Here is a 143,077-nt window from a genome sequence, read left to right on the forward strand (position 1 = left end):
ACCTGCCATAGGCTGGTTCTGTTATAGGTTCTGTCGGATATACAGATCTGATGGCTTCCAAAAAGAATGCCAATCAATTTAATCGTAGCGAGTGAAGAGTTCACAGCCTCTTTTTGCAATCCAATGACGTGCATAATATGTAATTTTAGATTATCTTCTTTTAGCTCCTTCGGGTAACTTTTTTTGTTCGGCTACGAGCCATTTTTCCATGTATGTGGGCACTGGCAAGGAGACTTATGTCGTCAGATGCGGAGTGCGGTTTACCTATAGGTGGTGGGCAAGCTGTCATTGGCTGGTTTAAGTGGCCACCTTACACACTGTGTAACATTCACCTTTTTCACTTTATTTGAACTACTATCCATATTCCTTTATTTATTTCATCTATTGATTTTAGTGAGGTTAAGCGTCAAGTGTTATTTTATTTTATCTGTGTTAACCCTCCCTTCCCGGTGATGTGTAGCTAGTACACATTGCGTCTAACTACATGCCCAGTCACGTAGTCCAGTACTAGCTACTTAGTAGCTCTCGGGAAGTTGGCGCAAGTGCACATTTCACCCGAGTCGTTAGCGAAACCCAATGGTTTTTTTCATGTTTTCAGCAGTTAGATTTGAAATACTATCATCTTTGAATTAAATTATGGTTAATTTAAGCCATTCCCTATTAATATTCCATTTTCTCTTTTTAAATCTATTTTTTTTTATGTGTAGTGACATCCATGTTTTTTTACAAAATTGTGGAAAAATAAAAAAGTTCAGGAAATATGTTTGAAATCTCTTGATGCCGTCGAATGAATTATTTATTTATTTTATTTATTATTTGCATATAATATACACATATTTTTATTTTTATTACTGGACTTACCAAGCCAATTTATATGGCTTGTCGGTGAAGGTCCTTTACATTAAAACGTATGATTACACTATTTGTATAATAATAATAACTGCGAATACAATGATGAATAAATGATGTGAATATTAACATTTAACTCAAAACCCAATGGTTTTTTTCATGTTTTCAGCAGTTAGATTTGAAATACTATTATCTTTGAATTTAATTATGGTTAATTTAAACCATTCCCTATTAATATTCCATTTTCTCTTTTTAAATCTCTTATTTTTTTATGTGTAGTGACTACACAGCACCGTAAAGCGCGAGTGTTTTTAGAACAATAAAGGAAAGGTTAAGAAAGATCACAAATATAGTCCTGTGTGTGAAATCGAACCCGAAAACTGGACGTGTGATTTCGTTTAGAGGACGATCAGGTAAAAATCCTGAAAAAGGAAATCGAATTGAGATAAGTCCGCGAAGCGTAGCGTAGTGATAGGCATCTTTGCCAACCATTCTTGAGGTTTTAAAGTATGGGACTGACTACCTTACCATGTTTTTTTTTATTTTGAACCTAAGTATTTATAGGGCACACATAAACATATTTTTATTTGTTCCCTAATAATAACAATGTAAATACTTTTAATTTATGAGTTATTTAACACATATTTCTTAACCTTCTGTTTGAATTTTATTTTTTTTCTTCATTAATGTTTTTTATCCTGTGAAAAGGGGAATGAATATGAAATTTAATATTTTATTATGCTATTTATAGACTTACGTTTTCCGTTTTCTAGCGGCTGGTGGTGTGTTAAATTGATGTGGTGGAGTGCGTGGCATTTGGTGTTGCCAGTATTCGTAAAACAAGCCATCACACGATTTTCCTTAGAGGTTGGCAGTGAGGATGGAACGCCACATAACTCTGGCTTTCTACAAAAACACAATATTTAAAGTAATAAAACTGACATACTTATTAAATAAATTAGTTTCCGCGTTGATTTTTTCCTGGAATTTTAGATGTATCTTTTCTTTAAATTTTATTTCGATTACAATAGAGTGGAAAATATAAAAGTCTAGGCATTTACAGAATGTATGAATTGTCATTAAATGATTAAAGTGGCCACTTTTACACTATGTAACATTTATAGCCCTTATGTCGTAAACCTTGTAAATGCCTAGATTTCCATATTTCTTTCTTTAGAATCTTGTCCATCTCTGTTGTAATATGTTAATCTTAATTACATTTTAGGGGGCGAATTTCTAATCTGTGTCTACAAACCAAAATATTCTTAATTTAAGTTTGATTTGTTCAAATCATTTTTAGTAAATTTTTCATGTAGTTTTAGATTGATTTTCATATTTTTCGTGAATTTAAAAGCAATCAATCAGCTAAAAATACCATTTGAATTGTGTTGTATAAAAATCATATGTGCGCAAAGGAATTTCTATTTACTCGCTTTTGGGAATGGTATTCCACGGATTATAGAATATTTCATAAATACAAAAATTCAATTATTTGATATGACAACATTTCTCGTTGCAGTCGACAGGCCGTTCAAATGTTAGATTTATGATCAACACATATCACCGAGATTATTTTAAAACGTGTGGATTGCTTTCTGTGCTGCACGTCATAAAAATAGTATTTCGATTGGAAATGACTGCACAATAGCGTTTATGAATTACAAAACTTATTTAATAATATTTTGAATATTGCTAAATGTTTGAAGACAAATATTAAAATGTTAACCCTCATAAGATTTCATCTGAATGCCTGATATGGCATAATGAATACACATGGGTTAAAAACAAGGACCGCAGATTGTCAGACCAATCATGAAGTATGAAGTAAATACGAGGACAGATACGGTAAGAGCAAAAATCTGCTTTAAACGTCAGAAATGAAAGTACTAAAGGCAATCCTAGGAAAAACCGTAAAGGGCAAAATCTAGAATCCAGAAATAAAACGGATCTGCCAAACCTGAGTCATATTACCGTGAAGCAGAACAGGGAGTATATTATGTAAGGATCACGTTAATATAATGGGCAGCTACAGAATTCTTTATACCATGGCCCACAAAATCCCAGCTGGTTGCCGTTTGCTCGGAAGACCACCAAATAAATGGACGGACAGGTGGAACTCAACGGCTCAGCAGTCACACCCTCTAAATGGCAAAACTTTTTAGTTCCTTAATTTTTCTTAAGAACATAATTATCAAAGAATTGTTTGCTTCTTCTCTATGGAGATCATAAGAGGGTTGAATTTCAGTGTTGTTCTACAAACCTATATCATTCATTTTGTCATTCATTTTGAAGAAGTTTTTAAAGTAACTTATTTTATATATTTTATAAAATTTATTATCTTATTTAAAGATTCTTTAAAGATTCGTCTCATCGTTTTTTGAATCCCTTAAAATATGTACGAGTATATTTATGTTTTTCCTTTTTAAAAAATGTTATTATTATTTTATTTTATTTTTACATCTGAGCATATTTTTCATTCTTTATTTTAATTTTTAACTTTTAATTACTTTTAAAAAATTTCTTAATTTAATTTTAATTTTTAAACAACATCTATTTATGTTTTTTTTCCTTCTCTTTTTTGTACTTTAATTACATTTAATTACTTTATAATATGGAAACTTCACTGGTCCATTAGAGTTAAGTCTAGCTGTGTAAAATATAAAACTTTGTAACTGTATTGTACTCGTATGTTTCCTAAATAAAAGAAAATAAAAAATAAAAAAACCTTTTGGTATACTCAAATTATTGTAAATACATACAGTTCATCATTAAAATGTGTATTTTATTTGTGGTTTACATGTAGTTGGTAAAAAAATGTAGTATTTTTTTTTTATTAGAATTTTTTATTGTTTGTAAATCAAATTAAAAAAATATTCATTTTATATGCGCACTGTTTTAAGATTCCAAATAAATGTAATTTTTGGTATAATGTTTCATTTTAGGGGTTCTTAAATAAACAGTGGCTAAAAGAATTATAATGTCGTTTCATATACCAACAATGGTACTAAAAGACTTCTAGAACCATTTTAACTATGCTAGTTATTTTTCCTCTAAAGTCGCAGTATGCATTTCATAGTGGAGTTTAAAGAACATTACACGCTTGCAGCCGAGGCGATGGAGAGATAAAATTTATTCAAATTTAATTATGACTCTGACGTCACGAGATGAGCTAAATCAAATACTGTGGCTTGGTTACTTAGAACACGAGAAAATACTGTAAAGTTATTTTAGCCTTTAGTTTTGCTCTATGGTTCATGTAAACATAATCAATGGCTCTTAAAAATATAATGAAAGGAAACTGTAGCAGAAGTTAATGTTTTATGCCATCGAAAAATCCATGTTTTCTTACAAAATTGTGGAAAGATAAAAAAGTTCAGGAAATATGTTTAAAATCTCTTGATGCCGTCGAATGAATTATTTATTTATTTAATTTATTATTTGCATATAATATACGCATATTTTTTTTTTTATTACAGGACTTACCAAGCCAATTTATATGGCTTGTCGGTGAAGGTTCTTTACATTAAAACGTATGATTACACTATTTGTATAATAATAATTACTGCGAATACAATGATGAAAAGATGATGTGAATATTAAAATATAACTAAAAAAAAAACGGTGAAAATTAAATATTTAGCACCAAAATATTCATTCTGTAATAATACAAAAAAAAGTACTTCCGTAAAAAGGGTTTAGACTAAATAATGATTTTTTAAATGCTCACAGAAGGCATAATTTAATCAAGAATTTAAGAAAATACTAGAATTTGTATGTGATTTAATATGCTTAAATTACTTTTTAAAAACCAAAATATGAGTTTTTTCTTTATTGATCTTTAATTTGAATTATTTTCGGTACGCTTTCTAATTAATATTGATTTTTAACTTGAATTTTCTAATTAGTCGAGACCTGAACAATGAACCTCTGTACATTTAGAAACTGTAAAATAAATAAATAAAAAATAAATAAACCGGTTACATTACAAAACAATTACTAATGTACCTTAGTTTATTTTAAATTTTAAGAGGCGTAATCTGCCGGTGGAAAAAAAAGTTTTTTTTACTCAGAAATACTTTAGAATTTTTTTTTATGTGTAGTGTGATTGCGCCACTCACAAGATAGCAGATGGATACTCGAAGGTTGTGTTGGATGTGTTTTGCTGTTTTGCGGATTTGGCGATGCTATTATGTTATCTTTAGTTACTTTGCCACCGAGCCCTAATACAAATGAATGAAATTACTTATCTTGTACTGAGATTCTTCCAACCTTAATGTTCTAGATTCTCTTTCGCGGCAGATCCTGTGGTCAGATCGGCACATGTCGGTTTCTTGATTATTGATTCATACCATTACACGACAAAGTGGATTGGATTGACTTATTGATAGCAAGCTTGTTAGCGATCGCACAGAGAATATGAAAATCACATGCACATTCGGTGACAGTTTAGTTGTTATTCGGCCGAAGAGAAAAATATTGTTCCCACAGTAAGATAATTACAATATTGTACTATGGTTTACCTACTAAGGTAGCAATAAATTTAACACAGCAGCCTAGTAAACGTGCAATACACAATAAACATAGTACATGTGACGCAACTATATTGCTAAATTTATATTTTTTTAACAGCGTGATTTTTGGAAAAGAACAGCATTAAAATGGCAAAATCATAAGATTGAATCTCTTTTTATCAGACCACAGCTTTAAAAGCGGGAAAAAGGAGGATAGTACAGCTGCAATCGTTTTTTTTTACTTTGAAGAAACCTTTTTCAGATTGAATTGAGTGAATTTTTATAAAATTCAAACTTTTTTATATGTGTTTAGACGATTTTAATATTTAACAAGAACACTACTATAGTTTCGGGAGAGCACTCCTCCCATCGACGAGTGATATATGAATAATTTTATACCACTTGTCGATGGGAGGAGAAGGTACCAAACGTAAACTAACCTAAAACTATAATAATAAACTAAAACTAACCTTAGACAGACAGTGTCAGCATAGACTGTTTCACATTCCAATATCAGGACCAACCTGCCTGTTGGAAGGACTAGCTCTATGTTGAACAACATTTCTTTGGACATTGACAAGTTTCACGTCTCTATGGAAGTTTTTAGTAGCAAGATTCTCTTACTTTTTTAACATATTATTCTCTGGATATTTTTTGTTTTTATTTTTTATAAATCATAAAACACAAAGTATTTTATTTCAATATTTTATTTTATGTTCAAATATAGGCAGAATGGTGAATGTTACACAGTGTGTAAAGTGGCCACTTAAACCAGCCATTGACAGGTCATAAGCCCTGTAGATGCCTAGACTTCTATATTACCTTCTCTTAAATGTTCTTCATCTCTGTTGTAATATGTTAATATGAACAGCTCCCCAGGAAGTTGAATCCAGTCCTTGTCTACAAAAATTTGGACAAACTCAAAATATTGTTAATATTTTTTGATTGCGACACTTTTGGATTTGCTATTCGACTTTTCGTGTTTTATCTCACCGGGCAGTTTATTAAATTCGCAATGGCTTTGTCAAACTTAGTTGAGCGAAACTTAAATACATGAAGATTCCTTGAGTTACGCGTATTGTAGTTGTAAATATCATGACCAAATGTGTATTTTAAGTTTGTGTGAGCAGAAAAGTTTTTGATATTCAAAATAGTATTTGTTGTCATACAGTGTCATCACCTTAAAGAAAGTATTATTGCCAGGTTTTTATTTTGACAACAAACGTGTGGTTGGTTAGCGCTCACAATTCTCAACCCAATTATCTACGGCCCGTTGTATTGCTGTAATCTGTAGCTAACTTCACGGTCAATAATCGTAGAATGGTTTTTCTCCATATGCGCGACTCTATGACTCTAAGCTGCCTTTCTTGTCATGCTCTATCCGCCTGTTGCAGTTTATAAAATAATCTTTTCATAATCTCAGATAATGTAAAAATACTCTAAATGCATTAAAACCGCTTCAAAGCAATTTCACTACAGTTCAATAAAACTTAAGGAATATTTCGGAACATTGGAAGCCGTTTGTCTCCGTAAATTTAAGTCTAGACTCAAAGCGCGCCACGGCATTAAAAAATAATTCAAATAAATACGTTTAGGAATTTGTTAGTTCAGATACAAACTTTGAGCTGGACGTACGTCGATTTGAATGGAAAAATATAAGGCGAGTTGTGAGACAGTGTAATTACACTTGTGTAATTACAGTTGTGAGACAGTGCAATTACAATATCTAGCGTCGGCGGCTCACTAGTTTGTGTCTTGGGCCTTAAGTAACCTCTATCGGTGATGCTTCTTTTTTACTTGTCGATTTTACGTCTATTGGTTGATCGCTTCATTTCCTAACACTTATATTAAAAAAGGCTGCCTTGCAACATATTTTCAAAGTGCCCCTTTTTAGTACAACTGCTCCCTTGCGGGTCGTTGCAAACAATGCGCCCTTTTACCTACAAAACTTGCGTATATTTAGTACGCTGAGAGACTGCGTAAATCAGAAGTTAAACAAGATAACGGGAAAAAGATGAAAAAGTTCAGGCTGTAAATAAAAAATAAATATACTCATACAACGCCTACCGTGATTTTCTGAATTTCCGGGTCAAGGAAAGCGTGGAATGGACAATGGATGAAATTTAAGGGACAAGGTGTAATATGGTGTTACATCCATATATAATTATATAAAAGCTTGTATATTTACATATTGAGGGTGGCAATTTCCATATTATGAACAGGGTTTCTGAATTTTAAAACATGTTTTTTTTTCGTGTATTTGAAGTAAACATTATATTCGTAGTGGATTTTTTAAAAACAAAATGAATAAATAATCGGTTTGATGTTTTTACTTTTAAACAATCAATTGTTGAAATAGAAAAAGTAGCCGGGAGATACTATTTTTTTTTTTATATGTGAGTTGGATTATTTTTTGCCTTGCTTATAATATACAAGGTTTATATTTCAAAAAGAGGATTTTTCTGCTATTATATTTCATTATTTTAGCTAAACTGTTAGAATCAGGAAGGATATTTTAATGTAGGCCAATCAGGTACTTCTCGAGAGGAAACCACTTAAAACTCTTCAGGAGAAGCCGGCCTGTTGGCAGTAGTCAACAGGCCTTCCGTTCCACTAGAGGAGTGTTCGGCATTTTGTTCCCTATTTTGGTTCATTTTACCAATTGCCTGCACTATATTGATCATGTATGATATTACCTCTCGTGTGAGTTCTTTATTATCTATCACCGATGGGATGTCGCAAAGATTCACCCTGGCTTCTGCATCGCGCCTCCAGCTGTTGTCTTTGAAAGCTAAAAAAGGGGCAATGCATCAACAGGTGAGGGACATCTTGAGAAGTTTCATCGTCGCATGGGCAGCTGTTGACCTTGGAGAGCTTGAAGCGATGCAGGTAGCTCATGAACCCACCGTGACCCGCATTCTCCTGAAATCACAGACATGGAAAATTGAAGGGAAAAACATTTTAGTAATACTTCCGGTAGGTTCACTCAAGTAACGATCGTTCCAGAGTTGAAGGGTTCTGCTTCTTTTTTTTTTTCGGCAAAGCTGAGCGGAAATCGGTGAAATCGGTGGGACTAGGTTACAAAATGGGCAAAAAGGTCATCAATATGATATGTTATGAGGATGATGTGGCTATTGTGGTTGAATCTCAAGACAACTTGGAAGGCATGTTTTGTACATTTTATTACGTATCACAAAGGTTCAATATGTCCATTTCAGTTTCAAACACAAAAAAATTAGTTACAGTAAGACAACCAAAATAGTATGAACTGATTATCGACTAAGAATCAATAGAACAAGTCGCATTTTTCAGATATTTAGGAATTTATATGTCCAGCCATAATGATTCGCACGACGAAGTCCGAGATCAAGCCAACAAAGCCTCTCAAGTGTCAGGATGTCTAAAAGAGATGATATGGAAAAATAGAAACATGCAAATTAACAGTAGTGTTGGAATATTTAAGACATGTGTGAGCCATCTTGACATATTCTGTAAAAACACGAGCGGATACCACGAGAACAAAGAACTTGCTAAGAATATCAGAGATAAGGATCCTCAGATCGATCACCGGAAACACTTTTCACGACCGGGTCAAAATGACTTTATACGTAAAATCGAAGATATAGAGCAGTAGAGAAAATTCCGTGAAAGATTCTGAAGAGACCGGATAAACAAAATGAGCAACGATAGACTGGTCAAGACCCCCTAAGCGATGGACGGATAGTTGGGCTTCATCACTGGATACTAAGTAGTCTGAGTAGAACAAATCGTCAGATCTACAAGAAGACAAAGGAAAAGACGAAGAATTAACTATTTTCAAAAATTTTATTTTGTAAATCGATATTTAAAGCACCTGATTTTTTATGTTAACTAATATTTAACGTAATACTTCGTTCTTGTAAAATCAGTTAAAAAAATTCAAATATATCGATCGGTATCGTAACGTCGGCATGTTAAATTCATTTTGTTGATTTTACACAAACTAAATACGAAGATGTATTATTTTATTTTTCTTCCTTTTAGAACATAAATGTCTTTTGTCAATTAGTTCTCAACAATATGGTTCATTAGCACCACAATTTACTTCTGCAAAAATGACATATTTTCGCTATCCAAAAAAGATCGTTAGCCAAAAACTCCTCGAGAATATTTATAAAAAATGTTTAAAGATGTAGTGTGCATACTTCTAAATTAAATAATATAATATATTTTGATGTCTTTGACAACCGTATGTCACAATAAATCTTCACAGGTCGCAGTGACGTTAAGAGCTTATATGACACTGATCTCCACTTTAAAGAATGAACCATTCTTATTTGTTCTTAATAGGTAAAAAAGTAGTATTTTACACAATTACACCAAACAACAAAAATTTTATTACGAGAACTAATTATTATATTTTTTATTTCTTTTCAAATATTCCATTAGAATTTGTCCATAAGGCACCATTTTTTGTAATTATTTTACTCACAAATTAGCATATCTTGCCCTTAATGTTTTATTCTTTGAATTTTAAATTATTCGAAGCCTTTTTAAAACAATTCTTCTTTAACAATGCATTTTAATGCAACAAATATCGTATTGGTCTGGAAAAAAATGATTTTGGGGAATAACCGGATGACTTAGAGTTTCCCGATAATGAGTAATTGAGGGGTTTACTTTATTTTATTTAACTTTTGTACAAAATGTTTTTGTACATTGGCGGGCTTATTGCCAAATGGCAATTTCTTCCAACCAACAAATAAAATGAAAGTTTAATTTTTATAATTCAATATACAGAACATATTGAATAGAAAAAAAAATAAAAAGCTGAAGATATATAAAAATATAAATAAACGTAATAAATAACCATAAATCAAAACTATTACTCAATTAGAAAAAGGAAAAAAGAGGAAATAGGAAAGAGGAAGGTTTTGCGTGTACTTAGGGAATAATACGTTTTTTTTTAACTGTGCGTTTCATTACTGCCGTTTGTAAAATGCAAATCAACCCCCTGTTATTATCTGTTTTACACTTTGACTAACCAGATTTGTGAACCACTCAAGCTTTATACAATTGATTGTTTACTTAACTTTTCCCCACAACTGTGTGAATAGTCCAGATAATTTTTGTTACGTGTGTGGTGACTTTCTTGAAAGGTTTGCATCAACATTGGAAAATAACCCAGTATTTAGATTCGGAATCAGCGGAAAAAATCTATAAGAGTTCTTGTAACATTCAAAAGGTTAAATTTTGTCGATCAATGTTATTATTTTTTGAAGATATTGAGAAATCTGAATTTCTATTACCGGTATATAAAACATTAAACACTGGCGTGTATATAATTTGTAAATCACGTCAAAATGATGCAGAAAATCTCGTTGAATTTGCCACTAAAACGTATCCAAAATGTAACTTAAAATACATAGGTGTTATAAAAATTAAATCGTTATTTATTTAACGAGCCTATTTTGAAAATTATGATTTTCTAATAAATCAATACTGAATCACATGATTAAAGGAATATTGTTGATTTTATAAAAGACCTAGCATAATATTTGTCAAAATTTACAACATATTAATATAATATATATTATTTTGTTGTAATGTACGAAAGCAAAGCAAGTTCTTAGCCTAAATAAACAAAAATCCCTGTTTTTACTAAACCTTTGTACACGTGATTATTTCGAATAACATTATTTTCTTGTTTTTGTAGGGGTAATTAATATAAGCACATACAATCGTTCAAAAATCCTTTCAACAGAAAATCTCTAACGTGCTCCGGCAATCTGTTCATTGATAGCTCTGTGGATGACTTCTCAAATCGCATAGAATTTACATTTTGCAAAAGAATGGAATCGTATTCTTCATACTTTTCAACGTCTTTCAATGCTAAGAAATCTTTTATTAAATTTTAAGTGCCTCGAAAAAGGAAATAGATTTTTATTTCCGATGCAGATCATTTCACTGTTAGAAAGAAGTCAGTATTGTCTCTCGTTAAATACATTTGTATTTTTTTTATAACCTTTTCGTTTTCTTTCTTTCTTATTTTAATTACATATGTGAGATATTTATTTTAATTGGTATTTTAAATTTATATTTTGTAGACATATTTAAAAAAAAAATTGTTTTGCTTTATTTTTTTAATCTTGTTTTAGTTATACTTATGATAAATACTTATGAGCACCCACTATATTTGTTGCTAAAATTTCAAATATATTCAAGTATTTATATGTTTATTTTTATATTTAATTTTTTTTTTCTCTATTTTTCTATTTTTTCGAAAATATATTAAACCATTTTATCTGGTTCTGTTGATTTTTTTTTCCATCTGAATTCTATTTTTCATTTCTTCAACGCATCAAAAATAAAATAAATATATGTATGTTGATTATTGCTTGGCTTATGACCTGTCATTAGTTGATTTAAGTGGGCACTTTACACATGGTGCGCTGTTCACTATTCTGAAATTTAAAAAAATATGGTAAGCGCCAAATAATCAGTTATTAGAAGAATTTGCCGCTGATACATAGTGGTGTCCTACGCCAAAAAACAAAATTACGAGATAAAGAACAATTAGTTATACATTATTCCAAAACAAAAAAAAAAACAACAGGACAACATCATTATACTAACAGAGGCATACGCTTCTTTAATGAAATGAAAAATTTTGATTATATTATATAAGTTAGTATAAATATAAATCTCCATCAACTAGCTACAGAAAGTGGCTTGGTGGGATTTCGGTTTTAGTTTTAGTATTAATGAAATAATATTTTTTTAAATTGTTTTTCAATTGAAATAAGAATTGTAGTCAAAAATACTACATATATTCAATAAAGAAATAACTAATAAAAGCATTTTTTTATGTAACACTGAACATTTTTCGTAATTCGTATTTTCAGAAGATCAAAAAATCAAATTTAAAAAATACATTTTTGTAAGACGTCACTCCCTTTTACGAGTATGTACAAGAGAATTGTTTTTTGTTTAAATCTATACAAAAAAGTGCATTTCGTTGTATTATTATGTATAATTTTCATGAATAAACTAAAAAAAGAAACACGATAATGCAGCTTTGCCATTGCGTCTGCTGTGACTCATATCAGGCAAGTAAGGACATACTTTTAAATTGGCCACGTAAGAATACAACAATATATTTTTGTCAATAAAGTGTTACTACTTAAATATTACACTTATGCATAAAACAAATGTTATCTATTTTTTCAAATGCTGACGTATTTCGCTTTTGAAATCCTCGTTGCAAAATCACACATGACTGCGCGTATGCGTCGGTGTCAATTATTATTGTTGCAAATTCACAAAAAAATCATAACCCGCCTAATTGCCCTCCCATCCCGCATCAGTTCTTTCACAATCGCTTCTGAATCAAGTCCTTTCACAATCGCTACTGAATCTAGACCATAAACAAACGCTGCTGAATCAAGTCCTTTAACAATCACCGCTGAATCCAATCTTTTGACTAACGCCGCTGAATCGAGTCTATTCACAAACGCGACTGAATATTCGAAACCTTCGTTGTATGTATTCATCTGCTTGCGCCAGTGTTGTTCTGAAGATCTCTGCGGAAGATCTTCGTGTTACATAATCATCGCTCTTACCGCGCCATTGAGTGTTAAGTGTTAGGATGCTGCTTCTGGAAGAAGCTGAGAAAGAAGCCAGAAACAGGTTAGTGGCTATCCACCCCCTAGTCCATCATCCTTAGAAGAACTTTTGAACGACAATTGACACCGGTGTGGTTGACGCCACGATCACCGCTACCACAAAGCGCATCTCATTAATTAATTATAATCTTAAAAAATAGATTCCACTTTTATAACATAAGCCGCTTTGCCCCGAGGAAAATTTATAATCTTTTCCCGCCACATATCTACCAGCACTTATGGAAATTATTTTAACCGTTTCGTTATTAATGCTATGCAAAACAAATTATGTTTGAATAAATGTTTGATTTAGTAGGACAAGGGGTGAATTAAGAGGTTAATGGATACATGGGAAAGCGGTGTTCAGCAATCATGAATTTTTAATGGTCATCGAAAAACTTTCCGGAAAGGATTTCGAGTTATCAAAATGCCCGGCGCTAAAACTCTGTACTAAGCTCACAAGACTTCGGAGCAATTTGGGGTAGTAATAATTATACCCGTGGTCAAGAGACGGATCATTAGTTTTTAATGTACCGTGAAGCAGGCGACTAATGGATGACATAAGTTATACGTCCACGGTAATTTGTACTTTAAATGTGAAAAGTGATCAATATGTTGAGAACAGTGATAAAACCGCGGTTCTGATATGCATGAGACCGTGAGTTTCTAGTTTTCTTCAACATTATTATTTTATTTTTTTTAATTGCCGCTTTCAAAAAGTGCTAGGAATGTATATTGGAATATCTAGCGGCACATTGAACATGAGAATGAAAGCCACCTGGAAATTGTATATTTACTCCGAGAAAACCAAATGCCTACTGTACATATAACATACAACGCCTGCAAAGCACAAATTTTCCTCTACTGATGCGAATCGTGGCACCTTATTACGGCCCAAAAAGCAAAGTACCGAGTTGTGAGAGTAGGCGCCCGAAGAGACTTTTTGGTATGCGGTGGTTTAACTTTGTAAGGAATTAACGGACGCAGCAACTCCGGTGAAAAATTTCATCAAGGCCATGTGATTGGCTTGGCCATATACTGTGGGTATGATATATAGGTATTTTTACTGTACTGGAATAATCTCCCCCTTCGGGGAGGGTTACCTTTCTTTTTTTTCCTTCAATCCATCAGCGCTTAGAATCTTCTTGGGTTATTCCCGATCACTGGACTACGCAGTTTTTATCAGGTCATGGTAAATTTAATCAAAAGTTATTTGTTTTTAATATTGTTGACTCCCCTTTGTGCTGCTGCGGATATCCTAACCAATCTTCTGAACACATCCTGTGGTCTTGTCCTTTTTCCGTTCTCTATGATTACCGAATAGAGCTTCTCGCTTCTATGTGTGGTCCTGTTATAGGTCCTGTAGGATATACAGATCTGGTGGATTCCAAAAAGAATTTCAAGGCTTTTAAAAAATTTTGTTATCATTTCGGCGAATTGGTCATGTTGAATAAATTTAATCCCAGTCAGAGAAGAATTTACTTTTCTCTCTCTCAATCCAATAAAGTACATAATTATGTACTTCTAGATTACTTTCTTTCAGCTCAAATATGCTAAGGCTACCAGATTTTAGAGAGCTCCTTCGGGCAGCTTTTTTCGTTTGACAACGAGCAAATTTTCCGTGTATGTGGGCACCGCCAAGGAGACTTATGTCCTCAGATGCGGTGTGCTGTATGTGGTGGGAAAGCTGTTTATGTTTGTGAAATTAAGAAGCTAAAAGCTTTATTTATGCGGGTGAGATTAATTCAATTGAATTATTTTAATCCTATCTAGGTTTATTTAAAAAAATCAATTTCTTCATCTACATGTTTTGTCGGCCTCGTGGTGGTCAGCGCGTTTGCCTACCATGCTAGAGGTCTCGGGTTCGATTCCCGACATGGTAAATATGAAATATTTATTTAATAGAGTGTTTTCACACTAAAATATTTCATAGTCCCTGGACTGGTACTTTGAAGCGTAAGACTGATCATCTTACCTTCATGTAACAAAAGTGATCAAATACATTACGATTGGTGTACCAATGCAGTGCCCTATGCACTATTAGGTGCGGAAATGGAATGATGAAGTTTAAGGTAATGGATTTCTCTGGATTATGTCTAGTCTGCCTAACTAGGTACAACCTGTTTCAAGGCAAACATTTTTATGCAAAAAAAACAATAACAGGACTACCTACTAGTTAATTTATTAAACAGTTTTACACTATTTTATTTTACTGATGCGCCATGAATATTCGGCTACTATTCGGTATTCGGTCTATTCAACTACTTTTTTAATATTCAGTATTTAGCAGAATAGTACCCCGTAGACCAAATCATGAATAAAAAGCACATTTTTCTCAAAAATGTATCTAATTTCATTACAAATGATTAGTTTAATGCTTAAAATTTATCGGTCGTAAGTTGTGATGAATGAAAAACGTTTTTTTTGCATTTGTTGGTAGCAAACAGTTATTTTTATTTATTTTTATTTTATTTTATTTTATTAGGGAAATCAACAGTTCTACATACATATTTTTAGTAAACAAACAGATATAGTGTATAAACTCTGAACTAATAACAGATTTCCACATAGTATACAAAGTTAGTAAAGAAAATATATATTACATATCAAATAAATACATACAATTTATACAAATAAAAATGTTCTTTTCATGTACTCAATAATCAAAGAATTTTTAAATATTAATTTTAAGAACATTAAGTTACTGTAAATTGGGCGGGATAAGTACAAAAATGCTTGAAGAGAGGATAAGGAGGGGGGGGGAGATGTACATATTTATTATTATAATGTCTACTAAGTTACATAATACATTTTTAGTGTAAATTTTAAATCTGACAGAGTGATGTTTGTATAATCTATATTTTTAAATTTTGTATTGTACATTGAAAAAGTCCTACGAAAAAAAGCATTTTTAACATACGATGTTTTACTTATTGGTACATGAAACAGGTGGTACCGTCTACTAATCCTGGCTGGCACATGTATTGTTATTAAACCAAGCAGCTCTGTACAGTCAACCATTCCTGTCATGGGTTTCAAGACCATATATGGGTTTTGTATAGGAACAAAAATGTAAAAAAACAAAACGTACAGTTCGCTAGGGGTGAAAGATAGTGGGATGGGAAAATAGGGAATGAAGAGAATAAGAATAAATAGTTAGTAAATATAAAACAATGAAAAAAGGAATAAAAATGCATATAAATGTACACATACAACATACATACATATACATACACACATACATCCATGTATATGCATACATACACATACATATACATACATTTATACATACATACATTCACATACATACATACATATACACACATGAACATATACGCATACACTAATGCACATACTTTCGCATACATATATATAATTAATAATAAGATAATGGAACACTTATAAGTAAAACGATAAAGAAATAGTAACAAAAAATTTTGCTCTTATGACGTCTCTATCGCAATTTTGATATATTTTTTAAAACTTAATTTTTTTCCGTTAAAAAGATCTATGTCACTAAAATTTTTACCATGTGACGAGCATACTATATTTATATTAATATTCGGCGTTTCGGCTGAGAGCGTGGCCAAATATTCAGAATTCGGCCAAATCACCATTCGTGGGATCTATACTATTTACTGTTAACCCAATACAAGTTTTTTTTAAACGTATTCTATTTTATATCACATGACACTTTGATAAAATACATTTTAATAACCCATTATAATATTTTACATTTATTTTCATTTATTAAACATGAAAAAAAGGCGACTAAAATCAGTTTTCACACGGTCAATATTGAAAACTTGGCCCTGTTTAGACGGCTTGATAAATTTTCGTAATATTTTATGCTTCAAATCGACACCACTTTAGGATAGTCTAGGGGTGAATTGACGAGTGGAAAACCTAGTTTGACCTCCTAAAAGAAAGAAAACGGAGTTAGGCTTTCGTGGAGTGGAATTTCAAATTCTAATAATTCATCATGCCGATATTACGGCGGGAAAAATTTCAAGCCTTCCAGGAAAAATCCAAAGGAATTTGGTAAGGGTGTGGAAAACTAAAAACATAATGAAGAGTATTTCAGAAATATGTTCGGTTTATGGTTTATTAAATTTCATATCTCACCTTAACAAGTTAGGAATTTTTTTAATGTTTTTATGTTTATTTAAGGTACATATTTTTTTTTTTTAGTAATAGCCGCACAGTACGATTGTAACACCACAAAACTACCGGGCTTAAAAAAAATACGTTGAATCATTTTGCAAATCATATCCAATCCGTGAAATGTAATTTTTGCGTCTTTTTTTTGATAAGGTAATATTTATGTTCTCATGATTTACCCAAATATTTCAATTTTAGGAGCATTTCCGACGAGTTGTAATTATTTACGTAATTAAAGTAGGTTATTCTACTGTTGAAAATGGGAATCTAGTTGGGGTCGATTCTCGGACCTCTGATCCGTGAATCCGCAGAACGACCACGGGACCATTCTTATTTTTATTGTTAGTGGTGGGGGTCAGTGCTATGCGAGCTCCTGACGTCACTGCAACCTGTGAATATATTGTGACGGGTTCTCGTGAATGGTTCTCGCTTTCCAAACCCAGATCTATAAAGAGCCTAGCAACTGCGCGGAAGGCGAGAGTTTACAATTTTCTAAATCTTAGATCCGTAAAGTATCGGACTATCATGTAGGGGGCGAGCTCTTTAACACCCACAGGTTTAACCAGTGGTCACCCGAGGATGACGCTCCTTTTATGATGTAAAGCATCACATCCACATATAATGTGTATGGGTGTTTCCTCATCTGCACTGCAGAACCTTCATCTAGACGTTTTGAAAAGGTTTATTCTAGCAAGGTTTAATCTGCAGTGCCCTGTAAGGGCTCTTGTGATAACCCTCACTTGATTTCGGCTGACCTTTATTAGGTCAAAATCAGAAATTTGCGAGTACCCTTTCATCAGTTCCTTCACATGGTGCTGACCAGGTACCTTTTGACAGAGAATTGCACTCTGCTTCCTTGCCCATGACCTAAGGTGTCATTACGAGGTGCATATTAGGGCAACGGGACCATTACCCGATAAATTATGACGTATTTTTTGTAGCAATGGCCGCACAGGTTTGAGAAAAAAATGCATTGAATTTAATTTCTGATTTTTTTCTGTCGGAAAATAGTTGGCACCTATATGATAAAAAAAGTTATCATACGTCATTGGGCAGGTCATTGCTCGTCATTGCTCATTTTGGGTTGGTAGTTCAAAGGGCATCATCATCATACAATATGTAAAATGGAAGATAAATTGAACATTTCACATCGTTAACATCACAAACTCACCATCATCATCATTCTTATCCGCTCCCTAGTCGGAACATACGGTGTCCACAAAGTTCCTTCGGGCATCTCTGTCAGCTGCCAGCTCCTGTGCATCCTCCCAAGTCAGGTTCGCGTCTTGTAGTTCTGACATGATCTGCCGACGAAAAGTCAGCAGTAGACGTCCAGAACGTCGAGAACCTGATGCCTTGTAAAGTAGGCAAGCGTGGTTAAGACTCTCCGCATTACATGGCCAAGCCAACCGTATCGCCTCCGCTTGATGATGACAGTTGTCACCGGAGTTTTCTGTCTCAGTTCTCTTATTACTTCATTCCTCACAGAGTCAAACAAAGTTTTTTTTGTCAAAGTTTTTCTGAGACACCTATTCTCAAAACTCAGTATTTTGCTGTTTTGGTCCCTAGTGAGGTGCCACGATTCGCATCCGTAGAGGAGAATAGGTGTTATGCAGGCGTTATATAGGCGGCATTTGGTTTTCACTGAGTATATATCCGATCTCCTGACAGCCTTTATATTGTTGATTGTGGCACCTGCTATTCCTAGCCGCACTCCCAGTTTTTTTTAAAGCTGCCATTTCCGTAACATATACTCCCAGGTATTTGAAACTCTCGACCCTTTTGATGACATGGTAAACCACTGTCAAAACAGTCAGGTGGTTTTAAGCTTCAATTCCTTTTCTGTTTAAGATGCTAGACTTTGCAATGTGCTACCTCTTCATATAAAAAATGCACCTTTTCTGGCTACCATTAAAAAAACGCCCGAAACACTCCCTTAGAACCCAACCCCTCTTTATTTTATTGCTTTTCTTTCCCTGGTCCTTTTTCTCTCTCTCCTAAACACATAAGCTGATTCCACATTTCTCACTCTTTAATGTGTATAACATAATGCTAGCCTTATCTCTCCATTAAAAAACAGCTGTTATTTTGAATTAATCTGATTTTTTCGTATATGTACATTTTTTTAAAAGAAAAAGAAACATTTGTGTTCTTATTATTTACCCCAAATATTTCGATTTTTAGGGCCATTTTCAACGAGTTGTAAAAAACTTACTATTAGAAAATGGGGATCAAGTTGGGTTAGAGTGGGGTTTGAACCCCGGACCTCTAAACCGTGAGCCCGTAACAGGACCACAACCCGATTCAGATGATATATTTAAATAAATATTTGGTTTTAAGTACAAATTTTTGACTAACTCATCTTTTGACCAGTCTGTTTTTCGGTTAGCTGGACGATGTTTCTTTTAGCAGTAAATCCAATAAAGTACTTATTTTTTGTACTTGAAGATTTAAATAAATAAACATTTTAAAAAAATAAAAGAAGTAATCTTATTGTATTCATTTATATTTCTCCTAAATATGAATTACACCTTCATGGTCATGACAATCATAATAATATGCTATACATCTTACGTAGAGAATACACAATCCGGAATTAAAATTCAATTTAGTCTTAATCATTAATTATAAATTGTGCAATTTTATACTGATAAATACGCATCACTAAATCTTTGTTGACCAATAACAATCAATAACCTGTAAACGATTTTCGGGTTTTCGGGTTTTACTGAAATTTTAGGTTTTTGTGATAAGTTTTGTCTTTTTTTCTGTTATTTTTGTGATTTTGTGACGATTCAGGTTTTTGTGTTAGTTATTCTACTGTACTGTGTGAAAATTATTTTTGAAGTTATAATGTTTTGTAATTTTACCCATCTTTAACAAAAGATTCTATTTATTTAAAAGCATAAACTTTAAATTTTAAATTTAATAGTGGTTGGACATAACACATATTTATGCTCACCTCGAAATACTTTTATAAAAATCGTCTGTAATTCTTATATGTTGATTTTATTTTATATTTGAATAACTGCTTATGTATCCTAAGCATTTTTATGACGTCCTTTCATCTTAAAAAAAAATGGGTTTAATTAATTTATGTAAATATTTTTGGTTGGTTTAGGGAAACACATTATTGTTTTTTTTAATATGATTAAAAAAAACAAATAAATGATTGTTTGTGGTCAAGAAAGATTACTTTTTTCAGCATTGATATTATTTTACAGAGTTATTTAATCCTTCAGTCAATTGTCTGATAGATGCAGAAAAATAAAAACATTTTTGTTTCTATTGAAAAAACAAAAAAGTATTTCTGCATCAATCAAATACTTATCAAATTTTCGACATTGATACTATCTACAGAAAAAAAATAAAAGTAAAAAGTTTTGTTAACATAGTGATAATTTAAAAAAATGTTTTGATACAATAGAAGCCTAATAACTGATTATAATTTATTTAAAACCAAAAATTTAACACAACTAAGAAATTAGTTTTAAGAAAGTTAAATAATTATTTTCGATTTTACCTTTATGTGAATGATATTTTTAACTAGGTTTTATTATCAAACTAAAAGGTCTTTTTAAAAGAAGCTTACGATTTATATTTTTTTAACTAAAATCAAGGCTTCTGATGTTCATAATAGCTAACTAATTAAAAATATAAGGTATATAACTATGGCTGAATTAAAAACAAAAAAATAACTAATATTGACTTTATACTAAATAAATCACACTTTTTTGTTTGGACAACAATTCACTATCCACCAAAAGTATTTGTACAAATTTAAACTAAATAAAAGAAACCTTATTCAAATTAATTCTATCATCAGTAGCAAAAAATAAAAAAAACGAGAAATAAGGGTGGAAAGTCTTGATTCCTAACAAAAAATAACAAAAAAAAAGCTAAATAAAATTTTAAGGAATGTTTTGTTTCTTATAATACCTAAAATAAAATTTGATAAAAACAGTTGATAAAAAAATGAACCGATATTATATTTTTTGCGATAACTTTTTCAAACGTGTAAAGAGAATAACGAAATCTAAAAAAAAAAAAAAGTAAAATACATACAAAATTAGTGATTTATTATGACAGCAAATATGTAATATATAACAGTTTTATTCACTACTGAAATTTAATGGCACTGTGACCAAATTAAATTAAGCTTAAATAATTAGTCATAAAATTATTTTGATATGAAAATGAAATGTACTTTTTCGTATTTTCTATTATTCTGTGAAAAATAAACCAGCTGTACAGTAATGAATGTAAAAAATATGTTTTTACAGTGCAACATAAAAAAATTGTTTCATAAACATGTGATCTTTCTCTGCTCTTTGGGAAAACTAAACAAAAAAAATGAGCGAAGCGTCGATTGAATCAAAAAGTCTTACTTGTAATAACTAAAAACTAAACAATAAAAAAATATTAAATATTTCACAAGTGTCCTAAATAATTATTATCATAGACATTTGTTTAATCGTAACTACTATACACAATATTAAGAAAAATGTAACAGTACACACATATTTAAAGAGGCTTTTGTCGTAATAAGTGTAAGGTGCTTTTTACATAAAAGTACACAACAGTTGTCATTTCCGTTACGTAAATAAACCAAAAGCAAATCCAAAATAAGTCTTGTTGTTAAAATATTATTTTTAGAAGAACATAGACTGCAACGATGATAAACACAGGAGATGATGAAGAAAAAATTAAACTAGTGAAGTGTCAGAAAGAATCCAACATGGTCGATGGTTCTTCACGCGAACGTTATGCATATTATCATTAATGAATAAGTTTAATTAGTTCGTTACAAAAATCTACACCCACACGATAACAGCCGCTATATTTAGTCAGTCTATATTTTAAAATTTTACTTTAGCCTTGCGTTATCATACATTAACATTGATAGACACCTCATGGAAAAATTCGACGACGAAAAACAAATGATCGACATTTTGGATTAATTAAAACTAGATCTTAGCACGCGACAACGTTGTCTTTTACATTTAACGTTCATAAAAAATTGACTGGTTCAATACGAAGATACTACCACGATTCGTATCGGAAAATATTAACAATTGACATAAAAAAACCAGTCGAAAAAAATACACTCATCGTCAAATTATTATAATCACAAAAAGCTCGCCAAAAAGTTTCCAATTTTAAAAATCACAATTGTTTTTTTCTTCACTCGATTCCTAGTTCGCGTCGGTTGTATAAAAGTACACTTGATTCGGTGAAACGTTTCACCAGCAGGTCCTCGTGATTGGAGGGAAGAAGTGTCCACGGGAGTTCAGGGCCTCCCTGGTGGTCCACTAGCACCAGCTCTCCTCTCCGGGAGCTTGGCTCTCATCCTCGTCAGAAGGAGCTTCTCCGTACATGTCCGCCAGCTTGCGGAAGCGCGGGCCGAAGGACGAAAGATAGTTGAATTTCAAGTCACCGTCGTCAGTGCCTAGAAAAAAGTAAACGAGCATTTAGGTTTAAAATCAACACTTCAAATGATTAGTAAAATGAAAAATAATACATTCAAGCTGAAGCTTAAATATTAAACTGTAGTATAAAATTGACAGATAACAATGAAGCATTAAAAAAATTATCACGATCTCAGAGAAGCATATTAAAGTAAACGAAATATTTTGACATATTGTAAACGAAGAAAAAAATAACGCTAAACAGTCTTCCTTAAAAGAGGTTTTTCTAATAAAAAAGTCTAAAATCAATTTAATATCATTTGATTTATTGAATCTGATTGAAATGTTATCGTTTTAAACTATGATTAACACAACACTGAATCCCGAATTTACCGAAGCTCTTGTTTTATGACCGTGGTTCAGATTTGAAGATGAGGGATACTATTAAATACAAAATAAAGCAATTCATCAACAATATTTTGAGTTTGTCCAAATGTTTGTAGACCCATGGAGTTGAATCCAGTCCTTGTCTTTAATTATAAAAAGTACTCTTTTTGTACACGCTTATATGACACGTAATTAATAGATGAATCATGTTATAATTGCATTGATATATTTTGATAATAAATTCTTAAAAATAGAAATATTGTATAATAATACATTTATGCTTATATAAATTTCCTCATAATATTTCAATCGTGTTTTAAAATTAAAATGAACAGCAACCTGTTATAATATTATTGATATTTTTTCGACAACAATTATCTAAATTTACAAAACTATAAGGCTTCATTAATTATCTCACAATACATACTTGTATGTCAATAAATACTTACTTTGTTATATTTTCCCCGAAATTTAAATATAAATACCTAAATTCCCCATTACCTATTAAACACTTAGCCTCACCCTTAACCATCGGTTTTTCCCTCAATTATGATTAATGTACATGCTATAGTTCATAAGATTATTTTTATTTTCTACTTAAGTACCTTGAATTATATAACTATATAAGGACATTCAATCCAAATAATCTTCACATTCGTTTGAAAATGCCCTAATAAGGCGAAACAATTGTCACGAAGTTTTTATTTTTATATGTTTATATTTGTAAAAATAAAATAAAGTGTTCAGTAGACTCAAATCAGTGTTTGATTTCTAATTATAAGTTTAAATATGGAGTTCTACAAAATAAACACCAAATCAAACAATAATAATTTTAGAATCTGGTAAAAAAGGGTTTGAACTTACAGCTGGCGAGTGAAGAGAGTGATCCTGACGTGTTGCCATCGCCTTCATAAGCATAATGTCTGACGTCATCGAAGGGGTTGGTATCGGGATCACGGTCTATAACGTGTTTCTTGTCATCCAGAAAACCAGATATGTCTGGTACTGAGGGGCCGTTCAATGGAGGAGCTGAAAAGAAAAAAATATATTTATGGTACAAAATTTATGCCACGTACTGTCGTTTTAACATTTTAAAACCAAGAAAATCGATACGAGGTATTTATAAAATAAATGCAAAGTTGGGTTTTTTTATTTACTCAAATATGTTTATGAAGAGACAAATTTCAGAAAATCGTAAAAAAACCATACAAAAAAATAGGAATCGAATTGTGGTAGAGTAGAGGACCTCTAATCCAGAGTCCGCAACACTACCACTTCCGGAAGAACAATCAGATTTTTGTGTCCGAAAGAAATGAAGAATACAATTGAAGGGTACACACGGCATAAACAGTCTAATGTGCAAGTAACGAATTTTACAGGAGACCAAAAAGAAGAATCAAAACCTTATTCGTGGATACTGGGTTAATATATTTGATAAAATATGTTTTCAATTATAAACGCAAGACACCCTTTATGTATTATCACAGAAAAAATGAACGAAAACGTCTTTTTTGAACGTCACATTTGACTTTTTTTGCCCTATGTATCGGTAGTCAGATGGCAGAAAAAAACACTTGTACTTTTGAAAATGTTCAGAATAGCTGAAAAGACCCTTATTCCATCTACAAACAAAAATATTTAAGTAGTGTAATTGCAGTTTTCAATAACTAACTACCTTTTTAAACAGTGGCGTCGTTTTTTTTGTCTTTGTGTATTTATTAACACTGTTAAAAAATAAAACAATCTAAAACATTACAAATGGTCCCTTCTGCCATCTAACTACCGATATCCGGGTTTCTTACTTAATATATTTTTTAAATAGTTCTCATTAATATTTTAAATAGGCTTCTGTGATGAAAAGTGGCTATTTTAATACGATTATAGACATTCACCAAGAAGTTGTGATTAAAAATCGTCGGCATTTAGTAAAACAGATGGAAAAAATATGATAACTAAATTTATTTTTTATAGTGGCAACATGTTAACGCCTAGGTGGTATTATATATTAATAGGACTGAATGTAGCTACATTATCTGGACATCTGGGCGTTCGTTTTCTAAACAGACAGTAATGTCAGAATTTAATTTGACCTCAAAATTAACTTATTTCTCTCTCATATTTTTAATCGGCTTTTAAGAAAAAAGTGCCAGGCTCAGAACGATTAAAAATTTAAATAAATTGTAGATGTGCGTATCGAGGGTATTAGACCCGTTGGTACAAACCGGTTTACTAACATCAAAACTTGAAGGTGGGGAGATCGGTAGTGTATTTTTGTAATAGCTATGGAGAATTTATCTTCAACTTTGACGTCATTATAAAGCTATATCACTTTAATGCGTGGATATGTGTACCGCGATGTACGCTTTCCCTTGACATACCGATATAACTACCCAAAACTTGAAGGTGGGGGGTCGGTAGGGTATATTCGTAATCACTAGAGAGAATTTATTTTCAACTATCCCCATCATAATCGCGGCCCTGGGGATGAATTCTGTACGCAAAAGCGCGCCTAGAAAACGCATTTTAACGCGTATTTATTTACTAAATTCACAGAGCGAGCTCTTCGCACGCAATTTTGTTTAGAATACCAGCCCTGGTGTGTTTTTTCAAACAATTCATTGTTGAGGTCAGGTAAGATGAGTTGTGAAATTAGTTTAATTACTTTATTTTGTTGTCTTTTATTCTTGTTAAGTCTTGATTCCTTGTTTTGTCTATCTGTATCCTTTTTTGTTTTGAATATTCCTTTTAATTAAACTCGTTCAGGAGAAAAAAATGGCATTGACATCGACAAAAACCTAAAAAATACGATGAATCTGTTTTAACCGTGTACCCTTCAATTATGTGTGTGAAATAAAACCAAAACCGCAGAGGAGTGATTAAGACTCGATGGCTTATTTTAGGTACAAAATCATTAAAACGGAAATTGAGTAGAGATTTGTCTCGTGATATATTTATAGAAAACATCTACATTATATCACTTCTTCACTTTTTTTTCAATATTCCCACTTAGCCTCTTTATCTAAGAGAGCTCTAACCTAACCTAACCTCTTTTACAACATGTCCTATCTCTTCGTTCTAGTAACGAGAGAACCCTTTAATACACATTCACCGTTCTAATTTTTGTTACCCCTTTCACAGTAGTAGCTGCTCGATTGTGGAATAATCGACACTAACGTCAGATCTGCCATTTTTTTAAAAACATTTGAATTAAGATTGAAATGTCACTATCTGAATATTTGAGTTTTTCATTTCGAATCATTTTTTTCTTTCCTATCTTCCCTCTTCTCTTCATATTATAGTGTAGATTTAAGTTGATTTTCATTTCAATAAAAAAATGGTATAGAGAAATTGCCTTAAGGCAATATGCCCACCCTTATACTCGCATGAATATAAAATGATAAATATATTTTTTAAATTAAAAAAGACGTAAGTATCAAAGTACCAAATATATGTTAAAGTTTACAGTCAACCTTTTGTTGTGGTGTCTGGTAGACATAATTATTTTGTAAATTCTCCAATCGCCAGACTACACCGGCTCGGAAACGAGTGTCGAGAAATTGATATGTTTAGTTTTCCACTATTCTGACGGCGATAAAATCAAAATAACTTAAATTATTTGAATGCTTTAAAAATCACTCTTTGTATTTTGCTTACTTCTCTTAAATAATACGAGTACCAATTGAAATTATTTTTTTTGCATAAAACTGTTATACACAAAACTCGTTTTATTATGTACCTACCTACGATTATGTAGTACTTTATGTTTTTTTATTTACATCTTTGAAGCACAGAGTAATTAAATTCGATATAAATAAATATTATTAAAACAAATTAGAGTATGCGGGAATGGAAGCGGGAAAGAGGTGTTTATTTCATATTTATTACATTAAAGGTGTTTTGCCAAAGAGAGATAGGGTGGTTTTAGTTGAATTTATGGTCAAGAAAAGATTGGATAACCAGTGCCTTTTGCACTATTGGGGGCGGATACATGGAAATAATTTTACCATGTAATTTATTTATGACACAAAATCTGGTAGCTTTCATTACAGGTTTTCTTATACACACAAAACTACAAAATCAAAATCAATCATTCCTGTGGCTTTCCGGCAAAGTGGTGTGACAGGCATTCCAATCTGTATTTCCTTTGGCGAGGGAATGTTCACAGGGCGGGGGAATCATATCTGGCCACCCCACTGGGGTTGGTTGGTTGGATATCTCAAACAAATACTACTCCTTGATAGCTCCCGCGCATTTATTTATATTTATTACAAGGAACCGCTTCCTGTAAAATGTTTCGGAGTTAAATGGAAATCAAGGATTACACTTTATGGTATTTAAAACAAAAGACAGAGATATTCAGTAAAATGGTCATGATTTTTTAATATTTTGAAGACGTTTAGACTTTTTTTTAAATACATCAATAGCAAAATGATGATTATTACTGGCCTCATGAGTCCATCTAGGGATGTGAAATATTGTGGTGATAATAAGCCTTAAGTAATCCACATTTCACGATGACCTTGCCAATAACTCGGAACCTTAGGAATTGTAAGCCAAATAATTGAAAAAAATACTTTTTTTACATTATTTAAAAACAAATAAGATATAATTATAGGCATATAAATAAATAATACACATATTTTTCCCATAAATTAAATAAATAATGTTTGTATTAATCATCTGAATATCTTACACTAGCTGATAATGCTTGAAATTTATTGCAATAGAGAGGGCAAATATTTTTGAGAAGGGAATACGGAAGTCTAGGCATTTACAGGGTTTTTTACCTGCCATTGGCTGGTTAAAGATAAAACTTTACACACTCTGTAACATTCACCATTCTGCCTATATTAAATTCAATTAAATTGGGTTGTGGAGCAGTTAGTGTTGCGTACTCACGGATCAGAGGTTCGAGGTTCGAACCCCACTCTACCCCAACTTTTTCTATTTTCTAATAGTGAATTATTTACAACTCGTTGAAAATGCCCCCAAAAAATGAAATATTTTGGTAAATCAAAAGAACGTAAATACTTTATTTTTAATGAAATAAAAATTAAATGGTGCACAAAAGAACTTCAATTTATTTTACTCAGTTGTAAAAATATTAAACCAAGTGAAAAAAAAAGTGAAACAAACACATTCGACGTACACCACGAAAATAATTCCTCTCTATTTTATTTTCTTTAGTAAGATTACTTGGGAGTAGCTATCGAGTCGAAAACACTCATCGTGGGTTCTGGTTCTATGTCACAGTATTGTTTAAAATTGCTTGAGCATTGACGATCATATTATTCAAAATAGCTTTTTTTCAGATTAGAGTGTTAGGCTTCTAAGCGGTCGACACTTTACAACGTGAAGCGGAATTACAGTCTTCGTGAATAAACAAAGGCATACACGTCTCGTACTTTTGAAATCTGTCTCATAAAGTATTCTTTATTCCCCGTAGTTTACCGGGGGAAATCAATCTGTAAATCTACCGACACGATCTTTATACCAAATCCGCTTACAACGTATTTCCAGGTTGTAGGAAATGTCAATTCGTATATGAAAAATCGCTTCCGAGACGTTGTTTTCCGTTGGATTGCCAAATAAAAATTTATACGAAACAATAAAACCAAAACAGGAAGAAAAAATATTATATTTGCGGTAGAAATGTGTATAACCCATTGCTGATAAAAATATAAGAGATTAAATGTTATTGAATATTTGTGCACACGTCCTAAAACATTTCAGCTGAAATAGTGCGATGACCGAAGAAAGCAAATCATCATGTTCTAAAGAATCCAATATAACATATAATGTCTTTACAAAATTCAAACTAAAGGTAAAATTAATAGTTATCAACCTCCTTAATTAAATGTTACTTTTTAACATTTGAATTGTGTTTAAGTTTTCTAAAATTAGCGAAATGTGTTTTTTTTGTTTTCTTTCTTTTTTTTAATGTTTTTTCTACAGTACTTGAAGTTCTTTTGTGAAGTAACTTTAAAACATTGGTTTTTTAATTTTCTTCACCATGTTATTTTATGTATGTGGGTGAATGTGTATGTGCGTGTGAGTGAAAAGTGCGTGTGCGTGTATATGTGTGTGTAATTATACATGCGTGCGCACGCATGCTCATTTGCATGCATATGTACATGCACTTATTTATAAAAAAATGTTTTATATACCTTCATTTATTTTTTGAAATATATGTGTACTTCAAATATTAATATAGTAATCCCACAGCGAGCACAAGAAGTTGCTTCTTTTTTGGTGTGGTATTCCATTTTGTTTTTTGTTTTTGTACTTTTGCTTTTATTATGTATTTCTTTTTGTTAACATGTTGTGACTTTATATTATAGTAAATAAAAATATATTAAAAAATAAAATAAAAAATGCAACTATAACAGTATTGTATATAAAATTGGGAGCATCGTTCTGCAGTACATTCACATCGTCCCTACCATGAAGAAATTAACTACAAAGGAACGTGGCCTATAAAGAGACTAAGTTAAGTTCAATCAGTCACACAGTTCCAGCATGTAGTTCAAGTGCAATCACGTAAACTCCTCATCTCTATATAATAAATAAAATAAATATATCACAACACGGTGTGATATATTTATTCAACATGCAATAAATACACGCATAGAACTACAACATCATCAAAAGAGAAACTTTTATGAAAACGTAGAGATCTTTGACTCGGAGTGTTACGTAGAGTAAATAAATTGACATAAATAATATTACTAAGGCTTTAAAGTATTTCCACCCTCTGCGATCGCAAAGCAAGTATTAATGATTCCCTTTAACCTTGGACCGGTTCAAGTGGCCAGAAGTAAGATTGTATGCTAATATTATTATTTTTCCACCCAACTTCCCTTATTCGGAGCGAGAAGGCTGAAATTTTACAGAATAAATCTTTTGTAGAATCACACAAAGGATTCAACTCGCGAAACAGGGAAAATGAGACGAAAATTTGAATTTACTATCTTAAAATACTTCGGTACTTACCATTTTAACGTTTTTAAGAAACTGCTTTTATTAATAACGAGCTGAACCTGGCAATGCTTTGCTATTGCTAGATTTTAGGTCTTACTAAATAGATTAAATGAACATAATCCAATGTTTGATATCAATTATTGTATTTAGTCCAAATTTGATATGTACGTTTACATTATTATTTTTGTGTTTTGGTTTAGATAAATTGTGAGGACAGAGAATTTTGATAAATATGTGTGCGCATTTTTTTAAAAACGAAACAATATAGGGACACGCTAATTGTAAATATCTATAATGTGTAAAACAGAGCTCTGCGGTGGTTTGCACATGTAGAGTAAGTGTACAAAGAAATAACGGCTAAAAATATATACAATGCAAATGTTCATGGATGCAGAAATAGAGGAAGACCGTGAAAGACATGGCATGACATAAAAACCATTGGTATAGGTATGAAAATCGACGAAGTTTTAAAATAAATATTTATTATTTTTAAAACATGATATGAAAACAATATCTAAATGTTATTTTCGATTGTATCTTTGAAACAATTATTTTTCGTGTATGACTTGATAAGGATTTAAAAATTGGGAGAGAACGTTTATTTATAGATAACCCTGTGTAACCTGCAGTACTTTGTAACAGTTTTATGTACAAGAGTACGAATGGTACTATATGCCTGCTTCTGTACATAAGGTCCTAATACATGGAGAAAATATTGTCAACATCACTCTTTACTACCATTGGGACAGCTTTCAGAAGATGCTCAAAAAGCAAGAAACAAGAAGATATTTTTTACGCTCTCTTGTACAGTTCAGATTCAAAAACTACCCTTACTCAAATGAAAGACAAAACCCCTACAATACATCACACACAAATAATACAATCACTAGATCCTCAACACAAAGACAACTTAAACAAATACAAACTAATACCACTTTTGGACAAAGGTATTTTGAGTATTATTCAATTAAAATCCTACCTACTTCCACTATCTATAAAAACTATTAGTAACGAGAAAATGTTTAAAAATACTATAAAAAAATGGATAGTGGAGCTAGGTAGAAGTAAAATGGATTGTCTCATTCGCCAAAACCAATATTGAATCAACTGCTCTACAAGTGTATACCTTATGTTGGGTTTTTGTTATTTTCATTGTGCGTTTTTGTAATATAAATAATATAGATGTATATTTATACCTAGTTTTTAAAACAGTCTGAATATTTTGTTAATTATCTCTATTTATTAAGTTAGTCTACTTTGTTTATTCTCAAATGTAAAAACATTTCAAAAAAGTATATTGTTAAGTTATTATTATTTATTTTTATTATTAATTATAGTTTGTAAGAGTAAAAATTGAATAAATAAATAAATATATTTCTAGCAAAGTATGTCTACATTACGCAAAATAATGGAATTAGAAGACTAGGCAAAAACACTTTTAAATACAGAATTATAAAAATCAAGATCTGCGTAGGACTAGTTTTGAAAATAGACAGATATTTAAAAAACACTCATGAAAGCTTCATTTTAAATACTGATTATTATTTTTATAATATTACGTATTTTAAAAACATTAATCCATGTGTTTTTCTAACATTACATAAAAAAAGTATTCTTTAAAGTGTATTTTATACTACATACTAGGGGAAGGCGGGGCTAGTTGTTACGGGGGCAAGTTCTTACATTCTAAATAACTCCTCCACCACTAGGTTCTGTGACGTACGTGTCGCACAACATGACTAGGTATCGTGTCTGCAATGCTCGAAGGAACAACACTCTTGCCGGTCGTGCGTAATTCAAATAAAATTGATTATAATGTGTTTTGTATCTGAAAGTAACTTTCGTTGATTGATTTTGAAGATTAATTGTTCACCAATTATAAGAGGTAAGTTGATTAAAAGTAAACTGGTAAAACTCTACATGTCTTTGCTTACATTCAGATAATATATCGAAATAATAACACTTCCCGTGTTTATGCTATAACAATTTGTTTTTATTTTGGGTCAGAGGGGCTAGTTGTTACAAAAATGGGAGGGCAAGTTGTTACTGTAACAACTAGCTCTACAACGTTTCCTTTTTAATTCAAATGGCACATTTATATACAATTATAAGACAATTTGTTACTATTGTTCGAGATTTTGTATAACAATGATTCGGACATATAAAAAAAAAATAGAGGTAAAATTTCCGAGGAGACCTACAAAAGAGCAGCTAAAGAAGTAACCGAAAAAATGTCTAATCGAAGAGCTGCCGAAGCATACAAAGTAAATTTTGTGACATTACATCGTTACATAAATCGTCAAGAGAATGGTCCAACAAACCTCCACAAATATTTTCTGTCAATCAGGAAAAATAGCTTACAGCATACATAAGCTTATGCTATTGAATCATTACATGTTATTATATTTATTCTACATATTATTGTTAACAATTACATGCATGTTTGATTTTTGTTTTAGTTCGTAACAACGTGCCCCCGCCTTGTAACAACTTGTCCCTGTGTGGGGCACATTGTTACAGTTTTAATATATTTTTTGAAATGCTATAATTATTTTCGTGGACTTTGTGTTAACACATGTAAATTGTTTTATTATATTTTAATGTATGTTCATTAAGAAATAATCAATATGATGAGAGTTGTCATATATTTGACTTTTTATTTTTTTGTAACAACGAGCCCCCCCTTCCCCTACTAATAAAATTGTAGACATGTTTTATGAATTTATATCCATTGAGTTATATTTCCTCTAAATTTTTTTGTCAATATTCTTATTGGTTTCCAAGTTATTGAATTTCAGGATGAAAATAAGCTGGTCGCCCCATTGTGCCACTTGATAATTACAGCGTGACCCTTTGGGGGAATTTCTAAGCAAAATAGAAAACTTTGTATTGCAATCAAAAGAGATAGAGTTAAATTTAAATATCTTACTTGGAAGGTCAGGCGCCTCGCGAAGGATAATTAACCAAAGCCGCGAAAACATTTGGTTTTCAACAAGGACTTAATTTGTTTCAGACTGAACTAAGGCGCCATCAAATGAAGTCGTTAATCCGAGATAGAACTTGTTCGTGAATAATTAAGCGTAGAAAACCTTTTAAATCGACCAGCGATACACCAAACATTTCTTATAAAACTTTTCTGACTGAAGAGAATTGTTAGAATTACGCTAATGACCTCTATTTCCCACCAGACCCCGATGTTCTCCGCCCCCGAAATTCATTTCGTTTGAACATCAAAGAATTTTTAAAATACAAAGTTGGCGTAAATGAAGGTAATGTCACGTTGTTACTTGAGCTCTGTTGTTTGGCATTAATTTTACAATTATAAAACGGCTGAGACAAAATTAAAATAATTCATAAATATAGAAAGTTTGAGAAGCAATTACCGCTGTGCGACGCCATCATTATTATCGCTTTGTGAAGTCCAGCTAACAATTCTGTCTCAATGTGCACAAATCCAAATGAGGTTTTGCACAATTGCGCTAAATAAAATTGGCAAACTTTGTACAAAGCTATTTGACCAGCTCAACTTTGATTAAGAAAATGTCGATAAAAAGAATGTACGTTAGTTAAATTTTAAAAATAAATCGTAAATTCAGGGTTTTGAATGACATTGAAATTATTTTTTATTAATGTCATTTTTTTATTTATTGATTATCGTAATTGTAGTTTAAACAAATTTAGCATATTTAATATATATATATATATATGATGTATACGTAGCAAGAGAATGATTTAGAAAAATATCATTATCTACTATAATAGTAAGTATTTATAAGGTACTAGCGGACCCGACAGACGTTATCCTGCCCGAACGTTAGCTTGCCTGCTATTAGCTTGAAAAAATACTTTTCATTGATAAGTGGGTAACTAGGTACTTATTGATGATTGAATTCCAAAACTAAAAATTATTTGTATTAAAATATTGAATATAAGTAGGTACCTAGGTACTTTGTAAACATTCAAATACAGATTGTTTTATTTGCAAAAAAAATATATCATCACAATTATTTAGTATTTGTATTCTCTCCGAATGCAACCCTGGTAGGTCGATGAATGAAACCTTTACGCTTCATACTTTTTTTAACAGATTTGATTGAAAATTTAAAGATTCATAAACATGCGCAGCGCAAAGCTCACTGTTATGCAAAAAAACGCACGTAAATCGGTTAAGCCATTTAAGAGGAGTTAAGTGACATCACACGTTTAGAAGAATTACACATATAAGGATTTGTTCACATAAAAAAAATAATACGTCTTATTTTAGTCCCACAGCGCGTCACAGTGTTCGCAGCGTTTCCGGATTAGAAATTTGAAGTTTGTTTCCTGCTTTCTGCTCTACCACAATATGATTCCTATTTTCTAATACTGTTATTAACAACTTTTAAGAAATGGCCACAACATAAACATTTTTGTGTTATTCCTAAAAACACAAATATTTTATGAAAAGGGGTAATTAGAAAATAATAAATAAATATTAACACTGTTCAGTCCTTCTCAGAATCTTAGAGGAAGACTCTTTAATTAGTGAGATCAATTACGTATGATAAAAAATAAAAGAGCTAAAAAATAATTAACACTGTAATTTTACTTACCATTACTATGTAGCATGTCTCTTTCCTTTTCTGGTGGATCGTACATCTGCCGGAGGACGTGGAGGTCATACCCTGCATCACCCTCGCCGCCACCTTCATCCTCGTAGTTGATGATGTTCTCCCGGATATCATCTAGTTCCTTCTCCGCCCAACCCTCGGAACGGCGCCGGTGCACCACCACGGCCAAGAGTAGTACTAAATAAAAATATTAATGTCAGCCAGTTTTATAGAGATTTTTTTCAATTTTCGAGACAAGGAGGTTGAGAAAAAAAATCTTAGTTTCTTTGATAAAAATAGCAAGAACTGGATTCAGTAGAGAAACATTTAAACGAGAAAGACCAGAAGCATTGGGTGTTAACTTAAGTTGTGTCTGCTTTTTTTTTTAATTAAAAAATCAGTACCAAAGGCAAAAAAAAGGCTTGTACGTCATTTGAAAGGAAATTTTCTGCTCTACATTTTCTGATCTAGATGTTGTATTTACTTTTGCGTTCCATATGTTTTATTTGATTACAAGCCTTCAAAATGGCATATCAATAAGACGAAAGTGAGCATTTTCGACACCTCCTTTGGTTCGCTTTCAATCGAGGAAAAAAAACATGATAAAGCTGCTCGTGATATTTGCGCAGTGTACGGTGAAGATAGTTGACTTATTTGTTGTTAAATAAAAAAGGAGAATACAATATTGACTAATTCGTTGTTATATTTTTTGTTGTGTACTCTTGTTCATTTGGAAAAAAATGGACACAACTAAGGTTAAAACAACCAAAAATCCATTAAATGAACTTGTTTTATTAATTGAATTAGCATTTACTTCGTAACTTTTTACTGTGGCTAGTGTCTCGGACTCACGGATCAAAGATCCGTGGTTCGAATCCCACTTTACCCCAACTCGATTTCCATTTTCTAATAGTGAGTTATTTACAACTCGTTGAAAATGGTCCTCAAAATTAAATATTTGGGTAAATCATAAGAACGCAAATATTTGTTTTATTTTTTTTTAATAAAAACCTTTTCACTTTAAATTATTATGGAAACAAAACTTTGTAATTAGTGTTACACAATTTTATTATTTTACAAGAACACTACTACAGTTTTGGGAGAGAACTCCACCCATTGACGGGTGATATAAACTTTAAACTCGTATTTATGGAAATATTTAAAAATCGTCATGACTACGAGTATATTGGAGAGACATAATCAATTACCTTTGCTTCGTTTCAATTATAAAAAAATCGTCAAGACCAGAAGAGAAGCAATCGAACGAGCTTTTTTTGAATACCAAGAGTATGTGAGCTTATTGACATCGAAACCTGGAGATACTGTCCAGACCAATAGAATAGTATAATCAAATAAGCTTATTTGTATGGAATAATTGAAAAAATATCAACACCAGAAAAGAAGTGGAGAAAAATATTTATTTTTAAATACCAGGAGTTCGTTAAAACAAACGATCAATTGCATTTATTTCAATAAATAAAAGAACTTCGTTTTTAACCACATTTTTTTTTCCACCGACCGGTTTCAGGGATAAACGAGTTTCTTTCTCAAGATAAACTCAGCTTTTATTATTATAATGAATAAACAATAAGTAAGTGCTTCAAATACAAAATTTGTATTTATTTCATTACAGGAATGGAAAAAATTGTCAAGATCAGGCGTATAATGAAATGAAAAAAACAAGCTATCTAATATTTTTGGAAAATTAATCTTTATTAAAAGACACTAGCTTAGGACCATATCCACAAGACGTGTTAGATAATAATAGAGGAGACGTGGAACAAACTAAAGGAGGCGCCCTTGCCGAAAATACCTCGAGTATTTATGTGATGATATGAGCTACAGATCATATGAAGACCTAAAGGGGGTAACGCAAGCCATACTAGAGCGGTAAAGGATATGCAGAGCTTTGCAGCAAACCAATTCATCTTAGAGGATTAAAATCAGAGAGAGAGAGAATATGAATTCCGAGACTAGGAGTAATAGTGAACAGAAACAATTAAATAAATAAATTTTATGGAAAACAATAAAATTTTCAGGACCATAATATTATTTATGTATATTACTATAATATTATTTATTACAATATTTGAGTTTGTCCAAATGTTCGTAGACAAAAGACTGGACTTCACCCCCTCGGGAGTCATTAAGATTAACAAATTACAACAGGAATGGAGAATACCTTAAATAAGGGAATATGGAAGTCTTGGCATTTACAGGGCTTATGACCTGTCATTGGCTGGTTTAAGTGGCCACTTTACACACTGTGTAACATTCACCATTTTGCCTATGTTTGAACATCCATATTTCTTCAATTGTTCCATTTGTTGATTTTAGTGAAGTTAAAGAGCTGAAACCTTTATTCTTGTAAAGAGATTCATCTGACTGAATTATTTCACATACTAGGCAACGCGTGAAAACAGTTTTTTCTATTTTTAAACTTCTTCTTGGATCGGTTGGTTTCATTAAAATATTTTTTTTAAGTAACATGTATTCTTGGCACATATATATAAGTTTTTTTATTTCTAACATTTGATTAGCTAGGCATTTATAATTAAGTGGTTTTAGTTTTTCTTTTTTATGTTATTGTTTTATTAGTATAGGACTACTTACGCTCTAAAGATACAAAATCTCCACCTTAGAACAGGCTGTGCTATGTTAGATGGAGACTATCATAAACAGAGAACACTCCGTTTTCATTTTACATTAATTGGTTTCATATAGATTCCCCGTTATAAGGTATGTATATTATTTTTTTGCAATAAATGTATAAATAAATAAAATAAATAATGACGCAAAGAACAGGAAATTTTACGCTGTTTTGATTTGATCAAAATATGTAGGTAAGGTAAAAATTTATTATGGTTAATTCGACTAAAAAAAGGTTTATTTAAACAAACAAAGAAACATTCAAAACACGATCAATATGTACACTTTTCGTCAGCTAAAGTTTCCTTTGGGTGGTACAAAAAATGGTATCTACTTCAAACAACCTATGGACTTATTCCGCACGATCGCGACTTATATATTTATAATGTAACGTTGCCCATTACGCGCTAGGCTCGTACGCCGCGCCGCGCCTCACCAGAGAGAACTTGTGCAAACAGCGACTACTGATTCTTTATTAAATAAGGATAAGGGCTTGAAAGCTTCCCAATAGAGCGATGGAGTACTAGAGTCAATGTTTATTTTATATTCTTATGTAAACACTAAAATAGATAACAATATAAGACAGATTAACTGTAAAAGCTAAGCAACTCTAAAAATAACACAGTTTTATAAAATAACAATCTTCATTCAGTATCCCTTATTGCAAATCCAGACTCGCGCAAAGACTAATTTTTCATAGCTCCAAAACTGTTCAACGCATTTCATAAGGATAATGTCATAGAGATTTATTATTTGAATATGTTTCCATTTAAAATTATGGATAATGTGTAGATTAGTCAATTCATCACACGACTTGGAATTCTTTGGGATAGATCTTCCGGCTTTTCGTAGATCTCTTCGCGACTAAACAGTGTGGGATGAAGTTGGATTGGCATGGTTTAGCCCAAAGTCTTAGGTCTTCCGTTTTTATGAATATATTGTCTACAATTAACTAAATAGTTTTATGTTCTTTTTGTTCAGTTTCTTGCATTTATGTTTCTTCGTGTAATTGGCTTAGGCCGTATATATAATAAATAAATAAAAAAAGCAACTTAGAACAGCTTCTTTTTTTAGTGAATAGCATACACTTATTTTTATTGACAAACATGTGTTCAACATTAGCTTTAATTTTTTTTTTACATCTATCGATTCTTCTAGTAGCCTTTATTGATATTTAAAATAAAATGTATACCCGCACACAGGCCACGCCTTTGTGGGATATTTTTTTGTGTTTATGTAATGTGTAAGTGTATTCTGTAATTATAACTAGCAAAATATTGTAAAACCCACAAAAAAAAACTATTTTTATCTTAATGACACGCTTCAATTGTTCGATTTAATAATGATATCTGTTGAATTATTTCATCTAATAAGAGTTTAAAATTTAATATGTCTACTTCTAAACAAAATTCTTAACAGGAATTCTTCATGATTTTATTACATGCAGGTACACATACACGTAAAATAATGTATGGTAATAAAGGCGCCAAATAACAATTTGTAAAAATTCTTTCAACTTCCCAGTCATTAAAGATAATACACAGCATTTTGTTGAAAAAAATTAAGCTCCCAAAATTGAATTTTATACACGCTACAATACGTACTCATATGAAAAGGGTTCTTTCTCTTGTATTTGGGCTCTTGACATAGTCTACTTTCTCCTTGATATACATACGTGAGAAAATAATTGAAGTGGTACGTATCACGCAATGTGAGGGAAAAGTTTCCATTTGGAAAAATAACAACTTCGTATTTTTCACTCTGTCGCAAAACTTGCGAACTTGGGAATCACAACGGTGATTCAATAATATTCCTTATAGGTTCACGCATAAAGCTCGTGAAGGGAACCGAAACGATAATGCCCTTAACGGAGGAAACATAAAAGTATAATATAACTGACTTTCTCGATGAACTAAAACAACATATTCCGGAAGAATAAACAAATGGAAAATCGATATGCTAATAATCTACGCTGGCCGGTTCGGTCGGGATGGATAGTAAAACTTCTGGAAACCTCGCAAAACCTATTAACTGTCAGTCCATAAAGGCAAATGATCAACTCCCGGAAGAAAAAATACAATAAAATGTTTCCAAAGAGAAGAATTAATGGTTTAATTTTTAAAACGTTGGAAGTAACGTAAAAAAACGAAAAAACAAAAAACCTTTTTTTATTGTTCCTCGCATTATGTTAAAAGTATTCCAAACGTTTCTAGATCGATTTGCAAAACATATTTTAAATGTTTTAATGGAAATCGAGGAATACTTTTTGTCATCGTTTTGGTTTCAAACTACAGTGCCCGCGATGTTTGTAAGAATAAGTGTTCCCAGCCACAAAGGAAATAATAAATGAAGAGTCGATGGTAACGTCACCAGTTCGTGCCCGTAATTGAACAGAGCTTGAATAATACATAAACCAAAAGATATGCACAGTATCTATTAAACAAGAGTTAGATTTTTAGTGAGGAATAAACTTACTCAGTAAAACCAGGATACATATGAAGATAGCCACCAAAAAGTTGGTGTCGATGCCGAAGGATACCGCTTTGGCCATACTCAGCTGACAGCCTAGATCAGCATTTTTAGCATCACTTGGCAGTCCCAGGTGGTAAGTCTAACAAAAAAAATATGAATTACACACTTGAATATTTATGCACTTAAGTAAAAAAAGGTAGGGTGGGATATTTACTTCTTCATTGAAAGTCAAGTTACTAATGCAACCAGAGAATCCAATATCAGTAGGAATATGAGTCCATCCAAATGATCTTCCTAAATTTAGGAGATTGATATTCGCACCTCCTACTTGAAGCGGTCCATTTACTGAAATAAAGCAAAATACAACATTTATCACGCATAATTTAAAAACGTATCCGTAAGAGATTCGTAGAATATTAATTTAACTCACCATTTAAAAATTCGTTTGGTCCAGTAGGCGCTGCAAGGTTCATGCAAGTGGACATCTTACATCTGTCAACAAACATCTCGATACTTGTCTTCAACAAGACGATTTCGATCAAATGAGGTTGACCATCATTTACTTTGATGTGTTTATGTTCGATTCTAGTCGTTCCTGAACCATAATTGACGAGCAATACTGGATTTCCATTGCTTAACTCCAAGGACAAGAAATCTAAAAGTTCATAAAAAATATATTTAATTTTCTTTCTAATATTTAACTACAAATACGCACTTTTAAGTAATGGGTTAATTTACCTTGAACGTGAAGAAGAGGATTGTGCCGCAATGGACCGGCGTAAAAGATAAGTCCATTATCTTGGACTGTAGCAATAGTTACTGATAAGCGGCCTTCTGCACAAGCTCTTGGTGAGTGGTAAAGAGCCCATCCGTCGCCATGGAAGCCCACAGAGGTTTGTTCACAGCGAGGACCATACAATCCTGGAGGGCACTCGCATCTATCCGAGAATCGAGTACCTAAAATAGAAGGTACATTAGATGCTGCACTAAAATATTTGTTCACTGTAGTTACATTTTTTATTGATATATACCTCCATTGTAGCATACGAGGGGTTCAGTTATGTCACAGGTACATTCAGGGCTGACTTTTGCGGAAACTCCAATAAAACTTGTCTTGTTTGTATAAACAGATAATGGCACACGAGAAGTAACCAAAACGTTTCGACAAGAGTCTTCGCAGTGAACTTTCTCCATTATGCATTCATCTATACTGATCATGTGGATTTTTAGGCCAAGCAAGGCTTCCAGCTACAAAAAAAGCAAGTAAATAAGTTAAACATTAAACATGATTTAAAAAAATATTATTTGAGGTAGTTAAGTAAGTCAAAATATTTCAGTAAGCACGAACCTCGTCCATATGCGCTGAAGTCAGAGAGTTCATCTTTTCAGCAGGATAGTATGGTGATCCATGGGCAGAGAATCTAACGTCGAGGAAGGATTCATTCACAGTTGGCTTATTATAGACGGTGAATACATCCACGTTTTCTAAGCTGGCGTTAAGGATCACAGAGAGCCTTTGCTGAAGAATGTCTTTCTTGCTTAGACCCTAAAAGCAAATGATTCATTTTAATGTAGAATAGTAAAAAAAAAATAACGTTTTTTTGGACTCGATTGAACCAAAATAAAAAGAAATAAAAAGAGAGAAAAGCACTTCGCGAATAAACTTAAAAGTTAACTCACGATGGTAAAAATATTTTAAGGTGTAATAAAAAAATATTAAAAAGGGTTTTTATCTGCTTGTATGGAAGAAATGAAATTCGAGGTAGACGTAAAACTAATGGAGCGAATGATAAAATGTACGTATATATTCTCGCTCCCGTGTGCGTTTCCGGAACTCGAATAAACGAGAGCCGTGATTTTCTTACTAAACACACCACAACAAGTGCAAGAGGATCAACGTCGGAGAAATATCTCAAACATTTCCCATGGTTTATTTTGACAAAGGGGAGGTTGACAGGAATATGCGATCGCTCCAGTGGAATTTCCGCTCCGAGGCTTTCCCGTCACTGCGGAAAGGAATCGATCACGACCACACCTCCCTTATTTATACGACTTATTACGGGAATAAAAAGGGACACTGTGTACTACACCGAAAAGAGGTATACACCAAGAAAAAGACTCGCGGGCGAAAAACTGAAAACAAGAAAACGTTAACCGGCGCACCGTTCGCCATGTGAAACGAGGGAGAACTTTTCCGTGAGTAATTTTAAAAGTATTATTTTTTAAAGCGCATTCAAACAACTGGCATTCATATTCTTCGCTCAATAAGATACGCAAACGTTGTGCAAAATCAATATAAAATATTTGATAAACTTTAATTTTTTTTCAGTGAATAAATAATGTGAGCGTATGGCTCCTCCCACGCACGAACAAAACGTTTTCATCTTGAGTCAATTCAATGATATGTACTTCATTGCAGATTATTATTTTCTTTTGTCTATTTTAAATTAGTTTACCATCAGAGGCGATGGTGATTTAAATGAATTATGGAAAACTTTGACTAGCAAAATAGTATGGAAGCGATATTTTTATATGGAATTAGTGCAAGTTTTGCTTGGTATGCAAATCAAACAGAGCTTGCCAAGCGACAAAAAGCAGAAATTAACTTAGTCAAAAAATAAACAATCATTAAATATTGATGAGCAAAATAAAAGCGACGCATCAAAACTAATTAAAGAAATAGAAAAATATTTTTCCCGGTTAATTTGTTATTGTTAAAATTTTCATACATAATAAATAAAGTTTAAAAAAATATATTTTTTTATTTCTTACTTTGTGTTGAACAGTTATGAAGTCTTCTGCGGTACCATTAATAAAACGTATGGATCCAGATTTTTCAACAGCTTCTTGCGGAATTTCTTTTACGGTTACATTAACAGTAGCTTCAACCCAGTGGAACGGAATTAATGGCTCATTAACCTCGGTCACCTACAAACAATAATATGATTAGTTTATTTTAAGAAACGCTTTTTGATACCTTGAATTGATCGGGAATTCGATGAATGGTGTCAATACAAATTGATAACCTGCGTGGAAAGAAAGGAAAACAAATTGTGTATTATCATCAATCGAACCACAATTAAAAATTTGGATAAAACATGATAAATATTTCAAGGGAACAAAGTGGGGTTACATTATTTAAAAGCTATTTGCGGTTATTCTACTCTCAAATAGCGAAACTTTTAAGAGTATTCCGAGAAGAGAATATATTTCAAATGAATGAGTTCGTTGAAGTGACTACTGAAATATGATTTATTACAGAATTATACATAACTTTACATTATTTAAAGCCATTTTATTACGCAAAATCTGGATATTTTCAAACAAAACAAATCAAAAGTACTGTTTAATTATTAAAATTTAATTATGAAAGCATAAACAAAGATTTTTTTCAATAAAATGTAGTAGTGGTAATAAAATAATGCAATACCCAGACATAAGAAAATTCATATACATATTATTGATTTGGTATTCGCGAAGTGTCGATCTTCGCCAATTTGGTCAAGCACTTCATTTATTACAATATTTGAGTTTGTCCAAATGTTTGCAGACAAAATACTGGATTTCACCCCCTCAAGAGTCATTAAGGTTAACAAATTACAACAGGGATGGAGAAAAGTATACAATAATAAAGGTTTCAGCTCTTTAACTTCATTAAAATCAACAAATGGAAGAATTTAATAAATATGGATGTTCAAACATAGGCAAAATGGTGAATGTTACACAGTATGTAAAGTGGCCTCTTAAACCGGCCAATGACAGGTTATAAGCCCTGTAAATGCCTAGACTCCATATTACCTTTTTAAAGGTATTCTCCATCCCTGTTGTAATTTGTTACACTTCATTTATCGTTAGTCATTATTGTTTTTTTTTAACATTTTAGTACAAATACTTACGTTGAATCTTAACAAATAAGTATCATTGGGAGTTCCTTCACTCATTGTAATCATGCCGGTTCCACTTTGGACGTCAAAATGTGGACTTTTCTCACTGAAGGACAGCCACCTGAACTGCTTATCAGGCAAATCCCAATCGTCAGGATCTGTCACATAAACTCTTCCGATTTCAGTAGCTGGGGCTTCACCCTATGAAAAAAAAATATATCAATACAAATTCTTTAATACAACATGAAGAATCTTGAAACAATTAACTAGGCATCGAACGAAATAAACATTCACGCAATTTAACCGTAGGAGTAGGCAGAAGATTAACCGTCACGAAACGCAGTCTTCGCATACAGACCTCGCTTCCTATACAATTATACGTCTTCTCATACACGCACGCCAATCATTCCGACTTTTGACATGTTCATCATCATGATTTGATCATGCCATGTTTTTCTCGGTCTTCCTCATTCAGCATCCGTCAACATAAGAATCGGTAATATTTTTAGTCAATTTTTCGTTGGCTATTCGCTCTAACCGAACCAATGCACCACTTTTTTCTTGATTTCCTTATATTATTTTTAAAATTCATAATTTCAAACTGCATATTCCTGTATAACAAATTAACTATATGTCTTAGTTATTTTTTTTCAATTTACCTACTCTATAGAGTATCGCAAGACAATAATTGACCTAATATTTTTATATAACCTATTTATTCTAAATTCGATTGTTGCGAACTCCTGGATTTAATAAATATTAATATACCAACACGTAGAACAAGACAAAATGCTCCTTATTATTGTCACTGTATACCGCGTATACACAGACTAGGAAATGAATGTACCTCTCATATCGACATTTTTAACTCAAGTCTCTGTGAATTCAAATCATCGCTTTATAAATATTTTATTATGTTCTATGGAAACAATTAACGAATTATTTGCAAAAGCTACTTATGCTAATGATCTGGTGTTAACTAATTTTATGATTATATAATACCGACGTTTCTATATCTTTTGTATGCACGCGTACATACATGTATATATATATTTCTTGTTATCTTTATTTTTCTTTTTATACCCGTTATAATATTGTTTTTTTTATTTTTTGTGTATCTAACTAGCTTATATTGTTTTCTTTTGTATTGTAAAAGGCACTTGAGCCGTATAATAAATAAATAAATAATGCACAGATTGTACACCTATCGCACATCGCTTAAGCTACTACTTTTAAAGCCAAACTTAGGTTCTTATAATTTGGCTAAATATGTAATCGGAACCCCACTGTTCATTAACTTTTACAATTCAGCCTATTCCTAATTTTTCAATCGATTCTGTTGATGTTTATTAAGTAAAAAAGATAAATTGTATCTACTTAGAGAACGATTAAAAAATATTTTCGTTTTTTAAAATTTTATTTGATCAGGTTTTAACAATATTTTTATACGTCAAAGCGGATAAATTTCTTAGAAGGTTACATCTAGTAATTGTCTCTAAAAGTTTAGACATATTCAAAATATCGTTCATTCAAAATAATTTAATAAAACTTTATGAAGAGCGAAAAACGTCTAGACATATTATTTATAAAATGACATTATGGAAATTTTATGGGAGGGTATAAGTTACCGTTGAATGGGGCGGGGTGTAGGTGTCTCTAAACTTAAATAGAAAATCGTTTTTACGATTTTAACGAAAACTATTAAAACTTATTTAACAAAACACGTTTTTTAATTCTACAACGTTTTTTACTAAAATATTTCATAATATACTTATTTAAATTGCCCTACTTGACGTAAAATGAAACGCGTCAAAGTGCCAAAAAATGCAACGGCGAATTGGTAGACAATTTTAAAAAGGGGTACTTTCTTATGGTATCGGGAATATATAAGAAAACTTTCTTCTAATTAATCAGTTATTTTGTCTATATAATATATCAACAGGTTATAAAAACATTAAAAAGTAACACATGTTGACAAAACAGATCAAATGTAGACAAGCACAAATCAACTTTCCTAGGTATTTAGGTGACATTAAATTGGAAATTATTTTTTCGTAATTTTTAAATCAATGTGTAATTTTGAAAGGTCTACCTAATAATATGGATGATTGGTATTGTCGATTGATATTATAATAGAGTAGGTAATAAATGTACAATATACAGTCATGCTATATCATGCTATGGTTGTGCCAGAGTCGTGCTATGTTTATGATATAGTCATGTCGTAATACTGGATATTACTGGAGTAAATAATACTAATTACATAGAAAAGACACTCGAGAGGAGTTTTGAAATGCAATAAAATTTTTGTATCGTTACTATGCTCAAAAATAAAATTAATCGTGGTAAAGTAGAAAAAAGCGTTCTTATTTTATGATAGTCCACCTTTTTTCTGAAAAAATAGGTAAATGATTTTACCAGCCAATAACTTCAATACAACAATAACTTTTTTCAGACAGGTAGGTACGAGTATGTACATAAATGAATCTCGATATCGCACACTATTTCGCTTCATATAAACTAGACGCCATCAATTCACTTTAGACATTTTGAACGATGGCGTCATGGAAGTATTCCAGGATAATCAATCCGCTTGACAAATGCACGTTTAAGTGGTCTGACTAATTCATGCGTTTACTAATGATTGCATCCTAAAGAAAAAATATTTATTTGTGATACTTTATTGCATTCATTCGCTCATTGTAGCGCTACAGTGAAGTTTATATTTGAGTTTAGAGTGTTTATTTTTAATCAGAAAAACTAAAATTTCTTTGAGAGGTTACTATAGTTTTTCTAATATTTTATTTTGAAACATGAAAGGAGCTTTTAGTATAAAAAACAAAATACAAATTTGATCATTTCATAGTGCATTTTTTTTTATTTTTAACTTCACGGGAGTTTTTCTAGAAAACTTCAAAAATAGTATTTTTATTTTTTTTGTGTGATACAGTAACTAATGTTCAATTTAATATATTATCGTTTTTTTTTAACGAGATTTTAACGAGAACAAGAGATTTTTTTAACATGAAAGATTTAATAATATTAATGGATGAATAAATTTCAGCTAAAAAAATCAAAAATGTTACGCTTTGAACACAAGCTTTTACGTAGATTTCAATTTCTTTAGAATTTAATTTGTCTGTTTTAATGAACTATCCATAATTTTTTTTTATTTTATTATAATCATTTTAAGCATTTTTCATCATGGCATTGCACAAGTGGATTCTACACCTTTTAGAATGCTTAGCTTTTTAGCTTGTATGATAAATGAAGAAGTAAATGAACTGGAAACTATGGTAAAATAATCATACGAAGCCTCTAGAAAGATTGGTCTGGAAATGAAAATAGACAATACCAAGATTTTGATTTTATGTACTGAAAATAAAACTATTGGTGCTGTTGACGAATACATTTACCATAGGCACAAAATCAAATTGGTAAAAATAAATCAAACTGCGGAACTGCCTAGACAAATTTGGTTAAATTGGGATGCTTTTGGAAAGCTGAAACACGTTTTCAGAAATAAGGAAATCCCAAAAAATCTGAGGGCCAAAGTCTACAACTCTTGTGTTCTGCCGGTGACAACATACGGTCTTAAAACCATATCACTCATTACCAGAAGTGTTCACAAAATTAAGTTCAATCAGCGGTCTATGGAAAGACAAATGTTGGGCGTCTCCTTAAGAGACCGAAAAAGGAAAGAGGAGATAAGACGCCGTACAAAAGTGACCGATTTCGCAGAAAGAGGCAAGACAAAAAGTTGATATGTGGACGGTCCACTTAAGACCCTGTAAAAATAAAAGTAGGGAGACCACAGAAGAGATGGACTAACGACATCGTTGAACTCGTGGGACATGAATGGAAACTGAATGCCCAGGACAGAAAAACATGGAAAATTTTGGAAGAGGCAGTGACATCCAGCAGTGAAGAGAAACAGGCTGATAAAAAGAAGAAGATTCTTATATGAAACGAAACACTGTGCATCCTTTGAAGTTTCATCTGGGTTTGTGATAGAGCGCTAGAGATAGATGTTCCAGTTACCACTTATTGGCATACATTAGAGATGCGCGAACTATTAGAAGTTCAAAAACCGACTTAACGGGTTGTTTGGAGGCAATTTTTTTATTTATTCATAGTGTTAAAAATATTAATGTAATAACTGGTAATCGGATTGGGTTCCGTGGTTATGTAACGGACTCAAAATCAGAGGCCCAATATTCGAACTGGCACTTGAAGCGTGTAACGTGTAACCGATCATACCTTCATATAACAGACGATCGAAATACGCTGCATTTGATTTTTCAATGCCCTATGCACCACCGAGTGCGGGAAAGTGAACTATGGTGAAGATCATGAAATAGAACCAGAACCCTGGACAGGTGTTTTTGACTCAATGGCTACTCTTGGGTAAAATTCTTAAATAAGGAAATCACGAGGAGATAAATCTGCTTTCTGGTGTGGTGGTGGTGCTTTTGCCTGCCATGCTCTAGATCCCAGGTTCGATTCCTGGCAGGGTCAAATTAAAATATATTTTTTTGTGGTTCTAAACTACAATAATTTATTGTCCCTGGAACCATAAATGCTCCAATAAGGAAGTTCGGTGTTTGTTTTTTATTAACATTTGTAAATATACTATTAAACTAAGCCAATTTTTTTTGTATTATCAGCGCTATGATTTTCAAAGTATTGTAATTTTAAAATAACTCAGCGTGCGACATCACAAAATCTCTTCGGTGAGTACTCCTGATTGGTCAATTAGCTTCCCGTAAACCTGAAATTAAAACTTTCAAGGGTTCTATCATTGGTTGATTCGGATGAACTAATGACGTCGTTCAACGTAGTTAATTTTTGTATCTTTTTCATACATTTCCCGTAGCACTGAACTTCCTCGTTGTAGTACCAGAGAAATGATAATAATGATGACTCGTCAAAACATTATGAACGTAATAATTAAATATCGATTACAAACTTTTTTAAATTTACATTAGAGATAAATAGCTATATTATATTTCTATAATCGAACGTTTCCTTCTGAAACCGTACCTTAAAGACACAAATCTCTTGAACATTGTGATGGTAAAAAATACGGCCAGGATTTGGTTAAACCCAGAACAATCGTCATAAAAACATTTGGAAACTTCTGGTTTTAAATGCGCTATAATCATTGACCCAGAAAAAAAGTTCGCCAAGAAAAATTGGAAGATTTCGGAATAAACTTTATACTAATTTTGACCCTTGCCGGAATGTATTTACGTACTCAACCTAGGCAACTCATGTATATATATTTGTACCAACGCTAAGAATCAAATTTAACCTATCAGGAATTAATCGAAATTAGCAGATATAACGTAATATTAAAAACACCCATTAAACAATACTTTGAGTTTGTTTAAATCTTTGTAGACTTACAGACTTAGACGAAACGAAAGTAATAACTGATAAACAGACTGTCTTCGTGACAAAACCCTATTCATAGTATAGTGTAGATATTAAGTCAATTTTTGCTTCTTAAAAAAATAAAAAATTTATCAATATTTTTTTCTATGAAAAAATATTAATAAACCAACAATATGTTCATATACCACAGATTTTCTCAAATTGAACGGTTTAGGTAGGCATGAAATGTGTATTTAAACTGTATATGTATGTAAAGTGTTTAAATAAATAAATAAACAGAGATGAATATAAATAACTGAGATGAAGGTATTGTTGAGGAATGTAGAAATCTAGCTATTAAGAAGGCTTATGACCTGGCATTGGCTTGTTTAAGTGATAACTATTCACTATGTTTACATTCACCATTATGTCAAATGTTTCTGATTTTCACATCGCCACAATTTTCAAGAGTTGGATATATCTCGTCCACATTCCTCTTTTACATAATAAACTATAATTAAAATAAACAAATAATAAAAATATTTTCAAAAAACTACAAATTTTGACCAATCTTTAAAAACATAATGACATTTTGTTTTTGACCAGTCTGTTTTTTAGTTGGCTGGATAATATTGTTTTAAGCAATAAGCCCCACAAAGTGCATATATGTTTGTACTTGAAGTGTATTAAAGAAATACATATCTAGTAAAAGCAGGCGAGCTCTCAAATTATTTGTTACTTCCTCATAGGCTGTTGACTTTACGGTGAAGTGTGTAAAGTTATTACTTTAACCAGCTAATGACAGGTCAGTGTTTATCCTTCGTCTTTGTTGAGATATTAGTCAACTCGTTTAAATTCGTATAAATCCACAGATTGAAGAATTTAAGAAATATCGGTGATTCTAATTATCTAGTTAGAATATTATATCTATAATATTTCATATTTATTGTAAAGTGATCAATCAAACAAGACAATGACACGTTATTTAAATAAAAAGTTTCGAATTCTCTACTCAAAGAGGTTATATATATTTGTTGAAATATCTGATGAATTTATTCGATTATTTTTGTCATTCGGTGAAGCCCATCACGTGTACGAGTCGAGTCCTGTGTCCAGTTTCTAGTGCCTTCGAGAGCCTCAGTTCGGACCGTATAGTGGCCGAGTAAGGGTTACGTCCGATAACCCAATAAAGGTTATTTAATGATCACATTAAACAGACTCTTGGCCCCTCGGATTGGCCCTTTGGCAAAAGGAATTACCATCCCCGAGAGCATGGAAACGTTGTCACAGTGACGCGATAACTTCACCTGTTCATTCAAGTGGATATGCATTGTACAAACATGCTCGTAAATGTACATGTACATGTTTACATCGAATTCTGTAAGCATTTTGTGTATATGTGACTGATGTTTTGAATTGTTGGGGCATTTAGAAATCAGCATTTTAAGATGGCTTTTTAAAATTATTATATTGAGATGAAATTATTTATGATTTTTTACGTTTATTTATGAGTAAAATATATAAAGTAATAGATCACTTAAATTAAGCCGGAAAACTAACTAAATTTCAAGTTGTAGATTTTTTTTCTCATATCTATGATGAGTATTATTTTTAAGTGAATAGTTATTGTATTTAGAATAAAAAGTACATGCTGTATTTTCGCGATTATTATTATTAATAAATTCCGATAAGGAAACCAAAATGATAATGAACTCTTGTGGCTATGAAATCACATAAGTCTACGTGGAATTCAAGACTTGATAAATCTCTTCTTTTCTTAAAAAATAATGAAGATAAAGGCCTAAATTATTTTATTTTAACTTACGCAAAACAGATTTTTAAACCGTAAATATTTATAATACCTACAAAAAGATGTTCTTTTTTGTTTTTAAATACTTGTACCTGTTTTTTGCTTAACGTAACACGACGTTACAAGATCGTTTGCAAAATATTTTTTTAGCACAGTGTTAATATATGTTTTTTTCCTAATTTTATACATTACTTAAATTGGTTGCCTCCTTGGTGTAGTGACTAAGACGCTTGACGCAGGCATGGATGGCTCTGTGTTTGATTTCCGGTGAGAACACCATAAAAAATGTGATATTTATCCGACCCGGGTGTTATGTCTTGTAATAATTCACCACTTGTTATTGTTAAAACAAATTTTTCTTATTTTCAAAACAGAACTGATTACAACTTTATCTTTCTGCATAAACTTATTCACAATCAATTGATAGATATTTAAAAAGAAATAGGGAACATTCTTAAAGAGGGAAAATTGAATTTTAGGCATATACGGGGCTCATAATCTCTTAATTTCCCGGTGAGTTTAGTACTTGACTACAATGATTTGTATATACTCAAAATACTAGTACCGGAAAATTCATTTTCTAAGACATTTTCAAATATTCACATCAAAGACAGTTAAAGGGTATTTTTTTTAAAATAATATTTTGTGGATAAAATATTATATTAAGGTATTTGCTTGTAAGTTGTTTTAAAACAACGTAATCTGGAAATCTCTACGATGCTATACATAAACAATTAATTCAAAGAAAACCAATTTTAAAGAAAAAAAAACATAAATACTAAAAGAGGTACGACCGAGTCCTTGAGGACGCAAAATTAATCTGTTAATGAAATCTGGTGTGATAAAAAAAGGGAAGAGAAGTAAACGTTTTTCTGTTCATTAATCTTTCACGAAGGACTGAGGGAACAAGTTAAGGTCGGGGGAAGAAAAAGGATAATGAATGAGTCTGAGAATTCATTCAAAATTCATTAGAAAAAGACTTAAAAGACAATATTTACATCAATTAGATTCTAGTTTCAAAAAAATATTTATCAAAATTTTTTGATTTTGTAATATTTAAAAAGTTCTTTCTTCGCTTCTTTTATAATTTCAAATGCACATTTCTTTACATTATTTTTTGTCACAGTGAGTTAGGTATCAGTAAGCACTCCTATATAATTCATTATTTTAGTGCTACTCGTATAACTGTGAGAAATTTGTCAAAATATTCGAACATGTTTGTTACGTGTAAAAAATATATAAGCATATTTTATAGCAAGAAATCTATCTAGATCGACGTAAGCGTTGAAGGTACTGAGAGTTCTCGTGTAAAAAGTTTATTAGATCTCAAAGATAAAAAAAAAATGGCACAAAATCTTTTTTTGAGTGGTGAAAGAAATGTATATGTTTTTTTATGACAAGGGAGTTGCAGTATTATTTACCTTGCTTATGTATAATGTACAAGGTTTATATTTACGAGAAGATTTTATTTCCTGGCTATCTTAATCTGTGTAGTGTTAGTAAAGGGAGGGAAAACGGGTGTAAAGGTTTACAGGGACTTCTCAGTATTTGCTAAAAATGAAAAGAAAACCTCAGAAAACTATACGTAGACTTGAGTAGTTTGATATGAAAAATCGCTACAAAAACAAACAATCCCCTGAACAATTAACATTTTTGACATAAGCAGTTTAAAAATTTTATATTATGTATATTATGTTGCTTAATCAATCAAAAAATTATAACCAATCAAACAGGCTTTTGAAACATTTCTGATAAGTTTGGTACGGTTTATTTGAGTTGATCATAATTATTTAAAAAATGGGTTTATCAATTTGAGCAAGCTGAATAATTATTTATCGAGTCTAATTTTACTAATATTCGCGATTGAATTAATTTTACACTGTTTTATTAAAACCACTTAATAATGTGGTTTCAACAAGGTTGTTACCGAAGGTAATTGTTACGAATAAACAGGCCCTAAAAATAACAAATTTAAAAAAAGTTTAATGCTTGTATTGTTGAGATATACATATAATGGACAATTTCTAAATTAAGCTCTCATGAATTCATCTAATTAAATAAATTATCGTATCTTTAATTGCTTTCCTTCATTTTCATTGTTTCCTCTATATAATATATATTCGATGTTTTATTTTAATATTTTAACATCGTGTAAACTGTTATTTCGTTACTTTATTAATTACTTTAATTTGTACTTTATAGACTAATTACTATTGAAATGACATATTTGTCTTATTTTCGATTACTTTAAATGATTCTATTATTTAGTCTTTATATATATATATATATGTTTTTTTTTTACGCCTCCACTCGTTTGCGAGTCATTTTGGATTTAGTATATTGGATTGTATTTTTAACTACGTATGTATAATTTAATGTTAAAAATAATTTATTGTATTTTTTTTTTTTCTTATCATATGTATTTTTGTATTATTTGAAGTTACTATTTTTGTTTGAATTTTTAACTCGGACACAGCCTTAAGAGCCATAATTAGTTTTTAATTTTATTCTTAGAGGTGGGGGTCAGTGCTGTGCAAGCTCCTGACGTGACTGCGACCTGTGAGATCTATTGTGACGGGTCCTCGTGAAGAGTTCTCACCCTCCAGGCCCAGGTCGTTAAAGGGCCTGGGTGCTGTGTGGATGGCAAGAGTTCTCATTTTGCTAAATCTTCTCTTCCAAGCTCAGATCCGTAAAGTATCAGACTATTAGTTAGGGGGCTAGCTCTTTAACATTCTCAGGTTTAACCAGTGGTCCCCGAGGATACGGCTTATTTTATGTTTTAAAGAATCACATTCACACAAAATGCGTGTAGGTATTTCCTCGTCTGCATCTAGAAGTTTCGGTAAGGTTCATTCTAGCAAAGTGTTTGCTCAATCTGCAGTGCCCTGTAAGGGCTTTAGCGATAACCCTCTTTTGATTTCGGCTTGGCTTAAGCCATAATAAGTTAATACATGTGTAAAGAAATGTAATTTAAAATTAATGAGTATATCCAAACATGTAACTTAAATCGTTTAATTTGATGTTTAAAATAATTTGATTTTAACTATGCAAATTTAATTTTAAGTGTATTTTTAAAAAAAATACTGTAAAATGGGCGTAGAAATCAAATAATTAAAAACGACAATAGCCAAAAAATATAAAACTAAAAATGCACGTAAGTAATTAAAATTCCTTAAACCTGATAAAATGTCTCTGTAAATAGCTCGGTAGTAGTAAAATATGTATATAATTGCGGGCTTTATAAAACCTAACCTTACATTGTTTCCAGAAAATCTTTTCATGGCATTTATATGATTGAAAATATTCATATCCTGGTTATGAATGGCAGCCATTTTGTTAGCGTCTCTTTGATCAAGCGTTGCATTGTTAAGATTTTTCTTTAGAATACTTATTGTATTTTTCTGATGAGCACAGAGCGATAATGGACAACTGATTTGTGTAGAGATATTGTGTTATGATTTGCCTTTGATGTCAACAATGGGATGCACATTATCTTACTGAAGACTCACAGGGAGGGTGCATTTAATGACGTTTTTCTCGTGGAAATTTATTAAATTCGGTGGTTAGTAAAATACCATTTCAAGACTTGAAATTCCCATTTGAATCCAAACCAAATTAATGACTAAGCAAACATACATATTTATAATAGTATATGCATTTTTATAATTTGATGTTAAATTGTTACAAACACTTTGACTTACATTTGTATCAGAAATTATATTTTAAGACCATTTTATATTCGTATATAAAGTCTTGTATGTAAAATAACATCATCTCGTAAACCAAATGCGGCGTGTTTCAATAATTTGTTACATAAAAATAACGTTATCAGTCTTGCGCTCCAGAACAGTAGTTTAAACAACCTTTAAAACCCGGGACCTAAAAAATTGTAGGCGAACGCGTCAACCACGACACAACGAGACGAACATATCTCCGCTCGATTTCCTTTTCCAGAATTTTAACGGAAACCACCTATCGAGTCAAAAACTATGTGGGTGTATTGTTGATTTAAATTAAGAGTGAACATAAGTTCTGACCTATATAAAGTTTATATTTGAAGCACTAACTTTGTGGCTGTCGGTGAAAAATAAAAATTAGTGGTTAAAAACAAAGTTGTTTTATTTATTTTATTATAAGTTGTTACCGTTTATTTTTAAATTTGAAAAATTAACACCAAAAATTAAACAAAATGGTAAAAGTTATACGTCATTTGGAAGAAAGTTTTCTGTTCTACGTGATAATTGTATTGTTTTTACGTTACGTATATTATTTTATTTAATAACAAGCCTTCAAAATGGAATGTGAGGTGGTCATTTTCGAAACCTTCTCCTCGCGTTCAATCGGCGGAATAAAGGAAATAACAAATAAGGATTATAACAAAAATACATTCTTGAATAATTTGTTGTAAAATAATGAAGAATTATTTTATATATATTATAAATATTTAATCTTTCCGTTGTTTTTTGTTACGTATTGCGAATGCGTGCACTATTAAATACAGGTAAGGGAATGATAATGATGATGATGATACATAAAGACTAATCCAATCTTAACATTTAGAATGTTGTTTTTACATTAATGCATTTTTGGAAAACATGCTATATTTAAATAATATATTACATCGCAGGGTAGTTTCATTTAATTATGTAATGAGAGAGGGGTAGTTCAATATCAATACTCACATATCCAAATTTCCAGCTGTCAGGCATGTCGTTTATATTGTGTCCAGCCAGCTGGGTGCATTAAAAGTTACGAAATGTTACCACAGAGCAATTGTTTTATAATAACCAAAGAATGGGGATTCAAAATTATAAATAAATCAAATTGTGGTAAAAACAACGAATAAAATTATAAAATGGATATTTTCTTCTAAAACGTTTTTTTCCTTTTTAAGGCATAAACCGAGAATAAATGACATTTAATCACAAAATACGTCATATCGACGATGAAAGGCAAAATTCACTAAGCGACATGGAGCCAACTTTAGAAAAGAGCCAATTTAAGTTTTATTTTTAATTTATAAAAAAACTAATATTTTAAACTTTAATTTTAAATATGTAAGAATCACGCCATTGCATAATTTTTTTCATAAATTAAAAAAAAACTTCAATAAAGTTGCTACATGTCGCTTGGTCATTTTCGGCTTTCCACCGTCGATATATATTTATTTTTTGTTGTTAGTTTTAGAAATATGTTGCGCAAAATTATTCAATTTTTTTTTTTCACACATAGATGTGGCCACTCCACTGGCCCATAGGCGCGTACCGGAGTGTCAGATGTACTTTTTTTTTTAATCACTCACAATAAATTATTTCATGATAATATTTTTTAATACAATTTTTGGCAACACCATACTTCCTCGAAAATGCCTTTGGTAATTAGTGACTTCTTGCTCTTAGCCGACGTTACGACAAAATTCATAGCAAGAAGAAGTATCAAATGTATTATGCTCAAAATGCATATGTCTTATAAAAAGATGTACAAATAGTTGCATAAATTGCACAAATACCATAAAGTAGATTGATAAATTCGTATAAATAGTCGAATAAATTACATAAATAGTTTTATGAATACGTATTTATAGTTGTTTAAATACGTATATTAGTTGCATAAATTGCATTAATACGTATAAATAGTTTCATAAATACGTGACAACTGTTTAGTTTAATACATTACATAAATGCAAAACGAATAAATATCTAATTATTATCATAAAATTATAAATAAACTTATCAATTAAACTTCTTGGTTTAGTTTTACTTTTTATTATTTTGACCAACGAGCGCTTTTGCCTAATTAGGCATCTTCAAGACTGGTGAATTGTTTACAACATTTACAGTTTTTATACTATTCTTAACATATTTTAAAGATAAGATCAAATAAGTTTTTAACAGGGGACAGAAACATAAATATTTACAACTAGTTTGCTAAACAGTTTGCTAAGGAGTCTTTGAACCGAAATCGGGATTAAGCTTTTATTATTTAAAAGGCTGGAAAAGAACACATGGCGAAATACAACAGAGTGGGAAATACACATTTTAACAGATAAAGTTAGCACAATCCTTGATTTTTGACAGGGTAGTTTACATACCTATAGATATGTTAAGAAAAGTATAAAAACTGTAAATGTTGTGAACAATTCACCGGTCTTGAAGATGCCTACTTAGGCGAAAGCGCTCGTTGGTCAAAATAATAAAAAGTAAAACTAAACCAAAAAGTTTATTTATAATTTTATCATGTTTTTTTCATAACTTCGACAAAACATACTCTCTCACCACATGTGAAATTGCGCATAAGACCAAATTTCAAATGAAAGGAGCTTTTTTGATTAAAATTGATTTAATTGGCATCAATTAATAAATGCGTTATAAATAAGTGATGAAAAAGGTTGTATTTCTTACCATAAAGTTGTAGACAAATATAGAGCTGTGGCCTTCAGACATGGCGTTGTCATTTTTATCCCCAATAACCACGTGAAGAACTGATACTCCAGTCTGCCGAGGAGTGCCGGAATCTGTGATGGCGATTGGCAGGAAGTATTCCTTGGTTTCCTCTCTGTCGAATCTTTCTTGGGCCATAAGCGTGTTACCTGAACAAAATAATTCAACAATGAAAATGATGAAACACGATAATTAACTTGTTAAAGGCTGAGCTGAAAAATTCCCCTGGAAACGGCGCTGTCACGTCGTGATACATTAAGCAAATGACGACATTTTTTGAAATACAGGTATTTAAAAACAAAAATTGACACCTATGTTGCATTTATAGCAACCAAATAGTTAAATCGGCCACATAACTGAGTGGCTAGGCTGCCCATTAAAAACCGGCATTAAACTTAATGGCCAGGCCGTTCTTTGAATGAAAGTTTTTTATATATTTTTTTTCATTTAACTTGTAAGTAATGTTGATTGTTGATTGTACAATAGCGGGCTTTGTTAATTAATTGGCTTTGCTTTTTATTGTCAAATGGCAATTTCTTCCAACCAACAAATAAAATGAAACTTTCATTTTTGTAATTCAAGTCGCCAAACATATTCAATAGAAAATAAAAATAAAAAAGCCAAAGATATACAAAACTAGAAATAATTATATTCGAATATAAATTACCTTAAATCAATACTAACTTAATAGGAAAAGAGAATAAAGAGAAAGGAGAAAAGGAGGAGAGATTAAGGAAGAGAAAGGAGGTGTTTCTTCAGACGTGATTTAAACAGAGATACTATAGTAAAATCTCTGATAGTAGATGGGAGATGTTTATTGATGATTTTAATACAACAATGATAGGTGATTTTAATACAACAATAATAATGATTTTAATGTTTAATTTATTTTATGTGAAGTTGGGTTAGACTAGGATAGGTTGGATTAAGTATAATAATTTTTAAAAAAGTTTTTTACCAAAGTAAATTAATCCTTAATTTAACTCAATAATTAATCCCTAACTTAACTAAATAAGTTATGTAAAAAAACTATTTTTTTATTATTATTAAACTTAACCTAACCTATCCTTACCTTTTCCGGCGGCTTTTGATTTGGCCGTTTCCAAAGGACTAGCTTTTAATCTACCAACATGTTGAACGTTGAGTTATCTTAACCCTTAAATCGACATCATACCAAATATTTCGGTACAATTATTTAAAATCGTAAATAATGGAGTATTTTTTACGTCTGGTAATAGTTTATAGAGTTCAACTACGGATTTGTGTAATTTCTGAAGTTTTGAAAAGTTTTTTATTCAAATTTCTCACTTATTTATAATATGTTCAAAGGCGACTAAAATCTAAATTGAAAGCAAAAACGTTAGTATTAATATATTTTTACTTTGTGTTTAAAATATCAAATTCAAAAGAGTAGTGGTGAATTACAGAAAGGTGTAAGTTAACATCATCATGCTATTTTAAAAAAAATATTTTACTTTTAATGAAATTAAGATTTGTTTGTTATTTTTTCCTAAAACTTCACATTAAAACACACCATTGAACATTTTTCTAATGCAATACAAACATTTGTACATTTAAGGGTTAATTCATTCAACTAACGCCCAAGTTTGTTCGGGAGATGTGTCGGCATTTTATGAACATCCTAGCCGCTCAGTTAAGGGGCTAATTTAGCTTTTTGGCGCCGATATATATACTGTTTAATAATCTATTTTTCATAATTAAGGCTTGCTATTGCAAAACAATACTTCATTAATTCAAAAAATAAGAGAGATATTAATTCAAGTTTTTTTCTCTGTGTAGGTATATTAAACACCATAGCCATATAAAACTAACCAATATTTTAAGTTTGTAATGTGTGCATAATATTGTACTGTTTATATTATACATATGTAGGGGACACCGAGGAGAGTCGTTACAGAGGAGAGTTGAAACAATGGCGGTTTCAAGAAATCTATGATCGATGGCGAACTGGAAACATCGCGCATTTATTGTTTTTTTGACGTGTTACTTGATGGAGTCGGCAACAGAAGTCTACAGGGAGTGGTTAAGTGTATACTACATTTGGTCGGAAAAAAATACCAAAAGTAAGTTTGGGCCAGTATTTTGTTAGCCTGTTATTCGATACGTATTACGTGAACGCTGACGTGATATTATTTCCAATATGCACTGACTATTTAAGTTTCAAAGTGTGATATTGTTTTTTTATAGCTCGCCTCTTGTTTAGAAGTTAAAGGCCATTATTATTAACAAGGTCTAATTTTGATAAGCTTAGGAGAGTTAAAATAGCTTATTTCAACTCTCCTCGGTCCCCCCTACAGTATACAATGCATGTGTACTTCTTATAATCTTCTTTGATGCCGCTGGATGAGTCATTTTGATAAATCGTTGACATACGACTTGAAGGTCCATTTTCCTCGTATGTAAAGGTACTTTCTCATATTACTGTATCTGGGAGCTGTTATGAAAAGCGGTGCTTTTCTGCAGAGGAAGATAAGAATTTAAACCAGGAAGGCTTTGATACTACAGGGACCCTCAACAATGGGGACCGCTGCAGATGGCTGTTGTTTCAGAAACTAGCAAGCAAGACAGGTGCATGAGAACAGTGAGTGGGAGAGAGAGAAAACCTTTTTCACTGCCTTATAAAGCCTCTGGGGGTAGCTCTATATAAACCCAAATATACATTTAATGCACTAGAACCTACGCACAGACGAACACTTAATATAGACATGAATTTCAATATGTTTATGTAGGCATTGTGTGCATGTATGTATGTAAATGGCACAGTGAGTGCATTTGACATTTTTGTATGTTCTAAATAAGCTTCGTATTAACATTATGTAAAATGTAAATTAATTTATATTTATAAATAAAATAAAAAAATAACTATATCAAAAACGGTTTATACGATTTTTTTCCCTTAATACCTGTTTCGAGAAGAGAATGTGGATTTAGGGGGAATTTACAGAGCTTATGACCAATCACCAGCTGGTTTAAGTAATCACTTATCACTCTACATACTGAGTTACATCCGCCATTTACATGTATAAAATAATCACAAACGAACCAACGGTCACAAGTACTTTAAATGCAGATACTTCTATATTATAATCTTCTTTAAAATATTATCCATCTCTGTTGTAATATGTACCAATGTTTTACTTACTTTTATTTAAGAAACAGCGATAAGTATGGGTGTTATAATACAAGAATGGATTTTTAAAAAATCTGTTAAAAATTGAAGACATGTTGAAAAAATAACGGAATGGTGAAAAGAATAATATATACAAAGAAAAATCAATATTATTTATGGAAATTTTATTTGAACGATAAGTTTATTTGTGTTTTTAAGCAAAACAATTTTGTTAATGAGAGTTTGGACGAAAGGCATATATTTTTAAAATTATGTTATATGAAATACGAATTAAGTAAGATGTAAAAAGAATTAGTCAAATAATCGCTGCATGACTTTTAACAATTGAGTTCAAAGTAAAAAGTAAATTTATCAGCCAGCACTATTCTCTAATTCAACTAACCGCGATGAGCGAATTCCGGTTCACTTGTCCGGGTACGAGTACCTACGTGTCAACACCCTGAATAGAACTAGGGGTGTCTATATGAACCCCAGATATCTGCACCGGCAGTGGAAGAATAAGGTTTCTAAGTTTAACGGTAAGGTCAGAAGAATTCCGATGGCTAGTCACTTCCTCTCACATTTGCCCAATTAGGAGAACACAGAAAAATACCGGGCCGGCATCTAATGACGTTCAACCGGAAATGAAACATGTCAAGGATATATAACTTTTGCGTGACAACTACCATTTTCTCTACAGTTCGTAATTTCTAGTGTCGAATGCCTTCCCGCTTTATTTCCATAAGCCGTGTTCATTATTTACCAGCCTCGCACCGTAGCATTTTACTTTCTATGCCCGGCCTATTTCTTACATTTCTTGACCCATTGTTCACAATGAACTCGGGGCGTTTTTGCCGCCACCAGATTTATTCTGCGGAGAAATATCGATGCCTTTTTCAATTACATCCCTCCGTTGTTAACGAATACAAAAACAAATCGCCTGGGTCAAATGTATAAATGATACGATAGTCAAGGAACTCGCGCTATAATTCGATATAAAATAATGATGGCGAGATGAAGATTCTCGCGGAAGTAAAAGCTTTCCTGGCAAGTCTCCACTTCCGATGTCCCAGAAACAGACATTAACCTAATTGATTCCGAATAATGAACACGGAAAACGTTCCCCTAATTACGTAGTCACTCTTATTTGATGAAATACTCTTGCGAGGGATTACTGGCGTGGTGCATTATTATAATGAAATGATACGTTACGGAGCGTGTAGGGATCCGTGGTCAAAATTCAAGGGAGGTTGACAAAACCGCACGGAAATTTGTAATTTAATAGTAATTACCCTCAAATTCAAAACACATTATAATCAAAAGTCATTAGTGCGAGGGTGTGAGCTCTTGAGAGTACGAGGCGGGAACCTTAACAAAATGAATAATAAGAAAACCGAGATAGATAACTTAATATAATTAACCTTCACATTCGAGACTAGAACTGTTTAAAGAAAATACTTCAGTTCCTCTTTTACTTTCAGTCGATAAATATTTAATTAGCTAATGGCGGCACATAATGTTTTACGGGTGCCATTAAAGCGTGAAACATTATTCCCGAACACAAAAACGTTCTAATACTAAATCTCCGTCTGGAACGCAAATCTCACAACACTTCCACGACGAATCGAAGGCTTTACGAGGAATACTATGACGTGCAATTACCGGAGAAAAGTAGCCTATCAAAAGTTCTACAAGTGCAGCCGTTAACGATTAAGCATCATACTTAAAGATATTAATGATTCGGCGAATATAGCGCTATTATAGCAGTATAACAAACAACTGGAAGATTGATAACGTCTAATGTTTTTAATGTCGCACTTAATCCGAAGTATTCATTGATCACGAGCGAAGCAAAGTTCGGAGCTTTCCACGGGGAGAGTTCGGTCAAGCGAAATAATTCCGCGCTCGAGAAAAGTAAACTACACTCTTATTTTCCACGATCGTATAAATCAGAATAAATGTTTAAGGCTCTCTCTTACGGCGCGCAATCTTACTGAAACGCAAACACGAAATATGATTGTTCTCCCGAAATAAAAACGCGTATCATCCAACTTTTACTGTCAGATTAGGGCAAGTTATGTAGGCGCTCAAATTAAGACCCCATAATCCTCAAAAGAACTTCACCATTTTCTGAAAATCTATAGGTAACAAGAAAATGTGAACGAGCTTTCTCGTAATATTATAATATACATCTATATGTATATCCAGGCGGCCATCGACTTATGCACGGTAGGGAAACATCACCTTTTTTACATTTTCAAAGTAAAGGTCTATGAAATACTGACTAGTAAAAAAAATCATTCTTGTTACTAACTAGTAGCATAAAAATAAATTCAAATTTGTTATTTTGAATTCCCGCAAAAACGGTAATTCCATTGGCCACGCCCCTAATACGTCGAAATTCATGTTTATTTGTTCCTGACCATTTGAATTTGTTTAGAACATTGTCACGAATCTTGACGTCGCAACTATCAAGGCTAAACATGTTGCGTTTTTCTAGAGACGTATTTAAAAACCATATTTTTAAATTTATATATGAAAACACTCCACAATATCCATATTGATTAAGAAAATACAACTTATTATTAAAAATCCATTTCGTATATTTTTATCGGTATTTGTAGTATGTGATATTTTCCCTATATGATATTGCGCATATTTTAAAAATTATGTTTTTTACATACGTATTCTGGTTTATATCATATTCTACATAATCAGGTTTAGTCTTGCGTTAGAACACGTGCCAATGCGTTGCGTATTTTGCCAATTTATTTGTGAATATTTAAATATTTTGCCCTTGTAAATTTACAAACATGAGAGAAACGGAAAAACTGCAGTCTTTATACGAATAAATTAAATAAGGACGCTAAACTAAATGCGACGGAAATAATAAGACGTGTTGACAAAGGGGAATCATTTTCTCCGATCGGCCATTCGTACGACATAAACAGGTCTGCAATAGGTATGTTATTTTTTTTAAAAAACAAGGATAAAATTTAGGAGTACGTTCAAATGTGGAATCACATCTTCAAATATTGTTTCAAAAAGACACGGTATAATAATGGATGGAATGGAAAGATATTAGTCATCATGGATTGACAATCGACATCAAAACGTATATATAGGCGAAGATGTATATTTTAAATTCTGTAATTTCCTTCCGGTAAAACAACTTTGTGACTACAAATTGATTGTAGATCACTTTGTTGATCTGGAATATAAAAAAAAGAGTTTCCCCCACTCACAACACTAGATTAAAAACTAAGTGCTCCCTGTTTGTTCCCCGAATTACAAATTATTTCGGAGAGCGAACATTACATTGCGTTCCAAGATTGTTCAATGATCTCCCACAAACCATCATTAACATGAAGGATCTTCAGACTAGTTTACTTGGGGCTAGTTGACCCAATTATTCAATATGGATTAAGAATATAGGGACTAAGTTTTAAATCTTATACGGATAGTCTTGAACTTACAGGTACAAATCTTAAAAATTATCGTACCTGTAAAAATAAAGATTGAGGCAAAACACAACAATAAAATATTATTTGATTTTGTTAACGTTTTGCCAATTAACAAACAGTGTCAGTATAAGATCATTTCCTCGATTGCAATTTTAAATCCAAAATAAACCACCAGATAATGACCCGACAAGTATCGGCACAGCAGCTGATGGTACCACGACAGAAAAACTACTATGGTGACAGAACAATGGGTAGTGTAGTACCAAAACTGTACAATTTAATACCAGCTAAAAATCGTGAAGAAAAAAACCTAATTTCATTTAAAAAAATATAAAACATCAAGTGAAACTTAAGTGTATAATTATATTTTATTCTTCAATTATTATTAAACTATGTACTTACTTATAAATTAAAAAAAAAAAAAAGTAATGTAACCCGCAGACAAGCTTCGCTTTGCGGGAACAAAAATACAATTATGTATGTTACTTATTTGTTAAAATGAATAAAACTTTAAAAAAAAAAAAAAAATGAAAAAAAATAACTGAAGAAATATATTCTGCCCGTTTATAAATAAATTTGTAAAATATAAATAAAATAAATGTAATATAAACCTGTCATAAAAAAAATAAAAAATGTGTCCCACTGAAAAGTCTTTAGATTTAGTGGGTCACAAATTCTTGCATGTATTTTTTAATTATAAAGTAAACGCTGCTCTGCAGCACTGAAACTCCCCTTTAAGTTTAAAAATTATTCAAGATAAGGCTCTTAGTTTCAATCATTAGACTAGTTCGACAAAATTAAAATGTTTTTATTTTTGTCCTCTTGTTCACTTCAATTGTGTTGACACAACTTATGTTAGTCAATAATGTATTCGATTTCATTATTTTACAGCAAATTTCTGGTGTCTCACAAAAATGCTCACTTTCGTACTTTGAAGGTATGTAATCAAATAAAATAATATATGTAACGTAAAAGCAAACACAATATCTTGTGGAGCAGAAAATATTCTTTCGAATGACGTTTGACAGAGGGCATTTTTTTTTTAACTTTTGGCGTTCATTTTTAAAGTAGGAAAAAAACGGAGACAACTTATGTTGACACCCAATAAATAAATAATTTCTAAAACGTTCGTTCCCATAGTTGAATTTCTTAAATTAATATACCATTATAAAACATAACTTCTAATTGTTTGCATGTTTTATTTTAACTACAGAAAAACAATTGTAATGATAATTTACTATACATCAATAAGTAGAAATATCACGCCATACTCAGGAAGGGGTAATCACCGTTACATGTAAACCAATTCTAGAAAACAGACCATGTTTTGATGGAAATTTGAACATTTGGGAAAAACACCAGTAAAAACGTATTCGAGAGCTTTTCTGACCAATTAAAGTCGCACGTAAACCATCGTTAAAGTTCCCAGAGTTGTGAAACTTAGTTTAACTAGTCTGTGATGAAGTGGAGGGAGAAACGGAAGGTTATATAAACGATCACTAATAGAGCATTATGTTACATGTTATATCACTGCGAAATAGCAGTCAATTATTGATATTTTTATTTCATTTCATTAGCAGGCATTTTTTAAGCCGAGCGCAATAAATACAAAATAACTCATTACGTTCACATTTTAAGCACTAACTTTGTGGTTATTAATTTAATTAAAGTTTTACTTTTTTATAAGTTGCTTTTTATGCATTTTTTATAGAATACATTTATAAGCTGTGTACTGTCTCTGGCGCTGATGACCTTAATATAAAGGAATCCATTATGATACATTGCCTCTGTCACTCCAAAGCTTTTTATTTTAGTCTTCTGTTTTTTGGAATGCAAATAGTTTGAATTATAAGGTAATTTTTTCTACGTTTGCCACTTGTTCATTTTATTTATATACAAGTGTTTTGTATTCTAATTTTATGATTTTTTTAATAAACTTTGTTAATGCCAAATAGGACACCGTTATTTTTTTAAGCTATGCATTTTTTAAATTCGGATTTGATCGACAAACGAAATAGATGATGACCGATTCTATCATCATTAGAATCGTGTGAATGCTATCTCAAATCAGTACAGAATTTTTAAAAAAATATAATAGAAATTAACAAAAACTTTTAGCAGTTGCTATTTATTGCTTTTGTGAAATTGCGATGCTAATGCTAAGTCATCCCTTTACCGAGTCGAGTAGGTTAAGGGTCAACAGGATAAGACGATAAGGTTCTCCTTGTACATACATGCTATATCCAATCCATTCCTCGTAGAGTACAGACATATAACATACTCGCCCCTTGGGGGAGAGCCTTAAGTCACGCACTCTCGGATTATGTGAGTATTAGGGTGTCAAAATTACATTTCATCTGATTGAGATGTTCTCGTGTTAAACTTTAATTAACACAACAGGGAATCTCGAATTTTATCGACTTTCCTGTTTTATTACCCTCGTTAGGATTTGAAGCTTAGAGTAGTGTAATGAATACAAAATAAATCGATTCACATGAAGTTGCCGTACTTTACATATATAGCATTGCAACAAAAATAAAGAACATTTTTGAGAAGGATAAGGATCAAGTCAAGGCATTTACAGAGCTTAGTTATTTATAAATTTATTGTATAATTTCAAAGAAATCAATATTACTGGAGTACATATGGAGCGTCCTCTGGTTAGGTAAGTATCTATCTTACTGGGTTAGCTTGTTTTATGTTGGATATTTCTTTTTAAATTAATTATAGGTAATTTGAATCGATTTTAAAAGACCTTTGTCCGCCTCGTGATCAAATAATCAGCGAGTTTGCCTAACATGTAAGAAGTTTGACAGGAAACATTTATTTATGAAAGCGTTTTCCACTAGAATTTTTCATTGTCAGGATTGGCACCTGGTTCAGTTCATATCTTAAAGAAAGAGAATATGATTTTCTATTTTTTTAATTTTCTTGCCTCCTCTTTCACAGTAGGAGCCGCTCGATTGTGGAATAATCTACCCACTAATGTTAGAGACGCCCCTTCTTTATTTACATTTAAGTCAAGATTGAAATGCCACTATCTAAATAATTAAATTGTTCCTTTATCCTTTTCTTTCCTTCCCATCCCCTCTCCTCTATTCATAGTATGGTGTTGATTTTTTTATATATTTTTATTTTGTTTTCTTTGTTTTTCATTTCATTTTGCTGAGCAAAACAACAAAATGACTGAGACTTTTTTTCAGATTCTCTAAGTTCAGTCATATCACTCCTCTACTTCGGGAACTACACTGGTTACTTTTTCCACGGAGGGTCGAATACAAACTCTGTTGGCTTATGTATAAGTCACTGCACAACTCTCTACTCCGGAATATCTAAGTGAACTATGCATTCCAGATGAACTAGCTGACAGGCGTCTTACGCTAAGATCAGCTACATTTAAGGCGAGAAGAAAAGTTATGATACCTCTACGCAAACAGCGCACTGAGTTCGGTGAACGCGCATTTGCGTTCGCAGGCCCTATGGCATGGAATGCTCTCCCAGCAGAGGGGCGAGGCTGTGAGAGTTATATGATGTTTCGAAAAAACTTAAAACCCACTTAAAAGTTTTGTGTTTCTGAAATGACTCCGCGTGTGACGTCAGAGGTTCTCTTCCACTTATCCTCGATCAGTTCTGCCCATTGGTCCATTCACTCTTTCATAATTGGTTGATTTATATGAACCAGTGACGTCTTTCAAATGGTTCGTTTTTACCAAAATGTCTTATATTATTTTTTTCGTACATTTCCAGAAAACTTTGATGTACAATTTAATGCTACAATTTTTACCGCGCGCAAGAAAACATTTATTGTATTCAATTTCCCGTAGGACTAAAGTTTCCTATTATTAAAAATACAATAACTAAGTACTGGATAGTTAAACTAGCCACTTTACAATACTGTAACATTCACCATTCCGCTGTGTTTGAAAATCCGTATTTCTTAAATTATTATATCTGTTTACGTTTTTGGAGTAAAATAACTAATTACTTTTTTATATACATAGGTCAGATACATATTATTTACTATTTCATTCTTATCGGTGCCATATTGAGCGCTCGGGGGGCAAAAATATCTCTTTCATTTGTGATTATTGCATGCAAAATCATAAAATCGGAGTATTCCATATTGGAAAAAAAGGTTCTTTGTATTGTTTTTTTGTTAAAATAAAGGCATTTGCAAATTTAAAAAAAAAAACATTTTATGGCACAAAACGATGTTCATAATAATGTCAAGGTAGAAAATTATATATTTTATTACTAAACAATTTGATTATTTATATTACTTTCATTATGGATAGCTTATATATCGCCTTTTTTGTAATATAATACCTTAAGGGCAATTAACAGAGTGATTCTAAAGATAAATAAATTTATTTTAAACTTTTAAACTTGTAATTTAAATAAAACATTTTCGTTATAATTAATGAGATTTGATTCTAATTTATAAGATATTTTTTCCTTAACTAATCCATATTCGGTACATCTCCTGTAATAATATTTTTTTATAATCTTTATATTTAGAACTAAAACTATAGTATAAATAAAATGAATTTTCATTTTTTTGTTGCTTAAAAAGGCTTTGGTCTTTAGCAAAAACAACTTCCAATACAAACAGTTTCAATAAAATATAAATAAAAAAAGCGAACGAACGTGAACTGTGAACTTCTTCGTTTTATTATGAATTTGTTTGCTTTCTGCTTTAATTAACTGAGAAGCCTCTTGCTCAAAGCGAGTTCATTTACGCCGATAAATAATACTACATTTCGTTAACTTACTGCAAAGTTTCTCATTCCGAGCTTGGCGGAATGCTGCCTCAAATTTTGTAGGACCGATTTGAAACAAAATGGCACTCAAGCCAAAGTCTGACTAAAGAAACGTCTACAATATTCTAGAAGATTGACAGGAATGAGACAGCCTTCGCCTTCTCGCTCTGGAAGCTTGCGTATGAACTTAGGCTCTTAGTCTCCATAGAAATTGCAAATTTAATTATTTTGCTAAGGCGTTGATTACAAGAACGCCTGTTTTAGCTTTGACCGGCAGGGCTTTTGTGTATATGTAAAAAAGCGGTAAAAGCTAAAAATCTTTTAGTGTGCGGGCGAAAAAAACAATACAGTTTTTTCAACGCGATTGCTACTCCCATGTAAAAATCCTAAATATAATAAAAACAAAGAGAATGATGCTCTTAATGATTAAATTAAGTCACTATCGTCATTATTCTATCCGCACCCAGTGAGACATAGGGCACTGCATAGGTAGTCGTCTACCATTGCAGCATATGGATTATTTTTATTACATATAATGCAATTCAGGGAAATAAAAAGTAAAAAAAAAACCCCATCCATTTGCAGCTACTACAGGGACTCTTTGTCAGCTGCGCATAGAGGAAAGTTAGTAAAAATATTTTTAAGGAATATAAACTCGATCCAGATTATAACAGATGATAAAAATATTAAAAAAATTAATAAATTAATGAAAAAATGTAACATGTTAGGCAAAAAAATATGCATTAAAAAAAAAGAAAAACAGTCCGCAAAAAAGATTAATGAGGGGAGAGGAATATATATGGACAGAGGCCAGCACGTCGATCCCACCCCTCAGGATCCCCTTAACACCTCTGTTTTTTTTTTAAATTAAAAAACAAAAGGTGTACAAAATTTACAAAAAAATTAAAGAAACAAAAATAGAAAACAAAGAACAAATATACATAAAAATGATGAAATTCATTGTTATGTATATAAATATACAAAACAATGAATTAATAAAAAGACTATTATAATCAGATCGCCACATATTGATTTTTTTGTAACATGATCAGGTTTACGCTTCAGGTGCCAGTCCAGGGACTATAAAATATTCTAAATGTAAATAAATCTTTCATGTTAACCATGCTGAAAATTGAGCCCGAGACCTCTTGCATGGTAGGCAAACGCGCTGACCATTACACCACGAGAAAGAGTATACTAACATCCAATTGATATATTTCATAAAATGAAATTAATGCATAAAAAAGCCAAATCTATCTTTACTAATGTTATAAATGCGAAACTGTTTGTTTGTTTGTGCGTCCTTCACTGTACAGGGATAGACAGAGACGGGAAGTAAAACTGGATGCTTACTTTTCATCCCGAAAATTTAAAAAAAAATCGAAAATGAGAAGGCGGTGAAATTTTATGTCAAAAATAATCAATTTGAAATTGATTCTTTCAATTTCTTAAATCGACTCGCTTTATCCACGAATAGTTTAGTTTGCTTTTCATTTTGGTTTTGTAGAAGGATTTTAGATTTGTGGACAGAATAACGATGCTACGGTACCATAGAATAACGAACCCTCGTATTTCCTTCGTAGCGATAGTTGGGGGACCAAGCTACTTTTATTGATTTATTTAACACTTTATATACATACACAGTTTAAATACATATAAGCCGGGCATATTGCCTTAAGGCAATTTCTTCCTACTTACCCAAACCGTTCAGTTTAAGAAAATTACAAGTACATGGACATATTGAATCTTACAATTAAAAACAAAGATTAAGAAAATACACAAAAAATTAACACTATACTATGAAGAAAGAAAAGGGGATGGGAATGAAAGAAGAAGGATAAAGAAATAACTTAAATATTTAGATAGTGACATTTCAATCTTGAATTAAATATAAATTAAAAAGGGTCGTTTCTAATATTAGTGAGTAGATTATTCTACAATCCAGCAACTACTACTAATGTAAAAGAGTAGGCAAGAAAATTAGAGCGATGAAAGGGTACTAAAAGGGTTCTCTCGTTACTAGAACGAAGATATAGTCTGTGTTTTGATAGAGGTTGGAAGAGTTCTCTCAGATAAAAGTGGGACTATTTAAAATATTGTGAAGAAGTGATAGAATGTGAATGTTTCTTCTAAGTACTGAACCAGTGTAGTTGCGTGCGATATTCGGTTATGTGGTCAAATTTGCGAAGATAGAAGATATATCGTATACAAACATTCTGCAATCGTTCTAACTTATCAAGTAATTCAGAGTTAGCATCTGGGTAACATACGTCCGCATAGTCAAGGAGTGGAAGAAGTAAGCTCTGAACTTATGTATAATATTTTCAATTTAGATAAAATGTATCATACCCCCGGCAAAATTCTTTTTGATAAACAAAAACTCTTATTGACAAAAGACAAAACTAATTAATAACCTCAATAATTTCTCCCTTTACCATGCGACCGAGTCGCGGACAAAAGTTAGTATAAACATAAATACTAAAAGAAAAATACAAAAACATGAATACGTATGTCAGTTCAGGAAAAGTTGAAAGTTCACCTAAAAAACAAATATTTTACTTTGACGCTGACAGCAGCATGCTCACCACATACCAAACACCGCATCTAAGGACATAAGTCGCATTGGCGGTGCCCACTTACACGGAAAAGTTGATCGTTGCCGAACAAGAAAAGCTACCTGAAGGAGCTCTCTGTAATCTGGTAGCTTTAGATATTTGTGTTGAAAGGAGGTAATCCAGAAGTCTTCAGTGACTGGAGGGGTTTAAACTGAATGGACATGATCAATTCGCAAAAATGATGACACAACTTTTTAAAAGCCTTGAAATTCGTTTTGGAAGCCACCAGATCTGTTTATCTGACAGGACCTATAACAGGGCCACGGATAGTAACGAGATGCTCCATTCGGTAAACATAGTGAGGGAAAAAGAGACAAAACCACAGGATGTGTTCAGAAGACCGATTAGGATATCTGCAGCAGCACGAAGGGGAATATCAGACGCTGACAGCAATCGAACCTGGGACCTCAAACGTGTAATTTACACATGATTTGTATCTAAGCGTAGCTATCGAGTTGAAAACACTCGTCCAGAGTTTCGGTTCTATTAACTGAACACGCATAGAACTTTACTCTTTATTCCCCTAGACACGGACTACATAAATAGAAAGAAAAAAAAAACATTTATAAAAAACAAATACGCGTAGATTTACGTTATACCAGCAGGTCAATATAAAAAGTGGTCAAAAATACTACAAAGCTCAAGACTTTTTGGATCCGGACGGTTCCTTGTGTAAAAAAGAGTCGAAACTCTGGATAAATACTTTGATGATAAAAAAAAAGAGGATGCGAACAGATAATGACCATGAAGCTACAAAAACGCAAGACATATTTATAAATACAATTAATTGTTGAAATAGATATTTGGGTTAATAATAAGACCAAGAATTATTGACCAATTTTATATTTTTTGCATTACAACATGCCAGGTTGCACGAATTACAGCACAGAAAACAAAAAATCATGTAATGTTGTCGATCCCACTGGGAATTTTTGCGTGAGGCAAACGTTTTAGCCATAACTCAACGGGAGATTATTTTATTTGATTTATTTAAAGAAAACAAAAGCTATTACAACAACAAAAAAACAATATTTCCAAGTAAACCAAATTTATAGGACAATTATAATTTTCTGTCTATCTCAATACAATGTTATCCAAAAACAAAAAAAAACATACCAGTGTCCCGGCCACTCTGCCACTTAACTTTTTTACTCAAGCGTCTTTTACGAGTGAACATATTTATTTTAATTCATGTAACCTATTTAGGTCTTTATTGAATGACTAATTGCAGATTGTAATGTACATGTGTTTATATATATACATATATACGAGTACATACCCAAACTAATATTATAAATGCGAAAGTGTGTTTGTCTGTTTGTTTATGTTTTCTTCACGCAGCAACGGAGCAACCGATCAACACGATTTTTAGCATAGGGTTACTGAAGGGCTGAAAAGAGTCAGTCATAGGCTACTTTTCATCCCGAAAAAAAATATCACTCCTTGGGAAAAATTCTTAGTGGAAAAATTAATTAATATTGAGGTTTTTTGCATAGCGATAGTTAAGAGGACCGGCAATCGATCAGTAGACTTTAAATTCCGAAAAAATATACCGTTTTTTGGGGAAAAAAATATTGTTAATCGGCAAAACTATTTTCTCCTTTTCCTATTTTCTCCACGTAAGTGTGGCCACGGGTAAATTCTATTAATATAAATATATATACATGTTTACATGTTACACTATTAATAATACCTATTTAATATTTATCTAGTCCGGGAAATCTAATTGTAATTATGTAGTATTTTTAGTCACTCTGTAGAATTAAATCGTTGTTAGAATTGTTCAAAAATATTAAATTACATACCTACCTACTTCAATGTAATATTTTATCAGTATTTATATATGTATATATATAAAGCATAAGGTAATTCGATAATTCAAAAAATAGAAATTATAATAATTTCCGTTTATAAGATCTACAGCTTGACTTTCTATACCATAAAATGCTTGAACTTTAATTTTATACATGTCATTTAAACGCCCTCTGGGCGTATAAAATAAATAAAAAAAGCATAAAAATTATAATAATATAGTGTAAATATATACCTATTCCATAAATAATTGTCAAGTTTAACTTACTGGTTTTATACTAGGTATAATATTTCTCAATTAAATAATAGCTCTTCGTTTGTTTTACATTTAACACAGAACAAAAGGTCAGTTTTTTGTTTGTATTGTTTAAAATAAACATTAAAAAAACATCGTGTAATTGATAAAATAAACCAATGTCCACATAGCTTACATTTATGAAACACATACATACGACCCCTTTTCCGATGTTTTACCTATATTTCGTACGCTTGAAATATATTTATATTTTTTCTGCAATCAATTTCTGCTCAGCCCAAAAGTTGGCAAAGATATAGGTTACAATAGAAGGCCGATCGGGGGCAAAGTTTTAATTGAAAAAGCTAAAAGTTACTTTGGCCGGCGGAAGGTAGGCTTCGAGGTACTTAAATTAAATTAAGCGGTATCCAAATGGCCCAAATTATACGTTACAACGCGAATTCTGGTCAGTTGTGAAACAGCTAATGACAGGAAATTTTGGAACGAGGGATTTCGTATTAATAAAAACAGAAAATCTATGGATTATGATCTAAGTGTATTGATTATGATTTATGATCTGATTTATGTCTTCTGCGTGCTCTTCCTATCTCTTTTTTAAGAATTATTAAGGGCATTGCAATAATTGCTAAATCTTAAATGCAGCTAGTGGTGGAGTGGTGTGTTCATTTATTATACGTCAATGCTTTGTGCACAATCGAGCTGAATTATAAACAAATTTGTTTGAAGGCTGGTTTAACAAACGGTAGCGCGTAGGACACAGCACATTTCGTCGTCAATATGCGAGTAGCATAATGTAGCTCAGAAAGGGGTGTTTTATAAGCGCTATAGTCACGCTACAACACGACTGGTACATAATTTACACAACAATAAGGAGTGAATAACCGAAATATCATAATGTCCCGTATATTTTTTCACTTTTGATGGGGTTCTAATTATGCGTCCGAATAAATTAATCCTAATTTAGATCGATTATGGAGATTGTATTCAGACGGAGAATTTCCCGTAAAATATGTACGCATTTTCGTGTGTCGGCGTTCAGTCGTGTGATGTGATTGAAGCAATTTCGAATATTTTAACATTAATAAAAGAGGGAAAAAATTTTTTGGGGAAATTTTTAATTGAATATGAAAAAATATTTCCCAGGGTTTTTGGCGTTTGGCAAACAATACGGTTTTATTAACAAACAAATTAAATGTTTTTCTGAAATCCCTACTTAATCCATGAATTAATTCAAGAAAAAAAATAATGCGTCTTTTTAAATCGTTTATATTTTCAAAGTTCAATTTTAAATCGTTTATATTTTCAATATTCATTTTAAATCGTTTATATGTGTTCGAACTTAATTTGTTAGGAAAATATTTTTTTTTATCGTTTAAGGACAGATTTTTTAGTTAAAGTATAATTAATATAAATATATGTAAATACATATGTATAAATATACATAAGTAACTGAAAAAACCCAACAAGCCGCTTTGAGTGGCTTGTAAGTGAAAAATTACACATTTAAGATTAATTCGATTTATTTGATATTTTATTTTATTTTATTTAGAAAACATACAGTCATACAAAATCAGTATTAAAAACAACATTTTTTTAACATAAAAAGACCAATTAAGTTTTCATAAATTAAAAAGATATAAACATTAAATGTGACAAAAAATAAAAAATAAATAAGAATTTTAAGTGAAAAAAGGATAATTGTTGACATTTGCGTTTTCCATGGAGGTAATAAATTAAAATAAATAAAAATACCGAATGTACACTCCGAGCCATCCACGCACACACATGAACGCACATATAAAACATACACAAACATATACATTACATGCGGCACATATACATAGGCGGCATATATTAAATTAAAAGTCAAAATAGATGCCGAATTTCTTTTTGTGTGCCCAAATGCTTGTTGACAAAATTAGATTTCACTCCTTAGGAAGTTTTTAAGATAAAATTTTATTGCAAAAGAGAAAAATTATTTAAAAAGGGTTATGGAAGTCTTGGCATTTACAGATTTGATAACCTGTCATTGGCTGGTTTAAACACAGGTGGAATGGTGAATGTTACACAGCTAATTAATGGTCGTAAGCCCGCCCTGTCAATGGCTTGACATTCACATTTTCTACCATAAAATGTTGTCCATCTTTTTTATTATACATTTATCTGAATAACTTTCTAGGGAGTTTATTAGTGAAACCTTTTAAAATTCGGACAAACTCAAAATATTGTGAAAAAATATAACATTTATGTAATACTCTTTATTTGTAAATTATCTTGAAAATCACGAAAGCGAACGAAGCGGACATCGCTTCGTTCATTTCAGTTGAAGAAAGAGCTTTTCTGAAAACATTAATCTAGGTAAAATGTAGACCGGTACCTTATATAAATTTTCAGATGCGCTGTAATGACTGAAATGTTATTCTGGCTGATTAATATTTTGTAAAATATTAAAATTTGCAAGAAAAAGCTTTTTTTAGAAATATCTTATAAGCGGTAAAATATATATTCAAGAAAAGTGAGAGGGAGTTAACACATTTATATAGCTCATTACATTGGTAATGTTAAATGTGTTTACTTGTATACAAACATTTGGATACAGGTACTCAGAATTCAATTGAATTTTATGATATTACTACCATCACGCCATTTCTTTGTAGGGGTAGGCAGAGAGAAAAGACCGCCACACACGTCTATCCTGGCATACATTTCTAGCTTCTTCCACATTCATAACGTCCTTCAGTTCTACCTGCATTTGACGTGACCAGACTTAAGATTTTGGTTTATCTGAGCATGCCACGTCTTTTTTGGTCGTCTTCATACCACGTTACCGTTCAATTTCACCGTATATACTTGTTTTTCCATTCTTTCGTCATCCATTCGTTTTCCACGACTAAACCATTTCAGAGAACCTTTATTAATCTTATTGATTATACATGACTCAGATTTACACTATTGCCTGATTTCATCATTCGTAACCCTGCCATACATTGATTTCCCACACATTCAGCTAAGAGATCGCATTTCGACCGCGTTCACTCGGCTTTCATCCTTCCTATGCCAGTTCCATGTTTCACTTCCATACATAAGTGTCCATTTTCTTTTTCTTTCTTCCTAAATATTAATAAATTATCTTATATTCTGTACTTTTACTATAACATGCTAATATGTCTATTTCTTTCTCAATCATATGATATGTATGGTGCCGTGGCGCAGTTGGCCAACTGTGAAACTGGCGTCGCAGGTTCGATTCCCGCCAGTGGCAAGAAAAACTCAAAGAAAGTTTTTTTCTCAATTGGTGTATTTTTCATAACCTCCTTCCATATCCCCTCTATCCCACCTGCTGACGAGCCTCTAAATAGAAGAAAAGGCCTTTTCAGACTAAAAATTCTTACGAAAATATATTCGATTTATGCCTCTAAAATTGATTAGTTTTCTTATCAAAATTCTGCAAAAAAAATGTTTGTATGAATTCTAGGTTGTTGTCCATTACCGGCTATTTACGAAAAACGTAAAACCTGTTTACTTTACTGAAAAAAATCCATGCTAGTTTATCGAATACTTTTTTCAAAAATATTTCAATACCGTCAAATCAATTTTTTTTTTCATCGTGATGTTAAGGTATGTTGTACTAACTTGCAGGTAGTATAATATTTTGGTGGAATAAATAATAATTCAATTAACCTCAATATAAAATCCTTTAAGCAACATAAAGCGAAAGATGAAAACAGCGTTTTCTGAATATGAAAACTGAAAGCAAAATATCGCAGCATAAAATGTTTACTTAACCATTAAGAAAATCTCAAAGAAAACAGAATAGATACTTCAAGAGCAGATTATAATTAACTGACAAATTTCCAAGTGTGTGTTTTCTTTTCCACAAAGGTAACGTTATTTTTGATACAAAATAGATAATTTGCTTTGTTTAATACACAGGCCAGAGATAGTATGCTAGTATTAATCAGGCTGCATAATATATAAAAATGTATACTGCTTAAAACGCGATATTTCAAAAGATGAAAATTCAAATTAACAACCATTTTCAAGATAATATGTTAACACAACGCATGTTTTGCAAAAGCAAACGAAAATAATGAAGCAATTTAAAATCGAGGAATTTTAGACTCTTTGATAATATATCGTACAAAATAATACCCTAGCGGGACATTTTTAACTTTATCTTCAACATCAACTTGGTTCGCAAAATGTATCCTAGAGGAAAAAAACTTTTCGCGATTTATTCTAAAACATTTTAGGAAAATGGACTTACCGTTGATGGAAAACTTTCTTCGGATGTCTTGAGAAGCGCTGTCATCTAAAGCAAAGGTGAAAGGAGGGCCGTTGATACTGGAGTCGTAGTCTTTCGCAGTCAGGTTGACTATTGGACCTGGTTCTTGATTTTCGTACCAGATAACTGGCATAATCTGTAGAATAATTATAAAAACAAAGTCAATTAGAAATGGAATAAATTCAAACGCAGACAGAAAAATACGAATGATGAAATAAATTCAAAATATCTTACGTTTGTTAGGAAAGGGGCGTTATCATTGATATCAGTCAATTCGATAATGACTTCTGTAGTAGACCTCAGTCCTGTGACACTTCCTAGTTCGTCCACTGCTCCTATAAGGACCTGCCAAGTTGAGAATCCTGTGGGAGGATCACGATCAAGTGGCTTAATAAGCCGAAGGCATCCGTCGTTGTCAATCGACATAAGTTTTTGTTGATCCTGTTTGACTATAAAATACACAATTTTTTGCGGAGCATTTCTGTCAGCTATATCAGGGTCGTACGCTTCCACCTGTAATGAAAAAAATAAAATAATAACCATGAACATTCAAAACAATATACGAGTTGAATACTTCTTTAAAAGATTTTGAGACCTACCGTCGCAATACAACCATCAAAAAGTTGTTCCTCGGCAATAACTTTAGTTATATTTGCTGTGAATACTGGTGGATTGTCGTTCACATTGTCAATGTTGATTATAACTTTGGCATAATCTTCGTGGATCCCATCGTAAGCTCGTACAGTCAATGAATATGTCGTTAGATTTTCGTAGTCGAGTTTGTTTTTCACACGAATCGTTCCAGTCAAGTTAGCGATAGTAAATGCGTCATACGTGTTGCCGTCAATAATGCTGTAGTTTACAGTTGACGCTAAAACAAAATAAATAGAATAAGACTCTTATCATACTAACTACGGTGTGCTCAAGTTGTAATGGATGATGAATAAACACACAAACCTGTATCGTTATCTAAAGCTATCACTTCGGTTACCAAGGCATAAATATTGGCATCCTCGGCAATAGCATCGGCGATATATGTGTCTTGTGAAAATTTCGGACTGTTATCGTTAGTGTCTGCAATTTCTATCCTAAATACCTGCTGACCCATGTTATGTTTTCCGGGTATCAAAGCAGAAGGCGAATTATCACTAGCTATTACTTTAACATTGTAAAAGTCTCTTTCTTCTCTATCAAACTTAACTAACGTGGTAATATTTCCTGTAATAGAATCAATTGCAAACAAGTCCAAATGATCCGCAAGTTCATAGGTCACTTGATTATGGGCGGAAGTTCCATCAGCATCAATAGCTTTGATTTGCATGACGGGAGTTCCAGGGGGCTCGTTTTCTAAGACACTTCCGGTTCTGACGTCGGTAAATACTGGTATATTGTCGTTCATATCTTCGACTTCGATTTGCACGATTGTTTCGGCAGCCAAATTGTATTTATTCTGAAAAAAAATATCAACGGAATGATAGAATTAAACGATTGTTAAAAATCAGTAAATATAATAAACGGTTACTGAATCACTTCCTACATACCTGCACTCTGACAGTAAGAGTATATTCCGTAATCTTCTCGTAGTCCAAATGCTTCGCAAGTTTGATGTAGGCGGTGTCTCCATCAGACTCCATCACGAAATTGTTCCACTTATTAGTCTGCTCTGTTTGTCCCGTTACCAACTCGAAGAGCAGCTCTTTCTCTTCGGGAATGTTTGAACTAAAAGTAAGAAGGATTATTAATTAATTACATCCCTCTAACGAGACAGCTGTAAAAGATAAGTTCCAGTTTACGCGAAAGAGGCGGAAGGAAATTTGCGGAACGGAGCGCATCGATTACGTATTATTCCATACGAGCGATATTTTTTACTTATTTTGCACGGTAAATAAAGCACCTCCAAATCCACTGTTTGCCGTTGGGGAGACGCCGCGCTTACCATAAATACCCAACGGCGATATCGCGTTTGTTTGTTTGCTTTAAAAAAATGGCAATATTGTGTTGGTCTTATATATCAGGCCGCGGATAAATGGGGCACCATTAGGCAAACTGGAGGCTATTTAAAACCCCCACACGACGCGGATTCGAGCTCAAATCTTAATAGCACATTACTTTATCCGGCCAACTGTGTCATGAGAATGCAAAACATTTTGAATGAAGACATTTTGCAGTGGGAACAAAACACGAGGGATAAGTTAATAACAAATTATTCAATCCGAAACAGTACAGTTGACAAATATTCTGCCACAAAAGAATATAACCCGTCGTAGCTCTAAATTTAACAATGTTTTGAGTATGTCCAAATGCTTGCAGACTGGCTGGATTTTCTCCCTAGGGAGTTGTTCATATTTAAATTTATTTCAACAGAGAGGAAAAACGTTTTTGAGAAGGGAATATGGAAGTCTAGGCATTGACAGGGCTTCTGACCTGTCATTGGCTGGTTTAAGTGGCCACTTTACGCACTGTGTAACATTCACCATTCTGCCCATATTCCAACATCCACATTACCTCAACTCTTCCATCTGTTGACTTTTGTGAAGTAAAAGAGCTGAAACCTTTATCACGTGGGTGAGATTTATCCGGCTGAACCAAATCACCTATGAGGCAACGCCTGAAAACAATTTTCCAATTTTATACTTCTTATTTTACCAGGTAGTTATTCAACAATGTTTGAGTATGTCCAAATGCTTGCAGACTGGCTGGATTTTCTCCCTAGGGAGTTGTTCATATTTAAATTTATTTCAACAGAGAGGGAAAACGTTTTTGTGAAGGGAATATGGATCAAACATGGGCAGAATGGTGAATGTTACACAGTGTGGAAAGTGGCCACTTACACCAGCCAATGACAGGTCATAAACCCTGTAAATGCCTAGACTTCCATATTCCCTTCTTAAAAACGTTTTCCCTCTCTGTTGAAATAAATTGTTGTAACAGAGCCAGAAGGTGAAGGCGAAGGTGAACATAGGCAGAATGGCGAATCAACAATGTTTTGAGTTTGTCCAAATTGTTGTAGACAAGAACTGGATTCAACCCCCAAGAGAGCTGTTAATATGAACCTATTGCAACAGAGATGGAGAATATTTTAGAGAAGGGAATATAAAAGTCAAGGCATCTATTTGGCCTTATGACCTGTCATTGGCGAGTTTAAGTGGCCACATTACACACTGTGTAACATTATGTTATTGTGTAACAGGCGATGCCTAGTATGTGAGTGAAATAATTAAATAAGATGAATCTCAAACACATCAATAAAGGTTTCAGCTCTTTAACTTCACAAACATCAACAGATAGAAGAATTGAAGGAATATTGATTTTCAAATAAAGGTAGAATGGTGAATGTTACGCAGTGTGTTAAATGGCCACTTAAACCAGCCAATGACAGGTCATAAGCCCTATAGATACCTAGACTTCTATATTCCTTTCTCAAAAATGTTTTCCCTCTCTGCTGCAACAAATTGAGCTCTTAATTTTACTTACTTTGTCCTCATTTGGATATTGTTAACACTAAATTTTGTGACTTCAAAAAAACTTTGAAACACTCTAAAATGAAATATTTTTCATTGTGTAATTAATTTAGGTACCTTTTAATATATTTAATTTGTTAAATTTTGAATCGGTCAATTTTGTTATGTCGTACATTTATTATGTCTAAAATTTTCTTCTCTTAAATACACATGTATATAAATATATGTGTGGTATTAAAAACTTCCACTTAACAGATTCGTACATAAACCTACATTCAATAAGGAAAAACATTATAAATATGTCGTTTTATTTGCAATTAATGTGCTATTCAGAATCGGGTTGTGGTCCTGTGGCTGGCGTCTCGGACTCACGGGTCAAAGGTCCGTGGTTCGAATTCCACTCTACCCCAACTTAATTCCCATTTCCTAATAGTGAGTTATTGACAACTCGTTAAGAATGGCCCTCAAAAATAAATATTTAGATGAATCGTAAAAACGCAAATATATTTTTTTCAATTAAAAAAAATGGATGTCGGAATGAAAACAAGATACTCATCAGGTACAAAGATGAACTTAGCCGTAAATAAAATAACATATATTTGTTCTTATTTCACTACCCTTTCGTTTCTTCGCAGTCAATCGCAATTTCACGGTCAGTGATTCTTGAGCAATAAATTTATCTCCAGTTTACTCGTGTGCGGTTTACGAAGAGTTCAATCTTCAGCCTATTTGTAAGCCAATATCGGATTACGTCTAGGGATGGGGCTTTGAGTGGATCAATTGAAGAAGAATGGGGAGCAAAGAACAGTATGGAAAGTGACTGAACAGAGTGATTTATATCATAAGTAGGCACATGAATTGAAAGGGTCGAATCGAATTGAGAATCGACAGAAAAAAGTGTGTTTGTATAAACACAAGAAAACTTTAACTTTTTGTGGCATATCTGATTCAAAACATTTAAGTGCGTTCGTGAGAATTCTTGAAGTTTGTAGAAGTTTATTCCAGAAATTAAAGACAAGTGATACTTAAATCCACAAATATTACAGAAATCATTATTTTTTAGACGATCCAATAGGTAAATACCACTGTTTCTACAATTGTGAATTTAAAAGGGTCTATGAAATACTGTCGAGCAAAAAAAAGAATTTTGAATTAATTAAATTTTAATTTTTAAAACGTCACAATTCGGTTAGACATATACCGTCGTTTATGACCATTTAAATAAACCGTCGTATATTTCACGAATCTTAACGTCACGATTGTCAAGGCCAATGGCGTAGCATTTTTGTAAATGCGTATTTTTTAACAATTTTATTTTAAACATTATAAATGAAAACATATTTCCACAATCAAAGAGCAACGACGGATGTGCGAGAAATCCGATATTGACTTTATTTTATGATTCGTTATGATCGTAGAACAACGACGTATGTAATTTTCTTCAATTTTACATAATAGCGGCTTAAATTATTTTTTTGGCACTTTATGTCACAGTTTGATAAGTACGAAAGTTCATTCATTGATACTTTGGTAAGATGTCCAAATATTTTTTTTGTCCATCATTGTTCTATGATCACGACAATTTGATCGTATTTATTTATTTAGGATAATAAACCACGATGGCGCTGTATAATGAGCATTCCAATACGCCTTGCAGCTACAGTGCGCATAGGCGGGTTTCCCCATTTGTAATTAGGTTAAATTTTAATAATTATTTAGGAGCTTTAAGATAACAACACGTTTGGCAGCTACATAGCGCACGAACGTTTAAAAATATAGCCGCCATTTACACTGCACAAAAAAATGAGCAGGAATTTTTTTTAAATTCATAAATAATCGACAAATACCCACACACCGCGTAAAATATATTAATGTTTAAAAAATTCAATAGAAGATAGACAAGTAACGTGTTTTGTAGAATATTTTTTATTTACTACTCCTTAGACTGCAGGATTGTATATCTGATGATCAAGTTTATAACCTTAAGCGTCCGCCGGCGCCGCTCATGCCATCATTTTGTAAAAATGTCGCTATAAATCAATTTGTTGCATGCAACTCTGTTCATGTACATTTAAGATAAACAATTTCTTTCAAAAATATAAAAAAGATAAAATTTCCTATAAAATACAACATTTTATATCAGACAGTTACACGAATGAACAGTTAAGTAAATTGATTAAAATATCAGATAAATGGCATTTGCTGCTAATTAGTTAATTATCTGCTCACCTGTGTAACTTATGTACTTTCATATACAGCAGAGTAAGAAAATATTAGGATATTTATATCAATATCAAAATATTCGATGTATATCAAAAATATATTTATTTCAAATAAATAAGCGATAAAGAGAAACAGACATTCAAAATACAGCAATATGTATTAAGCAAGGAAAATTACAAAGGCAGACATCAATATATTTAAATATCATCAGACGTCGATTCAATGACATCTTTGTTAAATGTTAATTTAAATCAGGATGTTTGACTTCAGGGTGTTGGTTGAAATATTTAAAGAAGAATACAAGTCTTTTAACTACCCAGCCTGGTTCTAAATTTGGACTGACCCAAACCTAAGGATGAAATGTATCTCTGCAAAGCTGTTGCCGCATATTCCGGTCCACAACTCGGAACAAATGCGACTTTATGGTGCCCGGAGAATCTCAGTAAAGTTAAACACATAGAAACGCGGGAATGTCGCGTAGAAAACATCCATTATATTATAAATATAATTGATATGCATACACAGTAATATATATTCTTCGAACCCTGATTTACAGTTTTTGACTCATTTTTAAATAAGCTTGAATAAAATATTTTGGAAGTTACAAGAGTATACACGGTATTCAGAGCCAGACCACGAAACTTTGGAGAAACATTACTCATGGTAAACTTTTTTTAAATCCTTTTTTTTTTCAAAAACTTATTTATTTATATGAAAAAAATTCATTATCATGATTTTAAAATAAATAAAATTCTTTATATCTCAGACTAGCATCTCTGTCACAAACCCTTACCCCTTTCCTACCCAACCGCTTCCCTAGTCCTCATTCGGTGCGTTAAAAAATACGATTATCTAAAAAATTCATAAGAATATTTTTAAAGGTACGTCATTAAAAAATTTACTCCGAAGTTTCGCGGTATGGCCCTTAAAAACAGTGTATAGTAAAAAAAAGGTATATTAAAACAAAAAGATGACTTACACAGCTCTCAATGTGGTGATGGCCAAATTATAGTCGGAGAGGTTTTCCTTTAGGCGAATACGACCAGTTGGGTACTCTGTGAAGGAGGGACTCTTCTTATTGGATTCCACCACTTGAATGTCCAGGGCTATAGAACTGGTCTGCACCGGGTTGCCCATATCTCTCACTGTAGCCGACAACTTGAACTTGTACGTTGGCAATTTCTAAAAAAACAAATTTATTAACATTCGCCAAATAAACGTGACAACATCCAAGTTAAAAAAAAAAAAAAAAATTTTCATTGATAAACCCTTAACGGTATACATACAATTAACAAATTATTTTTACTTTTAAAATTCACATTCTACTGTTAATAATAATACATCTTTTGTAAAGGTTGTCTGAGTCTTTTGTTTAGTTTTGTCTGGTAAGTTTATTGTATAATTTCAGTCAATGGTTTATTAGTCTCGATTGTCTTTTTTTCGTTTTAAAAGGTTGTCTATGTTATGTTTCTGATATTCTCGTATTGTGTTCATGTTTACTACAGTTTTTTTCAAGTTTTAGGTCTTCGTCTACAATAACATTAGTGGCTAAGTTTAGAAGACACATTGAATTATTTTTTAAGTCATTTAAAAGAAAAATTAATTTGTAAACCACAATACCAAATTCAGTTCAGTATCAAAAAAATAGAAACGTAATTATAACTGGTTATTAAATCGGGTTGAAGTCCCGTGGCTAGTGTCGCAGATTCACGAGTTTGAACCCCGCTGTCTCACAACATAATTTTAGTTTTTTAATAGTGATAATTTCCAATTCGTTGACAAATGACCTCGAGATTGAAATATTTGGGTAAAAACTAAAAATTAAATTTCTCTAAAAAATACTGCAAAATCATTTTTATTGCGCAGTTTTCGAGTGTTTTTGTTGTAAATTGAGAATAACTCACTTTAGTTTTGGCCATTTGACTTAGTGTTCGCGTTCAGTATTGTCGCTTTTAGAAATATTATCCGCGTGAGTATTTTCCAACTCCATAATAAACAGTATACATCAGCAATTAATTGTGATATTTGAAGTTCAAATAAAACACAAAGCTTCGTCAAAACGGTGTACATTAATTGTAATTAATACATTGAAGAAAATGTCGTGTAATTGAGATCATCAACTCGTGTACAAAGATTTATTGTTTGTATAAATTCATTTAAGAATAAATAAAATCATTTACATTATCTAACGTTTATTTGAAGAAATGAAGTGTGAAATATATATCATTAATTCACTATACCGTAGGAAAAAAATAGGGTTCTTGTTGATTATGGTAATTCATTTTTGAACCGCAACAGGCCAGGAGGCCCAATTTCAATGGTGAATTACACCACAGAATACCCAGTCCTAAAAAACACATTTTTTAATTCTTGTATTACTAACTAAATCATCGTATTAAAACCTTGACGAAAAATTCAATGTTAAGCAATTTTTTAAGTGACAAAGAACTTGAAGATCTGCTATTTTAATCCATAAAAATATAGTAAAAGATGAGCTAAGTTTACAGAAATTTTCTTACTTGACAAATTGGCTCTATATGAGTATTTAAATTAAATCTATACTATAATTTATCGTAATTGATATGAAACAAAACCAATATAATTTATGATAAATACTAATACAAATTATCTAAATAAAAGAAAACGGTTTTGAAGTTTTAAAGATAACAACTGTTTTATTTTTTTTACGATGTATTATTATTTTCTGTTTTTCTTTATATTGCGTATTTTTTTTTCTCGAGTTTATTCGAAATTATATAACTCCAAAATAACTAAATAAATAAAACAGTCTTAGTCACTCTCCAAGCACAAGATCTCGTCACTTTTTTAGAAAGTAATATCTAAAACATTAAAAAATGTTAAAAGTAGATTGTATAGAAAAAAAACATGTGTCAATTATGTAATTATATAAATGAATATTTGTATGCTTTTGATTGACTTTTACTATGTTTTTTACTATGTTTTCTTACTATATATTCAAATTTGTTTTTTTTTATACTTTTTTTTCCAGTTTCAGTGCTGCAGAGCAGCGTTTATTTTATAATAAAAAAATACAAATAAGAATTTGTTACCCATTAAGTCTAAAGACTTTTCGGTGGGACTCACTATGTGTGCTTCATTGTTTTTATATTTTGACTGTCTTAGAACGGGGAAAATAACCATAATTAGACAGTTAAAGCAACTTTGTATAAATGTAAATTTTATGCATATGATTAGATAAGTTTTATTTCTACAAATAGATATAAAGAAATAAAAAACACTCCATTTACTTACGTCGATTGTTTTATTCAGGAATATGACTCCAGTATCTGGGTCTATATGGAAATAAGCGCTATCGGCTGACGTAGAGTCAAGACTGTAATGAACTATGGAGTTATTCCCGTCATCAATGTCAGTGGCCGATATCCTCATCACTTCTCTTCCACTCAACAAGTCCTGAGGTACTGATTCTAGATACGACTGAAAAAAACAAGCAATTTAATTGAAAATCTTATACAGTATAAACAAGTCACCTAAAAATCTAAAAGTCACACAAACCACAACATTTATCTCGTGAGGATGCTTGGATTTTGCATTTTCTAAAACTAAAAATCAATAGGGAGAAAATAAAAAAGGTGCAGTACAAATAAAAAGAATGATAAATAAATCGGGGGGAATTTGAAACCATGCAATCGTAAACTAAAAACAATTAAAATCATAAAAGGCAATTTTCATTGAGACCAACCTTCCAAATGCCACCACGAAAGACCTGGTTGATAGTAAATGGCAACAGATAATTAATATTTTTAATCTTTACAGTAAGTTTAAACTAAAATAATTAAAACTAATGCAAATATTGAAATCCCTAAACCAATTTAAGTAATCAATGCGATTGAATCGATAAATAGAGATATCTTTGATCAACCAAATGGCCATGGTTGGTTCTCTCGGAACACTCAAAACAATTATAGATGAAAAACGATGGAAAAAAATAATGAAAACAATATTTCCTTACATGATGAGTACATTCAGGTATTATGAAATTGGGATGGAGGAAAAAATAAATTATTAAGTACTTAAATGACGATACTCAAAACTTTTTAAATGCATATAAAATCATCGAAGACAAATTCTGGTTTGCTGAAATGAAACATTTATAAATAACGATTGATCGGAATTAAATTATGCAAATTTCAATTTGATATAATATCACATTATGTTGAACTTGATCAGTTTTAAATTGATGCATAAATAAAATACTTACAACTTTATCGAAGACTGGTGGATTGTCATTAATATCTTCAATAACAACTCTGATTGTACAAACATCGTCCAAATGTGGTTGTCCATTGTCGCTGGCTCTAACAGTAATATAGGCTTCTTTTTCTCTCGCTGGCTCATCTCTGTCAAAGACCTGTTAAAAACCAATGAATAATTATAATAAAATAACAGTAAGAGCTTTGAGAGAACATGCAGAGAGTGTTATCTTTTTCTACAATTCATACCGAATTGAATCAAAAGAATGGTGAATATCTGATGTTTGAAATTATTTTCAGAATATTTTTTTTTCCATAAAAACTGAAAATAAATTCGCCCGGTGGATGAAAATAATATCGCACAACTTTTATTATTAATGAATCCTTAAAATAAATAGTAATAAAATGAAATATTTTTAACACAGTTTTTTTCATTACATTGACATTTTTGTTATCCAACATTTACTTAATAATTTTCGAAATTTGTAAATAAATATTTTATAATAGAAGATACCCACTTAAACAAAAGCGCTTTTTTGTCAAATAAAACAAAATAATTCAACGAAGCCGAGGGATTTTTATTGATATGTTTATCCAAATCGTCAACTTTAATATTAATATCAATAACGTTTTCTTATAAACGCTATCCGTACAAAACGATATTATAAAAAAAATGCCGACTAAAACATAATGGGGTACTTTTTCTTATTCCTCGTCATAAAGAATATTTCAGGCATGTACGGAACAAGATCAACGCTCGGTTATAACAGTTTAAAGGCCAGAAGGGATGTGTATCTAACTGCGCATTTCTTTCTGTTGTTGCGCGGAATTGTCAACAACTCTGAAATTATGCGGAGCGTTAGTTTTTATGTTCCGAATTAATTACCCTACATAGACAGCGTAAAAATAAAATATTCCAGATTCCAATATACAAGACCGGCCTACCAAGGGCTCTGCCTGTTAGAAAGGCTACCTCTATGTTAAATGATATTAACATATTACAACAGAGTTGAAGAACATTTTACAGAAGGTAATATGAACGTAGTTATGCAGTCCACAATCTCGAAAAGATTATATATTGATTTTATCGGGTGCAGTAAGGTCGATTCTATGTTCTGCTAAAAACAGCCAGACCGCTTTCATATAAAAAAAAATATTAATCACCTCCGGAAAAAGGTGTCGATCACAAAAACGGCATTTTTCAAATTGCAGAAAACACCCACAAAACTAGAAAAATCTTACGGTACTTTAAAAATCTTTTGAATTGGTCAAATACACAATAAGATTCTTTTTTGTAATATATTTAAAAAAACTTATGAATTCATTGTTTATCGTTTGTTAAAGTCAAAAACATTCAAACTATTGTGTAGATTTTATAATTCACTCTTTTCACAAAATGGCTTTTATCTCAGTTTCACTTTTCTATGGCTGGCTGCTTTCTGTATAACTACGTTCGTATAGAAGTCTTGGGATCTACAGGGCTTATGACATGTCATTGGCTGATTTAAGTGGCTTCTTTACACACTGTGTAACATTTTATTTTTTTAAAGCCAATCAACTGGCTTAAGTAAGCCCTAATTGATTGTCATTGATAAGTAATACTAAATCTGAAATATCTTAAAATCTACTTAAATTTACAAAATGTATAATTAACAAAAGGTGTAAATATGGCATAATATAGGCGGAAACGGCAAGTGTGACATTGCTAGTCAGGAGAGACAACACCGCTTGCTTCTTGAATGCCTGCCCTTGCTGTAAACACATCGACAGTACCGTTTAGTGAGATTTCGTTCACTGTTCTGAGATCCTTGGCAGAGGGAAAAAGAATCCGATGTTAGTTTTATAATTTCCTACAGCAACGACAGGATTGGTACACAAGTTACGGCGAGGTACATTAAAGTTTATCTGAGCAAAGATATCATGGGCATCTAAGATTCACCAAAGATATCCATGGGTAAGGATAGCATTCACCATTTTGCCCATATTTTGGCCTTATTATTTTAATTATATCTATATGTATGAATTAAAATATTCCATTTTGTAATGTACATATATAAAAATAAATAAAACTAAATAAAAATTAATTGAAATAGCTTTGAAACCGGTTGGTAGAAAAAAAAGGGATTAAAAACAAAGTAGTTTTAATTTCTTTTATTTACATGTGATTATTTGAAACGTATGTTCAATAAACAACAACAACAAACCATCACACCGTTTTCCCGTAGGGGTAGGCAGAGAGGATAGAACGCGATATAACTCTGTCCTTGCATACATACTTCGCTTCCTCTACATTTATACATCTTCTCATACACGCACGCCGATTATTCATACTCTTGACATGCATCCATCAACACTCGCATAGTAGATCCTTTTAGCCGTTCTTTCGCCGGCCATTCGCTCTACACGTCCAAACCAACGCAGCACCCCTTTCTTGATTCTGTGGATAATGCAAGTCTCAGCCTTAGATAGTTCACAGATCTCGACATTTGAGAATATTTTTAGGGAACACATTTTTTTTTCTTAGCTGTATCGTTCGCTGAACGGCTTAATGCTTCTTTTCGTTAATTACATAACGTGTTAAACATCAGTGCGTTATGAAACAGCAAAAACAATAATTCCATTACTGTACTTTAGAAGAACTACTGAATAAGAACAAAAGATTAGAGGAAAACTACTCAAGCCATAAAGCATTACAGTATGAATGTTTTTATGGTGATTAATGATTCTTTTGATAGTCATTTCCCTCATTAATCGGTGATAAATTGCGCACATGAAAACCTGCCTATTTAGCTGTGTGGGTTTCAGCGCCACACAGTTTAGGAAAGCAAGAATGTTGAGACCGTAGCAAGTGAGCACTTAGTCTAAGTCTATGATCAATCCAGTAGTAATTAGATTATGGATTAATATCTCGACGATTTCACATGGGTTCAATTCATGTAACGCGTAATGTTGCCTTATACCAGGCCTGGGCAAACTGCGGCCTGATTTGCGTTTTTGTGCGGCCCGCGAGCTTTATCGCATTTATGAAAAAATATTATAAGTTCTGCTTTTTTAAAATACTAAAAAAAATCATCATATTTGAGTATGTCTAAATGTTTAAAGGCAGGCTGGATTTCACTCCCTAGTGAGTAATTAAGATCTTAATTTGTTGCACCCGCGAGGTGAAACATTTTAAAGAAGGAAATATGGAAGTATACGCATTTACAGGGCTTATGACAGTCATTGGCTGGTTTAAGAGGCCACTTTACACAGTGTGTAACATTTGCCATGGAAATAATTTCATCAAAAGAATCTCTCCAACCAACGTCAATAAAGGGTTTTTCTTTTATTTCACAAATTATTACAGATTTAAGTAGTTGAGAAAATATGGATGTTTAAAGATGGGCAGAATGGTGAATGCTACACAGCGTGTAAAGTGGCCACGTATACCAGCCAATGAAAGGCAGTGGCGAACAGTGAATTTGTTTACAGGTAAGCTACAAAAAAATATCATAAGTGTGCATCTTTGTACATTATATAAGTAATATGTTATTTTTCATGTGGTTCTGTGTGATAACAACATCTTTCATCTACGAAATCAACTCAACGACGTTTATACTTAACTTTGCGATATATGATATTTTATGGCTATATTCCACATTATTTTAATACATAACTTATACAAAAGTTTATAAAAAATATCACAATGAATTTATTCAATATAATTATTCCCATTACGATTAAAATGTCAATTGGTCGATTTGTTCTAGAAATGAATAATGTCAAAACCGGCAACGTCGAGCGCCACATGTCCTTCGATATGACAGTTTGAAAATAATGGTAGTAATATATCAACTAAAATATATCGAAGAAAAATAGCCCATGGGAACGTCGAAATACAGTTTTCCAAATCGTAAATTTTCAAATAATTCGTGCAAATTGCAAGCAAGCTTATTTTAAGAGGAAATAAACGCAGCTGAGTTTAAGATGTTAAAAACATAACATACTTATTTGAAGGAAGAAATAAGTTGGAAAAATTGGCTAATTTCTTGGCTTAATGCTGGCCCTGGGCGCGTTCGAATCACATTTTTAATTATTTTTGGGAGGAAAATAAAAACGTTGGAAGTTATTTATAAGAAAAAGCAAATATTTGTTTGACGCAAACAAAGTTACCATGAAACATTAGTATGGATAGTTAAATAAAATGGTTAACTGCATATAATCGCTTATTTGGACAATTCGCCCCTGATGACAGATTATAAGCCTGGTAAATGCTAAGACTTCCATACTCCCTTCTTAAAATGTTTTTTCCTGTCTGTTGCTATTAATTCAGGGATAAAAATGATGATTTGATATTTTAGAATTTATCGACTTATAAACGTAGATCCTATACAGCAGGTGGATACAAAAAGGGGAGGAATCGAGACCACGCCAAAAAAATCACTACAGTGACACAAAGTGTTATTATAAAGGTATTATGCCCTTTTATTAGGAATAAAAATAAAGAATAACGTACTGACTCCGCCAACTCTATATCCCACTTATTACAAAATTGGCTTCTTAAATAAATAAATATAAAAAAATTAACCAGTTTTGTTTTTCTCATTAAATTGTAGGTTATAAGGGAATCGGTTCGTTTTTCATATTGAAATTCGTTTTTATGGCAATAAATAATATATGATTGCGAACCGCTGTTTATTTTCAATATTAAAAAGTAATTATGTATGCCGACGACATAGGACTATTTTACAAAAATCAAACAGACACATTTACAAACGATGACGAAGACATAAACGATGACCTAACTATTTTGACTAAATGGACAAATACAAACTTAGTTACACTCAATGAAAAAAAAAACAATATTATAAATTTTGAATCTAGAAAAAAATTTCATACAATAGATGCTTACATAAACGAAGAACGACTAATTAAAATTGAACATGTAAAATATTTAGGACTATCAATAGACAGACAACTGACATGGACAGCTCACATCAATAATTTAATTTGCAAAATAGCAACATTATCGAGTCTTTTTTCAAAAATCAAACATTTTGTTCCGAAAACGGAAAAAAATCTTGTGTATGAAGCCTATGTCAAATCTAAAATATGATATATGCAACAACAATGGGGAACAGGAAACCAAAAGGACATAAACAGACTACAACGACAGCAAAATAAAATATTGGAGCTAGTATAGGACCTCCCTTATCTAACACCAACCTAAAAACTCTTTAAAAAAACTAAACAATTAAATGTGAATGAAATTTTTCAACAAGAATTTTTAAAATTTATTCATAAGTTAGCCACTGATAGTATTTTAGATAAATAACTAAAGCTTTTTAAAAGAATAAATAAACATGGACATAATACAAGAATATCAGAACAATACCACATACAACATTCCAAAACAAGACAAGGACAATCGAGACTAATAAATCAGGGACTGAAATTATACAATAAACTACCAGACAAAACTAAACAAAAGACTTAGAAAAACTTTTCAAAAAGCGTAAAAAATATAATTGTCAACAAAAGAGTATAAATAAAAAATAAATGTAATAATCCGTAAGGGTTAATAAATAAATTTCAAATACAATTTTTTTTTTATAATTTTAAAAATGCGTCCCTTCATTCGAAAAGTTTTCCCAGGCCTGCATTAATACGTTTACGTTGTGATATTAAGACTACATTATGTATGCACGTACGTATATATTAACATATTTCTCTACCAAGAAATGATCCCCATCTGAAGCGCGTTACAAACCGAATTGATAGAAGATCATAAATAATTCTTATTGATTAACATATTACAACAGAGATGAATAACATTTATATGGAAGTCTAGGCATTTCCAGGGCTTATGATTCGCCATAGTTTTGTTTGATCAATAAAGGTTAAAGCTTTTTAACTTCACAAAATTTCATTAATATATTTTCTGTTTTATTACCCTCGTTAGAATTTGAAGCGTAAAGAAGTGTAATAAATATAAACTAAAACGATTTACATAAAGTGTGTAGTTGTTTGTTGGTTATATATTTTTCTAATTATATTATGTTGTTTACAATATGATGTAACTTATGTTTTGATCATGCTTTTTATGCCTTAATTAAATTTACTTCTTTAATTTATTTTTTTTATTTGCAAATAAATGCATTGAGATACATTTGGTTTCATATATTTCAGCTCTTAAGGTAAAAACCTGTGCTAAGCTAAAATGTTTTACAAAATTAAATATGGTACAATACTAAATTTGATCAGACACTTTGAATTACTATAAATTTTTTTTTGAAGTATAGTTTAATTTATAAAACATACATATTTATGTACAAAAGAAAACAAAAACGATTACTTATATGAATTGTTGGTAAAAATTATACAATTAACATAAGAAAAGTATTAACAACAACGATAACGCAAAATCAAAAAGAAAAAATAAGTAATTATGTTCCTTAATGTCCTTGTCTACAAATATTTGGACAATCTCCTTGTCACAAAATATTGTTGGATTCTTATTGAATTGCGTAATACAGAGAACACGGAAACCTTTTTACTCTCATTAAATATTCTTTTTGACATTTCTTTTTAAATAAAAAATTGTAACCACATTTTTCTGGGGCTCGGCAGTAAAATAAGAAATTACAAAATAATGCTCTGGAAGATGTAAAAACGCAAAAAGGCGCCATTAAAGATATGTATGTATGTAATAAACAAAGGATATGTGTTGCCTATGTTTTTTAGTATGCGAGTAAGGATCCTATGAACAAGGGTAAAAGCTTTAAATTTTTTTAGGAAAAGACGATTATATCTTAAAATACATTTACTTTCATTCAAAACAGTAGCCTGTTTGTCCTTATTGTTAAAAAAACAACAGGGACATCAATAAAAATAGGTTGTTTGAATATACAAAAGTAATAGTTTCTATTTTACAATTTCTTTTAGGAGCTAAATGTAATGGGGGTAAAATCCCGATCTAATTAATTAGGTTAAACTTGGTGCCGGAAATAGAACCAGAACCCTGAACTAGTGTTTTCGACGCGACCGCTGCTCTCAGGTAAGAATCCTGAATAATTTAATCGAGTGGGGACAAGTCCGCCACGTTGTGCAGCGGTTGGCGCGTTTGCCACAATTCTTGAGGTTCTGGGTTCGATTTCTGGCAGAGCGGAGATGAAATATTGATTTCACATCAGTTTGCGGCCCCGTGGCGATTGTCGCGGACTTGTGGATCAGAGGTCCGGTGATGGTTTTAATATTAATTTTTACTACAGTAAAATAAATATATAACAACTTTAATATTACTAATCAAAACAAAGTTACGCTATTAGTTAATTATCATTGATAAAGAAGCTTGGGTAACTTTGAAACTGATAAAAGAAATCGTAAAAAACAAAGTTATTTTATTATGATAATAATGATTATTTTTCCATTTTTCTTTTTTTTAGATATCTCTATTATAATATACAGGGTGTTCTTTAAACCCTGTCACATCCGAAACCACAATGATCAGTAGGGCAAGATGACATAATAGCATATTAAAAAAAATACTACCACAACTCGATTTCCATTTTTCCAACACAAGTTACTTACGACTTGAAACGGTCTGAAAAATTTCAATATTCGAGTATTATATGAACTCAAGTATTTCACTTTTATTTAAAAAAAATATATCAATTGGGTTGTTATTTATAGGAAGATTATTATTGGCAACTTTTTGGGTGTCTTTTTTTTATAATGAGGAACTTCAGCCCTACGGGAAATTAGATACAAATAATATTTTTTTACGAGCGGTAAAAAAAATGAGAGCATCAAATTATACAGCAAAGTTTCTTGAAAATGTACGAAAAAATATTTAATGAAATGGAACTGCTTCAAATGACGTCACTAGTTCAAATGAATCAACCAATTATAGTTTAGAAATACAAAATGATAGCGCTGATAATGCAATTAATTCAAATAAAAAAATTAAAATAGTAAATAAATTAATACATGAGAATTGAAAATATATAAAATGGGGCTGGGTTTAAAATTAATTTAATTGAAATACTTAATCCTTTTAATTCGTATTTCTAATTAGATGTTTCATAAATCTCGAATTAGGAAATCATAATGTCGAAACGGTAGTAATGACGAAATTCGTTTGAATTCAATATGAGCCGGCAGCACGTCACGTGTTCGACAATGGCGCTCAAAAAGTCGTTTCGGCACTTTCAATTATGAACCTTACGCTCTACCGGTACCACGCACATAGGAGAGAAGTAAATCTCATCACATAAACTATGACGAGATACATTAGGAGAGTCATTCGGTGCTTTCCTAAAGCGAGTCCTACTTGCCGTTTACAGTACGGTATGAAAATTTACATCAAAATGTAATTCACGTCTCCTTTAGGTTTCATTTGACACTCCTCCCCATATAAACTTAATGGGCTCTTCAGTGCGAAGCAATATCAGGATTAAGTTGATCCTTTTGAGATCGGCGTGAAAACTACAAGCATAAAGCGAGGATTTAACGCACTGTGAGCATACGAACTTACAAAATAATATATAATTTAATTATAATTTTAATTACGCTATTCATGCAATATAATTAAACTCTACCAGTCTCTGCATGAGACATGAAAGAAAAGTTCAATCTCGTGCGAACCCTCAACTTTCCATGGGTTGAGAACGTGGAAGGTATATTATAAGATATTAAAAATAAAAATTCCATCCTTAACACGAGCGTCTTGCTGAGGGAGATAAAAATGTTTCAATTTAATTTATAGTTTATTTTATTGGGAATACGTACAGATGTGGGAATAAGTTGCAAGTATTCAATGACACAGAAAAAAAACGAGAATATAATATAATAAATAATGCATGGTGCGCCATCGAATTAGTTCACTGAAATTTAAGCAAATAAAGCACATGTGGGCAACCTTCGGCTCACGGGCTGGATTCGGCCCGTGAAGCGATGGAACGAGAACGCGGCAGTATGTAATGTTAAATATGATTTTACTGGGCAGGACTGCAATAATTTATTCCAGCCCGCAACTCGGAGATAAATTAGCAATATGGCCTAGAAAAAAAATTGCCCAAGCCTACTAAAAAGCGAGAATGTAAATAATATTAGAAAAAAAAACTCCGAATTGTTACGCAATATTGATTAGAGTAAATATTATCAGACCACTATCTCAACTATAATAGGGGAATGAGTAAATACAGGGCTTATGACTTGTCATTTATTGGTTTATCACTTTACGCAGTGTGTGTAATATTCACTATTCTGACCAATTTTTGTGTTTTCCACACCTACACAGTATGAAGACATTGATAAGTTCGTATATATGTAAATAAATAATATTTTGGAAAAGCGTGTTAAGCTCTCAAAGACAAAATCTATTTTCAAAAAGAGTTTCCGGACTGGATCTTCTTCAGGGGAAGGGATTTGAGTGAGAAACTCCTTGATGGTTTTTCAAATATTTGAGTTGGTTTATTTCAATTTTATTGTTTAGGTACATAATTTTTTTATATTTATTGTATGTTGGTGTGCCATGTATTTGTTTTGTATAATATATATGGTGATATGCATGTTGTTAAAGTGTTCTCATACTCATATTCGTCCCAACTCAACACAAGACTTTGGTTACACGGAGTTGGGATTTGATTTGCTATATAAACTTATTGTGAACAAAATAAATAAATATATATATATGCATTTGTATTCAAAGCAGGCGTCGTTTCACATTATAAAACGCTTTCTTATGGGTGACATCTGATTTGTGACATTTTGGTGTGGATACATAGTGAGTACATCACTTAAACCAGCCAATGGAACGTCATTTACCCTGTGAATACCATTTATGGTGCTTTTTTAAAACACATAATGTAATTTAAGAAACGAATATTTATATACGTACTATTATTTGGCATATGATTTATTGCTCCTATTTCTTATATTTATTACTATAATTGAGTAAATTTCTAGAAAACATAACTCAATTATCATTTCAATTATGCTTTTATTCATATATATTCTTTTTCTGTTGATTTAAATGATGCTCTTATTTTGTTTTTTTTTTTTAATACTACTATATTTTACTATTATTTTGTTGATTTTAATGATACCACTGTTTTGTATATTTGATTATGTGTGATTCTTTATTTGCATAATTTAAATTTTAACATTATTTCTGATTACCTTTTTTGCATTGTATTCTTTGGAAATTGATTATTTATTACATTTATTTTAGATTGTGATTCTATGTCATTATAATTTGATCTTTAGCTCGAATTTGTGTATGTTCATCGTGTTCTTTAATATACGATTTACCATTATTTTCTTATCGTTGTGTCTTTGCTACATGGTTTTATGTTCTTTTTGTTCAGTTTCTGACAAACCTATCTCTTCGTATAACTGTTGTATTTATTTATTTATACTTTTACATTGTTTGTATTATTTTTTTATACAGAATAATGTTCCCTCACTGGGGTGTCCCGTGCCGAGGGAAACATTTTACAAAATGTGAAACATGCCTATTTAACATAGCTATTTAACAAAATAATAACAACAAAAAAACGTTATTAAACCAATTAACCTAATTATAATTAACATAATAAACAATAAAAAACAAAAATATTCATAAAAACATAACCAATTTATATAGACTAATTTAAAAAAATATATAAACAGTGCATACATTTTACATATTTGGCTTGATCCACTCATCGATCCGTGCGCAACCCACCTCCACTATCCATTTCTTAATAGCAATTTTATATTTTGAGAACTTACTTATTGTTCTTATGGATAATGGAAGTAGATTGTACACTTTAACCGAGTAGTTGTAATTGGATGAAGTCGTACATATAATATATAAACAAAAAAAAAATAATAACCACAAATGAATACTCACGTATGCAGTAGTGATAATCCCCGTCTGCGCATCGATAACGAACTTTGGTTTTTCTCCCGAAGTCGTGACAAACTGATACCGTACAGTTCCGCCATTTTCAGGTGGATCTCTATCCTCCGCTTTTACCTGTAAAAACAATAACAATCAAACAAACTCTGAAACCAGAGAAACATATCGTCATCATATCGATATTTACACCCGATGGTGTACAGAGCACTGTATTGTTAAACCAAATACAGCGTATCTCGATCATCTGTTATATAAACGTAAGGTGATCAGTTGTTTCTGATACCTGTCTAGAGTCAGTTGAATCGCAGTGTAAAAACACCTGAAAAATTAATATTTCGCGTGGAGGAATCGAACCTGGGGCCTCAAACAAAGAAGTCGAATGCGCCAAACTCTACTCTGCGAGGTGAATTTAACCCCACTTGATTTTTTTCCCAGGATTTTCAGGACTTCAGGAACATTGGGAAGTCGTTAAGTGGTTTATACAAATGTTCGAAAACAAAGTAAAAAGTTTAACGTGGATTCTTGTGATGTAATTCACCACAGTGATTAAAAACTGTTTTTTTTTCATAATAAAATTATAAATATGTGAGGATATTTTCATAAAAAAAAAGTTGAGCAGGTAAAAATAATTATATTGAACAAAATATTTAAATAATTAACTTTAAAAAAAAAAACTCAATAGCGCGTAGGGTACTGCATTGGTACTCCGATCGCAGCGTATCTTTAACATACATTTAAGTACATGCATAGCAAGATTATGAGTTTTACGTTTCATATTTCGATACGAAGACATTACTCTGTAAAGAGAAGCCCTTAAAACAGGCAAATATTTATTGATTCGGGACCCCACTGTTGCCCGCCACGTGATTGAATATTTAGTGTGTTTGCCTACCATGCACGAGGTATCGGTTTTAATTCCCGACGCGGTCGACATGAACGTTTATTTTTAAATATGTTATTAAATCGAATCAAAGGTCCGTGTTTCAAATCCCACTCTACCCCAACTTGATTCCCATTTTCTAATAGTGAATTATTTACAACTCGTTGAATATGGCTCCCTAAATTAATGTTTGTGTAAATCATAAAAACGCAAATATTGCCTATTTTTTTTTTTAAAATTATTGCTCTGGACTGACACCGGAAGCGTCAGACTGATAGTCTTTAATTAATGTGACTACATTAAAAATTTATTTATTAACTAAAACACTATATATTATACAGTTTACATACGTATGCATAAGGGCGGGCATATTGCCTAAGGACAATTTATTCCTACCTACCCAAACCGTTCAATTTGAGAAAATCAGTGGTATATTAACATATTGCTGGTATATTATGTTTTCACTATAGAATAAAATATTTATTCAAAAAATGACTAAATATCTACAGTATTCTATGAAGAAAAAAAGAAAGATACGCTGCGATTGGTGTACCGAAGCGGGGTCTTATGCAGCATTTTATGTAAAACGGGAATAATAAAGATGATGTGAAGAATTTTTCTGTGAGGTAATTCCTCAACATTAAAACACTAAGTACTATTTAGAAAGCAAAACAAAACTTTAGTTTACATTTCAGAAGAAAAATATTCAGGCAAACTTAAAAAACCCCCTCGAAGAACTCATTAGGCAAATTGAAATTGTTATAAAAATCTAAAACACATCAGTGTTATGGAAATGTTCCCTAATCAAGCGAAGCAGGGAAAGTTCCTGATTGATGTTATGTTTAAGGCTTTTCATTAGGGCCATTTATCAAACGAATTTAAATATTGGGCAAGTAAAATTACCATCACATGCGAGGCCCGTTGACGAAATCATTTTACCAAGTCTTTTAAATTATCGAGCCAGTATCGTGTTGCAACTACAGATCACAAACCAAATTAATTCGAAAGACTTAAAGAAGATATCTCCCCTAATACTGCACGATTGCACGTCGGACTGATTATACCTAACTAAAATCGACAGTATCGAGGCCTCGTATTCACGCTTTCCGTACCCCAAAACTGAGCAGATTTTTTCAAAAGTAAAAGTAAAGTAAATGTTAAAGTATCAGAAATAAATTTTATGAGTCGGCACGTTTAGCTTCCAAAAATAGTTGCCATGTTTGTATAACGTACGTCTCAAGACGGCAGATTAAACTAGGTGCTTTTAAAGGTTTAAGATGATCCCAGCTTATAAAAGAAAATTAAAAAAAACAAAAGATAAAGACACGCCAATGGTGGATATCTAGAGAATGTAAAAAAACGTTCCTTTAGTTCCATTTATTTGACATTTATTCCCAGGAGATAATATGAAGTGTAATGTTTTAAGAAGATTTTTTTTCTTACCGTGAAAACGTAAGTTCCGATATTGGAGTCTTCAGGTACAGATGGATGGTAGGCTGAGCAGTTCGTGAAGACCGGTTTGTGATTGTTCTTCACGGATAATTTCGATGTTCTGGTAAACTGCAAAAAAACAACAAACAAGAATTAATGCCGGACCAATTTGTAGGCTTTGAGCCCCCATAAATCATATTTAATACGGCGGTCGAGGAACAAATTTCAGAGATTGACATTATGTTTATTAATGAGTTCTAGAACCCATTCTTTAAAACGGCCAGCTTTCACGCGAAGACAAAGGTCAGTGGGAAGATTTGCCGGGCGGATTTCAATTAGGTACAATAATTAATTATTATGTTATAACGGCGTAAATGTCAGTGGGTAACGTCGCCCAAACGGTGTGAACTTTCAGGGCGAAAATGTGAGAAAATAAAGTGTGAAATGCGCGGGGAATAATAGAAATACTTCCAAGACGTCACCCTTAAGAAAGTCTGAAATGTCACTCGGGCTATAAAATCGCTACAAAACTGCGGCGAAACCTTTCCATAAATCACCTTCAAAATATGGAATGTTGCTTCGAACCACGAACTTAAATTAAGCGAAATATGAACGAATTTTGCCAAAGTATGAATATTTATTATGGGAACTTATAATATTACAAATCAAACACTGATTTGAGTCTACTGAACACTAAATATGGAGTTCTACAAAATAACCACCAAATCAATCAATAGGCACTACGTACATTTCAAAAAAATAGTTTGAGCCTAAGACCAAACGACTGAAATGAAACCTAGAAAGTTTATCTAAGGGAACTATGTATTCCAGATAAACTAGCTGACAGGCGTCTTACGCTATATCTACGGCTAGAGAAAAAGTTATTATACCTCTATGCAAACAGCGCACTAAATTCATTGAACGCGCATTTGCGGTCGCAGGCCTTATGACATGGAATGCTCTCTCAGCAGAGGTGCGAGTCTGTGAGAGTGAAGTGATGTTTCGGGAAAAACTTAAAACACACTTGTTCTCTAAATCATTTGAATAAATCCGTAGCATGTGATAACAAAATAACTTGTTTTAATTGATTTACAAATTTGAAAGCTTTAATTAAATTTATTTATCTATAGAATCACTATGTAAAGCGCCCTTGATGTATTATATTACGAAAAGTTATTCATAATAATGATAATCGTCATTTATGGCGATTTTATACGATTTTAAAATGAATATACTGATATTTAAGGTAAATTGCATTCATTTATTTAATTTACTTTGAGAAAATAACAACAATTTTTGCATAAAATGAATGCAGAATATAAAAATAATAGAAACATTAATTGTAAAATAATATTAACATATTATAACAGAGATGAAGAACATTTTAAAGAAGGTAATAAAGAAGTCAAGGCATCTACAGGGCTTATGACCCGTCATTGGCTGGTTTAAGTGGCCACTTTACACACTGTGTAACATTCACCATTCTGCCCATATTTGAACATCTATATTACTTCAATTCTTTCATCTGTTGATGTTTTGAAAATTTCAGGCGTTGCCTAGTATGTAGGTGAAATAATTCAATTAGATGAATCTCACCCGCATAAATAAAGGTTTCAGCTCTTTAACTTCACAAACATCAACAGATGAAAGAATTGAAGTAATACAGATGTTCAAATATGGGCAGAATGGTGAATGTTACACAGTGTGTAAAGTGGCCACTTAAACCAGCCAATGACGGATCATAAGCCCTGTAGATGCCTTGACTTCTATATTACCTTCTTTAAAATGTTCTTCATCTCTGTTGTAATATGTTAATGTTAACAGCTCCCCAGGGAGTTGAATCCAGTCCTTGTCTACAAAAATTTGGACAAACTCAAAATATTGTTGTAAAATAATAAACAACAATTTTTGCATAAAATGAATGCAGAATATAAAAATATTAGAAAAATTAATTGTAAAAAGATTCTGCCGATATTTTCAAAAGAGTTTTTAACGCACTTCGTTGAATAAAATTTAGATACATAAATATAGATATTTTAAGTTTTGTGTATTGTGGTTGTGAATCATGATTAAATGTGAATTTGAAATTTGTGTGAGCAGAAAAGTTTATGTTATTATAAATGGTTTTGGTGATGTCATGCAGTGCCATTATCATTAAAAGGTGTATATTTGTCTCGCTCTTCGGTATTCTATTATTTCATCATGTCATACATCACAAATAAATATATACACATCAACCCTCAGCATCGTTTTTCCTGTCAACCCCCAATTGAACTCTATTAAAATTCTACAACTGCGCTACGAGGCGGACTTTTCTCTACTTGATTTACTTTTCAGGATTTTTACCTGAGAGCAGCCATCGAGTCGAAAACATTCGCCCAAGGTTATGATTCTATTTCACACACAGAACATTCTTCATCTGCCTAGATACAGCATGTAGTATTCCGATACTAAACATCCTCAATATTTTTATTTATACACTTTGCTAGTCGAAATATTACCAAAATGCTGCGCATGTCAAAACTCGTCAGCATGGCGCGTTCGTATTTATAATATGCAATAACAGTAATATTGTTTATATTAGTTACTGGGTCCCATGAACGTATAGTACCTTCGTTACTTAATCAGTACGTATGACGTCAAAACTTCCCCAAACTTTCCTGTTTTATATCTCAATCCCTGAAAATTAATAATTGGTTTACATAACGAGAATCACAATAACCTCGATTCTCAGTATGTAAGAATATACCCGAAATGAAAATGAATATTTTACAAAACTCCCAACTGATTATCGTTGAAAATAACAATAGAAAAAATAATCAAAAATGTTTGTTCGTAAATAATCTAATAATTGTAGACAAGTCTTATATGTTAACCACCAAAAGAGTTTATTAAGATTGATCGATAGTAAAAAAACATAATATAAATTTCGCTTTAAAGATAACAATCAAACAAAATTGAAGCAATATCCATTTTTTCTATGTTCAAATGTACGTATTTTACAATTCTTCCATCCGTTTAATTTTGTGAAAAGCCAAAACCTTTATTAATGTGAGATTCTACCGAATTCCTTCACGAAAAAACGCATGAAAATACATCTTAAATCAATTTAATCAAAAATTTGATAACAAAGATTTATAAAATGAGGATGTTTACACATAAGCAGAATGATGAATGTTCCACAAACTAATAACTGGTTATGAGCCTTGCCAAGGTCGAAAATTTCATATTTTATTGTGTTATTTTTATCTATTTCTGGTGAAAAATTATAACGTAAGTATATGAGGGTTATAAACAATTTCATATGAAAACTAACACAGCCTGAGTTTGTTTCAAAATTTCATGTCGATAAAGCTTCTGTCGGTACTACGAAAGTTTTTATAGTTTCCTGGTTTTAAATTTTGCTTTTGAAATAATACTTTCCCGTCACTACTGTAAAAATCAATTATTTAGTAAAATAATCTACGTTCAAAGCGTAGTTGAAATGTGATATACATTTCATTTCAATCGTTAGTCCAGGGCCTTTTTTTATATTTTTTGATGCAGCATTTATGAACTAAAAATGATTTTTCAAAGAATGCAGTGATTATTGTAGAAATGCACCCATTAAAACACATCAAATGAGACGGCGTACTCGACTTGGGCCAGTTGCATATCGAAGAGTTAAGTTAAAATGTTAAAAGTTAAATAATTGTTACGTAAATATAAAAATGGGGTTCTTTGATTTACTTTTAAACGCAATAACAATGTATCTTATTTTGATGAAACTAGCTGAAGTTAGTTTTAACGTTCATTGTATTTTACTTTGTGAGAGCTAATAGCTTTATTAGGATTTAAAAGACATGCATACTACTTCTACTACCAATTACAGGCAGAGAGGGTGGAACGCCATATGTGTCAACTTTGACAAACATTCCAAGCTTCTTCCACATGTATACATCTAATCATACATACATAATATGTTTGCCAAAACTAAATTTCATAAAATATTCAGGATAAGTCATTAACCGAGTAGGTAAGTTTTATTGACTTTCTTATACATTTAGATACTAAAATTAATCGTATTATAAAATTGCATTATTTAATTGGATATTTTTTAAGCGAAATATTAAATATTATTCGTCATTTGCCTAAACTCGGGGGAATTAAATGGTGGCATAAAATTTGCTTGTTAGCGTCGTGAAAATAACGTCGCATGGCAGATATTCATATTAACAATATATGATTGTATCCTGTAGTTAAACATAATAAAAGAATTGGATCATTTTAAAATGTTGAGACTAGTGAAAATAAAATAAATCTCAAAACTCAGCATTGCTCAACCTCAAAAAATTGTACTTAAAATTAATTTAATTCCTTGTCGCTAAGTTTGCATCTAATCACTCATGTAAATGTTTTATTGCAATACTAGCTATCTTTTTTATAAATGTACAAATTTCTAGGAATTAAACATACATATCGTTTCCTTGTGGATAAACAACACCGATTATGAATAAACTATCTTAAACCAAATCATATGGTTGCTTATTGCTATTCTCGTTTTTCTTGCAAATACTGTGGTAAAAAATACAATTCGTTTATTCATTTAAAATCTTATTATAAAGTTAACCCTTCATCAATCCATTCTGTTTCGGGAGAAAATGATAATGTTGAAAATTAAAACCCAAAAAAATCGTTTGTGTCGGCCACAAATACAAACTAAATATAACTTGTTTGAATTGTACAATTTTGTTGCCAACAGCGATTGCAGAAGCAGGTAGTAATATGAATAAATCTAGTAGAATCAGGATTCTTTCAAACAGTGGATGTAAGGCAAATTTTATTTCTCAAAAATGTGTAGAACGATTGAGCCTAAAATATACAAAGTGCAACATACCTATTAGTGGAATAGGTAAAATGAATTCCAGAGCTACAACTGGCAAAGTCACCTGCCTTTTTAAACCAATAGGTTCATCTGATTTTCCTATTGAATACGAATTTATAGTTTTAAAAGATATTTGCAATTACATGCATGCTGTTGAATCGCCTCGTCAAAATTGGAAATACATTTCGAATTTACATTTAGCGGACCCTGGATTCAATGTTGCGGGTCCGATTGATATTTTGTTGAGTTTAAGAATTTTTCTCACACTGTTGAAGTCTAGATACATAAAAATACCTATAGATAAACACACGATAAAAAGATAATTATGATCACTTTAATACAGAAAAGAATGAAAAAGTATACTCATAAATAGCATAAAAAAACCTAAGCAGATAATCAGCATTATCGTCATTGATACGCTTCAATACCTAAACCAAAATATCATCAGGTCCGCAATTTCTAAAATTAAAATAAAGAAATGACCAACTAAATATAATATTTAAATAAATACAAAAAATACAAATCAAGATCATATTGATCATGTTATATCAGAATTTACAAAAATATTTTATTTGATTGATAAAAAAATATTAATGCTTCCCGTTTCGCTTATTTTTCGGGTAACTCACTGTCCAATTTTCAAAACTATGTTTTGGATCTGGAGAAAATGTTGATTGCTTCCTACCACTTCAAGTTAATTTAATTTTTAAAGTAAAAATAGAATATTTATAACGCAAGATCGTTTTGAGCAAATGTACACAAAATTAACGACATTTCCCCTTGTGAAAAGCTATAATTGATATACTCATACTATTCCAAGGTGTATTATTCCTTATTAATTCCGTTATGTCAAGAAACAAAGCTTCGAAGCAAGTATGATATATTTCATTCCCGTGATTGGCATTAGCGAGACAAATGTGAAGTGAGACATTTAATATTTCATGACAGATGCGTGCGTTATCATTGGATAATAATAATTGTGGAAATGCCAAAGATGTGTATTTCTCGATGAAAATATAGCAGACACGCGGGCTTAAAACTCTGAACAATAATATTATCCGTCGTAGAACGAAATTCTTTGATTCCCTAAGCTACAACATGAATTAATATTATATTTTCTTAGATAGGCACCGGCACAAAATAAAACAAATACACATACTGAAGGTGGTTTATATAATACTTTTTATTTTTTTTATTTTATTATTTTATTTTATTTGGGAAATCAACAGTTCTAAATACATATTTTTAGTAAACAAACAGATATAGTGTATAAACTCAGAACTAATAACAGATTTCCACATAGTATACAAAGTAAGTAAAGAAAATATATTACATATTAAATAAATACATACAATTTGTACATATAAAAATGTTATTTTCATGTACTCAATAATCAAAGATTTTTTTTATATTTATTTGAAGAACATTAAGTTACTGTAAATTGGGCGGGATAAGGACAAGAATGCTTGAAGAGAGGATAAGGAGGGGAGGGGAGATGTACATATTTATTATTATAATGTCTACTAACTTACATAATACATTTTTAGTGTAAATTTTAAATCTGACAGAGTGATGTTTGTGTAATCTATATTTTTAAATTTTGTATCGTACATTGAAAAAGTCCTACGAAAAAAAGCATTTTTAACATACGATGTTTTACTTATTGGTACATGAAACAGGTGGTACCGTCTACAAATCCTGGCTGGCACATGTATTGTTATTAAACCAAGCAGCTCTGTACAGTCAACCATTCCTGTCATAATTTTGTAAAGCAGTCGTTGGTACGTACACACTCTGCGGTATAGTAGAGAAATGATTAAAGGAAACATTTTTTTTTTTCATCTATATCGGTAGAAATAAGATGAATATTATATTTTCATTGTGTATTATTAAGATTGAATTAAAGTCTAAAAAAACAGAAGATGTAAAATTTACAACACTATCATTGGTTGATTAGGAAGAACTTGTGACGTAATTCAAAGTAGGTATTTTTCGTTAAAATCATATTCATGATTTTTTTACACATTTTTAAAAAACTTCGTATTACAATGTGTTGCTTTTTACCGCGAGTAAGAAAACATTTTTGTGTCCAATTTCCCGTAGCACTGAACATCCTCAATTTCTTGGATTTTTTCTTGCAACTAGGGGTGATAGAACGCGTGACACTTCACAGTAAACTAAATTTGAAAATTCAGTGTTCTTTTATTTAAGTCGCATTATTATTAAGTTGTTATAAGAAAAACCAGCTTCTAAAAATGGCATGTCAACAACGAATTCTAACTGTAATAAAAATATACATTATATACACACAAAAATGCTTTAAAAAGCTGTCAAAGTAACTGCGCCACGACGCAGCGCCTATAAAAAGTTTTTAAACTTGTAAATATATTTACATTAACTAGTTATTTTATTTTATTTTATTTTTTTATTTTTATTTTTCTTTCTGTTGACGCCCATGGGGCTTTTACATTATACATACTATATAATAAGAAAAAGTTACACATTAAACATAATTAACATTTTTTCAAATATAAAAATCAAAAAAATATATTATTTAAATTTAAAAATAAAGTTACATAGTAAACATAATACACTATTAAGACATAATACATACATTATATTATGTTTATAATATAAGGCATAACAGGATTCAAATAAAACATAATTATATATTTATTTTTTTTTACACCGGTAAACTAAACTTTAAAGTGAAGTTATTTAAAATGTTGAAAACTGAAAAGGGTTTTATAAACTAAAAATATAAAACATAACACGGGCCAACTTTTAAGCATACATAAATACGATCGAGGATTTATTGACTAGACTCAGTCGCGTCGGTCGCCTGTAGTACTTTGGTCTTGAATATGCTCAATGAGTAACGAAATATATCAACATCGCAGTTATCAACATATTGAATTTTTCTACTGATATTTCTTGGTGGAACTCCATTTTAATTATAATAATAAAAATACTTAATAGTTTTATTCCACTTTTATTTATAATTTTTTACTAGTGGCCGGGTTTCGTCGTGACCGACATCGTCAGACTGGTGGAAGACTAAACAAATTTATATGTTAAATACAAGTGCAAGCAGAGGTTGTAAATCATGATTTTGTATAATTATGTAAATAAAAGAATTTAAATTAAAATCATTAAAGTATAAGGCAATAACAATTATAAGAATATAAGTTTTAAAAAAAATTTTTTTTTTTTTTTTTTAATTTATAAAAAAAATATTAATAAAAGTGGAATAAAACAATGAAGTATTTTTATTATTATAATTAGTTATTAACAGCTCAAAAAAAATAAATGACATGACTTTCACATTTATTCCAGATGAGGGGGGTCTTCATCTTTGTTGAAATATGATAAAAATGTTCTTCGTAGAACGATAATGAAATCTATCGTATCGGGAGGTTCTTGAATAAAATGTAATATAAACTGGAGGTTGGGCTTATCCAGAGACCAATATACGCATCAAGATTTAGAAACTAGCTTAAATATATATTCTCTTCAAGACCGTCGAAATAAATCCGATTTCCTAGTCCTATTTATCAATAGTAAACATAGTATGATTAATTTATTTTAACGATTTTAAAAAAATGGTAAGTTTACTCTACTTACTGGCTAGTTTCGGGTGGGTCTTGACAAAAAAGCTTATATTTTTATGGAATGTACCTACTAATGTTTGTATTTTTACCATTCAACCAACATCACTTAAGCTCTGAACCGGTAAGCCGAAGTTCTTTCATGATTCTAGAAATGATCATATTATTTTATTTATTCACGTGTGATATCGCAGGAAGAAAAGTCATTAGTGGAAATGTAGGTCAAAAGGCTAACGTCTTGGTATAAAATACAAATACATCCTTCATACAACAAAAGGTGCAAATAAATATCCATCAATTGAATGGAGAAGTGTAGAATATTATTGAACATTGAAACATTATGCTTTTAAACTATTAGTCACACGGAAGATCTTCAAATGAAAAAAAAAAATAGAAGTGTAAAAATACTTAGTACCTTGCTTAGCTAACTTTCCGTTTCGGAGATGTAATGGACAAACATTTTCGTAATTTCAGAATATGTTAATTTGGTTTATCTTTTATTTTTCTTTTCTTTTCTTTTCATGGTCATGTCATACCATATATATGTGCTATAAACTTTTTAATAACTAAAAAAGGAATGGCCCACGCTCAGACGCTGTAGTCTTTGTGGGCTTTTTTTCCAATTCATGTTATGGCTTAATTTTAAGATGTATTTTTCTAAAGTGTATTTTTGTAATTATATTTCTATGTAAATAATATGTGTATGGAAAAATAAACAAATAAAAAATAAAATAAAATAAAATAAAAAAAACAAACAAACAAACTCAACACAGGTCTTTGGTTCCATGGAGTTAAGATTTATGTCTAGATAAATGTAACATAAGTATATTGTGAATAAAATGAATAAATAAATAAACACACAAATGTATATTCAATTTTATAAAATAAATAAAGGCAAAGTATAGAAAAATAAATCGGAATAACCCTGCAATAATAAATACACGGGTACATATTTAAGAGTATTTACAATGCAAATTGATATCCATTTGGCAATTCTCAACCTAAATACGGCCTATTGTTTTGCTGCAAACTGTAGCGAACTTAATACTTAATAGTCATAGAATGGTTTTCTTACGTTTATGCTCCTCTATAGCTTAGCGCATTATTACTCTGAGATTTCTTTATATATCGTCGCCGTTCAGGCAAGTCATTAGCCCAAAAAACATCATTTTAAGAAATAGCAATTCGAAAGTTTGGAATCCAAGGAAAAATCAGATTTTGGTTTTTTGCGGGTTTTATGTATACAACACCATTTAAGTCTTTTTAATAAATTTTGCTATTTAAATTTTTTTTAATTAAACTATTTCCTTCAAATGCATTTTTAAAAATCTGGAATTTTTTTAATGAAACAAGGTGACTAAAATTTAGTTAAGTGACTTTTGTTTGTTTATAAACTAGAAAACGCAAGCTATAAGAGTTAGTGAAAGCGACGAAATATTAGGGATAACTATTATATTGTTGTGGTTGAAAATTATTTTTATTCAAGAAAAAAAATTTACACGTTTTTTTGTTGTTTTAATGTAAAGTACTAGTAATAATTTAAAGTGACATAGAAAAAAACAAATGGTTCGGATTTACGCTACTTTTTTTAACTAAGTTACGAGTACCTTGGCGATGTTTGCCTCGTAAAGAACATAATTTTAGGCTTCGAATATTCAACTCAAAACTGTCATTTTTAGGATAAGTGACTTTTGTATGTGTCAAATAAACCTGTAAAAATGAAAATGTATAAAATATAAAAAAAAGTAAACAATGTTTAATAATAACAATAAACATTTTATTACTTTAATTCGGTCTGAGTTGAAATCAAAAATTAATTCTCTTAGTAGTTTTAATAATTTGGAAATTATTTTCGCTTTTAGGATGTCAATGGTATTTTTTATATAATAATTTAAGGTAGAATGGAAATCCCATTGTCATCTACAAGTTACCAACAGTTTTACGGTGTAAAACCAATGACGTTTTTCTTTAATCCGTGTCTTACCTATCCGCTGACAAGTCTTTTGTGAGAATCTTCAATTAAAAGAAAGCTGAAGAGATGGCGATTTTTGGAGAAATAGTTCTTTTTCCACTCGTTTATTTAGCCCATAAACTCCTTGACTACTACAAGGCACGTTTTAAAAAAAGTTAAACTGTAACTCTTTTATTTTAAGAGATTGATTAAATATATGCGACGAAATTGCCGACATAAAAGCCAATGTACATACGTATACAATTTATTTGACAGCCGTTTCAACTTCTTAAAATTATCAAACTAATTTGATCAATTTAACTGTCAAGTGAAACAAATATCTTTAAAACTCTAAGGTAACGAGGATCCATAAAAAAATTACACCTTTTCAGCCTAAGTCCTATTTAAAAAAATTCTGATGCGTTGTAAACGTAACTGCAACAATTCCTCAATGGTTAGTTGAGGATCTGACTCGACGAAGAATTTTAATATGCCATCATCGAATTTCGAAGACCGTTCAGATTTTGGTGCAGCCTCTTTTGTTTTAATGTGAATTTCTAAAGAAGTTTTAAAATACATATTTATAAACGCCCTCGGGGCTTTTACGTCATAGTTTACACCCAAACTAAGAATAAAAACTAATTCTATTTCAAAATCTAATTATTCATTAATTTCGCAATTACTGATTCTTTTCAAGAACACGGGACATATGATCATCAGCGCCAGCGACTAGGTACGAAATAAATGTGAATCATAGATCCAACTTATCCATATCATTGTTTGCAGTTTGATTTTCAATAAATAATGACCTGGGTATAACATTTTTTTAAAAATATTAACGTGATACCAAAAAACTATAGATTAAAAATATGTCCAAATATTTTAGACAGGCTAGATTTCCTCGTTAGGGAGTAATTAAGATCTAAACTTGTTGCAACAGAGAGGGAAAACATTTCTGAGAAAGGAATAAGAAAGTCAAGACATTTGCACATACTCAAAACATTGCTGATTAAACTAACTGATTGATATAAGAAGTATAAAAATTGAAAAATTGTTTTCAGACGTTGACTAGTTGGTGAAATGGTTTTACCGGATGAATCTTATCAACATGATGAAGGTTTCTGATCTTTTACTTCAGAAAAGTCAACAGATGGTAGAATTGAGGAATTGTGGATGTTTAAACATAGGCAGAATGGTGAATGTTACACAATGGGTCATAAGCCCTATAAATGCCTTGATTTCATATTTTCTCTTCTCTGTTGCAACAAATTCGTTTTTGTTTACTCGAGTTGCAATATAATAAGAAAGTCCTGAATTTTACTATAAAACTAAGCCAAAAAAAAAGAAAATGTTTCTATATATTGTATTAGCAGCGGTGCGATTTTTTAGAGTTTTACATTTCTGAAATAACTCCGCGTATGTCAGAGATTCTTCTCTGTCAGTTCTCCCGATTGATTTGTTTACGGTAAGCAAACCGGATACCCTTCACAGCTCTCATATCATTGGTTGGTTCATATGAACTAGTGACGTCGATCAAAGTAGTGCGTTTTTATTAAAATATTTTTTATTATATTTTTCGTACATTTTCAAGAAACTTTGCGGTACAACTTAATGCTCTAATTTTTACCGCGCGGAGAAACACATTCTTTGTATCCAATTTCCCGTAGGGCTGAAGTTCCTCATTGTGGCAAAGTTGTACTGACCCAATGAGTTTTGTGAATCCTGGGAAGGCAATACTCAATAGTCGCATTATATGGTTCATAAATTTTGATAAATGTCAAAATGAATTTGTTAATTACTTACAGGTAATCCCTCAAAAGGTTTGATGGAATCTAGGTGCCTGGAGTGACGTAATCTCATATGATGTTGCTGCCGTCTTGAATCTTCTGAAAAAATACAAAGAATGATCGTTAGCATTTAGCGTGGTAGATATGTTAACCTTTTCATTACTGGAGTATTTAATAATTTTAATGGTTTCTTTTCTCAATTTTTTTTACTCAAAGCAAACGTTATTCTTTTATTTATTAAGCTTCAACTAATTGAACGAGTTTTTTTTTGTAAATACAATTTTAATATGAGGTATATTAGTGTGCAAGCAAATAAATAATAAAGAATTAGCCATTGTTACACGTCGTGGCCCCCTTTACGCATGTAGATTCTCGTAATATCACCTACATGGCCACTAAACAGAAATGAACCATATAATTTTTCACTTCCAAATAAGTTACGATATAGTGTTAAGTTCGTACGTGTAATGTCGACCTCGTGGTGTAATGGTTAGCGCGTTTGCCTACCATTCAAGAGGTCTCGAGTTCGATTCCTGACATTGTTGATATGAAATATTTCATTAAAAGGGTGTTTTCACACTAGAATACTTCAGTCTCTGGACTGGTACCTAAAGCGGAAGACTGATCATCTTACCTTCATGTGAACAAAACAAAAATGATCAAGATACGCTGAGATTGGTGTAACGATGCAGTGCCCTATGCACCATTAGATGCGGAAAATGGCTTATGTCGTATAGGTATATAATAAAAAAATTAATGATACTTTTCCAGCACAGTCAAATATGATAGAAATAACTGGAAATTAGAAAAGCCATGACTTAGGTTTCTTAAATAATATTTTTTTATTCAATAACAAAACGTGGATGACTTTTAGTAATAAAAATTAATTTATTTTTTTGTGAAAAAATCCTTGCGCAAAGGGTTAGAGGTGACAAAACGCTACATACCACCTTCAGAGTGGTATCAGTCTTATTCGTCTCTGCAATAGGGGAGCTAATCGAAAATCAATATCTGTATTCAATTATTCAAGTTGATTAGAAAAGTACGAACAGCGCAAGCAATAATGAGTTCAAAGGTATCGACAAAGCAATGCTCTGTGAAATAAATTGATAGCGGGAAGAAAATGAAAAATTGCTTCATGCGAATGAAAAACGAGAGGTAAAAATACGTTTCTTTGTGATACGAACGCATAATATAATGGGAAACAGCCGATACTGACATTTATTACACATTTGTTAATCAATTCCTTACGAACTGCGATAAAATGTGATTTCAAGAAAGCATATTCAAAACAACGCGGCTTTAAAAAAATATTTTATTTTAACATTCACATTTTTGTATTTGTATTTGTTGCCGCAGTTTGCATTTTTTAAGGATGTTTTTTTCAATATGGGAGAACTCTTCTTCTGCTCCACATCAGTAGATCTCATCGCCAGCCAGCCCCCTCGCCTCTCCCTAGTCAACCCAGCTTTAGTTCCGCCGAAAAAAGCCGAAAGATCATCATCGATGGTCTTTCGGGGCGGCGATAGCCAGTTAATGTGACGAAGAGGCAGCTCGGGTCAAGGCTCTCCCGGGACATGCAGCACGCGTCCAAGCCAGGTCCACCGCCGCATTCTCAAAACGCTCGTTATAGGAGCCTGGAGCATCCGTTCTCGAACTTCAACTTTAGTTAAGAAATCGAAGCACCAAATGCATAATATTAATTTCAGGAACTCACTTTCAAAACTTAGAAGTTTGGTGTTTTAAGCTTTAACATTGTATAAAAGAAAAATTATTATTTAAATTTTCGACAAGTCTATTAAGGAACAATCCTATCCATAGCATTCCAACTCTCGGTTGGTCCTTAGCTTAATGCAAGAAAAGTCCTATTTTGGCTGCTACCTTCCAGTTTTGGTACCCCAGAGCCCGACATTCTGCCACGACATCATCCAACTGTTGTATCCTCAATCTAGTGACACTTCTTTGCCCTACTGGGCGTTAAACAAAGCTTATTTAGGGGCCAGATCACCCGTGCGTTGCAAATACCCTACCCGACCATTAAGGAACACGCCGCTTTTAACTTGTTTTTTATGATGTTATATAAGTGCGTAGAATACAAAACCTGACTAATTTATTTTATTTATTTATACTCATATTGATGAGACAAAATGTCATATAAAACACAATAGACTCAATAAATAAAGGGTTTAGCAAGCCAGTATCTACGTGTGTGTGGGTGCGTAAGAAAAAAAGAAAAGTAGGTATTTCAACAATACTTTGAGTCTGTCCAAATGCTTGCAGACTGGCTGGATCTTCTCCCTAGGGAGTAACTCATATTGAAAATTTTTAAAAAGTAGGTATGTATCATTATCATTTACTGCGTCACCATTTTATTTGTGGAAAAACATTTTGAATTTACTTAAAATTCAACACTGTTATTTTTACCACATAAGAGTAAAATATATTATAACACAACTAGTTGCAGGTCTTCTAAATTACCCATCATTAGGTGTAAAAATAAACTTATTTACGTATATTTTTATGGGAGAGAATATTGAAAAGGCCTAGGTAAGAAATTTGATTGTTTAGAATATGTAAATACTTTCAAAACTATATATTTTTTTAAAATTAGGTAAAGTAATGATTTAATGATGCTTTGATTATGTTTAAAAAATATGGCGAATTTCAAAACCTTATTCTGAAAAAGAGTTACGTGGTATTTTTAATAAAACAAAGCTTTTGTTTGGATGCATTAATAACATTGTGAATTATCTAATAAAAATACACAATCGTTCTGTTTCTTGTTATTAAATGTTTGCGGGGAAAACTTTAGAGATGTGAAACGATCCCAGCAAGGAAAAGTTTCACAATACGGTCGTCGGCGTCGGCGTCGTCTCGATTTCGAACTCTGACCGCCTCGTGTCCAGACTCGAGCTTGGCGTGTTTCACCCATGGATGAACAACCATAAAATTTGTGTTATTCAATTCAAATATATGACCACTTACCGACTTTTTAAAAGACAGACGTACCCGTTTCTTCGTCAACACTCAATACATTAAGCCCCAAGAGAAAAAATAGCCCAGCTCAAAGTAGTTCTTCAAACTAACAAATACATTGATAAACTGTTAGAATAATTTCGGCGCGCCATTGTTAAAATTATTTCACCATCAACCACATTATACATAGTAATGAAGAAAATATTTTGAAACAAGCTCAGTTTACAGGATGCAAGAATCGCCATTCTCATCATGCGCTTGTTTGAAACAGAGTTTTTAGTATTTACGTCTCAATTTAGTGGAAGAGATGGATACGTCTCGAAATCAGTAGACATTGAAAAGTCGGCGAGTGGTTATATACTCTCGGGTTCAATTCCCAGGATGGTTAAAATTGAATATTTATTTTTAAATGTGTTAAACACTGAGATATTTCATTGTTTCGGGACTAGCACCTAAAGCGTAAGACTGGCCATCAAACAAACAAAAAAAATTTGTCAAGCGAATGTTACGGCGATGAGGAGTAGAACTGGAACTGAGTGACTGGGTTGAACTGAATGGTTGGACTGCCTGTTCGGGCTGGCTGAGCTGACTGACAGACTGGGCGTTACCACGCCCTGTGGTATCTTTATAGGAAACGTTCCTTTTTTCATGTCTCTATGGAGTGAATATACTGTAAATAATCTCTCTTATGTCTTACAGTATTCGGTATACAACGCTGAGTTTCTTCTTGGAGTCGTTACACTATATTTTAGGAGAAATAGCACGTGTGTGTGTCATCGATCAACACAATAATAAAGTCGTCGCAGGGTAAGGATGCCTACGCTCACATAGTGACCGCAGTGCAAAAGATGAGTTGGCATACGCATTTTTATCTGGCGACGACTTTACCTGCGTCGGGGTAAGTATTTATTTAACTAACATGTATCTGTTTTTTTTTTGCAAATTCTTTCACGTTCGGTATCCACGAATTAAAAGGTTGTGAACAACTGATATTCGTACAGTGCCGAGAACGAGGAGCCAGGAAAGTCACCTAATATCAGGAAATTGGATAAGCTACATGTGAAGTACTCTATAGAGAATATTCTATGTCGGCAAAATAAGATCATACTTAATTTAACTTCGGTTTAAACAATATTTTCAAATATTTTGGGTGTTTCTAGCACTTTTAGATCATTGTAATAAATATATATACATCATCAACATTCCTTTTGTCGCACACCTATTATTGCATAGGGCACTGCAATAGTACACCAATTGCAGCGTGATTCTTGATTTTATTTTTGTTTCATGAATTATATATTTTATTTTATTAAAATAAACGGCACTTAGTGCTTTTTACATATTAATTACAAATACAATTAAATATACATACAATTAAAAGTAATACAGAGCATTTAAAACAATATTTTTAATTAACAAATTAAAAAGTCTAAAAAGGATAAACTTACGTATATAAAAAAATTAAATATTACCAATTAAAAAATATCGTTAAGAAATATAATTTGGTATTAGAAATACTTTGAACCAGTTTTAAAAAATATAAGAAAACAATTTTGAATAACATTAAATGATAAAAATTAAAAAATTATATGTATTAAATCGGGTTGTGGTCCTGTGGCTAGTGTCTCGGATTCACGGACCAAAGGTCTGTGGTTCGAACCCCACTCTATTCCAACTTTATTCCATTTTCTAATAGTGAGTTATTTACAACTCGTTGAAAATGGCCCTCAAAATCAAATATTTGGGTAAATCATAAGAACGCAAATATTTCTTTTATAAAAAAATATTAATATTTCAAACAAATACTTAGGTAAATAGTGTATATTTATGTATATAAATAAATACTATTTACCTAAATAAATAACAAATAGTTATCTAGAACTATAACCAATGAAATACAGAATAATACTATTCTTTTTTTTTAATTCAAAATTTAGTTGTTTGAACCATTTTATTTGTTTTCACAGCTTGTTAAAAAGCTGTTAAATAACCCTGAAGAGAGCAATATGTTTTTGCTAAAACTATTTGGTTGAGTAAACAAATAACGTGGTTCACAAAACAAAATATTTATCATTAAAAAGATTTATATATTAAAACCTTATCGTATACATTTATTTATTGATTTATTTTATAAATTTATTGCATGTTTAATACCAGGGAATCTATATAAAACTAGTAAATTAGAAAATGAATACGAAGACGGAAATTTTTCATGTTTTAAAGTATAAGTAGTTATATACTAATATTATAACAATAACAAAACAAAAACCAAACATTACTCAATTGAAAATGCATGGCTAATTAAATGCAAAAATTTAATAATCATTATTATATAAATATAAAGTATATACATGTGCCAAGAATGCATAAGGTTACTTCAACATGAATGATATGTTAAAATATATTTTTAAAAAACAACTATAATTACATAAATAATATCATTTCACTCTAACATATTTTCAACCATCCAATAAAATCAATGAGAATTTTAATGAATCAAAATAAATACGACCACAAAAAATATGAACTAATGTATTTTTTTACTTTAGTGACATACCTACTTAACTAAAATTCTGTCGCATTAAAATAAAAAATCTTGTTATTACATTTGACAGAACCCATAAATCATAACAATCAATGTTAAACAATTCTTTACTAAAAATACATTCATACAAAACACCTACGACTTTAACAAAACTACCCCCTACTCCCCTCACACACTCAAGCTTAAATTTCACAGCCTACGAGTGTATTTATATACGTATATGTAGATATATACGAAGTTCATATTTAGATATATTGGAATAGAGAGGGAAAACATTTTTCTGACCTGTCATTGGCTGGTTTAAGTGACCACTTAACAAACTGTGTAAAATTCACAAATCTGCCTATATTCAAACATCAACGTTTCCTGTTGACTTTTGTTAAATGAAAGATTCAGCTCTTTATTGATGTGGGTAAGATTCATCTGGCATTATTATTTCACGTAGGTATCGACTAACAATATTTTTCAATTTGTATACTTCTTCTTATACCAGTTAGTCCAATCATCAATTTTTCGGGTACGTTTAAATGTTTGTAGACGAGCCCAGATTTCACTCCTAGGGAGTTATTTACATTTATTTATTAACATAGAAGGAAAACGTATTTCTTTAAAAATATACCAGTCTGACGATGTCGCGAGAGTGATGAAGCCGGTTATCGGTGCGTCAAAATAAGTGGAATAAATTGTTCACCCGTCATAAAAAAAAAAAAACACAAAAAACATTAAAGATCAATAAAGATTAACAAATTACAACAGCTTGTAAAGCTTGGTAAAGTGGCCACTTAAACCAGCCAATGACAGGTCATAAGCCCTGTAAATGCCTTGACTTCCATATTCCCTTATTTAAGGTATTCTCCATCCCTGTTGTAATTTGTTAATCTTAATGACCCCCCGAGCGGGTGAAATCCAGTCTTTTGTCTATGAACATTTGGACAAACTCAAATATTGTAAGATCAATAAAGCATTGTCGGCCTCGCTAACTAACTTTGTGGTTCTTTATTCATTAAACTAAAATAAATAAAACAACTTTATTTTTAACCACTAATTTTTTTTTTTTTCACCAACCGGTTTCAAAGCAAACAAGCTTCTTCGTCAAGGTTTACGTAACTAATGAATTATTTCCTATTTTATTTTTATCATGTCAACTAAATACTACACGTGGACCCGGTATTATAAGAATAATTTCAGTTACTATATTACAAGTTATTAGATTCAGAAGCATGATTTTTCCTAATTATTTTTTTTATCGTATTTTCCATTTATCATTCTGCTCGATCCCATTTATACAACGAATAGTACATAAGGCACAAAATATTTACTCCAATTATAGCCTTTTTTGATAATTTAATTTATGAATGCAAGGTGTTCAGTCAAACGTTTCAAATGCCGCTTCAGATTTGTGAAATGTTGATATGTAAAAAAAACATTTCAATCGTTATTTTTAATAACTCTTCCGAGAATTAATCCTGAGATTTAATGCAAGAGCATTTAAAGGGGAAAAATCATAAATTATGTTTTAAAAATATGTTTACTCGAGTGAGTTCCACGGTAAATTACTAATATAGCGAATATTTAATGAAGCATTTCTTAAATCCTCACTCTGCTTGGGAAAATACTATTCCAGGGCCGCGATTACAATGGGGAGCTAAGGACGTCATACCTTGACCATGACGGAATAGTTGAAGATAAATTCTCCCGAGCGATTACCAAGATACACTACCGACCCCTTACCTTCAAGTTTTGTAACAAGGGGAAGCGTACCTCACAGTAAACATATCTACGCGCTAAAGTGACATACCCTAATTATGACCTCAAAGTTAAAGATAAATTATCCCGAGCGATTACGTCCGTTTGTCGGCCTCGTGGTGTAATGGTCAGCGCATTTGCCTACCATGCAAGAGGTCTCGGGTTCGATTCCCGACATGGTTGATATGAATATCTATTTAAAAGGGTGTTTTCACACTAGCATATTTCATAGTCCCCGGACTGGCACCTGAAGCGTAAGACCGATCATCTTATCTTCATGTAACAATTTATTTTATCAAGATACGCTGCGATTGGCGTACCGATGCAATACCCTATGCACCATTAGGTGCGGAAAGAGAATGATGATTATGTTAGTGTAGCAGTTTTTGTTTTAGTTACAATTTTTATATTTTTATATCGTTTTGAGGTGGCCAGTTTTTTTCTTAGAAGCTTTTTTCAAACACGAAAGAGAAAGAATTACACTTTGAAGTTTTGAATCTTCTTGAGTGTACGTGCCGAGACGTTAAAAGAGCCGGCTTTGTAATCCTTCTGTATATAAATACAGACGAAAGTTGAGCATACCGTCTTGGTAATTGTCAAAAGTCGTATTAAAATCATGTTCCAGTGAGCATTTTTTGCTTGAATTGGAATTTAATTGAGTTTTTTGTTTTAAATAGAGAAATACGGGAGATCTTGTAATTTATTCGAATATTAAAATTTTCAGACCATTTCCTAAAAGTCGTACATAACTTGTGCTAGAAAAATGGAAATCGAGTTGTTGCAGATTGGGATTTGAACCTAGGATCTTTAATCCGTGAGTCCACAATATTACCACGGGACCACAACCTGGTTTATTTTCTTTTATAATTGATTTTTTTTTCTCACGGACGCCTATTAAATAAAGATAAGAACTATTTTAAATATTCATTCAGTAAGAAACGCGACCAAATTTTCGGGGTCATTCATTAGTCATTCAAAAAAAATTCAGTAGAACATACCGAGGTAGATAGTGATAGTACAGAAGTATATTGTCTCGGTATGTTCCGATGAAGATAGCCTCTATAATCGCGGCTCAAGTTTTACTAAGACCAAGTTTACTTAAGAAAATAGGTCACCATTTCCACGTAGAAAGAATGTCTAAATAATTGTCTCTAATAAAGATATTGGTAGCATAAATTAATTATTTAAATGGAAGGGTCGAAAACAAAAAAATAAAAGGTAGATTTTTTATCCTAAATTACGATGAAGGATTGGAAAATCATACAGAAAACGTAAAAAGAAGTCGTTGAGAATAAATTATGCATGTGATTTTTAGTGATAACCTACTTTAAAAGGATACCTAAATTACTAAATGTTATTAAATATTTGTATATAACCACTAACAGACTATTTTATGTCTAACGGGTTCGAGACGTTCCCGTCTCTTCGTCAGGACTCCAGTAAAAAAAAGATACTTTACACCTTCACCATAGTTGTTGCACAAAAATATATATTTGCATACATTATACTGTTGTTTACATTTTTTTAAGACTCAAAAGAGTCTGCCAAAAAACCCCGATGAAAACGGTGCTGTAGCGTCGTGTTTTACTAAGCAAAAATCAGATATTTAGAAACACAGGTATTTAAAATACGTATTCTATTTTCCATAATTCGTAAACACATTCATGTCTTTGGCCTGTTTTAGCAGAATACAAGTATTAATGTGTATTAACAGAAATCAATTTACGTTGGTATATTTTTTAAATTTAACACATCGACTTAGTCAATTTACGTATTAAAATACAACTTAAATTAATATTTTTAAATATATATAGAATAATTATAATATTTTGAGTTTTTCCAAACGTTTGTAGATTAAATAATGGATTTCATCCCCTTGGGAGTCCTTTTTCAAGCGTTGCCTAGTAGGTGATTTGGTTCAGCCGGATGAATCTCACTTACGTGATAAAGGTTTCAGCTCTTTAACTTCACAAAAGTCAACAGATGGAAGAGTTGAAGAAATGTGGATGTTCAAACGTGGGCAGAATGGTGAATGTTACACAGTGTGTAAAGTGGCCACTTAAACCAGCCAATGACAGGTCATAAGCCCTGTAAATGCCTAGACTTCCATATTCCCTTCTCAAAAAGGTTTTTTCTCTCTGTTGAAATAAATTTAAAGATGAATCGTATTCGGACGTTGCCAGTATGTAAAATAATTCAATCAGATGAATCTCTTTACATCAATTAAAGTTTAAGCTTACTAAGTAAGACTTCACTTAAATCAAGAGATCGAAGAATGGAAGAATTGAAGAAATGTGGATGTTCAAACATAGGCAAAATGGTGAATGTTACACAGTGTATAAAGTGACCACATTAACCAACCAATGACAGGTCAGAAGCCCTGTAAATGCCTAGACGTTCACATCCCCTTCTCTAAAATGTTCTTCATCCCTGTTGTAATTTGTTTAACTAAAATAATAATTACAGAAATTAAACAAATATAAAGAATTTCAACCACCGCCATACAGGAGGCCGAAATAAAACCAGACTATTAATTTATTATAAAAGTACAATTTTTCGAACGATCTGTCGAATCCCAACCCCTCTCACATTTACCTCTACAAACACAGAACACCACGTGACATTAAGACTTGATTTTGATTAATTACCTCTATATGTATTAGATTGTTAAAATTATTATCATCATCATTCCCTTTTCGCACCTAATGGCCACATAAATCAGCCAATGACAGGTCATAACCCCTGTAAATGTCTAGATGTTCCCTTCTATTAAATGTTCTTCGTTTCTGGTGTTATATATTATTTGTTTGCAATGTTTCTGAATCTTCGTTAGGAGATATTTCATTAAACAAAACAAAGAATATAGAGTGTTCAATATTTTGGAAGAGCGTATTAAGCTCTCAAGGACAAAAACTATTTTCAAGAGAGAAGTTAAGGGCTGAATTTTCCTTACTGGGGGATATTTGAGTGGGAAACTCCTTGATGATTTTCCGAATATTTGAGTTTACTGTTTACCATATTGATGTGTCATGTTTTTGTTTTTTTTTATTATTATTATCATTATTGTTGTGTTTCTGATCTTATAAAATATTTGTTATTACATACTCATGTATCTTTGTCAAATAATTTATTTATTTCACATAAAACTTTATATTTTTTCATTTCTGTATGAACATCTCACTGGGCATAATCCGTGGCGAGGAATTCATTTACATTATTTTTAAATTAGGTTTTAGTACATAACAAATAAATAAATATAATAAATAATACTGTGGATATAAACATAAATTATAAATGGCAGACATGCAACAATAAATTCAAGTTCAAATAGACAATATTTTGAGTTTGTCCAAATTTTTGTAGACATGGACTGGATTCAACTCCATGGGGAGCTGTTTATATTAACATATTACGACAGATATAAAGATCAGATGAAGGCCACTTAAACCAGCCATTGACAGGTCATAAGCCCTGTTGGCCTGGACTTCTATATTACCTTCTCTTAAATGTTCTTCATCTCTGTTCAAATAGACTACTGTTTTAGTGGGGAGACCATCTCAGAGCAGTTTTCAGGACCCAAATCCAGAAGCCATTTTTTTACAAATCATTTGAATTTCTGTTTACTTATATTTAACTTTGAATAAGAGGTATAGTGTTGTAAATTTTGAGAGCAAAGTACATTTGACTCCTCTGACCAAACGATGTTGCCATTTTAGGTGGCACGAATACTTGTTTCTTTTTTTATCTTGTTTTGTAGACTGTATTATCCTATATTTTAGATTAAAATCAAATCAAAATACGTATATTGCTTTTGTGGATATAGAAAAAGCTTTTGACAAAGCAGAATAGAAAACGCATTTTGAGATATTTAAAAAACTAGAAGTAAAATTCAGAGACAGGAGAATCATATCTATAAAGCTGCTATAATTGCATATGGAAATGACAAAAAAGATGCCACAATAAGACAGAGAGTTAGACAAGGATGCCGGCTGTCTCCAGTATTATTTAATGGATATATACAATATGCACAATTGATAAAATCAAGGAAAAAATGAGTCATGGAGAGGGTCTTAAAATACACGTAAAAAATAAAGACATGATAAGGTTTGCCGATGATATCGCCCTAATTGCTATATGTGAAGAAAAACTCACTGAAGCTCTGACATCCATGGAACATGTATTAAATTAGAGTAAATACTTTTGCGCAATTTCCAAGGTATGCACCTTTTCTGGCTCCACCCCATGCAATTATTCCGTAATCTATAATGGTTTTTAGGTTACGGAATAATGTAATTTATATTTCTTTTATATTTTCTTATTTAATTGCTCGTCCCAACCCAACACACGGAGTTGGGATTTGTGTCTCAAATAATGTGTAATAAACTGCCTTTGAGTAAATATATAAAAATGATATGATCAATTTAAATTTTGATCACAAAAAAAAACATCAACAACTGTGGGCTTTGATTGCAATTTTGAAATAGGAAGCCACGGGTATTAATAAAATTGTGCAACGGAGACGGAACAATAGTATTATTTCTAGTTCTCGAGATCAGTGCCAATAACAGCCGATAAGCCAAATATGAATTTCGTTACCGGAGAAACCACCGGGAGTCCGAAGTGGATTGAATATTTTGGATCAGTGAACAATAATTCAAATACGTGACTGGAAACGAATTAATGGATTCTTTGAAGTAAACTCGAGTATGTGACTATGTGAGTTCTTAGTAAGCGAGGCCAGACTACCTATCTTCGTATAATGTTGAGGTTTATGTACAAACATAGAACACACCACACCGCGAAACGCAAAACCGAATATTTTTTTTATAATGTATTTTTAAATGTTTATATATCCAAACGAATTAATTGGAAAATCACATTTAAAAAAATTAATAAATTGAGATTAAAACGTATTTGACCAGAAACGATACGCACTGGACGCGGACTAGCGAATCGGTTATGTAGGGGAGGGGTTTCTTTTGAAAAATGTTTTTTTTTAACTATCGAAAAAAAAAATTACCATGAGGAATGTTTCTCTAAAGTTTCGCAATCTGGCGCGTAAACACCGTGTGTATATCACAAAATTTTAATTACGGTATAAAAAATTATCCGCGTTTACCTTAGAGTAATAACACGCCACTGGTTAATAGAGTCGCCCATATGGACAAAAACCATTATTTGATTATAAACCAAGTTAGCTACAGTTTACAAAAATACAGGTCGATAATTGCAAGCGCAATCCAAAACCGTCCGTTACGCGTTTGTTGTTAAACAAAAAATCTCACCGAAAATTTGGAACGCTTTTGTTCAATGCAAAAGAGCTACATCGACGGCCTTCCAGGACGGCGTGAGCCCGCAGGTTTAAAGAAGAGGGAACTAGGGTTTAGGTTCTCCTGAGGCATGCGCAGAACGTGTCCAAGCCAGGCCCACCGCCGCATCCTCAAGACGCTCGTTATAGGAGGCTGCTGCGTCCGTTCTCGGATTTCAGTGTTAGTTATAAAATCGAACCACCTTATACCTAATATTCTCCTGAAGCATTTACTCTCAAAACTCAGTCCAGAGTCCATCAAAATTGACTAAAAAATGACATTGGTTCCATGTTTTGCCCTCTTTTAACTAATATTTTTATCATAATAACTCCCTGTGGGGTAAAATCCAGTCTTGGTCAACAAAAATTTTGGAAAAATTCAAAACATTGTTTGAATTGAGTTAAACCACAGCTGTGAAAGTGTTCCATTCGTAAAGGGAGATATTCCATTTTCCCGTAGTACATCCACAATAAGAGGTCAGTTTACCTTATTGGATACGTGATTCTCAACCGCTAGAGATCATTTTCTCTTGCCGGGTTTTCCGGGAAGTAAGCCGTCCATAGTGTTTCGCCAGAAAAGGGGTCACGCGAAATTGAACATTCGAAAACATACTGCCAGGAATACCGCAATTTACTGCTAAAGCCACTTACTCCTAGATTGACAAATGCTCTTTTATGGTTTGGTAAATAAGTATTTTAGAGTTAGGTTAGCGGACAACGGATTAGTGGAATATAGCGAATGTAAATAGTCTTTATCAATATATTCATCTAGGCCCCAATCACAATGAAAAATGGAGCTGGCGGCTCCTAGTCAAAAACCTCGGCGGTGCATTTTTTCAACTTGCATATCAAGTTTAATAATATTATAACGATTTGACAAGTCTGACTTATAAACGAGCCATAATAATCAGCACGCACATCGAAACCAGAAACGAAAAATTCGCCATTGTTTTTAATTCCTTACAGTTTTATACGCACACTATACGTAACTAAATCAACTGAATTCGTACTAATATTATGTAATGACGCATGTGCAAAGTCACGTTATATACGAACTTCATACTTCAAATCTGATGCATGCGTTGGGAATGCATTCGTGTGCAATGGCTGGAGTATTTATAGTGTCTTCTCCCTCAAACGCACGATTCACGGTATGAAGTGTAGTCTATTTCGCTTAAATCACGGTTTTGGCAGATATGGTATTTTTCATACATATTCGGGGTAAAAGATTGTGCAAAACAGAATATACACGGGACTATTGGCTATTGACTAAAAGCTCGTGGATAGGATTAAGTATTTTGAAAATGCATGTAAGGGCCATCTCCGTTCTACGTTTCTCCAATTAAGACAGATTGGGTAATTGCTGGATTACTCCTTTGCAATCCGAGCAACCATGTCATGTTTCTTAAAACACTGTGTTGGACAGATTCGATATGGTCAATATCCCAGTCAATATCCCACAAGGCTCTAATCTGGGTTCATTGTTGTTCTCTATTATAATTAATATATTGAATGTGTAATTTTGAACTCGCGTTTTCTGTTACTTCCGAATGACTTTTTCTAAAAGGTGATAACTTAGGACGATTTTTGTCTTCTTCAAGGGAATATATCTAATTTGAATAACGAGGGCGAAACATACTAAGGTTTAATGTTTGCAAGTGTTCGGTCACGCCTTTCGCTAGGGCCAAAAACCTTTTTTTTGCTACAAAGTGAATGACCAGAATCGGATACGAACATCAAATATTAAGGATCTGGGCGTTTGATTTGTGAGCATCCTGACATTTCATGATCAAATCAGGCAATCAGTGGTAAATCATTGAAGATGCTAGGATTCGTTTTGCGTACTGCCAGAGTTTTCAAAAATTTTACAACTCTTTACAACTCTTTGGTGCGAAGTAACCTCGAGAGTGGCTCGAAGTACTATCTTATGATAGAGGAAATCCAAGGTTTCTGAGATATCTCTACTACCCCTGTATTACCCTTGGCTCCAGGGTATGCTCGGCTAAACAGTTTAGATACTATAAGACATGTGTATTTGACTACAATTTTTTATCAATTGTTGCGCGGTATGGTCGGCAATCCTGAGATTATGATGACCATTGGTTTGTATGTTCCTGATAATTACCTAAGACAGCATTAGCATAAATTGTTTCATATTCCGATATACGGACCAACCTGCCGATAATTATGCCAGTTGAAAAGGGCTACCGCTATGTTGAACAACGTCGCGCTGGACGTTGATCTGTTCCATGTATCCGAAGGGGTTTTCCGGAGAAGGATTCTTCTACAACTTTGACAAGAGTATCATTTTTCACGTATTTTTTTTCTTTTCATTATACGAGTATGCACGTTTTGAATTAAAGTTTGTAACGTATACGTTATTTTTATAAACATTAATGAAATTGAAATGAATTAATTGAAAAAATATATATAATGATTGGGAAGATGCGAGTAAAATGCCCTTAAGCTGGATGTGGGGAGATTTTAGATTCTTCTTTAGATATATCCGACCCGGAATCTCAAAAGTGGTTGGTGGGTTTTTGAATGCATTTAAAGATCCAACCATTCTACCAACTCATTCTTTGTTCACTGTTTTAACTAAATCACAAGAGTCTCATTCCTATTTTTTCTTCTTTTTATAATATATACGTCTTGAATTTAAGTTTGTAATGTATAGGTTATTTTTAAAGAAATAAATTGAATCGAATTGAATATGAGTCCTAAATAATGGACACCGAATTGGAGAAGCATTTTCTTGAACTAGTGAGCAGTAAAGAGGTATTAATATTTTCAAAGTCCATCGTCTCTTGATAAAACCAAGAAGTTTGAGAGATTTGTTTACAAAAATATCAATGTGTTCACATTACGAAACGAATATTTTGTACAAAGTTTATATAGGTATGTAAACACATTTAGTAGAAAAGAAGGCCTGTCTGTCTATGGGATCTACAACCACAAATCTAGTACTTTATGTAATAGATATATCTGGGGGGTTCCCAAATCAAATACACATAGGAAAAAAATTACGAAGTCGACTTTCTGGCGATATACGGGTTCTATGTGAGTATAAACTAGGCACCCTCGATTTAACCCCTTATATGGTAATATAAAAAATAAAAAAAAACGGTAACAATGAAGCCAACTACAAAAAAGGAATATATTTTATAAAATTTGTCCATTATAAAAAATACATTTCTAAGAAGTGCGCAAATTATTTTTATTTCTTAGATTCAAAACACTTTTATTAATTATATAAATTTTATACTCAAACTAAACCTCTTTACTGTCTTACTGTTTTTACATTGACTGTTAGAAATAAACATATTTATTTTCAAGTATAATTATTTTGTACAGGTAAATCTCAACCAACAAGTCACAAAAAGTGGCTTTGTGGGATTTTTTGATTGGTCATGTAAGTTTTCCATTGATTTATTTTTTTAACAATATTTTGAGTTTGTCCAAATTTTTGTAAACAAGACTGGATTCAACTCCCTGGGGAGCTGTTTATATTAACATATTACAACAGAGATGAAGAACATTTAAGATAAGGTAATATAGAAGTCCAGGCATCTACAGGGCTTATGACCTGTCAATTTATTTATTTATTTTTATTTATTGTGGATAACTTATATAGCGCCATTTTCGTAATAAAATACCTCAAGGGCGCTTTACATGGTGATTCTACTGTTAAGTTAATTTAATTGAAGCTTTAAATTTGTAATTTGATTAAAATAATTTATTTTGTTGTCACGTGCTACGAATTTATTCAAATGATTTAGAGAACAAGTGGGTTTTAAGTTTTTTCCGAAACATCACTTCACTTTCACAGCCTCGCACCTCTGCTGGGAGAGCATTCCATGCCATAGGGCCTGCGACCGCAAATGCGCGCTCACCAAATTTAGTGCGCTGTTTGCGTAGAGGTATAACAACCTTTCCTCTCGCCGTAGACGTAGCTGATCTAAGCGTGAGACGCCTGTCAGCTAGTTCATCTGGAATGCATAGTTCCCTTAGATATTCCGGAGCCGAGTTGTGCAGTGACTTATACATAAGCCAACAGAGTTTGTATTCGACCCTCTGTGGAAAACGTAGCCAGTGTAGTTCCCGAAGTAGTGGAGTGATATGACTGAACTTAGAGATTCCGAAAATAAGTCTCGCTGCGGCATTCAATACAGATTGTAGGCGAGTCATTTTGTTCATTGGTAGACCTGCATAGATACCATTACAATAATCGACTCTAGACACTACAAACGCATTTATTAATTGACGGGCGGCATCAACCGGCAAATTTTTGCGTATGCATTTAATTTGTCTCAGCTGGTAGAAGCATGAACTTATCGTTCTACTAATTTGAGCGTCAAGAGATAGGTCAGAATTGAGTAAAACTCCCAGTAGTTTAACGGTGGGTAAAACGGCACTCCCTACATTGGGTAGAGCCGTATCCTGGATCAAATTCTGTCGTCTGGCTGAAGCCACCCACAGTTGTTCAGTTTTTGATGGGTTTAATGTTAGTCTGTTTTCAGCCATCCAGTTTCCTATTTTCTTGATGCATCCATCAATTAAATTGACAAGCACACTTCTCTCGCCTGGTTTGCAATAAAAATAAATCTGCGTATCATCTGCATAGCAGTGCGACCACAATCCACATTCTTTGATAATGTTCTCTATATCTTTAGTGTAAAGGAGATAGAGAAGTGGTCCGAGTACTGACCCTTGAGGCACTCCTGTAGACACCCGAAAGTTGGTTGAGCTTTTACCCTGGAACACGACTGCATATTCTCTTTTATTAAGATATGAACTGAACCACATATGTGCCTGATCACGGATACCATAAGTTTTCTCCAGACGTTCAAGCAAAATATTATGGTCTACAGTATCAAATGCAGCACTCATGTCCAGAAGAGCCATCAACACCAGATTACCAGAGTCCACCGACGTTATAATGTCAGACAGTACTCTTATCACTCCCGTCTCCGTGGAATGAAAACGTCGGTATGCCGATTGCCTTACCGAAAATAAAGAATTCCGCTCGATATAGTTAACGAGCCTGTGAGAAACTATTTTTTCTAGTATTTTTGATACGATGGGAAGATTTGAAATAGGGCGAAAACTGGAAAGATCTTCCACATCTAGTTGGGAATTTTTTAAAAGTGGAGTTACATTTGCTTTTTTTATGGCTCTCGGAACAATGCTGCGCTCCATGGATGTATTAAATAAATCTGTTAAAAATGGAGCTAATACGTTAATGCATTTTTTCAAAAGCCATGTTGGCATCGGATCTAATATACATTGTTTGTTGGGTAATGCCGCAACAATTTTTTTAACCTCATTTATAGACGTTGGTTCAAATTTACTGAATTTTTGAAGGGCATTATCTAAAATTACAGGTTTTTTCGCTGAACTACACGCCAGTCTGATTTTTTCGACTTTATTTGTAAAAAAGTCGGCAAAATCAGTGGCAGTAGCGCTTGTGTTAGATGTCTCTGCTATACAGTCACCACGAACAGATTGAAGGCTTCGCCAGAGTTGTTTTGGAGACTTTTTCTGTTCAGTGATTTTTGTACACCAGAAACTAGATTTTATTTCTTTTATAAATGTCCTATAAGAGGCTTGCATATCTAACCATATTGATCGGTCCAAAGTTGACAGTGTGTTTCTGTATTTGCGTTCTAGACGTCTTAGCTCTTTCTTTTTGAGTCGACAATTTTCGTCAAACCATGCATCAGATTTCCTTTTTCGAATAGTTTTCGTAGTAAATGGTGCATGTTTGTCTATCAGGTTAGATAGTACCTCATTGTACAACCCAACCAATTGATCGACGTCGTTTGAGCGACGGTCAATGTCCGGACCAATCAACGATGTCAGAAGTTCGGATTTAAAATGTTCTAAATTTAATTTTCTCCAATGGCTGGTTTAAATGGTTACTTTACACAATGTGTAACATTCACCATTCTGCCTATATTTGAACATCTATATTCCTTCAATTCTTTCATCTGTTGATGTTTGTGAATGTTACACAGTGTGTAAAGTGGCCACCTTAACCCGCCATTGACAGGTCATAAGCCCTGTAGATGCCTGGACTTCTATATTACCTTCTCTTAAATGTTCTTCATCTCTGTTGTAATATGTAAATATAAACAGCTCCCCAGGGAGTTAAATCCAGTCCTTGTCTACAAACATTTGGACAAACTCAAAATATTGTTGATAAATTACCAGGTCCATGAAGAAGTATAGAAATTGAAAATATAATATTTTCAGGCGTTGCCTAGTATGAAGGTGAAATAATTCAATTAGATGAATCTCACCAGCATAAATAAAGGTTTTAGCTCTTTAACTTCACAAACATCAACAGATGAAAGAATTGAAGGAATATAGATGTTCAAATATAGGCAGAATAGTGAATGTTACATAGTGTGTAAAGTGGCCACTAATACCAGCCATTGACAGGTCATAAGCCCTGTAGATGCCTGGACTTCTATTTATTTATTTATTTTTTTGTACATAATGTTATTTGTACATTGGCAGGCTTATTGCCAAATGGCAATTTCTTCCAACCAACCAATAAAATAAAAGTTTTATTTTATAATTCAAGTTACAGAACATATTCAATAGAAAAAAAAAAAAAAAGAGTAAAAAGTTAAAAATATATAAAAATAGAAATAAACGTATTTGTTTATAAATTACCTTAAATCAAAACTATTACTCAATGGGAAAAATGAAAAAAGAGGAAAGAGGAAAAAGGAAAGGAGGAGAGATTAAGGAAGAGAAAGGAGATGTTTCTTCAGACGTGATTTAAACAGAGATAATGTTCTATATTACCTTCTCTTAAATGTTCTTCATCTCTGTTGTAATATGTTAATTTATTTTTTTAATTAAAAAAACTGGTTGAAGGAGAAGCATACACATCTAAAAGGAATAGACGTTTTTTGTAGGTGAGCCCACAGTCAGCATTGCTAAAAGTGTGTGGATGTTTTTAAGCTACGTTTTTGTTAATTTTATTTACATAAACAATACATTGAGAAGATAAAATTTTACTACAAAAAATAATCTAGTTAACTCCCTAGGGGGGTGAAATCTAGTCTATTGTCTAAAAATATTTGGACAGAATCAAAATATTGTTGATAAATGGAAGAAATTCAAGCGCGGGCAGATTGCTGATGTATCAAGCATGTTAGGTGGTCATTTAAACCAAGATGACATTTTATAAACCAGGAATACATAAAAAAAATATTTATCTATATTGGGGTGTCCGTCTACAAAATATTATACGAGTATGTTAACAAATTACAACAGAGATGGAGAATACCTTAAATAAGGGAATATGGAAGTCTAGGCATTTACAGGGCTTATGACCTGTCATTGGCTGGTTTAAGTGGCCACTTTACACACTGTGTAACATTCACCATGTTTGCCTCTGTTTGAACATCCATATTTCTTCAATTCTTCCATTTGTTGATTTTAGTGAAGTTAAATAGCTGAAACCTTTATTGTTGTGAAGAGATTCATCTGACTAAATTATTTCACATACTAGGCAACGCCTGAAAACAATTTTCCAATTTTTAAACTTCTTCTTGGACCAGTTGGTTTCATTACAATATTTGAGTTTGTCCAAATGTTCGTAGACAAAAGACTGGATTTCACCCCCTCGGGAGTCAATCTTATAACTAAAATCTGGTTGTGGTTCCATGGATAGTGTCGCGGACTCAAGGGTCAAAGGTCCAAGGTTCGCTCCCCGCTCTACCACAACTTTGTTCCCATTAGTGAGTTATTTACGACTCGTTGAAAACGGCCCCCAAAATCGAAATACTTGGGTAAATCATAAAAACTAAAAAAAATCTATTATTTTATTAAAAAAATGAAATAAAAAATCATTTGCCCCGTGAAGGGTTAAATAGATGAATACATTTCAAATGGGGAGTACAAAACGCAACCCTTTTTGGAATAAGGGAAGAAATACACAAAAGATTCCGTGAATTAATCCTAAAACGGTAGGTCTGGTCAGGAAAACTCCGATACTTTTTTATCGCAATGGACGTTTTGTTGTTGGAAAAACTTTTTTTTTATCCTTTACAGATGAAATCATAGATTTTGATTTATTCTCTCAGTTTGTACCCGGAATATGAAACTCTATTCAGATAGTGGAAATGTAAACATGTTTTTTTATTTACGTTATTTTGATGGATAGAAACCTTTATATCATTGCAAATGCGTATCGAGTACAAAAGTAAAACGTTGTTCATTTCACATGCATGGAATTTATTTATTAATGTAAGAAAATATTGAACAAAATTACATATAATATTTCCACGGAATTTTTGGTAAAAAAAAATTGTTACATATATATGTATATATATACACACATACACACATTTGAGAATGTACCATAATTTAAAATGTTTAAATATTATTTAGAAACTATCAACCTTATCTTCTTTATGTTATTTAATCAGTGTTGACTGCACGTTCCCATAAAATAAATAAAAAATTAAATAAAAAAACTTATTTTTCAAGACAGGCATATTACATAAATTCAATGACGTGTAATCAGTTTAGAATTTAGAAGGGTTTTTCAATTTATTTATTTATTCATAAACGAGTATATGTACAATACAAAATTCTTACATTTAGAAATAATAAAAATAATAAGGAAAAATTAGGTATGTATAAAAATAACATCTTGTAATGAAAAACTACCTCAAAGACGTGAAAAATGTCAATGTCCAAAGTTATATTGTTCAACATAGAGATAGTCATTCCAACAGGCATAAACCATTGGCAGGTTGGTCCTGTATATTAGAATGTAAAACAGTCTAGGCGGTCGCTGTCTAAGGTAATTATCCAGAACATGAAAGCTAATGCTTCGCATAATTTCAGGGTTGTCAATAATACCGCGCAACAATCGAAATAAGTGCGTAGTTAAATACACTTTTGACTGGTGCACAGGATAATATCTATCTAACTATACATGATGTTTCAGGGTCACACCGCAAAGATAAATATTCTTCACGGTAAACTTTTTAAAAATTATAACGTTTTTTTTTTTTTTAAATCACGTTTTTTTATAATCTGAGAATGCAGAAAGTCCCTAATTTTTAGACTAGCTTCCCTTCCACAAACCCCTCCCCCTCCCCAACCCATCCGCCAACCTTGTCCGCGCCGCCGCCGGTGCGTATCGCTTCGTTGGTCAAATACGTTATTTATCTCTTTTTTTGTAGGGGATGGGAAGGGATTTATAAAAGGAGTGCTCGACTGAGAAATTAAACATTTACTCTATTTACAAATTATAAAAAAAAAGTTGTTTTCGAAAAAAAATATTAGGTTTTACTGTGTGTGTACTTCATCTTTATATGCGTTCCAATGCTGTCGTTCTGATATCATCCTTCTTAGGATGGAATGCCTAGTAAAATGTTTTTTTTTTTTTTAATGCTGTCTTTGCCAAGATTTCACATTACATGTAAGTACATTTTCTATGAGATAAAATCTCACATAGACATGGCCCGTGCGTGAGTGCGTGTGACCTTTGCCAAAGATCCTCAGAACATTGAGCAAAATCTATTTAAACAGTAATGTCTATGTGTTTCAACAAAGGCAGAATGTTGAATGCCACAGTGTGTAAACTTCTTTATTTATTTTATTAATTTAATTTTACAATACGCCCAAGGGGCATTAACAAAAAATATACAAGTAAGTACAAACATAGTAAGTAGTGAAAAAATGGCCACTTAAACCAGCCAACGACAGGTCAAAAGCCCCATAAATGTCTAGAGTTTTTATTTTTCTACATTTTTTTTTTATAAATGTTCTCCATCTCTGGTGAAACATGTTCATCTTCAGGGTGCTTAAATCCTTTTCTTTTCTAAGAAAACTTTGGACAAACTCAAAATATTGTGTATTATGAATTATTGATTTCGAATTGATTTAATAAAGCATTGAAACAAGATGTGTGTCAGCGTTGCCATAAAAATGATAAAATAACGCGGGGTTATGGAAAACCAATACATCTTGCGATGATTTACAAATAAATAGGCGGGAAAAATATTGCCTGTTTATACCACATCGTTTCAAATCAAAGATGGAAGGAAAACAATATATATTCAGTCATTGCGCGGGAAAATAGACAGGGGTTCCGAAAAGAGTATTAAACTGCAAAAGGAAAATATGTACAGAGTCATAGTAAATACTTTTTTTGAGATTTTTTTAGAATAACAGATTTAAAAAAAACAATATACAGCAACAAGAATACCAGAGAGGTAGGCAGAGAGAATTGAGCGCCACTTTAGCATGTCTTTGCAAACAGACCTTGCTTTCTCTAAATTATCATGCACGCACGACGATTGCTCCTACTTTAGACATGTCCGTCCATCTTAACAAAACCTCTGTGTTTTGACAGAAAATGCTTGAGGGAAGTATTAGGCACAAGGTGGTTCGATTTCGTTATTAACATTAACATTGACTATCTCTTCGTTCTAGTAACGAGAGAACCCTTTTTATACCCTGTCATCGCTCTAATTTTTTTGCCTCCTCTTTTGCAGTAGTAGCCGCTAGATTGCGGAATAATCTACCCACTAATGTTAGAGACGTCCCTTCTTTATTTAAATTTAAGTTAATATTGAAATGTCACTATCTAAATATTCCAATTCTTCCTTTATCCTTCTTCTTTCCTTCCCATCCCCTCTCCTCTCTTGATAGTATAGTGTTAATTTTTTATATTCGTAGTATATTCTGAAGAAACATCTACTTTCTCTTCCTTAATCTCTCCTCCTTTCTTTTTATCTCTTTTTTACCTTTTCCCATTGAGTAATAGTTTTGATTTAAATACGTTTATTTCTATTGTTATATATCTTTAGCTTATTAATTTTTTTTTCTATTGAATATGTTCTGTAATTTGAATTATAAAAATAAAACTTATTTTATTGGTTGGTTGGAAGAAATTGCCATTTGGCAATAAGCATGCCTGGCGATGCGTGAGCTGGTTCTCGGCAGTAGGTATATAAAATTTTGCAAATGTCACAGCGCAAATGGATGCAAGGAAATGGAGTGAATGGACTGACCTTTTTAGTTGATTTTCTTGTTTTCTCCAAACTTAGCTGAGGCGGCGATAAGGCGGAGCGAGCGGCGAAACTTTCAATCGAACATGCACTTCGATTGCGGTCAAATCGGACACTGACCCCAGGTGGCAAAATCATCAACTCAATAGTTATTAGAACTATAAAGGTGCAAAAGGGACAGGATTCAAGTGGGCGAGAGAAAAGGAGACAGGCATAGGAATTTATTTACGCTGTGACACATTTTCAATCGGCCTAACCATGCCCCCCAGCTTGACAGAACGCAGTCCTTTCAAAAAAAACAACAACAAAAAAAACTGTATGTTTATATACGCGATAAGGAAAGAAGAAAAAAAAACAAACTATAAATTACATATAAACATATTATGGAATATCTTTTCCATTTTTAGATTAACACCTGATTAGGCAGGTGATAGAGCGTTTGAGCGACGAAAGGACGCATTCAAATAATCCTAACTATGTTGTAATGACAACAAGCTAAATTAACATAAAGAGCGAAAACTAACTAAATTTTTTAATTAATTATAAGTAAGTGGACTGTATTTTTAATGTTTTATTGATTAGGCAAAGGGCAAACCTTTACGACAGGACGCCTATATATGCCTGTTTTTGTTCGGACATTTACTACTCTAACTACACCGTCACTTCCGGGAAAAATGTCTTCGATTATCCCAAGCGGCCAAATGAATGGTGGACTATTATCTGATTTAAGTAGAACTACAGTGCCTTTCCGAATGGAATCTGTGTCTGTGTTCCATTTTTGACGCGCTTGAAGAGTATTAAGATACTCTATTTTCCATCTTTTCCAAAACGATTGAACTAAATGATCGACATATCGTTTTCGATGTATGAGATTTATTTCCTTAGGGAAAGTGTTTTCAGCGGGTAATGACTTGAGAGGAGTCAGCGTAAGAAAGTGCGCTGGGGTTAAAGCCAAAGGTTCCGAAGGATCGGAACTTAAACAAGAAAGCGGTCTTGAATTTAAAATTGATTCGATTTGCGCAAGTACTGTCGACATTTCTTCAAATGTAAGTAGTTGTTTTCCGACCACCCTATTGAGATGGAGTTTGACACATCGGACGTTACTCTCCCAAATTCCTCCAAAGTGAGGGGCGGACGGTGGATTGAATTTCCAATCTATCTGATTTTCTCGTAATTCTGTCGCGAATTTATTATTAAAGTCCCGAGACTCCAGTAGAGTGTAGACAGAATCGAGATGAGACTTTGCTCCTATGAAATTGGTTCCACAGTCAGAATACATAACCTTTACTGGTCCACGTCGCGATAAAAATCGTTTGAATGCGTTTATAAACGACTCCGTGCTTAGATCGGAGGCTAGTTCAATATGAACTGCCTTAGTGATTAGACATACAAACAAGCATAAGTATGATTTTACACTGCGTACACCTCTTTTCCTCCAAGGTACGATACTTAAAGGACCGGCGTAGTCTACCCCGCAATGGGAAAAGGCCTTGGCCTCATTTACTCGACAGGCGGGTAAGTCTGCCATTAGCGGAAATTGCGATTTTGGATTTGACTTAAAACAAATATTACATAATTGCACACGTTTGCGTACTATGTTACGCGCTGATAAAATCCAATAATTTTGTCGTAAAAGCGATATAAGTAATTGCGGGCCTGTGTGTAGGTATTTACGATGATAATAATCAATCAGAAGATCGACAATGTGACCTCGACTAGGTAAAATAATCGGATGCCGGCTATCGTAGGGCAAGTCTGATTTTCCCAGCCTACCACCTACTCTTATCAATCCATTCGTATCGATAAAAGCATTTAATTTGCGGAAAGCGGGCGACCATTTTCTACTTCCTAGTGCCTTTTTGATTTCGTCCGAGAAATGCAAATATTGAAAATCTTTGATAATAGCAGTTTCCGCGAATTGCATATGAGATATTTCAAATTCGGCGGGTAATTGTTTAATAAAGCGAAATATATAAATTACGATTCTAAGTAATTTAGGCCATGAAGAAATGCGCGAAGCGAGCGAACATAATAATGTTTGTTTAGGTAGATTAGCGGAAAACGTCATCACTTTAGTTTTCATTTCGGGCGGATTTTCAACTGTACTTGGATCGAACTTATTTACCGGCCATTCTTCTACCGGTAAGCGTGCAAAGCTAGGACCTTTGAACCAAAGCGGATGGTCAATTAATTGAGCAGGAGTCAGGCCCCGAGATAAACAATCTGCGGGATTGTCTTTTCCAGATATATGGTAAAACTTACATGGAGCTATATTATCTTGGATTATAGTAACCCGATTTGCAATAAATGTCTGCCAACGAGACGGATGCGAGTGGACCCAGGACAGAGCTACGGTACTGTCGGAAAACGCATAAACATGATTAATTTTGCAGCGGGGTGCGTATGTATCGATAACTACACGCATTAATTTTGACAAAATTAAAATTCCAGATAACTCCAGCCTCGCTAACGATATATTACGACATGGAGCAACTCTAGATTTTGCGCAAACTAAACTTATTCGGATCTGATTGTCTGAGGGGTTGTAAGCGTGAATGTAAACTACAGCACCGTATGCCTTTTCACTGGCGTCTGCGAATCCTACAACGGAGATAATAGAGTCCTGCGTAACGCCTACATGTCGTGACAATTGAATATTTTGAAGGAGCGGAAGTTCAGATTCAAAGTTTTCCCATATGGAAATTATATTTTCAGGAGGACTATCATCCCAGTCAACTCTGTTTTCCCAAAGGTATTTCATAATTAATTTAGACATAAGAGTCACCGGCGCAACAAAACCCATCAAATCCCAAAAACGAGCGATCGTGGATAAAATATTTCTTTTTGTGCATTTGCGAGTTTTGTTGTTGACGCTGAAGGTGAAAACATCACTAGCGGGTAGCCATTGTAACCCCAGAATTTTACAATAGTCTTCTGAGCTGAATTCCACCGTTTCAGAAATGCGATAAGCCTGAGGTATGCTTTTCATCACTTGTGGCGAATTACTGGAGAATTTCACCAATTCGAAACCCCCAAAAAGAAATAACCTAATCAGTTGGTTTGAGAGTTCGATAGCCTCGCTCTCATTTAGACAGCTCGTAGCTAAGTCGTCCATATACAAATCTCTCTCCGCGACTTGGGCTGCGAGAGGAGCGCGTTCCCGCTCATCTCGAGCCAGCTGACGAATCGTGCGCATGGCGAGATATGGACTGCACCTTAGACCAAACGGGACGCGTGTCATTTCGTATAATTGAAGCGGTGCATTTACATCGAAGCGATATAATATTCTCTGGTAACATCGATGTTTTTTGTCGACTAATATTTGCGAATACATTTTACGGATGTCCGCGCTCAAAGCTATCGGAAACAAACGAAAGTGTAAAATGATTTGAAATAAATCATTCTGTAAATTTTTTCCGGTATGCAAAATATCATTTAATGATTTTCCGGACGTGGTACACATGCTAGCGTCCATTACAGCGCGAACCTTCGTCGTTGTTTTATCTTCGCGTACCACTGCGTGATGTGGTGCTACATATTGAATACTAGAGCGCGTTTTCCAATTTAGCTCTATAGGTGTTAAATAATCTTCCCTTAAATATTCTTTAAAGATTTTATCGTATTCCATTTTTATAGATGGATTAGATAAAAGCTTGCGTTCTAAAGAATAGAATCTCCTTTCGGCTAACTTGAGCGAATCGCCAAGGAGACTCGATTCGGATTTAAAGGGTAATACAACTGTGTACCGACCGGTTTCGTCGCGGGTAGTTGTATTCTTATAAATTTGTTCGCATTCCAATTCGTCAATTGTTTGCGTGGACGCGTTAGGAACATCTTCTAATTCGAAAAATCGATTCATGCGATTTTCGAATGATTCAGTTACCGTAAAATATGCGCGATCGTTATCTATTGCGGTGTGTATGGGAGCCTGTCCCATAATCAAAAAGCCGAATAAAGTTTCTAAAGCTACCGGTTCACCTAAAGCGCGCGAAATGGTTTTATTGCATAAAACCCGTGTAAATAAATCTGCACCGATAATCAAGTCGATTTTTGCAGGTTTGTCAAAATATTCATCTGCGAGGCGAATATTTTTTAAGTACTCGAAATCTGCGATATTTACGTTAGTGTAAGGTATCTCTTCTGTTATTTGTTTGACAACAATAGGCGAAATTTTAAATTTCACCGATTCGTCCATTCGAGACTGAATAATCAGCGAAGTAATGCCTTCAATAGGATTGACTACGTCACCAATACCGGAAACGAATTTGTTTTGTGAAGTACTTACTTTTAGTTTTAATAACTCACAACAACCTGTGGTTATTATGTCTCTCTGCGAAGCGCTATCGAATAAAGCCCTAATCGTGTGCTTTTTCCCGAACGCGTCAATGACGTCACAACATGCGGTTCCTAATAACACGGTTGATTCATTCATGCCTCGAGAGCCTACGGCACACAGTGCGACCGCTCTTGATGCATTTGAGTTATTGTCCGGCGATGTTCCGGCATTTTCACTAATTTGCGTATTGTTAAAACTATTTCGTGATATCACACAGTTCGAATCCGCGGAAGAGTTAGCGTTATTTGTGTCAAAATGCAGACTTGTATGATGAGCGCGAGAGCAAATCTTGCACCTGCTCATTGATTTACAGTTCAAAATGACGTGCATCTGACTTAAACAATTAATACATAATTTCTTGAGTTTTACAAAGTTATAGCGTTCACGCGCCGTTATGGCGGTGAATTTTGCACACTGATATAAATGAATATGATTCATATCACCGCACATTAAACATTTATTATTCATAGGTATATTATTAACAAATGTTTTGACAATATTTTTGTGATTGTACTGTGGGTTTGGTTTTGTTTGCGAATTATTATTGCTGCGTTTAAATTGCGATTCACCTGACGTACTTGCGTACTTATGGGTATTTGCATTAACTATTAAGGACGTACCTACACTTGTCTGCGCCCGTTGCATAATGCGACATTGATCGCGAATAAATTCTATGAATTCTGACGAACTAGGTGCTATTTCGTTTCTAATCGATAATTCGAAAGATTTAACCGTGTCCATACTTAATTTCTTGCAAGCTATATGAATAAACATAAATTCCTCGAGACTATCTAATTTTAATTGTTTTAGCGCAGCCGTTGTGGAAGAAAAAGTGTCAATGAAATTTTCTAAACTTAATATTGAGGAATTATTGACCGCGGGTATATTTAAAATCTGGTCAAAATAAGTAGCGGCAAGAACACGTTGGTCGTTGTACTTATTAACCAATGAATTCCAAAGAACTTCATAATTTTGCGAGCTTGGCATGATTCCTTGACAAATACCTTTTGCCTTTCCAATTAATTTTCCGTACAAATATTGTATTTTTTCCCCATCTGTTAGATTATTATTTTCGTGAATCATTGTTCTAAAATTTTCATAAAAGATCGGCCAGTTACCGGGTTCACCGTCAAACGCACATAACTCTAAACGCGGGAGTAAAATATTATTTTTGTGAGGAGCGTCCTCGATTGCGTTATTTTTCTCAGCTTGTTTTTGCGATAAACTTAATTTTTGAAACGTATATTTTATTTCAGCATATAATTCTTCAAATGATAAAACTACATTATAGTTATGTTCTGGCCCATCAGAGTTTGACGTTATTAATTCGTTTTGCTCTTCTACAGCAGATAAAAAAGCAGTTCTTATCAAGTCGATGGTCGAAGCGTTAGCTAAGAATTTTTGAATGCCATCATGATCTATATTATTCATACAATCGTATATATTTTGCGCGCGCGTAAAATATACTTCGAGTTTTTTCTGAAGACGATCCATTCGTCGCTGAAACAATCTATCGTCCTTTTCCTTATTCATTTTGAAATTAATATATAATGCGATTTACAAAAAGAAATAATAAATGCGTTTTTACCTACTAACCGAAAAATGCGGGTAATCAATAAATTTAGAACATGCGGCCGAACGGACCAAAAATGGCGATGCGTGAGCTGGTTCTCGGCAGTAGGTATATAAAATTTTGCAAATGTCACAGCGCAAATGGATGCAAGGAAATGGAGTGAATGGACTGACCTTTTTAGTTGATTTTCTTGTTTTCTCCAAACTTAGCTGAGGCGGCGATAAGGCGGAGCGAGCGGCGAAACTTTCAACAGAACATGCACTTCGATCGCGGTCAAATCGGATACTGACCCCAGGTGGCAAAATCATCAACTCAATAGTTATTAGAACTATAAAGGTGCAAAAGGGACAGGATTCAAGTGGGCGAGAGAAAAGGAGACAGGCATAGGAATTTATTTACGCTGTGACACATTTTCAATCGGCCTAACCAATGCCAATGCACAAATAACGTTATATACAAAAAGTTAAATAAATAAATATAATGTTAATTTTTTATACATTTTTTTATTTTGTTAATCTTTGTTTTTAATTTTTGTATAAAATTGTAAGATTCAATATGTCCACGTATTTGTAATTTTCTCAAACTAAACGGTTTGGGTTGGTAGAAAGAAATTGCCCTAAGGCAATATGCCCGCCCTTATATATGTTGTATATGTATATAAAGTATTAAATAAATAAATAAATTTGAGAAAGGACGCAGCTGCCTCCTTTTACGAGCGTTTGAGGGTGCGACGGTGGACCA

At 32.2% G+C, this 143,077-nt stretch overlaps 1 protein-coding gene across 1 annotated transcript; it reads right to left on the reverse strand.

Moving 5' to 3' along the window:
- Window positions 1–21,224: 21,224 nt before the first annotated feature.
- On the reverse strand, window positions 21,225–112,905 carry shg (DE-cadherin). Its single transcript, XM_088235802.1, has 23 exons — window positions 112,824–112,905; window positions 100,610–100,726; window positions 98,278–98,403; window positions 87,410–87,559; window positions 86,440–86,625; window positions 84,146–84,348; window positions 79,024–79,201; window positions 78,440–78,932; window positions 78,082–78,353; window positions 77,717–77,995; window positions 77,465–77,618; window positions 57,122–57,309; window positions 43,547–43,735; window positions 42,423–42,578; window positions 40,999–41,196; window positions 40,682–40,898; window positions 40,389–40,607; window positions 40,081–40,305; window positions 39,865–39,995; window positions 39,654–39,789; window positions 34,533–34,727; window positions 23,824–23,988; window positions 21,225–22,613 (listed from the first exon to the last, which is right to left on the reverse strand). Exons 1-23 carry the CDS (start codon window positions 112,878–112,880, stop codon window positions 22,477–22,479), a joined length of 4,371 nt encoding a protein of 1,456 aa, XP_088091928.1. The 5' UTR covers window positions 112,881–112,905; the 3' UTR covers window positions 21,225–22,476.
- Between the last annotated feature and the right edge of the window lie 30,172 nt (window positions 112,906–143,077).

This window comes from Micrasema longulum, unplaced genomic scaffold, assembly GCF_059751315.1.
Source record: "Micrasema longulum isolate JH-2025_06_02 unplaced genomic scaffold, ASM5975131v1 h1tg001444l, whole genome shotgun sequence".
Lineage (NCBI taxonomy): Eukaryota > Metazoa > Arthropoda > Insecta > Trichoptera > Brachycentridae > Micrasema > Micrasema longulum.

Coding starts and splice junctions, on each gene's coding strand:
- shg (XM_088235802.1), bottom strand. CDS start 112,880: ATGAGATTACGTCACTCCAGGCACCTAGATTCCATCAAACCTTTTGAG. Junction 40,899..40,998: donor CTTCAGCGCATATGGACGAG/GTTCGTGCTTAC, acceptor CTTTTTTTGTAG/CTGGAAGCCTTGCTTGGCCT. Junction 23,989..34,532: donor AGACATGCTACATAGTAATG/GTAAGTAAAATT, acceptor TTTTCTTTTCAG/CTCCTCCATTGAACGGCCCC.